The 127,227-nt window shown below is 36.5% G+C and overlaps 4 protein-coding genes across 12 annotated transcripts; 1 reads left to right on the plus strand and 3 right to left on the minus strand.

The window, feature by feature from the left end:
* Positions 1-19,189: 19,189 nt before the first annotated feature.
* On the minus strand, positions 19,190-93,822 carry tbc1d1 (TBC1 (tre-2/USP6, BUB2, cdc16) domain family, member 1). 6 transcript variants are annotated; one of them, XM_051912192.1, is made up of 25 exons: positions 93,694-93,822; positions 92,960-93,248; positions 90,939-91,218; positions 90,216-90,458; positions 71,356-71,652; positions 70,744-70,938; positions 64,054-64,143; positions 63,216-63,320; positions 62,213-62,345; positions 61,092-61,183; positions 60,406-60,516; positions 60,141-60,251; positions 59,049-59,135; positions 57,498-57,778; positions 55,645-55,743; positions 54,184-54,303; positions 53,567-53,703; positions 39,548-39,736; positions 33,667-33,828; positions 32,315-32,476; positions 29,175-29,419; positions 26,296-26,455; positions 22,658-22,827; positions 21,059-21,235; positions 19,190-20,746 (listed from the first exon to the last, which is right to left on the minus strand). In XM_051912192.1, the coding sequence occupies exons 3-25, from the start codon at positions 91,212-91,214 to the stop codon at positions 20,534-20,536; spliced, it is 3,855 nt and encodes a 1,284-aa protein (XP_051768152.1). In that variant the 5' UTR covers positions 91,215-91,218; positions 92,960-93,248; positions 93,694-93,822; the 3' UTR covers positions 19,190-20,533. The 6 variants fall into 6 exon arrangements, with proteins under 6 accessions (XP_051768152.1, XP_051768236.1, XP_051768330.1 ...); XM_051912276.1 differs by lacking the exon at positions 92,960-93,248 and having other exon boundaries at positions 93,694-93,711; XM_051912370.1 differs by lacking the exons at positions 54,184-54,303; positions 55,645-55,743 and having other exon boundaries at positions 93,694-93,819.
* Positions 93,823-94,365: 543 nt separating this feature from the next.
* Positions 94,366-107,842, minus strand: pgm2 (phosphoglucomutase 2). Its single transcript, XM_051912742.1, has 13 exons — positions 107,580-107,842; positions 105,364-105,531; positions 103,462-103,653; positions 101,182-101,265; positions 100,879-101,072; positions 99,011-99,200; positions 98,813-98,910; positions 98,553-98,736; positions 97,766-97,859; positions 97,127-97,256; positions 96,836-97,025; positions 96,607-96,740; positions 94,366-95,546 (listed from the first exon to the last, which is right to left on the minus strand). The coding sequence occupies exons 1-13, from the start codon at positions 107,652-107,654 to the stop codon at positions 95,444-95,446; spliced, it is 1,836 nt and encodes a 611-aa protein (XP_051768702.1). The 5' UTR covers positions 107,655-107,842; the 3' UTR covers positions 94,366-95,443.
* A 4,014-nt stretch (positions 107,843-111,856) lies between these two features.
* Positions 111,857-112,761, minus strand: LOC127521339 (thymosin beta-b). Of its 2 annotated transcripts, none has more exons than XM_051910551.1 (3): positions 112,611-112,761; positions 112,378-112,495; positions 111,857-112,224 (listed from the first exon to the last, which is right to left on the minus strand). In XM_051910551.1, exons 2-3 carry the CDS (start codon positions 112,475-112,477, stop codon positions 112,193-112,195), a joined length of 132 nt encoding a protein of 43 aa, XP_051766511.1. In that variant the 5' UTR covers positions 112,478-112,495; positions 112,611-112,761; the 3' UTR covers positions 111,857-112,192. The 2 variants fall into 2 exon arrangements, with proteins under 2 accessions (XP_051766511.1, XP_051766521.1); XM_051910561.1 differs by having other exon boundaries at positions 112,618-112,753.
* A 432-nt stretch (positions 112,762-113,193) lies between these two features.
* slc25a51a (solute carrier family 25 member 51a) lies at positions 113,194-125,084 on the plus strand. Of its 3 annotated transcripts, none has more exons than XM_051908809.1 (3): positions 113,198-113,341; positions 113,562-113,645; positions 116,110-125,084. In XM_051908809.1, exon 3 carries the CDS (start codon positions 116,190-116,192, stop codon positions 117,036-117,038), a length of 849 nt encoding a protein of 282 aa, XP_051764769.1. In that variant the 5' UTR covers positions 113,198-113,341; positions 113,562-113,645; positions 116,110-116,189; the 3' UTR covers positions 117,039-125,084. The 3 variants fall into 3 exon arrangements, with proteins under 3 accessions (XP_051764760.1, XP_051764769.1, XP_051764777.1); XM_051908817.1 differs by lacking the exon at positions 113,562-113,645 and adding an exon at positions 114,974-115,192 and having other exon boundaries at positions 113,203-113,341; XM_051908800.1 differs by lacking the exon at positions 113,562-113,645 and having other exon boundaries at positions 113,194-113,341; positions 116,110-125,083.
* The last annotated feature ends 2,143 nt before the right edge of the window (positions 125,085-127,227 follow it).

A 127,227-nucleotide genomic window follows, 5' to 3' on the forward strand; every position in this document is an offset into this window, starting at 1 on the left:
TTTAAGATTAAGTATATTAAAAATATATATAACTATTTATATTTTAAAATATTATTTCATGTAATGATGACATATATTAAATAATATAAACTAAATTATAAAACTTATTTTTCTCTATGATAGAATTTATATTGTTTATTTTAATTGCATTTAAATAAAAACATTCATTTTAATTATAAGAGAATGATTTATCTCTCTATGACTTCTTTTTCACCTCAAAATAATAGTGAACTGTCACTTTAAATATTATGATCAATAAGAAGTGACATCATTCAAAACTGATCAGTTCTACATCCATTTATCACTTTTTGTGTTTATTTAATTTTGTTTATTATTTTTCCTCTGTACGGAGCCCCTAAAGGGACATGGTGAAGAAAAGTTGAGATGAGAGGAAAAATTATTTGGCAATGCTTTTGCGTTCTCTCGCAAATATTTTGCGTTCCCCAGAGAAACACAATAAAATTCATTAGCATGCACCTAAAGACATTCTTTAATTTAAAATCCCTTCAGCATTCGAAAATATATGTGTTTCATAGAATGACTCTCAGTAACAGGAGACAGATTGCACAGCTACTGAGGATGCATTTTTTTTTTTCTTTTTTTTTGGGGATTTGTATTTTAAATATTATTTATATAGGGTGTGTCTCACTTTCAAAGAAGATGATAAAGTAAATTCCAAACCTGGGTTCAGCATAACATTTAAGGTATGGCATTGTTGTGTATTTACATAATGGCATGCATACACACACACATACACATATTTTATGGACACTATCTATTCTATCTTCTAACCATAAACCTACCCATCAAAGAAAACTTTCACTTAGTATAATTTATAAGCTGTTTTCCTCATGGTGACCTAAAAATGCCTCCACAAGGTCAAGGATTTCGGATATTGCCATCTTTGTGAGAACATTTTGTCCCCCTAACGTATAGGGTTTACCAGGACCACACACACACTTACATATGGTTTACAGGGACTCTCCGTATAGGCATGTTTTTTTTATATTGAGCTAATCAAATTTTCTCCTAACCTAAACATAAACTCACAGAAATCTTTTGCCATTTTGAATTTGAAAAAAAAAAAAAAAAAAAAGATTTAGTAGATTTTTAAGCCATTTATTTAAAAGAACATGAGAAGTTACATAACCAGCTGTGTGTTAACTTGATATCCTGAAGGACCAGTCATAACATGTCATTCATGTGTCATTATCATAAGTGTACAATACATAGCTAATGCAATATTTGACTTCATCTTCTCCAAAACATTTTCCCAAGAAACTCTTTTGGAGTAAACTTACCGTTTTATATTTACAATATCTAGTCTTTACTTAAAATACTTTGTTTATATCTATAGAGACATTCCAAATAATAATAACAATTAGACCTGTAAAGAAGAAAGTTTTGACAAGAGAATTTCATGACAGTAATGAGTAATAATCACCATGGTGAATGATGTGATATAAACAGACACTAAAAAGAGGTGTGACTTCCACTGAAAGTATCAATAGGTTCTGTGTTTGTGTGTGTATGGACTTAAAAATTTGCCTTTGCCCATTACTTCAACTCACATGTAGTTCAACTCTCCAATATTTCATCCATTTTTAATATGTTTTAGAGACATTATCAAAGATTTTTGGCCGTATGGTTAAAACATTGTCTTTATTAGTATGTCATTATAGTTGCACTAATTTTTACCTCATCAAGCACATTATCAGCTATACTTAGCCTACTATTTTGAATGTAACAGGGCTAAAAAGTTGTTGCATAAAACATGTTTTGAAAGAGATATGGATTATTGATATTTTATCCATTCTATGATTTAAATCAAGGCATATTGAAACGGCATGATGGTGAAATAGTCGGCTACCTCAAGGAATTTCTTTAAAGCTATACTATGGAACTCAAAATTTAAATTAATATTATAGGGTCACAATAGCAAATTGCAATAAGGCAAGAAAGACGAATGTAAAGACTGGTTTTTTTAATGTTCTCACTCAATCATTGAATTTCACTAACTTTTAACCAGAAAATCTTCTGTAGTGCAGATTTAAATATATGAATTTTGGTTCTAAGTGTCTTTAATACTAAGATTTAAATTAATAATTTGATACAACGCACTTATTGTGTACATAAATGTTTTTACATTTACAATACCTGCATGTAATTACATATGTTATTAAGGCGAGACACTACAGGTGAATAGGGATTTTTTTTAAATTAGAAGATATCACTGTGAAACTTCTCCAGTTTATTACTGGCATAAACGTAAGAAAAAAATGTATTACAAGTTTTGAATAAATGTATGTTTTAATATGCAAATGAGGCCTTATATACTTAAATATATGCTAATTTGCATACATTTCCAAAAACAAAATCTGGAAATTGGAAAGGTCCAGGTTTAAAATTCTTGGTTCTATTTGTTGACATATTAGATGAAAGGGCTTTTACAGAGGGGATTCTGGATATCTTATTTTGTGCTTTAGTAAATTAGAGAATACTGACAATAGCCTTAAAAAAATCTATTTTCGCCATGTTTTTTTGAGTAAAAGGACCTATAACTCAGGATAGGAATGATATATCAACAAATCCCTCTGTAAAAGCCTTCAGAATATAGATAGGAATAAAACTGTAAAGTTTGGTGTATATAAGTTCTGCTGAAGTGGAGATTTCGGACTCAGAGCATGAGAAAAAACTCATTTTGAGAAAACGGCCTTTAAAGATATTTACTGTAATTGAAATCTATAGACGCAAATAGATAAAGTGCTATAAGATATACACTTAAAAATGTATTTTGGATGTTTTCTTTCCACCAGTCTGAAAAAACACTTTATGAAAAGCCAAAAAGTGCAAAATCTCAAAATTGACAGGTGCCTGAAAAAACAGTGTTTTTGCCTGTAGTGTCTCCCCTTAATTTCTTTAATTACATTACACTGTTGACCCTCCCCCCTTACACCTTAACCCAACTATAGAGCTCCGGAGGTTGACGTCACGCAATCTAAACTCCGCCATTTTGGCAGGCCATCAGGGGAGCGCCAGAGCGGCTGTAGCATTGGTATCGATAGCGGTCGGACAATAATTTAAAACCAGACATGTTTAGACCTTACAAACTTTACTATTTCAACATGGTGGACAGCTGCTGTGCGCCAGGATGCCAGAACAGAAGGGGGAAAGCAAAGGGGAAATAATTTTATCGTATTCGTAAGGATTCCGATAGACAACTGAAATGGTTCACTGCAATAAAACGTGTTAACCAACACAACAAAACAACAGATGGTTGTATTTGTATTTTTTATTTTTTTGTCTTTTATCTCAGTATTCCTATAAGTGTTGTATAAGGGTTTTTATGTTTAACCATAAAATTATATGAAAGAGTTTAAAATGTGTTAAATAACTGGGCTGATAGGTTATATAAGAATTTTCAGTATAACGTAACATTACACATTATTCCACCGGTCACAACTGTGGTCGAACATAAAACATTTTTCACACACATTTCCATAAAAATTTCAAAAGATAATTATTGATTATTTCAAGGGACAACTAATGACACCTCATTGTCATGTCTGGGATAAATTTGGGATTAAACTGGTTAAGATTTCATGTGTACTGTACTCACGGTGATATAGCTATGCTGGCTACCTACAAACAAGGACAGCTAGGGCCGATATGTTACCTAACAACACAGCTGACTTAACGTAACCCTTCCAATGACGACGAAGCAGGTTTTAGCTGGCAGCCTCCGAAGTTGAATATTCATCACAAGATTAGATTGTGTCCATTTGTATCCCTCCAGGTTTTTGTAGGCTTTTAGAGAGTCTCCGGAGTAGGACGAGGGGAAGTTGATGAGGTAGTTGTACATATCAGGATACTGCAGGTCAGAAAAGCTATCCGTTCCTTTATCGATACACGTTAAAAGCACCCCGGGGGCATTATAGGGATCTGTTATGTTTAATCTATTATGTTTTGATATGTACAGGTCAATGTTTTTTAATTAAAGTGCACAGTGAACTCTGTTGCCTTGAAACTGATGCTGGCGCCATTCATTTCATATTCGCTCCCGGCTGTCCCTGGCTGCCAGCATGGTGGTGTAAACAGAGTGGGTCACGTGATTACCGGAGCTCTATACTACTAAACCTGTCCCTAACCTACCTGTATCCCACATCAATAGCAGCAAAGTGTTTTGCATGAACACAATAACATTGTTCCTATCAATTGATGTAAGTAGGCCTAAAGACACCTAATATAAAGTGTGACCTAAATTTCAAATTTACAGTGACAGGGTTGAAATAATGTGCTGTTTTAGAGTTTGTGGTTTTGAGGGGTAATACTTTAGGATCAACCACTGAAAAACCCATATTGTAATCAAATTAAATGCTAAAAAATACTGCTTCTGATTGCATTTAGAGGAAAGAACTAACCATAACTGTTCGTCTGTGATAAATTTTCTCCGTAATCATAACACATTGGCGAAACAGATTTGGTGTTTACGCTCTTTAGAGCATCAAATGTTTCTAATTATAATGTGTTTAGCGTTGAGCTATGTAGCCAATCACAAACATATCAGTTGATCTCTTGAACGCAATGGCCAATCAGAATCCACTCACTGCTTAAAACACCAGAGTTTTTGTCCAGTGCTGAGTTCTTTACGTGCAAATCGACTCGTTAAAAGTGCTTTTCTGTTCAAATTATAGTGGTTTGTGAACGTAGCCGCTTTAATAACAAATAATTTATCGGGAGCATTTATGCTGGGATGTGTAGGTTGTTGATAGACGACACGTAACTTGAAACTATTTCATGACATTTTATTTAAATACATTGTTTAAATACACGTTTTTACGGAGGAAGCGCATCTAACCATACCCTGGAGTTGGTTCACCCTCCATGCCTATGGATAACACCATTCCTGTGACACACTTTCTTTACCTTCATGCTCATTGATTTAAAACCCTTTGTTTGAACATGCTTCAGTCCCGGAAAGGCAAAGTATCTTGTGGAAAGCAATCATTCCTGAGGTGTGATTGGAAACCAATCTCTAAGTAGATATTGCACAAACAGGCTCATTAACATTGTGAACTGTGTCTTCATTGTAAGAACTGTACACATTCCATTAAAATGAACTCATCACAGTCCGCAGGCTATAGCACAAACATTTAATGAAGCTATACATACTGTATACACTCAGCAAGAAAGAAGAGTAAGACTCTTGTATCATCTGGTTGCCATGGCCAATCACAAAAACAAAGCAAAAACAATAGGAACGGGAAACAGACAGAAATGGTGACTTGGTAGATAAAGATCTAGGCTGTTACCCAAAGATTCAAAACGTTCCTGTGGTAAAAATGTGGTCACTTTGGATTAGTCAGAATCTGATAATTAAGCTACAGATTCCAATTATGTTCCATGTATACATGCATGCTGATTTCCAAAAGCAGATTATGCCAGTTTTACTAAAAATATGGGCATATGCCTGGATTCATGAGAATTTTGAGTCATGTAAGCACCTTGTTGGAATATCCACTACTGATGGTTCTATTATTCAACTCATTTCTGGTTGAGTGAATCCTTCATTTCAATCAAGGCATGAAGGTTACTAAGGGCACAAGTGTCTAAACATGGTGAATCTGTTGATTCAGGGAGGCATTACATTGATTGTTAGTGAAAAAAAGTGATCTTTCACTTCAACAATCTTAAAGGGTTAGTTCACACAAAAATTAAATTTCTGCCATTAATTACTCACCCTCATGTCATTCCAAACCCGTAAGACCTTCGTTCATCTTCGGAACACAAATTAAGATATGTTTGATAAAATCTGAGGTTATCTGAACCATAGGCAGCAACGTCATTGCACCTTTTGAGGTCCAGAAAGGTATTAAAGGGTTAGTTCATCTAAAAATAAAAAAATTACGTCATTAATTACTCACCCTCATGTCATTCCACACCCGTTAGACCTTTGTTCATCAACACAAATTATGATATTTTTGATAAAATCCGATGGCTCAGTGAAGCCTGCAAGACACTTAACACTTTCAATGTCCAGAAAGCTGCTAAAGACATATTTAAAACAGTTCATGTGACTACAGTGGTTCAACCTTAATGTTATAAAGAGATGAGAATTGACTTTATTCAACAATATCTAGTAATGGGCAATTTCAAAACACTGCTTCATGAAGCTTTGAAGCTTTACGAATCTTTTGTTGCGAATCAGTGGTTCAGAGTGTGTATCAAACTGCCAAAGTCACGCCCCCAGTGGTGAACCATTGAAGTTTCGAAACACTTATGACGTAACGAAGCCTCGTTTACTGAAATCATGTGACTTTGGCACTCCGAACCACTGATTCGGAACAAAAGATTCGTAAAGCTTCATGAAGCAGTGTTTTGAAATCACCCATCATTAGATATTGTTGAATAAAGTCAGCAATGAGGAAAAAAAACAAAATAATATGCACTGCATAGAGTATGTTTTCTAAATGTTTGTGTGTGTGTGTGTACTTCTACTTAAAGTTACAATTGTGGCTCATCCAAAATTAAATAAAATACAATTAATTCAATTCAAATGTATTTGTATAGCGTTTTTTATAATGTACATGTATATACATAAACATTAAAGCAATTATTACAAGTTGTGATCGTATAGAAAAACTGTGTATGTTAATTCAGAGTTGGCATCATCTGAAGTCCTCACATGAGTTGGCGTCATCTCTTCACAGGTCTTGGGTCATATATGAAATCTTCGTAAGAGGTTGGATCCAAACTGGAGCTGGCATCTTGGATGCGCATCCCAAAGGTAAGAGAAAGCAAATAGAAAATAATTAGCATAGCTGCTGTTCATTCAAGCAATATGCACATTTGATCTGATGTAACTGGATGCATTATGTGAATGCTTGGCTACAGAGATGTGTCTTTAATCTAGATTTAAACTGGGAGACTGTGTCTGAGCCCCGAACATTATAAGGAAGTCTATTCCAGAGTTTAGGAGCCAAATGCAAAAATGCTCTTCCTCCTTTAGTGGACTTAGATATCCTAGGTTCTACCAGAAGCCCAGAGTTTTGTGACCTTAAAGAGTGTGATAGAAGATCAGTCAAATACACAGAAGCTAAACCATTTAGGGCTTTATAGCCATACATTAGGCAGCACAACTGCTTTCGAACTTTAGAAATGTTTCTTGAGTACCAAATCAGCATATTAGAATGATTTCTTAAGGATCATGTGGCACTGAAAATCCAGCTTTGTCATCACAGGAATAAATTACATTTGAAAATATATTAAAGCAGAAAACAGTTGTTTTAAATATATGACAGTATCATAACATGGTTTGTTTTACATGTTTTAGTAAGTGTTTGAAGGAAGAACATGCCTCAGGTCTTCACAGGTCCTATACTTTCAAGCAGCAACTACACCCATGTGCCTAATTTGCATATTACAGAAAAAATGCATGGTGTCATCCAGAAACCTCAAAAATAGCAGTTATATAAAAACATGGCATCTGTCCAAGACAGGTTAATTTGTTCCGTTTGCATTTGCCTGTCATTTATCTTATCTGTGTTATGTGCTTAAAGGCTTATTCGGTACTCAGAGGTGCCTAATATGACTGATATAAAGTCTTATCAAAAAACAATGTAAGGGTTTATTTTTTTTATAACAAACCAGATAAAAATATAAATCACAGCCAGTAATGATCTGTTCTAGTTCCAGGTTTTTCATGGTTGTGACAAGAAATTCTACATTCCAGTAACACAAAGACTTGCCCATTTCCTTCGAAAGCTGCAGAATTATCCACACTTAGGCCTAATTTCAGTTTGACTTCTATAGAGTTCTTCTCAGAGACGGTTTCAGATTCTGTTTGGATGTGAGTCACATCATAGTCACTCAGTTTAGCTGGCTCAACCGAAACAGCAACAAGGCTGTAAATGTGTTGATTGTAATTTAGGGATTTATTAGTTCTCTGTTAACCAAATCATCACACATAAAATCATAAATCACAAATGACACAAAGCACAAAGCACTCAATAAAACTAACATAATGAAATGTATTGAACAAAGACTTCTTCAAAACATTTTGTTATCGAAGGTGTCAATCTGTAATTGTTGCAAATGATGTTTGAAAGCACACACTGTCTAAAGGCTAATTTGTCACAATGGAACCTGCCATTTTATTTACTTGAAATGCAAAAACATTTATTAATGAAACAGCAAAAATATAAAATTATATATATATATATATACACACACACACACATAAATATTGTATACACACACATACATACATACATACACATAGACACGTGTCAACATTTTTTTTTTTTATGGTAGATAATATAATAATTATTCTATCAAAATAATTATTCTAATTTATCCAGATAGCGCAAACAGGCATTTGCTAAATTTAACCTTTGTCTTTGAAATGTATTTTTACTGAGATCTTTCCCTCAGAACTGCTTTTGTGAGATGAGGTTTAGAAATATTTTCTTGATCAAAACCAAAATGCAAACCAATTTTCTTTTGAATAGAAAGGAATCAAATAAAACTTGATTTACAGTCTTTGCTGTGAAACCACACCCTGAGCTTTTTGCATAAACTAGGTGTGGTGATTGATAACATCAGGAATATTACGACTCATTTAGGCCAACAAACTGAAGTGATGTATAGTTCTGAATACATTCCATACCACTCCCACAAACAAAAAAAGACATTTGCCTGTGCTCGTTTTACATCGTTTACTTGCACGTTCAGTTATTTTGATAATATAAGCTCTGTAAAAAAGATGACTTAATGAAGCTTTTAAGAATGAACAACCTATATATTGAGGGGAAAGATTTATGAGGCGTTTCGAGCAGTATGTATAGTAGTGGTGAAATATTTGCATTTGTATGACTTTCATCCATCTTTTGCCAGGAATCTTTCGTGTCAGTGTTGCAGTAGAAACAACAGATGAACATGAACATTTGGGGTTGGAACCAATGAACTTTGCATTGCATCAGACACAGGAGAATAGAGAAAAGAAGGAAAGGGAGAAAGAAAAGGGAGGGATGGGTCACCAAATGGGTCATCTGCCACATTTTCGGATGTGACCTCAATGTCCTGAACCACCATATAGCGTTTTTGACTACAGGGCCTTCTCTGGATAGGCTGAAATAAGACCAGGGAGGTTTGGGTGTGTCTCTAAGAGCAAAGCTTTGTGTGTGTGTGTGTGTGTGTGTGTGTGTTTTCAGATACTGTCCTGGGCTACATTTCCTCTGTGCACATGAACCTTTTAGGCAGGGCAGATTGTTTCCTGACCATCCCATATGAGTGTACGTGTTTCTCTGCCCTCTGTGGTCCTAAAATAAACTTGTCTAGTAGTTTTTAGACTTTTAATGCATTTATTTTAAGCAGAAAACAAATAAAATATAAATACGTTTGATAAATAGTTAGTGGTGCTTGCTAAGGCATGTTTTTCTATTACTATCTTTTTTAAACAAGCCTTTACATCCTTTTTTAAACAAACCCCAAATTGTAAAGATTAAATGTTGCTGTATAACACATCATTAAACCTGTACAACGCCTGTATATACTCCAAATCAACCCCAAGTATGATAAAATATTTAATATATAACAGTAATATATTATGTATAAAACCATTTATACTGTGTGTGAAAAATGTAATGTGTGATATTGATTTTGACATAGGGTGAGACCGGGGTGTGTTTTAAAGGAACACTCCACTTTTTTTGAAAATAGACTCATTTTCCAACTCCCCTAGAGTTAGACAGTTGAGTTTTACCGTTTTCGAATCCATTCAGCCGATCTCCGGGTCTGGTGGTACCACTTTTAGCATAGCTTAGCATAGTTCATTGAATCTGATGAGACCAATAGCATCTCACTCAAAAAAATGACCAAAGAGTTTCGATATTTTTCCTATTTAAAACTTGATTCTTCTGTAGTTACTGTAGTTACCCAGGATTTCGTTTACCAAGGGTTTAGAACAAAGACTATAGAATAACACAAGACGTATCACTCTTATTGTTTTGAATGGGAGAAAGTGTAACGCGCAATATGGCGGAATAAGTCCCGCCTTCGAAATAAGAGCCAATCGCCGACTGGTAAAGTCATCGCGTCACTGCAGCAGCCGTTAGAAGCACCGGTTTCTACAGAAACAGTCAGACGCGCGCCTCCGAAACGAGGCAGAAGAGACGCGCATTTAGGTCTGCGCATGCGCATTAGCTTGATCCAGCCTAAAAAATACAGTTTTTTTGTCATGATTCGAGCGATTGGAAAAAAAAATTATGAGACCGTTGTTGTCAGATTTCATTGGTGATTTCAAATATGAAATTTAATCGAAAGCTTGGCAAACAGCTTTGGAGAATTTGATGTTTCCCCATTCAAAGAGATAGGAGCTGCACTTGGATGCCCGAGAGGCGTTTCAAAGATGGCCGCCGAGTGAAATGACTTGTCTTAAAGGGACTTTGGTTTAGAATGACCCAGGGTTAATGAAGTGTGAAAAGCCCTAATGTGTATTAAGACTATTTTTGGCCTAGCAATCATTGTATTGTAGATAGTTATTTGACATAGCCTACATAATCTAAAGTAACTGTTTCTCTAGTTTAATTTCATGCTTTACATTCATGCTAACTTCAAACCCACATGCTATAACAGTTAATTACTGTAAGTCATAGCTGTTTGGGGTGGGGATAGTAGTAACAGTTCATTAAAAATGTTACATCCAACCAATGATGATTCCAGTAAATCCAGCTATCAATAACATCTGCTGTTAAGGCAAAGTCACATGAGGTTTTTGTTGCGCATCAAGGGATTTTTATGGGATAAATGTGTTTCCTTCATAGTTTATGTTCATGTCTTCTTATTGAATAAAAACATTACCCGCCTCAATTGAGCACATATGTCTTTTTGTGCACATTTTTAGAATTTATGCTCATCTTGACATTTCTATCCAGCGTTTTTTTATGTGATATCCCAAAATTCACATAAAAATAGGTGGATGGCAACATAGTTAGTGACTGAACCCATATGTGACTGGAATACAGTACACTCACACAAACCCACACGGCAAATGTTTTGTGCTAAATTTAAAGTAATGAAAGTAATATGATACAATACGATACAGCCAGAACTGCAGTGGGCGTATGTGAAGCAAGCTCAGCTGCAGAGCTGGTGATGCTGAGCTCATTAAACCTAGCATCTGAAACTCTCTGAGCGGCAGAGAAGTTCTGCTCTGGCGAGAAGGTCCAGCACTATCTTGGGCCAGGGTCCCTGTCGCTACGGAGTGGGGTGGCACTTAGCAGAGTGCGAGCGCTGCCGGTGCTCAGGCCGTGGCGTGGGCTGAGTGGCTGACGGCGTAGCTTTGGGTGGCTGCTGAGCTGACGCAGGCTTGGGGTAGCTCGAAGCAGAGGAGCTGGAGCGCTTTGGCAGAAAGCGTCGCATGGCCTGGGACAACTTTTGGAATACCGGCATTGAGTGCAGGGCAGACACTGCCTGGCCGGCCGAGGAGTACGCCTGTCCAGTGAGGGCCGACTTCGTACGGCAGGGCTTGGATGGGTGGGCAACTTTCGTCTTCCATCCAATGGCGGCGGGCGGGCACAGGTGTGCAGCCACGGCCTCATCCAAAGGAGGCAGCTTCTCACACCCCTTCAGCTCGGTGCCATCAACAGAGGTGAGAGCGTGAGAGGCAGAAGAATACAGGCGGGCAAGAGTATGGGGCACACCACGATTTCGAGAGCTCATCGTGGACCTCCAGGAAGAAGGGCACTGCCTGCTGAGGAGGGACCTGACGGCGTCCGGGCAGGAACCACTCGTCTAAGCGGCTACGTGTGGGTTCCTCAGGCACAGACCAGTCTAAGCCGAGCTGTTCGACGGCCTTTGAGAGCACATGGATGAGCTCCGAGTCAATGGACGCCCTGGCATTGATAGGTTCGAGAGACGGCAAGGGGGCGGGGTCGTGAAGTGAGCCCGACCACTTCTCGGCATCCGAGGCCGCTAAGGACATGCTGTCATCCAGCGGCTCTTCATCAGATCCCCCGAACAAGACCAGGTTACTCGCAATGGCAGAGGGGCGCTGGTCCAGGCGGGAGAAACAGATGTGGGAAACCTCTCTTTGTGGAGAGAGTGAGGCACACGGGACCTGAACCGGTGTGAATTTGCTCTCATCCGGGACCTGAGCCGGCGTGAGCTCGCCCTCATCCGAGCACTGAGATTCTCTGCCCCGCTGTTTTTTCCTCACAGAATCCTGGGAGGAAACAAACGGGAGGGCGCGAGGGGTGGAGTCGCTCTCTGAAAAGAAAGCTATCCGCGAGCGCAAACAGGCCAGACTCATGCTCTCGCAGTGAGAGCAGGCCATTTCAGTGAACGCAGGTTCTGCGTGGGATTTCCCCAGACATCGCACGCACTCACTGTGCCCGTCATCAGCGTGCAGAGGGGCTCTGCACATGCCACAGCCGTGGCGCGACATTGGCAACAACATTGCAGAAATTTGCTCTTAGAAAACTAGCTCTTTAGATTCCAACTGCGGCCACAGAAGGAAATATCGGGATGCACGCGCTCGGCGTTGCAGGCGGCTCGTGAGCGAAGCGCTGACCAGGCTGCTTGAGAGCGGCGTGGAGAACAGAGCTGCTTGAGAGCGGTGAACTGATCTGGCTGCTGAAGAAGTAGCGGGCTGATCAGAGCTGCACAAGAGCGGCGGACTGAGCAGCAAGCTGGCAGAGCGGTGAGCTTATCAGAGCTGTAGGCTGCTCGTGGGCGGCGGCTGCTAGAGAGCGACGAGAAGAATAGAGAGCGGCGAGCAGAGGAGAGGCGAGCTGATCAAACTGCTGCAGAGCGGCGAGTTGAACAGCGGCGAATTCCAGCTGTTTGCAGTTGAAGGCGGCTTCAAGTCTCGTTGAATCAAGCGAAGAGATGAGATCTGCGTCGCAGAAGGAGAATGAATCAGTTTGCCATGGTGAGACGGCCGCTTATATAGCCCGATACCCCGCCCCTTTTGGCGGGCTCGAGCGGGCTCGCTCACCATTGGCTCACTGGTTCGTTTACTTACAATTCCACAAACCAATGGCCGTGCAGTTTCACTGCGTGATTGAAAAAGGCTTCAGAAATCTGAGAAAAAGGAGTTTTCCCCATATACGTCTTGTCTTATGAATAATAAGACGAACGACGCAGTACGAGTGTAGTATCGAAAGGGAACTAATTATTCTTTGTTCTTCAATAACATTCTTGCATAAATTTAGATTGCGTGGATCTTATTTCAGCAAATTAGCTCTCATTGTTACATCTATCCCCAGCTAGTGTTACAACTCACCCCAGTATGGGGTAGGTTGTAACAAAGGAACTCTTTGTGTTTGACATTAACTCACATAATCTGTGATTGTGTTGTACATGTCCAAGTAAGTTATATTTGTAGTAGACAAATGTGGCTACCACGTATCAAATGTCGAGAGATCTAGCACAAACAACCACTGAGTTACCGATGCTCAAGTAAAAGGTGTTACTTTCATCCCCGGTCTCACCCTAATTATTAAAAAATAAAATCCTAAAACAATAAAATAAAATAAAATATTAAAAAAATTAAATAATTGATAACACTTTACAGTAATGTATCTTTAGTTCATGTTAGTTAATGCAATGAGCAATTCATTTGTTACATTATTTATTCATTTATAAAATACAACTGTAGTTTATGTCAGCTCAGGTTCATTAAATAAATGTTAACAGATAACTTTTTAAGCATATAACTAATTTTAGTAATTATTTAGTAACTAAGATTAATAAATGCTTTAGAATTATTGGTAACACTTTATTTTAAGGTGAGGTAGTTACATGTTACTACATGTACTTACTACAGTAATTATGTGTAATTACAAGTAACTAACCCTAAACCAAACCCTTATCCTAACTGTAACTCTATAGTAAGTATATGTAGGTAATTAATATTACTCAGTACTTACCTGAGTAAGTACAATGTAACTACATCACCTAAAATAAAGTGTAACTGAGTTATTTTTCATTGTTAGTTCATGTTAATAATGTAGTTAAACAATGTTAACAAATGGAAGCTTATTGAACCTCAATGTAAAGCATTGGGAAACAATGTCTTAGAAAGCTGAATGAAAATAAAATTTGGTAAATATTTAAAAAATCATTACACTGAACATATTTTATTATTTGTAAAAGTGTAAATGCCTTTCATTAAGGTAAAAGTGTAGGATTGTTTTTTTTGTTTTGTTTTGGGGTTTTTTTGGCTCCCTGAACCCAAGCCATATCTTGAGACCAGAATATCATAAAGATTTAAGGTAGAGCTCTTTTCACCCCTGGCAAACATTCACAACACCCTAGCAACCACTCAGACCACCTTATTACCTGCATAGCAACACCCTAGCAACCATCCATCGCTGCAATATAATGCTGACTTTTTCACAAGCAAACCCCTCACATTTTCTTCAGTAAAAAAAGAAATCTTATGCACACAGAGTAACTGTTGATATACTGTGCTGGTGTGGCAGGAGTACAACGGGTGTGGCAAAACCACAAGTTGGCAAAAACTACAAATTGAGCGGAAGAATAGATGTGAAAATTATTAGTGAAGGAAAGGTGATGAGGAAACAGTACAACACAACGATGGCTTTGCCAACAACTAGTCTGGCGCCTCTTTTGTGAAAAGATGTGTAGATAAAAAAAGAACATTTCAGCTATTACACAAAACAACAGTGATTTAAGTGAAATTAAAGATGGGTGAGAAAGTGAGTGGGAAGGTGTGTGTGTGTGTGTGTGTGTGTGTGTGTGTGTGTGTGTGTGTGTGTGTTAGCACACTATGTTCTGTAGATAGTTAAACGGAGCTTAACTGGCACTTACTGTACCTGGAATATTTGGCCACTTGGCAAGCAAACTCACTAACAGTTCCTGGCAGTTTGTGAAACATGACAGCCGAGGAACAGGCCTTACAGCAGTTAATCAGAGAAAGTCTTTGTTCTTAGTTAATATGATTGTGAAAAATAAAACTATATTGCTACACTCAGTATTACACACAATAGGGCCGCTTCATAATAAGTCAACTTATAAAACTGTCCAAATAAGTCACTTCCCCGCTTTGGGCAGATGTATCGAAACACCCAGCTGTTATTAAGTAATATGTATGTCTTTTGACTTTGATTATAGATAGGATTTGAATGTTGTGGGCTATTACACATCACACAAATTCCACTGATTCCAGGGCTTAAATTGAAACACACTGTATTTGCTCGTGGTTTAAGAAATGTTTGATGAGCACTGATGAATGTTGTGCAGCAGTTAGGCAATCAATAAGACCTGCACATGACCACATCATTCAAATCCAAAACAAACACATGATGAAAGCACTTTCTTCAATAGGTGTTAAGTTATTAATAGCCTATAACAGGATTCTAAAACTTCTTTTGACTCAGGACTCAAATAAGAGCCAATCGCCACCTTGGAATTATAAGGTTCTATCTGCATTCAGAGCAGTTTTCATATATTTAGCTTCAAGGTTTTTGCATTCCCCATAGCAAAAATGATATGGGGAACAAGTCTCTTTCATACATGAAAATGACAGAGACCCTAAATGTATTCTAAATGTACAATATCAAAAATCCTCCAAATTTGTAAATGGGGATTTTTGGAACAGGTCAAATGCAGATAGAAACTTTGAATTCTAGAAAATCACTTTCTGCTTGGAATTATAAGGTTCTATCTGGTAAAACATTAATACATTAATTGAAGCAAATATTTTGCAAGAAACACAAATAGTTTACTTATTTTGTTTTAAAACAAAATTAGTGTTGTAATAATGTGTCAACATGTATGAGAAAGTTAATTTTAATGCTTTCTATGACATTTATTTAATATTTTTTGACGAATAATTATTTTCTTGTTTAAGTTAAGCATAAAAGGCAGTGCTAAATATTTTGTCCAGTGCAAATGCTAAAGGGTTAGTTCACCCAAAAATGAAAATTATGTCATTTATTACTCACCCTCATGTCGTTCCACACCTGTAAGACTTTCATTCATCTTCGGAAAACAAATTAAGATATTTTTGATAAAATCCGATGGCTCAGTGAGGCCTGCATCGCCAGCAAGAACACTCCCTTTTTCAATGCCCAGAAAGGTACTAAAGGCATATTTAAAACAGTTCATGTGACTACAGTGGTTCAACCTTAATATTATAAAGCGACGAAAATACTTTTTGTGTGCCAAAAATAACCAAATAGCGTTTTTATTCAACAATATCTAATGATGGGCAATTTCAAAACACTGCTTCATGAAGCTTTGAAGCTTTACGAATCTTTTGTTTCTAATCAGTGGTTCAGAGCGCCAAAATCACATGATTTCAGTACGTCATGGCTTCATTATGTCATAAGTGTTTTGAAATTTCAATAGTTCACGTGGGTTTGGCTTTTTTATACGCAATCCGAACCACTGATTTGAAATAAAAGATTTGTAAAGCTTATTGTGAAATAGCAAACCATTTAAAATCAGCATATATATATATATATATATATATATATACACTGCTCAGCGTAAATGAGTACACCCCCTTTGAAAAGTAACATTTTAAACAATATCTCAATGAACACAAAAACAATTTCCAAAATGTTGACAAGACTTAAGTTTTATATAACATCTGTTTAACTTATAACATGAAAGTAAGGTTAATAATATAACTTAGATTACACATTTTTCAGTTTTACTCAAATTAGGGTGATGCAAAAATGAGTACACCATGAGTATGACAACAAAAACTACTACATCTAGTAGTTTGTATGGCCTCCATGATTTTTAATGATAGCACCAAGTCTTCTAGGCGTGGAATGAACAAGTTGGCGACATTTTGCACCCCCTTTTCAAAGGGGGTGTACTCATTTACGCTGAGCACTGTATTGGGACACCCCTCCAAATAATTGAATTCAGGTGTTCCAATCACTTCCATGGCCACAGGTGTATAAAATCAAGCACCTAGGCATGCAGACTGCTTCTACAAACATTTGTGAAAGAATGGGTCGCTCTCAGGAGCTCAGTGAATTCAAGCGTGGTACCGTGATAGGTTGCCACCTGTGCAATAAGACCATTCGTGAAATTTCCTCAATACTAAATATTCCACGGTCAACTGTTAGTGGTATCATAACAAAGTGGAAGCAATTAGGAACAACAGCAACTCAGCCACAAACTGGTAGGCCATGGTAGGCCAGCTGCTCAGCTGATGGTTTCCATGGCTGAGCAGCTGCATCCAAGCCTTACATCACCAAGTGCAATGCAAAGCATCAGATGCAGTGGTGTAAAGCATGCCGCCACTGGACTCTAGAGCAGTGGAGATGTGTTCTCTGGAGTGACGAATCACACTTCTCTGTCTGGCAATCCGATGGATGAGTCTGGGTTTGGCGGTTGCCAGGAGAAAGGCACTTTCCTGACTGCATTGTGCCAAGTGTAAAGTTTGGTGGAGGGGGTATTATGGTGTGGGGTTGTTTTTCAGGGGTTGGGCTTGGCTCCTTAGTTCCAGTGAAAGGAACACTTAATGCTTCAGCATACCAAGACATTTTGGACAATTTCATGCTCCCAATTTGTGGGAACAGTTTGGGGATGGCCCCTTCTTGTTCCAACATGACTGCACACCCGTGCACAAAGCAAAGTCCATAAAGTCATGGATGAGCGAGTTTGGTGTGGAGGAACTTAACTGGCCTGCACAGAGTCCTGACCTCAACCCGATAGAACACTTTTGGGATGAATTAGAGCGGAGACTGCGAGCCAGGCCTTCTCGCCAACATCACTGCCTGACCTCACAAATGCGCTTCTAGAAGTATTCCCATAAACACACTCCTAAACCTTGTGGAAAGCCTTTCCAGAAGAGTTGAGGCTGTTATAGCTGCAAAGGGTGGGCCAACTCCATATTATACCCTACAGATTAAGAATGGGATGTCATTGAAGTTCATGTGCACGTAAAGGCAGGCGTCCCAAAACTTTTAGCAATATAGTGTGTGTATAAATATATATCTATCAAGTCAAATTTTGTGCAGAATCTTTTATTCCTTATAATAATAATTCTTCCAATAAACGCTGCCTGTAAGTGCTTAGCTTCTGTCACCTCTCTACTGCAATCTTGGCCCCTTCCTCGCTTGAAAAAGCTTCCAGATCACTGATAGTCTTTGGTTTCCATGTTACCACTTTCTTTAAAATTCCACCAAATATTTTCAATGAGATTTTAATCTGAAGACTGTACAGGTCACTCAAGAACATTCACGACTGATCCCTGAACCACGCTTAAGTAGATCTGGATGTGTTCTTTGAAATGGCTGTCCTGCAGGAAAGTCCACTGATCATCAAGCTTCAGTCTCTGCACCAAAGGCATTACCATCTTTGCCAAAAAGGCTTGATACTTCATGACATCCTTCATACAGTCAAGGTTTCCACCTCCTGCAACAGCAAAGCACCCCCATAACAAGACTGGATCACCTCCATGTTTGACCATGGAGATCTTCTGCTCATAAGCTTTGCCTTTTTAGCACCAGACGTACCATTGATCCATGGGTCCAAAAAGTTCCAGTTTGGTCACAACACTCCAAAAAAAAAAACATTCTTCTAGAACTCCACAGGTCTATCCAAATGAATTTAAGCATATTCAAGTCGGCCTTTTATGTTCTTCTTGGTCAAGAGTGGTATTCGGCAAGATACCCCAACATGAAGACCATGCTTGTCTAGTGTTCTTCTTATACTCTTCATTGAAATGTTTTTTCCTCCTTTCATCAGGTCATCTTGCAAGTCTTTGCTAGTGAAGTCTTTATTAAATTGAGGGTTTTTCTCAGGTGCTCTGATCAAACTTTTTATTCCCCTTAATGATATTGTGCTTTTTCTTCTATATATAATATATATTCTATAATGGCTATATATAATATATATTATATTAGATATTTTAAATGGCTTTTTACAAACAAACACAAACTCACCGCTTTTAGTGTAAACTTTACTTGTTCACTTTAACAAGCAGAAGTATTTCATTTATGTAAAAGCTTCTACAAATTATGTTCTGAAGAAATTTATCTTAGTATTCACTTTAGATCATAGAAACCAGGTGCAATGTTGTGTAATGAAATGATTCAGCAGAACAACTCATTTAACCATACAATTAGTATTACATGGAATTGGTCTTTGGAGCGAAACAAACAAACGCACACACACAAACAGAAACCAACACTGTATATCAAACAATTTAAAATGTATTTTAATGCATATAATAAGAATAATACTCTCAATAAAAACCAATAAAAATAAAGCACTTCATCAAGAACGATGTTTTAACAGTGTCTGTCCCTGTCTTTCCAACACTGAGAAACACAAATGGAATTCTCCAGAAAAGTACAAGAGGTCAAAGGGTAAGGGCATGTTGTCACGCAAATGAAGCAAGATGATCTGTTTCTTTTCCTCATTCACTCACAACCCTTTTTCCAATGTATTTCCACCTGCCAAAATATTTCACGCTCAAATACAGAGGTGACATCTTGTTTAAAACAGACATTTGCGTACAGTGTGCTCAGACAAACACACTAACACACATAAAAGCACCTGACGGTTTGTTGCAGAGAAGGATTAAAAAAAAGGTCTTTGGTTTCGGGTACCACATTAACAGCAGTGCAGCCAAGTAGCTAAAAACGCCATCGCTGGAAACCTCAAAATCCAAATTATCCAAAACGCACATACAAATTGATGGATACTGAGCTTACACGTGAAGTTTTGCATTTGTGTGTAATAATGAAAGGGACCGTATGTAGCTTGAATGGTTTTAATGCTATTTGGGGAAATGTGTCAATCAGCAGCATTCTGTCTGAGTCTCAGAAGAAAAACAAAAACAAAACAATTTCTCTGTTTATGGAAGTGCACTCAGATATGAAGCTCCTCTTTGGTTTCTGTTAGAACAGAAGATTGTGCAGGTTTACAGTGTACTGGAGGGTTGTCTTTTTTTTTGTTTATATTGCACTGGAATACAATGGTTGATTGCCACATACATACATGCTCACACACAAACATTCACACAAAATAAGAAGAGGGTGCAAACATTACACTGCACAGCAAAAGTGCATTTATCCGTAGCCTTTCAATGGGCTGTTCAGTGCTTGCCGGGGAACTGTCAATCTAATGTCTGAATGCCAATCAAATCTACCTTAGAGACGTTTGTTGGGGTCATTGTCATTTTAAAAACACTGAAACAACAACAGGGAGTGTCTATTAAAAAACAGTGACCCTTCTCGGTCCATAAAGTAAAAGCCAGTCATGATAGCTGTAAGAACCAGAAAGGGAGGAATCTCAGCTATTCTTTTGAGCTGTTTAATGTTTTGATCTTTTAGGTTGTTTGATCAGTTCTGGTGAGAAAGACCAAGATCATATCTCCAAGATCTTCTCAGGTAAAGGAACTTCAGTGCTCTGAAAAAACCCTACCCTGTCCTAGGATTATGACAGAGGTGATATTTACAGGAGGAGCTTGACAGCAGAATTGGTCATGACAGTTGAGTGTTTATAAAGACTAGACTCCGTATCCTCACTGGCACAGTTATTGGTTGTTGCTTGTGTTGGTGAGGTTGTCCTGGTCAGTGGAGGGGCTGTTTATACCAAGACTCCTGAGGAGATCTCTGAGTTTGGATACAGTCTGCTGCAGTTCGGTCTGTTCCTGCTGGAGAGTCTTTACCTCCGACTGTAGCTCAGACTCTCGATTCACCAGGCCGTCCACACGAGTCTCCAGAAATCTGATCTTAGCGTGGGCAACCTGATGGAGGAAGATAACGACCTGTTAAGTCGATTGGAATGTAAAAAATAAATAAAGTATAAAATATTCAGGAAGAATTTTTCACACTACATCTAATGCTGAATTTAAACAGCTGAAACAAAACTACACACAAAAAGCACACAAAACAAAACAACCCAAAGAAAATATTTTGAACGCTGAGTTTATAAAGATGCACTATTTCACTTTGAAATCTTGATTATGCTAATTCTGAAAATTCGGATAATGTGCGAGTCTTTAATCTATGTAAATGCAAATATATAAAGAAATTCTGCTTGTGTTAACATGAGCTACCTGTAGCTCCTCTAGGAGGTCTAAGTTTTGCTGTCGGAGGCTTCCATTGGTCTTCTCCAACTGGGCCACTCGCTGTGATTGGCTGAGAGTGGAGGGACCATCCAAGAGCTCGTCCTGAAGAACATGATATTCCACCTCATAGGCCTGCAACTGCTTACTGATATCCATCTCAGACACCTACACAGAGACATGTACAAATATACAAGATGTATATCAAAGATGGGCAAGTCAAAGCATGTTTCTTTGTGTGTGTGTGTGTGTGTGTGTGTGTGTGTGTGTGTGTGTATACAAACGTCAGTTATATGATGAGGGGGGTCAAAAAAAAAAAAAAAAAAAAAAACTTCATCCAACATCCAAAAATAACAAAATCAAAACATATAGTGTGAGAGCTCTTCGCAACCGCCATTTTAGAGTCTCATACATTTCTAAAAAGTGTAGGGTGCTCATACACACTTCCTTGACATCAAACAGAGATATCTTCAATGAAATTGCTATCTCAGTGATCCTATAATGGAGTCATTTATATGGCAGTGGAACTAGGCCAAAATGGAAAAGCCATGGTTGACAAACTAAGACAAACCCTTATTGCTTCCTTAGGAATTAAGAGGGTAAGTAACGGTTAGGCGCTGCTAATCAAATGCCTTTGATTAATCGATCATCAGCAAGTGTGATCACCTCTATAAAAGCAGTAGTTTTGGCAGTTTACTGGCCTGGAGCCTTCAGGTGCGTGTTAACACAATGCCCAGGAGGAAAGACATCAGCAATGATCTTAGAGAAGCAATTGTTGCTGCCATCAATAAAATTTAAATTCATCATCAAAATCATCATTATCCTCTACGTCACAGGGAAAGATATTCATTGGATAAAGGTGTAAATTTCAGTCTGTTCCTCACACAGCAATCATATGGCTTTGGAAGACGTAATATAGCGCACAGGCCACATTAACCACTTTTACAGGTTGTTTGATTTATGTGTGTCTACTCTAAAATGTATTTACCAACCCCTATAATAAAAAAACATAAAAATGTATAAACCTGCTTGCTTATTGACTCTCCTTGCTAGAATAAGAGTGAATAACATATTGCACAATGCTTTTCGCATTTGTTCATATTGTTACACTTGTTTTATTTAATTAATTTTCTTGCTGCTAAATCTAGTCATTGTACGTGGTTGGGCATCATTTAAAATATTCAAGAGACAGAACAGCACTCCTGATAATTGTTTTGCATGAAACGCCTTTTCATGTAAGAATAATTTCAGACATAAACACACATACACACACACGCACAGACACACACTGAGCAACACCCATACTTTACTAACTCCATCTATTATTTGTGCCGAGTTCATGATGAAACTAGTACTTATGCAAAACCACATATGAAGATGAACACGGGACACACCCAAGCACGAGTATGTGTTGATTGTGTAGGGAAAGACACGTATATTGGTGTCACCACAAAAAGAATCCACACCCAAATGTGCCACTGCCTTGACACTTAGCGAAAGTAAGCGCATGTATTTATGTGAGTCCTACGTCTATTTGGAATGCAGGTATGGTGGTGGAGGCATGCAAGTTAACTCTGACACAGATATTACCTGATTGATTGTTTTTTCCATTTGCACAAGGCCCAGATTGGGTAAAGTTGTTTTGATGAACTCGACAATTGACTCTAAATTGTCATGCTGGAGAATCAGAGGCTTGTGGCTGCCAAGAAGACTCAAGGCAACCTTGAAGATGACCTCTGATCCCTGAAGGAACAGCATGTCTGGAAAATATAAAATCAATAAATACTGTTCAGTTCAAGGAATCCATTTTAAGGCATCTATGTTTGACTGCAATATGCAAATATTGCACAGCAACATAGCAACATAGCAACATAACATAACATAACATAACATAACATAACAAACATCACTAAAGTTCAATCGTCTATAAGCAGCGTGCCTATTAACAAATATATTAGGAATGCACCAATTCTTCACCATTTTGTCAAAATGAAACAATAAAATAAAATAAAACTATCATTTAAAAAAATTGAAAATTGCTAAACAGTTTCATTAAATTATTTGTGTTTATAAATTAACTTAAAATTAAAAGGAAAAAGTAAAATAAAATATGGAAAATAAGCATAAACAATTAATAATATCCAATATGCAGAGGGCAATTTTTGCCTCAACGTCATTTATTAAAATCGTTTAATGCACACCTAGACGTGGATTAGCCAGGTAGCCAGTGAAATGGGTGGGGAAAAAAAGGTCAAAAACACAAATTTTTGCTTATTTAGCTACTTGTTTACATTACCATAGTTTTAACCTTGTAATAATTAGTATTTTTCTGTTGTGTAAAATAGCTTATTAAGAAAAAAACATCATGCAGTTTTTTGAACCCTCATATTTTGCTAAATTATTAATGTGTGTAAAATTAAATATATGTAAACTTATGACCATAACAGTTGACATATATTCTATTATTTTTATATTGCTTTATTCTTTATTGCATCTACTTTAATACAGTTTTTGCCTAAGAGTAGAAGAAATCTGCAACTGAAATCTCCAGTAGATTTGTTGAGAGCTGTGTTTGCACTGTATGTGTGTGTGAAAACAAAACATTGTAAACAGAAATGTGTAGGTTAGCGTGTGTAAAATGAGATGAGAGGTTCAAGATGGTACACGATGGTTCAACTGATCACCCTTGGAAAGAGCTATGTGAGTTTGTGTGCCACAAGGTCAGTGACATTCAGCTTTATAATCACACCACACACACTGTCACGGAACTGTGGCAAAGCAAAACAAAGTTAGCGCCAGTCGCTAAGCACCAGCGATTGTGATTATCATGCATAATTAACTTCAGCTTTCCCATAGAAGATAAAGAGAGATTGCAAAGAAGGATAAAGAGGCACAGGATTTTCAGCTCTTTGAAATGATAAATGGAGAAGGGCAGATAGTCAAATGAAACCTCAGAATAATTTTATATTATATATATATATATATATATATATATATATATATATATATATATATATATATATATATATAAATAATGTATCAGGGGTTCTCAACTCTGGCCCTTGATATCCACTTTCCTGCAGAGTTTTGCCCCAATCCTAATCAAACACACCGTAACAAGTTAATCAAGGTCTTCAAGATTACTATAAAGTTATAGGCAGATGAATTTGATCAAGGTTGAATATAAACTCTGCAGGAAAGTGTCCCTCAAGAGCCAGAGTTGAGAAATCCTGAAGCAGACAGTAATTTTACTATAGCAGAACAGTGTTTCACTGTTCTAAAACTGTAAATTTCAGATTTTTTTCTGAACTTTCTGATTTCTTACAAAAACGAGAGCCCCATTGCAAAACACTTCATCAACACTGTAAACATAGCTAGCAGGCTAGCAGAGCCATTACATGTTGTGATCCATAAACAACTGATTGTCCCAACAAAGTGGGTACTGCTGCGTTTGTGAGTAGTCGGCATTGTACTCTCTTAGGTTCTGGAAGCTGTTCTCCGTAAAATGTGCAGCACACAGATAAACGTTGGGGTTATAAAGTTCAGGAACAGTGCTAAAAATAATTTCTAACAACTTTTTTTTAAGTTCGTTCACACTAGGCCGAAAGAAAGGGGTTTTGGAACCAGGATGGAAAAAACAGCATCTTTTCAACATGGCAGAAACATGCTACTAAAGCAGCTCTTCTTCTTCGTCTTCTCTAGCACAGCTCAACCAGGCCTCGTCACCTTTTTTCTGTATTTCGTGGGTGGGGATTATTTAAATGAGTGATATTGTGACTTCATAAAATCCGGAAGAAGCGTGTTGTAGACTCAATGAGCCGTTTGTTGTAGTTCTTAAAAAGCGTTTTCTGTAAATATCTCCCTTTGTAATGGACTTTAGGCTTTGTAACCTTGCAGATCTTTTTTATGCTCAAACAGTAACATTACACACTAACTAAAGTTGAAAAAGGGAAAAAGTAAAATAGTTGTTTTTGACCTTTTTTCCCCACCCATTTCACTAGCTACCTGGCAGTGTTATTTTAGTATTATTTATGCACTATTACATTATCTATTAATATTTTGAATTAGCTTTTATTTTTATATTTTCAGTTTTCATTTTAAATTTAGTTTAAGTTCTAGTAAATCATGTTATATGCTTTTGTCACTGTTTTTATAATATTTATGTTCAGCTTTAATTTATTTTTAATGCATTTTCAGTTTTAAACATTTTTGTACTTCAACTTAAAACATTTTATTACAGTCAGTTGCAAAGGCAACATTTTAAATTTTGTTACATTTTTAAAGTACAAGTTCATAAAGTACATTAGTCATTACTTTAATTTTTATAATCTAAAATTTTATAATCTAAAATAATTTTTTTAATCAAATATTTTATGTAAGCTTTATTTAAATTAATGAAAATCATTTATAATAGTTTTAGTTATGAAAATATAATCATTACTGTGATTCCTTACAAAAAGAACAGCACAATAAGCCACATGACTTAAGATATCATCCATGTCCGTAGCTCAAACAGGGCGCATTATGCACAAAAGATTAATACTTCGGTTAATTGGTTTTGTGAAAGTATGAGCAATAGCAGGAACCACTTAAAAGAGACAAGTAACAAAGAAAGTGAAAAACAGATGCTAAAATTCTTCCCCAACCGGTAAAACCACCCTTTAAGATGAAAACTGATGCCAGCTAGCCACATTTCGTTAATATCTCTCTGTAGACAGGCTGTGTTTGTGTACGTGCAGATATATGTGTGCACCTAACTGTATACGGTAACGACAAAAAGAGAGAGAATGCGCTGTTGTGTATGTGTTCCACAGTATCCTTCGAGACAACAAAAGAATGCCAAACATGTAGACCATCTTCATAAACACTTCTATGGAAATTGAAAGAATGGCAATGCGTCACTATCTACCACAGTGACATCTGATCTGCCTGCTGCTATCTCCTAACGTGCTTTCGTTTTAACTTTTTACTTCAATAAAAGATTCTTTTTATCTGTGGCTGGTGTGGCTTGGCGGTTAAACATCTGAGCTGGTAACAAAACCCAAAGATTGTAGGTTGTACGCAATTCATGAACTATAACCACTGTTCCCTTGAGCAAGGAACTTGTCCAAAGGGACTGTCCCAGTTGTAAATAATTCTGCTTAATGTATAATTATAAAAAGCATTGTGGTAATGGGTAATCTCAGGAACTTTTTTACATTGGAAAAGTGTGTATTGTGTGTATTCACCGAACACTCGAGCCACGAATCCAAGTGGGAAATGTGAGGCAAAGGCAGTGAGGAACCAAGGAGCGGCGTACAGACTGGGCCCGATCTCGTACTGTTCCAGATGAGTGTGCAGATCTCTGTGATAGTCATGCAACAGACGAGACAGCTGATACATCTGAATCTAAGAAAGAGAGAATTCACAAGACAGAAGTCAGTAGAATATACTGTGTGTATATATATTAAACTATATTTACACACAAAAACAATCTCTCTTCATCAAACAAACATTAAGAACAATGATGGATACCATGGTAGTGTTATTATTGAGAATTTCCTACAGTTACCTGATCAAATTCTTGTTTTTTGTTTTTGTTTTTTTGGCTTGACTTGTATCTGGGCTGTCAAATTTTATATACCACATGCAGGACTTGACATTAACACCTGCGAACCCACTGAATGCGGGTGAATTTCAGCAGTGGCGTGTAACGCCATCATCACTCATTTCTCCGTCAGCGAGTTGGCACACAAACCCGCCTCCTCTCACTCACTCGTTTCTTATGCCCTGGATGAATATTGTTGGTTTTACAAGGCTTGAATTTTGGCGTGGGATTGCGCATAATTTTACTCATTCCCACAGATTTTGTGCTCACACCTAAAGTGTGCGCACATAAAGCCGCCTCTCAGTACTATATTGAGTGCTTTTTCTTTGCTTATTGCACTTAAAACAGTCAAATACACACAAAATCATGTCAAAATGCCGGTCTTGGCAAGTATTCACATAAACACAGTCAGTTATGTTTTAAGTGAACGTAAACAGCTGAGAAAGAAAATGCATGTGGAACAGTATAATGGATCTATGTGTCAGCTCTTAAAGTGACAGCAGCCTGATATACCTGCTGCCAAATTATGAGATAATATTAAAAATATCTATATGGCAGTTTTTCCCCATGGTATCAATGTCAGAATTGTGGCCAGTAAAAATGCTAAGTGAATATAGTTAATAGGGGTATAACGGTACACGTCTTTTGGTTCGGTACACGTGTACCGACGAATACAGAGTTGTATAGCCCATTAACCACTTTTAACCACCACTAACCACCAATAATCGTAATAAGCTCTGTGTTTTGTTACTTTAGATAAGAAACAAAGTCTCATCCCTACAATTCTGTCAATTGTATCACCAAATTCAAACAATATGCCTTTTTGTCGCTCTTTGACGTGGCGTGACAGATCACTGTACAGGCACCTCATTTCAAACGGCAGCGCGGAGTGCGAGTGAACGCGATCATCTCTTCCTCTTTAATATTAGTTACAGAATAAACATAAATGAACATCTGAAGGTATGTTGAAATATACAGTACAACTTACTGAAACGTATCTTGTGTGATCACTCAGTGTTTCAATCGTGGAAAGACATCAATGAAACAGCTTGTAAGTTCGCTAGAGAAATGAACTCTTTCGCTACATACATGCACTATATTAGCCTATATATTCATTATATTTTACTTAACCTGTCTTGATTATTTAATGTATATGTTTAATGTATGTTTAAATAAATCTGTCATGAAAACGAGTTATGACGGCCACTGTGTAAATTAATATATTTTAGCATTGAATTGGAGTGGAAACAGATTTTGAAGTTAATGCAATGCATATATGCAATCTATATGTTTACATAACATTTTTTATGAGTTGATTATTATATCTAAAAAAAAAATAAAAAATAGCAACTTAATTTAAGAATTTGGACTCTGTTGTTAATTGTAACCTTGTAACTGTAATATTATAGTAATGTGCAAGAAAGTGCTCCCTATATATTGTTTACAGCATTAGATAATTTTAATTATAATTGTTTTTAATTAAAGACAGAGACACTATTTCTTCAGTAAACCACTGTTTAAAAAAAAGAAAAGAAAAAAAAAGCAATTTTGTGTTTAGTTTTCTCCCTCCTGCTGTACTGAATCCGAACCAAACCGTGACTTCAATACTGAGGTACGTACCGAACCGTCATTTTTGTGTAATGTTACACCCCTAATAGTTAATAAACCACTAGCCACAGTGGCTGGTGAGCAAAAAAGTTAATGTCAAGCTCTGATTACATGATTAATTATTTTTTAAATTTATTTTATTTATATGATTTTTAAATGCAGTAAAAATAAACGCAACTCATTACTGAAAAGGGAGTGAACAACTATTTAAATTGTTTAAAATAAAATAAAATTTTATTGTAATAAAAAAAACAATAATGAGATCACGCTAAAGTTAAGATTTCATTAAAAAATCTATCCCATAAACTCTTCAACAAGAGGAGTACAAAGCTAAACGCAATAACTACTAAAAACTGAGTTTTGACTGAAATCTGGTCTATAGGAAAATGACATATGGGTTTGTCTCAACTATGTTCATATATGAAAACACATTTGGCTGGACAATCAATATAAATGTCTTTACTGTCATGTTTGACCAATTTAATACATCATTGCTGAATAACTTGAACAGCAGTTTACATAAACCTGAGGAACACATATCTACTTGGCTAAAGAATTCACCTTTTATCCAATCAAAGATCCAATCATTTAAAATACCTACAAGAAAATTAGATTTAAAAGGGCTTTATCCTGTCATCATTTATTCAACATGTCGTTCCACATTGCCTGACACTGTCTTCCAAGGAAAACAGAAAGAGACTGAACAATGTATTAATAGCTTGCTGCTATTTTCCTGGTTATGTGATTAAACATTGCAGCCACCATGAAGGAAATGTAGAATAAAGGCCACTGATATGACAGCAGTCTTCAGCTCATATGAGTGTACGTCCTTAAACATTTGGCAAAAGCACTATTTAGGTGTAAAAAAAATCATGTGATGTCATATATGTGACCATGTGAATGTTACTGTACCTGTAGTATGATCATATCAGGTCTGTACTGTTTCCGCAGCCCCATGTCATACATGAGGAATTTGAGCATGTGGAATGCGTCTTCCTCACACATATGGAGCAGCAACACGCCGGCCACAAAACTCAAGCCCTGGCAGTAACCCACCTCTGGGTCCAGTAGAGAATATGCCTTCAGTAGATTATAGAGGGACAGCTGGCCAGCCCCCAGCTGAGCGCTGAAATATGGATGAGTGGGAAATGTACGTCCTGGGAAAGGAAGAGAAATAATCATTCAAGTATTTTTTTTTTTTCTCAAAGCAGTTTGAGTAAAACAATGCTGCTGTTGTTGTTGATGTTGGCAGAGGCATCATATAACCCCCCCTTCATTCAGCTCAATCTCCTCCCCTTCCTTTCTGGTCTTACAGTTTTCAGACCGATTCAGAAGTTACTCTCATGAGTGTACGGCACTTTAGCACGCTTAAAAAGAAATAACTGACAGAAGGACAGACCTGGGGCCTGATGTATAAACGTTGCGTACACACAAAAAAGGCATTGAAATGTGCGTACTCAATTTTCCACATACATATCAAAATTTATATATAAAAAAAAAAAACTTTATAAGACCCAAATAACCTAAAATCCCAATAGAAATGCATAATGTTATTGTTACTATTTGAGGGAATTTTATTTTAATGACTGCAAACAGCCAAGGTGTGATCATTTTTGTCCAGCCTGGGAGGTTGAAGCAGTTAATTTCCCATCCAGTCATCACATTGCCTGATGTGATATAGGATCATGCGAGCACAACGGAGAATTCAAATGAACTCACTGAGCAAACATGAGGGCTGTTTTTGCACAAAATACCATCAGAATCGCTACTAAAGCGTAAAGGCCCATTCACACGGATAAGTTTTTACTTTTAAAAAGTGAGATGCAGAGAGAATGAAAAAATGCAAGGTCTCAAGACAAGTTGTTTGAAAACTTGACATGCCATTTTAAAACCACCAAATGAAATATCAGTATGCAAACAATGGGTCTGACATGATGCAATCACTGACATGGTTAAATTTATATATATATATATATATATATATATATTAAAAAAAAGAGGTGACGAAAATGGAAAATACGACAAGAATGCACAAAAAGTAGACTATGATTGCATCTGAAGTGGCATAAGATGAAATAAAAATTGCCATGGCAAATGGTGTCATTCACTTTAATAAAACAATAATCTAACTAAACCTTTGAACCTTCAACCTTTTTGGTTGGAAATGTTTAGAACATAAATATATACATGAAGTGTGCATGCATCTTGCAATATAAGAATCTGCAGTATTGTATAGAATAAGAGCTTTCATGTTTCTCGTCTGAGAGGGCGTCATCCTAAACAATATACATTCCTATAAGATTAGGTGTCTTCCTGTGTTGTAAAGATATCTCTCTCTCTTTTCCCCCCGCTGTCACTGTGCTGAGAGCCAGTAACACCTCCCTTTCTTTGTCTGAGCCTCCCCATTAATCTCTCCATCTTCACATCTGTCCATCTCTGCTAGTGTCCCAACCATTCATTCAGCCTGAGGTTCTGCAGAAGTTGTTCTCTATAATAACTGAGGTAATGATCATTTTGCAAAGAATGGAGACTTTTATGTATACTCAAATGACAATATTTGAAAACATTCCAGGGCAAGCATGAACATGAACAAGTTAGTGTGTTTTTAAGGCATAGAATGGCAGAATAGTTGTTTTTCGGCATGCTAGAACATAACATTAAACAAGACCAACAATTTACTGTTTAGTTGAGTTATTCTAATCAAATTGACAAGTTTCGATATTGCTCAAAACATTTCTGAGAGGCATCTTAAGCAACAGCGAGACACATCCAGTAGACTAGAATAAGTCTATTAGACATGCAACAATGACCTGGATAACTGACAACCTTCAAAGGCAACAAATACCTACAGACTATACAAAAGGTTAACAGTAACTCTCTGTTCCAAAACCTAGTGAGCTGCCTACCAAGAAAGCATTTTAAGTGCATTTGACATGATTGAAAACGAGGATATCAAACATTTTGAATAATAAGGGGATATCAAGTGGTCAATGTGATTCAATCATTGCAAAAGTTTGGGATCAAAACTTTTGATGTTTTTGAAAAGATTCTCTTATGTTCACCATGGTTGCATTTATTTGATCAAAAATACAGTAAAACAGGTTTAGTGTGAAATATTAATATATTTAAAATGCAATTTATTCTTGTGATGGTAAAGCTGAATTTTCAGCAGCCATTACTCCACTGATAGATTTTTTTCAGGATTCTTTGATGAACAGAAAGCATTTATTTGAATTTAATTTTTTTAACATTATAAATGTCTTCACTGTCAATTTGATCAATTTAATGCATCCTTGATGAATAAAAGTGATAATTTCTTTAAAAAAACAAAAAAACAATAAAAGTACTGACCCAAACATTTTTAAACACAGTAGTGTATATTAATGTAATAAAAAATATACTTCTATTTCATTTAATACCAAAGAGTAAATTTAAATATTTTAAATAACATTTATAAATAACTACATTTTGTTTATTTTATTTAAAATTTAACCCAACATTTGAGAATTCAATGTATTTTTTAGAGCATTCAACCTTCTTGACTTCTCAAGGCCCCACTTTGTCCAAGACAATTTTTGAAGGCCCTTCTATTTAAGCTGATATGTACCTCTGCTCCTTCTGTTGTAATACAAATAAATAAACAAACAAAAAACCCTAAATACCAGTTTAATGATGTACATCTTTTTTTTAAACATCCAAATAAATAAACATGTTAATATAACTAAATAAATAATTTAAATAAGTCTTATTGTGGCCCCACTGGAAGTTTGTAGTGGACACCTGCCCCCTGGTTAAGAACTACTGTTTAAAAAATATTGAATTGTTAGCACAGCAACATGCTAATGTCTAATTCTCTTGGAATCAGTTGTGGGCCAAGTCTCCTGTGTGCTTCATGAGAGGAGCGATATCAAGCACAGTTGTTGCCTATCAAGAATGTCCCAAATTGGTCACTTATGAGGTTCCATTTTAGTTAGATGGTGCCTATGTAAGCTCTAGGCAGCAAAACATTTCACTAAGCTTTGGCACAGTCCCATTGTGTCTGTAATACTAACCCAAGTCTATGAGGATGGCATGCTGTTGAGATGTGAGCTGCTTCAGAAGTTCTTTGTAAGGAGCATCATTGTTAGGAGGTTTGGCGCTGGGCACCTCCTGCCTCAGCAAATACTGCTCTGAAAGAAACTTCCAGATCTCTCCTCGATGCTGACGAGGAACGCCTGATAGAGAAAAAAAAAACAGAGAGAAGAGGAGAAAGAGAGCTTTACGTGCCTTAAGCAGAACACCACAGTTTGTGTTTTTTCAGTAGTGTGTGATCTCATCTGACATGTAGATGGATGTCCGTACAATCACTTCAAGAGGACAATGTCAACATTAGCAATGATTGACGTAAAACAGCAACAAGCATCCCCATTCACACGCATCCGAAAATGACATTCACAAACATCACAAATCCAAAAAGCAACTACAGGCTTAAAACATGGTTTCTTGTGTAATATCTGAGCCACTAGCGTGACTCAACAGAATTGCACACACTCAGCATATTGTCTCCACCGCAGCATATCATACATAAATCAGAACGATCATCAGTGTGAAGAATTACACCAGAATTACTGCGATAACATGGTAAACTATGTGTAACATCTTTGTATGTGTAGGAGTACGTGAACGTTTTATGTAAATGCCACAGTTCCACTGAACTTGAACAGTGTGTGTGCGCGTTAGTGCATGCATGCAATCTCATCATTCACAATAATGTTCTGCAGAACTAAAACTATAAAAAACTGACTATCAAAGAGACAGCTTCTCTATCAATGAATATCAAGCACTCACGCACATATCTGGCATATACCATAAAATATGAAAAACATTAATAAACATTCTTTTTTTAAGGAAATGTAAAGGCTTTAAAATAACAAATGCACACAGTTAACAATATTTATACTCCTCTAAACTAAAAACTGATACATAAACTGTCTAAAACAACATATTACATACACTTCACTCAATGTTCAGTTTTAGTACAGTTAATCCAGCTGTCAAAACATTCATTGAATAGGCTGATGGCAAACTTCACTGTCACATCAACTTCAACATTCTTATGTTGTGTGTGTGTGTGTGTGTGTGTGTGTGTTTTTGTGATTTATGAGGACACAAATTTGTATAATGTTATGGGTATTATGATGTAAACATGAAATATGAGGACATGAATGAGTCCTCATATTTAAAATAGCTTTAAAAACATACTAAACAATGTTTTATTAAAAATGTAAAAATGCAGAATGTTTTCTGTGATGGGTAGGTTTAGGGGTAGGGGTAGTGTAGGGGGATAGTACAAAAAACATTACGCCTATGGAATGTCCTCACTTTTATAGCAAAACAAACCTGCGCGTGTGTGCATTTTAGTTACCTTGTCCCACAGCTGTGTGGATCTCTTCTGTGTCAAATCTGACCTTTGACCTCCCAGTGGCAGTGAGCATTCTCTCCCAGACCAGAGTGACATCTTTTAGACATGGAGTGATCTCTTCATAGTCCAGCTTCTGTCGTCTGCACTGCAGATCACTCTCTGATGCTGTACACACATTGAATGAAAGGTTAAGAAACTGAAAATATGCAGAATAAAGATGGTGGAGCTAAAGAATAGCACATTAACAACGGCATTACACCACTGAGCATTTAATTTAATTACTTACTGGTTGCATGAATTACTTTTTCAGTAACATTTATGGGTTCTGATGTGATCAACTCTTAGCATTTAGGCTTTAAGGGTTAGTTCACCCAAAAATGTTATTTCTGTCATCAAGTACTAACCCTCATGTCTTCCCAAAACCGTAAGACCTTCGTTCATCTTCGGAACACAAATTAAGATATTTTTGATGAAATCCGAGGGTTTTTACACACAGACAGACAGCAATGTCATTGCACCTTTTGAGGTCCAGAAAAGTATTAAAGTCATTTTTAAAATAGTCCATGTGACTACAGTGGTTTAACCTTAATGTTATGAAGTGACGAGAATACTTTTTGTACTTAAAAAAAAACAAAAAAAAACAACAACTTTATTTTTTCTCCCTGTCAGTCTCCTACGCAGTTTGCAGAACAGATATAAATCAAAGACTACGCTGTATATGTGAGCACAACGCATGTGTGTGATGCTGACGCAGGAGCCGGCCAATAATGAGCCGGCGTTCTGGCATAGAACGCGGAAGTGCTGCACTGCGTTCACTGCGTCAACTGCATAGGAGACTGACAGGGGAGAGAAGAAATAAAGTTGAATAAAGTCGTTATTTTTGTTTTGTTTTTGCCCACAAAAAGTATTCTCGTCACTTCATTAAGGTTGAACCACTGTAGTCACATGGACTATTTTAACAATGTCTTTAACGATGTGCGGTTCAGAAACCCTCGGATTTAATCAAAAATAACTTAATTTGTGTTCTGAAGATGAACGAAGGTCTTATGGGGTTTGGAACGACGTGAGGGTGAGTAATTAATGACAGAATTTTCATTTTTGGGTGAACTAACCCTTTAATTCACATAGCCCAAAACCAACATGAAAATATTTTATATCTAAAAACAATAGTATGTAACAATAGCTGTTTTTGTTGCTATTATTAAATTATTATTTATAATATACATTACTTTTTTAATTGACATAATCAAGGTGTTAATTTCTCTATCAAAAATTACCATAATTAAAAATTGGTTTTACATATTGGTTATCGTACACAAACATACAGGTGCTGGTCATATAATTAGAATATCATCAAAAAGTTCATTTTTTTATTATAAATTATTTTTAAAAATGAAACTTTCATATATTCTAGATTCCCTACATGTAAAGTAAAACATTTCAAAAGTTTTTTTTTTAAATTTTGATGATTAGAGCGTACAGCTCATGAAAGTCCAAAATCCAGTATTTCAAAATATTAGAATATTTCCTAAAATCAATCAAAAAATGGATTTGCAAAACAGAAAAGTTAAAGTTCTTTAAAGTATGTTCTTTTGTGCACTCAATACTTGATCGGCAGGACATATTACAGCAAATGACTTGCTCCTAGCCCAAATTACTGCATCAGTGAAGTGTGGCATGGAAGTGATCAGCCTGTGGCACTGCTGAGGCACTATTGAGCCTTCATATCATCTGTATATTGTTGGATCGACTGTTTCTCATCTTTCTCTTGAAAATATCCCATAGATTCAGGTCAGGCATATTGGCTGGCCAATAAAGCACAGTAATATCATGGTCAGCAAACCACTTGGAAGTGGTTTTTGCACTGTGGGCAGGTGCTAAAGTTCTGCTGGAAAAGGAAATCAGCATCTCCATAAAGCTTGTCAGCAGATGGAAGCATAAAGTGCTTCAAAATCTCCTGGAAGATGGCTGCATTGACTTTGCACTTGATAAAACACAATGGACCAACACCAGCAGACGTCACGCCCCCCCCAAATCATTATTGACTTCAGAAACTTCACACTAGACTTCAAGCAGCTTGGATTCTGTGCCTCTCCAGTCTTCCTTCAGACTCTGGGACCATGATTTCAACATGAAATGCAAAATTTACTTTTATCTGAAAAGAGGACTTTCAACCACTGTTCACTGTCCAGTTCTTTTTCTCCTTAGCCCAGGTAAGATGCTTCTGACGTTGTCTCTGGTTCAGAAGTGGCTTGGTAGTCCTTTTCCTGAAGATGTCTGAGTGTGGTGACTCTTGATGCGCTGACTCCGGCTTCATTCTACTCATTGTGAAGCTCTCCCAAGTGTTTGAATCGGCTTTACTTGACAGTATTCTCAAGCTTGCGGTCATCCCTGTTGCTTGTGCACCTTTGCCTACCCAATTTCTTCCTTCCAGTCAACTTTGCATTTAATATGCTTTGATACATCACTCTGTAAACAGCCACCCCATTCAGTAATGACCTTCTGTGACTTACTCTCTTTGTGGAGGGTGTCAATGATTGTCTCCTGGACCACTGCCAAGTCAGCAGTCTTCCCCATTAGTGTGGTTTCAAAAAACAAAAGATACCCGGATTTTATACTGTAGGGATGGTCATTTAATGAAACTCAAATGTAAATATTCTAATATTTTGAGATACTGGATTTTGGACTTTCATTAGCTGTACGCTCTAATCAACAAATTTACAAAAAAAAACTTTTGAAATGTTTTACTTTACATGTAGGGAATCTAGAATATATGAAAGTTTCATTTTTTAAAATAATTTACAATAAAAAAATGAACTTTTTCACGATATTCTAATTATATGACCAGCACCTGTATATACTACTGTTTAGAAGTTTGGGGTCTGTAAGATTGTTTTAATGTTTTTAATATTTTTGTGGAAAGTGATACTTCAAAAGAGATAGAAATATGCCTATTCAAAACAAAGGCTTAGCTTGATGACGCTAAGTTTGAACGCGGATTCTTGGGAGATGTCGTCTTCACCTCAGTCAGTGGAAAAGAATCGGGATGGGACTCGGGCAGAAATCATGCTCATGGATGAGATTATTAACGTTACTGCAGTATGAAGCAGAGCAGGGCCGAGTGATGCTGGAGCTGAACGAGGCAGCTGGAGCAATTGCTAATGAGAGACAAGCGCGACACCCGCCTCGAGAGCAGCGGAACTTTTATTACGCCACAGTTGCCACTTCCGCTTCTTCCAGTCAAGCGTATGTGGGGTAAAGCAGTGCTGTTTATCATATGATACATTTGAGTGTGTTAAAAATTATGTTGTAACATTATTCTGAGCGTTCGCTCGGCGGCTGCTATGAGACACTTGTTGCACACTGCAGTAAGCTTGATCGATATTAGAATATCATTAATAAATGCTGGATGGCCTGTGTTGATAAATGCATGCAATTAATTTTTAAAAACACTTTATGATGGAGAAAATGCTGTATTACTGTTACTAAAAATAAAGCTGCATCTGATTATGCTATGTTAGCTACTTGACAAAACAGTGTTTTTCTCTGAGGCATGGTGAAAACATGCAGTCGTGGAAAATCAAGAAAACGAGATTCAAACAATAAGACTAAACATGTTGAGCTATATAACAATAATTAGTTTTCTGTCTATAAATATAACCAAACAGTTGTTTCCTTGTCTAATAAAACATGTAATATATTAAAGCGCCTTTGGTGTTTCCATGGTTTCATGGAAATCGAGGGTAATGCAGGTATGACGTCACTCATAGATGACACACGGACACAGTCCGTTTTCTGGTTAAAACTGCTTATTTCTCAGGATTTAAATATTCTTGGAAACATTTAGGATAATGGAAGTACACAAGTCAACAAAATAGGTTCTAGTGGTTTTCGGATATTTTAATCCAAAAATCTTACATATTGTTCCAAAAATCTTACTAACCATACTTTTGAACATTAACGTCCATATAAAAAGTTTGAACTGGTCGTATAACTGTGGGTTATGAAATACTGCTCTTAGTGCTACACCAAATTGGGAAAAAGTATATTGTGTGAAATCGGTATTTGTTATTGTTTACATTTACATTACATTTACTTTTATTCATTTAGCAGACGTTTTTATCCAAAGCGACTTACAAATGAGGAATACAACAAGTGATTCACAATAAAGAGGCAATAAAAGCAAGAAGTGCAGGTAATAAAAAGTTTCAGACATTGTTTAGAATAGTACAAGTTAGAACAGGGAGAGATTAAAGAATAGTGAAAGCACAGGGTAAGAGTGGAGTGGGATGCAATTAAGTGCTGCCGGAAGAGATGGATTTTCAGCTGTTGAATAATGTCAGGGATTCGGCGTTCTGGGTAGCACTGGGAAGATCATTCCTCCAGCAAAGAACAGTAAATGAAAACGTCCTCGAAAGTGATTTTGTGCCTCTCAGTGAAGGTACCACGAGGCGTCGCTCAGGCTTCTGGAGTGGATGTAGAATCATAAGAGCGAGAGGAGGTAGGAGGGTGCATTGAAGACCAGTCAAACTGCTGCATTCTGGATAATTTGTAGAGGTTTGATTGCACATGATGGAAGTCCAGCCAGAAGAGCATTGCAATAGTCCAGCCTAGAAACGACAAGGGCCTGGACAAGAATTTGTGTAGCATGCTCTGTTAGGAAGGGCCTAATCTTCCTGATGTTGTGCAGTGCAAACCTGCATGATCGCACTGTCCTTGCAATGTGGTCTTTGATTTATATTTGTTTTATTGTCATTTGTTATGTCATTTAAAGCTAGCTGTAGTAAGTCTAGCAAGTCCAGTCGCACATTGCACCAGTGTGAATTCTCATCCAGACAAACACACAAACACAGGAAGAGATATAACAGCAAGAAGGGAAATTTCAGGAACAAGAGAATAATACCCTCCCCACCCATCCTTACCCATGGGACAAAAAGAAACCATAAAAAATACAGAAAGAAAGAAACAGAAATAGAAGTCTCAAAAAGTGTCAAACATCAAATGACTTGTGATTGAGAGGAAAAGTGGTAATATAAACACAGGCTAGATGTAGGGCAGACAGTCTTCCCAGTACACTTCTTCTGACCCACTTTTATATGCCCACACCCTTTTCAATAGGTCTGGCTGCTTTCTTTTCAAGCTTCTGTTGTTTCTTTTCAGGTTATGAGAAGCATGACTGAGCATGGCAAGGCAGGACATGACACTGCCAATCATGAGCACGCCCAAATCAGAATCCATCTGTGCCAGCAAAACTCTTCACCTTTCATGATCATCTCATAACCTGCAGCAGGGACTTCCAGGTAAGGCAGCGCATGGGTGCGCCGAGTTGTGCAGAAGTGTGTGTGTGTGTGTGCTACTGTTTATGGGAGGGGCTTTTGTGTTTGCTGGCTGAATGAACACCAGAAAAATCATCTGTCTAGCAGCAGCCTAAAACAGCTCTAAATTCCAAAGGACCGCAGAAGGATTTTTTTTTTTAATGCTGAATACCATTCATTGGTTATATCTTAAGGGCAAGAACAAACTAAGCTTTATTGCCACATAATACCTAGTAATCTAGATGTTGCGAATTCATTAAAAACAAATGTACTATCTTGCACAGGCAGAATAATATTAACATTAACAAAAGTAATAATAATAAACTTAAACAAACTAACGTAATGACAAATATTTCACTGCAGTGGTGAACATAAACTAGAGCTAATTGGGAGAACAAGTGAGCTTATTTTTGTCAAACCTAAAACCAAAATTAGTAACATAATTGATTTCATTTTTGTTCATTGAGTCTGTAAGGGCATCCTACTGGTAGCTGGATTACTTGGCAGATTGTATGCTGAAATCAAAATGATAAGACTGCATGTGTGTTTGTGTTTTGTTTGTGTTTTACCTTGTAGTTTCTGATTCTCCTTCTCCATCCGCAGCAGGAGGATCTGTTGAAGAATGGCTTTCCTCCATAACTCTCTTAGCTCTGCACCACTCTTCTTTCTCCTCTCCTCTGGCACTGCCCCCAGGGTGCTGTCCCCGGCCCCCACTCCACCTCCCAGCGTCATTCTGCTGCCAACCTCTAAGCTGGATTCTGAAAAATAAAGAACAATGTGAGCAGTTTGTCATAAGACAAAAATCAACCTACATGAACTACCAGCGTCAAGATAAATTACTAACAATAGCTACCAACATCATCCAACATCTACATAAACATAGCTACATAACATCTACATAAACTACCAATATCATCATGTCTATGTTTGTCATTATACCATAATTATAGCAATCAATACCTATAACAATTGCATTTAGAGATTCTGTATTATGGTATGCAGTGAGTAAAAGACTATAAAATGCTACAGTAAAAAGTTGAATGATTAACTTTAAGATACCTTAACATATAAATTATATAACTGCAAATGATTTATTAATGCATTATATGTAATTTAACTTTAAAATAATGTAAAACTTACATTTTATCAAAGTAAAAACCATGACTATAATAATTTCCAAATAATTTAAAATAAAAACAATAAAAGGACATTCCTAGAGGTCCCTTCGTGATATATTACATATGGTTATATTACATTTAAATAGTTTAGTCTTTGTTTTGTTATCAGTAATGTACATTATGTGTTCTGTGTTACATTTTGTTATTTAGTTCATATTTATTCAATTACTTTAGTGTCACATGTGTTACACATGTCTTTGCCTGTGTGACCTTGTGCACTGTCTATATATGAGTATAGGCCATTTTTTCTCTGTTTCTCATTTTTTCACAATTGCGAGTTATAAAGACAGAATTCTGAGATATAAACTTGCAATTGTCACAATTTTGACTTTTTCACGCAATTCTGACTTTTTTTCCTCACAATTATAAACTCACAATTGTGTGAAACTTTTTTTCTCACAATTCTGACTTTTTTTCCTCACAATTCTGTGTTTATATCTCACAATTCTGACTTTATATTATGCAATTTTGAGTTTATATCTCAGAATTGTGACTTTATAACTCGAAATTGTGAGAAAAAAAGTCAGAATTGTGAGATAAAAAGTCGCAATTACTGTTTTTATTTTTTTATTTAGTGGCGGAATACAATTGAGTAAACATTGTTGGAAGGTATTAAATAAACCATAATAAAATAAAGACAGAAATTACAAAGACAAATAACATGAGAAAAGATAAAAGGACAAAAGTATTTAAGTAAACGTTCAGAAATTGAAAAAAGAACAACAAAAACAAAGCACAAGGAACAAAAGATCAAATAATACTACTTAAATTTAAATACTTTTAATTTTTACAGCTGTTTACAATCATTTAAGACAAACAAGACTGTGTTTACTTTAATGTCTAGCCAAGAAAAGCAATTTCACCTAGAGCAGCTACCAATCCTAAAAAAATAACCACCAACTCCCTAAATCAACAACACCTATATTAATTACCAACATCACCATCTCTTATCACCTATATAAAATTTTAAATCATAAAAGCATCACATTTTAATAAACGGCAGGTGTATTGATAACTGCACAGGTCCTCCACAAGATTTTGTAGTTTTCCCTCATGTTTGTAAAAATTAACACTTCACAAAGGAGCAAACCACAAAACACACACAAAAAGACAAACATGCATCTCACTCACATACACGTGTCCATGCGTACAGGCAGAGGTGTTAAAAATAAAACGATCACCACCCAAACTATAGGGTGGATCCGAGACCTCAAAATACCCCCCTTTTTTTTTTTTTTTTTTTACAAAGTGAGAAAATGTGCAAAAATAAAATGTTCTGTAATTTATGGCATAAACATACAGTGAGATCACCTGATATAAAGGGTGCATGTTACAGGGAGAAGAAAAATCAAATCAAAGAAATAAAACAACATTCAGCCACACACTGTCCATGTCTTATAGGAAACATAAGAACATAGGAAACCAGATCTTGTCTAAACCGCTATAGTTTAGCCATATTTCCACCCACAGTTTAAAACAAAAATGATCATATATTGACTGGATTTTCAGAAAACACCAGCAATGCAGCTGATTTGCATAAATATAAACGTTGCAGAAATGTCTATCACCAATTCTCACTGAAAATGTCTCTGTTGTCAGCGTGAACAGCTTTTAAGGCTCATAGGGTTACAGGATTTTTAAACTCCTGTGTTCGAGTTTTTCAAAATGCAAGGGAGTTTTTTTCCCCCTCACTTTCTTTATTCCAGTGGTCACAAAACACTTCAGATTCACTGAATTATTATGAAATGAAATATTTGTGGCTGTATATATATTAGTAATAGACAGCAAATGTAACTGTAATTGTCATCATTCATTGCAACACTGGATTCTTTCTTGCTATTTAAAAATAAAAATAGGACAGGAAACCTATATCATAAAGTTAGAAACTAAAAATCTTAACTGTTTGCCAAACAACAACTGAAGAGTTTAGAAAGTGGATCAAAAAAAAGAACAAGTTTTTTTTGTTGTTGTTGTTATTAAAAAGTTTTCATACGTAAAGAAATAAACAGTACAAAGTAAAAATACTTTATACTTTAAAATGTGCTACACTAACTGCGTTTACATGGACTCTAATAATCTGATTGTAATCGGACTAGTAGCACAATCGAAATAAAAAAAGTCACATGTAACCATGTCAGTCGGAATGAATTGGACGGATCTGATTAAAATTTCATTCTGATTGTAAGGGGTGGTTTATTCCTTTTGTATTCCGATCGAGAGGACATGTAAACACTTGATTGGATTGAAAACCGAAACTGGAGAGTACTGCGCAATAGCGTAAATAGAGTAATGACGTATGACGTGTGGAACGAGCTGTTCTTCCCGTTGAATAAAGTGTCATAAATAAGTGTCCTGTCCTTCTGAAATTCTCTTTCCACTCATCAACTGTAAAGTGGAGTAGGACAATGTCCCACCAGTCCTTGTTTAATACTCATCCACAGACTGGTTTTGCGCACAGGAAGGGGCACTTTTACTGTTTGATAAATACAAGCAGCACGACTCAATGGTTCATGTGCTTGTCGTCGCCTAATCAGGACCCAAAATAGAGAAATATTAAGTCTGCTTTTTAAAACAAAGAAAAGGAGGAGGGTTAGTATGCAACAACAGTGGGAAACTCTGCATATTTGTGCTGTGAGCGCATGTCAAAAGATTAAAATCTGATCAGAAGCTTGTGACATATAAAGTGCACATCAACCCGATCACTTTATTTAGTGTTCATGTAAACACTATGTTCGGATTCATCAATCGGAATGAATTCATTCAGATTGAAGCAAAAATTGTCCTACGTAAACATAGCTACTGATATGATATGTAGGCTCCAGTCAAACAGTATCAGTAGAATAAAAGCAGCTTTATTTCACATTGAGCTGGTCGCGTCATGGGGGCTGCCATGTTAAGATCACATGACCATCCAAATACTGCTCAGTCTTTTTTGGATGCTTGGACACTTGTAGAATAAATAACTGTGAATAGAGCATTTCTAAAACTAAATTAATTAAAGGTTAAGTATGTAAGATTATTTTATGTTAAAATACATTCTTTTAAAGGGGTCATGACATGGATTTTTTATTATGGATTTATTATGGATTTTTTGCGAACTCTCCATTACACTGCCTTGTTTACAAAACAATCTGCAGTCAAATTCTCTGAACAAACATAATCCTCTGACATGATCCAGGACGCCATTAAAAATAAACCATCCACTTGTTCCTGATGCTGGTAGTTTCTGAAGTCTGTTCAGAAACACAAACAAGCTATTTTTTAAATAGTTTTATTCACTGACAAATGCCACACTACAATGGATGGTCAAAATGGATGGATTTCTGGATGGTTGGTGAGTGGCCACCATGCTCCAACAAGACTGTGACATCAGAAAGGAGCTGGCGGGTGATGATTTGGGCTGGAATATTGGGAAGTGAGATGGAAGGTCCCTTTAGGGTCCCTGAGGGTGTCAAAATGAATTCTGCAAGATATGTGGAGTTCATAACTGACCATTTTCTGCTATGGTTAAAAAAGAAGGATAGTGCCTTCTGAAATAAAAGGATTTTCTTTCAGGACAACGCACTATCCCATGCCACAAAACACACCACAGCAATAAAACTGTTTGAAAATGTATTTCATTTCTCTTTGTAAGCTTTGATTAGGGGCGGCTGAAATGCAACTTCACTTCCTACATGGAGAGATTCTTAAGACTCCAGAGACACCAGCAGCTTCAAATACCTGTTTGCTGCTTAACAGTGGGGTTTTTTTTTTTATAATAGCTTTTATAGCTTTTTCATAAAATATTAGTTGTTATTAGGGATGCACCGATACCATTTTTTAAGGACCGAGTATGAGTACCGATATTTTTTTTCTAGTACTCGCCGATACTGATGCCTATACATTTATTAATTTCTCTTTTTTTATTTATTTTTTTATTTTTTATTTTGGTGATGTTGCAGTTTTCCAAGGACAACACAGTGAGACTAATGAATGTAGGACAGCTTCTTCATTATTACTCTAATGAAAAAAGTAATAATTTATGTGCTTGTCACAAACTTGAACAAAAATTTCAGTGTCCAATAACCTTCAAAGGGCATAATTACCAATATATATAATTGTTGTTATATAAAAAGAAATGTACAAACAAATTACAAACAATACAACAAAAAATATAGAGATACAAATTAAATACACTTATTTTTCAGATACAGTAGGTTTATTTACCATGTATACATTTATTTAACATCTTTTGTTGTTTATTAACATTAATGACAAATATTTAATTAGGTTACGGTCCCTTTAAGACTGAATCCATGGATACTGACACATATCCTGTTTTCACCCAAATGTTTCCATCCATTTAAGCCATAACCGATTGTATTTACATGAGATACTCCACACGATAGACATTTTGACAACTATGTGTGCATTTGACCATTCAGGCGCAAGGAGAACTGATCGCGCACTCTCTGAGAGAACTCGGATCGCGTGCAAGAAAGAGAGAGAGCGCTTCTGGTCTGTGTCATACAGCACGATTCCGCCTATCCCGCCTTCACTAATCGATAACGAATTGTGATTGAAAGCATGCGGTTCGCAATGTGTGTGTTGTCATCATTAATTTTGAAGTATTTCCACACCCCTGAGGCTGACATTGTTTCCGCTGCTGCCGCCGGTGTCTCTGTGCATGGAAAATTCTGTCAGTTATGTCACGTGAGGTATCGGTCTTTGGTATCGGGGGTATTTTTACGAGTACGAGTACGAGTACGAGTACAAGTACATGAGCTTGGCATTGGGCCCGATACCAATACTGGTATCGGTATCGGTGCATCCCTAGTTGTTATCATGCCTTTTGCAAGACATTGCACATTTCAAGCTTTTCATCTTTAGAAAGATTTTTCTTACTCCCCATGAAATGAAAACTGAGACTTCCTTAATAATGTGGAGCAACCTCTTTCCATTTACCTAAGAGGACCTGGCAAACTACTTAACAAACCTGTCTGAAATTGATACCAGTTATCTAAATATGAGAAATAAAACAAACATTTTGTATATACACTGTGTGTGTGTGCGTGTGTGTGTGTGTGTGCGTGCGTGTGTGTGCGTGCGTGTGTATACATTACAGTATACACATATTAGGGCCGGGAGGCGATTAAAATTTTTAATCTAATTAATTACATGATGTGGCGATTAATTAATCTAATTAATCGCAAATTTATTGTACATCAAATTTGGTTGAGAAATTATCCCCAAAAGATAATTTGAAGTCATTTTTACGTAAAGAATCAAATAGACATTACAAAAAGTAGATTAAGAAATAAATATTCAACAGAATTTATTACACAAACTTTTGGACCATGAGGTTGAATAAATGATGACTGAATTTTAACTTTGGGGTGAACTATATGTTGATTTTTTTTATCAATATTTATCAATATGGAAATATGAAATTGAAAGTAACATATGGTCAACTGATGTTTTATGAATCATTTTCTTAGAGAAGTTAATTTACTAAAGGGTACCAAGAAAGCTAGGTTACTTATTAATTTAATTCACAATATGTGCACATTTATTATTAATGTGGAGGGCGACGTGTCACACAGGTACAATATCACTGTATGACAGATGTATTATTTTTACTTTGTTTTCATTTTTTATTCAAAATATTCACAAACTTGATAACTATAGCCTATCATGAACTATAGGCTATATAGGCGCTCAGCACCCACGGAAAAATATGAGATATTCTCCATTCATTTTAACCCATAAAAAAACGACTGCATCTTTCAGACGCGATGCACTTTTCATTTTTTATAGTTCACTTGAGGCAGTTACTATGGCATTTTTTAACGACGCATGTCGTGTGCACATCAATGTAATGTGCAGAACGAATCTCTCCACAAAACTTGCGCGCTCTCCTTAAGGCTCTACTCTGGCTCAGATATTACGTGCACACGCTCTGTTATGGATGGTTCGGCTGTGGGCACCAACTGACAGAAACACAAGTCGGCGCCTAATATTTGAATGTGATGTGTCGTTTAAATCATAACAGTTGATGGATGCTGCCAATGCAGCATCCATCAACTGAAGCGCGAAAGCATGTTTGAATTTAGCAGTGAACGTTCTGATCTTACCGGTGTCGTCATACACTTCAAAGGGTTCAAATCGATCACCTTTCATATCTTTATGGACATTCTAACTGCATTCTATAGGCTATATCACGCAGTGAGTTGTTGCCCTGCATTATATTCATCATTAGTCAACTGTATGAAATGTCATATGACCTGTGTAGGCCTATACACACACACACACACACACACAAATGGCGGGTGGACAAATTCCCACCCAATCCCTGAAATTCCTGCATACAGAGTAATATACAAGTCAAGTACGCTATGAACAAACTTCACAAGAACACAAGAAAGAACTAAAGTGCCTCCACACACACATACACACACACAAACACATTTGGTCTTGGTCAGTCAATGACTCTGCATCACATAATGCATGGCTTTCAGCAGAAGGGCCATAAAACTTCTGTCAAAACAGCAATTTCTTATGTGAAGAATCATACGCACACACACACACACCTGACCCTGTTCCAGTGGGGTGGAGTAGCATATGTGTTTAAGTGTATGTGTGGAGATTTCTACAGCGGACACTGACGCACTCGGACATTTGGGCGCCGGTCACTCCCTCTGCAAACACATACGCGTGCGCACACACACACACACTGGCCACTCCCTCTGTAAATAAGTGGTGTTTCTGCCCAGGCCAACGCCTTGCAAGTGTGCAAACACACATATGTAAGTAGGTCAATAAGGCCGGTGCTTTCCTGTAGATATCTGTCAACATGACCTCCTGCAAAACACCACACCCAACTCACACACACACATATATTGCCTCATTAACACAAACATTACTTCATTTAGCACAGACACACACTTGTCAAGACACACCCAAAAATACTAGAGAAACACGCACACATACAACAACAGCGCTCTTGGCACGCATTTTACTTTAAGGAAGTACTCGTATTACCGCACTTACATCAACACACACTTTTCTGTAAACGGCAAGAAGTATTTAAAATCCAGCCAGTTCCCCAGAATCAGATACTGACCACCTTTTAATTGAGCACACAAACACAGTCCACATAACTATGGAAGCTGTTTACCGCCAAGTAAAAAAATTAAGTATTTAAGACTTTATCTCACTACTGCAATTTTGTTTCTAGCAATAGCAACTTTATATCTCACAATTTGACTTTATTTCTTATTTTTAACTCTCTCACAATTACCTATTTAAAATTTTTAACATACATACAGTGGTGGTCAGAATTATTGGCACCCTTGGTAAATATGATCAAAGATGACTGTAAAAATAAATCTGCATCGTTTATCCTTTTGATCTTTAATTCATAAAATTAGCACAAATCTAACCTTCAATTGAAGGAAAAGAATTGAAAGTATCAACTATCCTGTAATATAGTTCTGATGTGCAGCAAAAGATTGTTGAGCTTCACAAAATAGAAAGCGGCTATAAGAAAATAGCTAAAGCATTGAAAATCCCCATTTCCACTATCAGGGCAATAATTAAGAAGTTTCAATCAACTAAAGATGTTACAAATCTGCCTGGAAGAGGACGTGTGTCTAAATCGTCCTAATGTGCGGTGATGAGGAGAGTTTGAGTGAACAAAGACTCTCCAAGGATCACAGCTGGAGAATTGCAGAAATTAGTTGAGTCTTGAGTCTCAGAAAGCCTAAAAAAAAAATGATCAAACAGCACCTACATCTCCACAAGTTGTTTGGGAGGGTTTCAAGAAAAATCCTCTGCTCTCATCCAGAAACAATCTCCAGCATATTTCAAAAGGGGCCGGCTTCTATGGTCAGGTGAAACTAAAAAAAGAGCTTTTTGGCAGCAAACCCACCAGATGGGTTTGGTGCACACATGGATAAAAAGTACCCCATGCCCACGGTTAAATATACTGCTTTATCTTTAATGTTGTGGGCCTGTTTTTCTGCTGGAGGTCCTGGACATCTTGTTCAGATACATGCTATCATGGATTCTATCAAATACCAACAGATAAAAAAAATCAAACCCTGACTGCTTCTGCTAGAAATTCAATAATGGGCCGTGGTTGGATCTTCCATCAGGACAATGATCCAAAATAAACATCAAAACCAACACAAAAATGTGTCACTGAGCACAAAATGAAGCTTCTGCCATGGCCATCCCAGTCCCCTGACCTGAACCCTAAAGAAAATGAGTGGAGTGAACTGAAGAGAAGAAGCACCAACATGGAGCTGGGAATCTGCAGGATCTGGAGAGAATCTATATGAAGGAATGGCCTCTGATCTCTTGCCAGGTGTTCTCCAAACTCATCAGGCATTATAGGTGAAGACTCAGGGCTGTTATCTTGGCAAAAGAAGGTTGCAAAAAGTATTGAATAAAAGGATGCCAATAATTGTGGCCAACGTGTTTTGGAGAAAAACATTTATTTCATAATGTGATTTTCCCCCCACTTCAATTCTTTTCCTTCAATTGAAGGTTAGATTTTTGCTAATTTTATGAATTTAAGATCAAAAGGATAAACAATGCAGATTTATTTTTACAGTCATCTTTGATCATATTTACCAAGGGTGCCAATAATTCTGACCACCACTGTATATAATTTTTTAACTTACAGTAAAGGCCATTGTTTTTGACCATAAACCATAAAAGTTTCATAAAAGTAATCTTGTGGTATATTCCATTCTTCAGAAGCCATATAATAGATTAGGAAAATACCAAAATTGTTCTTGCCTGTTGTAACCAGTCATAAATGTGTATATCCTTCTATTCCGAGTAGGCTATACCCCAACATAGCTATTTGATAAATGTCAAATTGATATTAAATACAACCAATAGGTGCAATTAAAATTTTAGCATAATTAAACTTTTTAAAACTAATTAAAAATGTATTTTTTGTTGAATGATCATTATTCAGTGCAATGTTGTTTTTATTTCATTGATCAAATTATAATAATATCTAAATATTTTACATTGAATTATTTTATTCTTGTTATAGACTTGTCTCATCATGTTATGCCGCATCCAGTGTAGACAGAAGTGCTGATTATAATGGATATGGCTTTGTCACACGAGAGGCCTGGACCCCAGATTGGGAACCACTGCCACTGTGGGCCCCCTAATCCTGGTCCCCAATGAATCCATTGTTCCAAGTTTGAATTTGCAGGAGTGCAAATGAGATTTCAGAGTTCTGGCGAAAAGGACTTTTTTGGACCTTGTGAGCATCCACTGCACCCTCACTCACTTTTATTGTATCGAAAAAAAGCAGCTTGAAGTGTCATGAGGATCTTTTTAAAGGGATATTTCATTCAAAAATGAAAATAATATCTTTCATTCATACATACAGTACACCCGATACATAGAGAACATCAAATATGGTAAATGGCAGCTCAAATGTGTTTGCTTCAAAAGCAAGAACCAATTAGGATTTTTACGCGCACCAAGTAGGCTCGGTTGAGCTTCCGTTAACCATATTTAGTGTGAGTTGATCAATGTAAATATGTGAAGAAAAGGCTAAATCTGTTCATCATACACTGAAAACAAAATTGGTGTAGGGTTTACTTTTAAACAATTTTCACTCAGAAATTACTTGTAAATTTCACAAATACTTACAAAGAAATAGCAAGTAATACATTGAACTACACATGAAATCTATCTATAATCTAAATATCTGATTTTGTCTCCTCAGAAGACTTGGATTAAACCGATTGATTCATATGGATTACTTTTACAACTTTTTTTGTAGAGTGGATATAAAAGTCTACACACTTCTGTTAAAACAGCTGCTTTTTGTTATGTAAAAATGAAACTGATAAATCATATCAGAACTTTTGCACCCTTTAATGTAAAAATGACAACCTATGCAATACCCCTGAAAACTAAAGTGACACATTTCAGAGGAAAAAAAAAAAATAAAACCTTAACCTAAAATAACCTAACTGTACAAATGTGCCGGTGTTCACAATTAACTAATCATCAAGGTTATCAAGTAATCATCAAGTACACACCTGTCTTAACCTGAAGTGACACTGATTAACTTTAAATAGCTGTTATAAGCGCTTCAAACTAAAGCATAAGCATTTACTGCATCTTGCCCTCTTGTGCTTTGAGAGATGTATGTGCTGTTTAATGCCTTTGATATGCGTTTTCCTCAGCGCACAACATACATTTTATGGTTATATCCTTATCTGTAAATGTTAGAAAGTCCTGCAAGTATTTCCATTTTGCTTATTCTGACAACAAGCATCTTGTTAAACTTCACAGACTTCAATGAATGAAGGCCGGTAGGTACATGCATGTCAAACAAATGAAGTGCAGTAGAAAAGGAGTACAATAATTCTGACTAAAATACACATTTTGCTAAAATACTTTTTGCTAGAAATTAAATGTAGGTTTAAAAATATACATGTAACACAAGTAATAAAATTTATGAGAGCAGTAAAAGTAAAGGCACTACTGTTGGTATATTTTTAATTAAAAATTATTTTTAATGTATAATAATTTTTAGATTTTTCTATCCGATTAAGCAGAAAAAAAATAACTGACAGCTTAATTGATTATCCAAAAAAATTGCTAGTGGCAGACCTAGTCTGATGAGACCAAGACCAACTTTTTGGCCAAAATTCTGAAAGATATGTTTGCCGCAAAAACAACACAGTGCCTCAGCAAAAGAACACCATAACCATGGTGAAGCATGGTCGTGGCAGCATCATTTTTTGGGGTTGCTCTTCTTCAGCTGGAAATGGGGCTTTAGTGAAGGTAGAGGGAATCACTTTCAGCACGACAATAATCCAAAACACACATCTAAATCAACAAACGTTGTGATATTTATCTTTGTTTCAGTTTTTACGTCACAAAAAACAGTTGTTTTCACAGGGGTATGTAGAATTTTAATATCCACTTTACTTGTTAATTACATATACTTTCAATAGATGGACAAAAATGATGAGAGAATATAAAAAATAGCTTTATTTTTGTTCTCAAGATGAACAAAAGTCTTATGGCTTTAGAACGACATGAAGGTGAGTAAATTATTACAGAATTTTTATTTTTGGATGAAGTATTTCTTTAAGAAATCCCCATTAAAGGGTTAGTTCATCCCAAAATTAAAATTCTGTCATTAATTACTCACCCTCATGTCGTTCCAAACCCGTAAGACTTTCGTTCATCTTCAGAACACAAATTAAGACATTTTTAAAGACAGAATGCTGTCAGGTTTCCTTCCATAGACTGCCTTTGCAACTGAAACTTTGATGCTTCAAAAAGAGATCGTAAAACTAATCCATATGAATTGAGTGGTTTAGTCCAAATTTTCTGAAGAGACTCGATCGCTTTATATGATGAACATATTTAATTTAGGCTTTTACTCGCATATATACATTGATCAGCGAACATAAACAGAAGCTCAACCTAACCTAAATGACGCACAAGAACAAAGCTCAAACGTGACGCGTAACACACAAGAATGAACCTCATTGGTTAAGCAGCACGTTTGAGCTTCCGGAAGCGGTTCTTGTGCGTCATTCAGGTTATGTTGAGCTTCTGCTTATGTTCGCTGATCAATGTTTATATGCGAGTAAAAGCCTAAATTAGATCTGTTCGATCCGAAAATGAACGAAAGTCTTACGGGTTTGGAACGACATGAGAGTGAGTAATTAATGACAGAATTTTCATTTTGGGGTGAACTATCCCTTTAAGTTCTACATCGATGGCCATTCTTAAAAAAAAGTGACATGACATGTAGCCAATATTCACACAGCAGTGAATACTGAACACACACACACACACCGCGAACCCCATTTTTGCTGCGGCACCTCAGTTGTGGGTAATGAGAGTGGAAGAGAACGCTGTTCATTCACTCCCCCCTGCCGGTACTGAGACTCGAACCCATGACCTTCGGGTTACAAGTCTGACTCTCTAGCCAATAATACACTTGGCCTTTTTAACAACAGCACTGTGTTTTAACAACTGTTACAGTTGTACAGCCCACGGGTTTAACAGTTGTAACAACTGTTAAACCCATGCTTTACATCACCATAACTTGCAGGCATTTAAAGTTTTTGGGCCTATGAAGTTAAACAAGTTTTGATAATTAATGATAATTTCTTTAATTCACACTCACACACACCTGAGGGGAGTTATGACATTCGGATCAACATTTACTGTGAGATACTGCCAAATCTAATAAGCTACCAACTTCAAAATAACAGACTTGATTTGTTCTTTTGGCAGTTCAAGAAAAAAAAGACAAAACAGGTCAAGAAAACAAGAAAAGCGAGCACTGGCAGAGTCATGTCTGAGTGCGGGGGAAATTAAGAGAGTTATAATCAATGTAATTACGCTTCTCTGCCAAAAGAAACATCAAGTCCAAGTAGGCTGTCAGCTGTCAAACTCACCCACATGAGTTCCTTTAAAGGATTAGTTCACTTTCAAATAAAAATTTCCTGATAATTTACTCACTCCCGTGTCATCTAAGATCTCCATGTCATTCTTTCTTCAGTTGAAAAGAAATTAAGGTTTTTAATGAAAACATTCCAGGATTATTCTCCTTATAGTGGACTTCAATGGTCTCCAAACGGTTGAAGGTCAAAATTACAGTTTTAGTGCAGCTTCAAAGGACTTTAAACGATACCAGACGAGGAATAAGGGTCTTATCTAACGAAACGATCTGTCATTTTCTAAAAAAAAAATCTAAATGTATATGCTTTATAGGCACAAATGATCGCATCACAAGTGCTTCCACCAGGACTTATGGAACCAGGACTTCCACCAGGACTTATGGAAAAAACAGAACTGGCGCCGCGTTCGTTCCGTAAGTTGAATAAGGAAGGCGTAGGACATTTAGCGTAAGCTTTTTGAAGAATACGGAATCGCGTCCTGGTGGAAGCACTTGTGATGCGATCATTTGTGCCTATAAAGCATATACATTTAGATTTTTTTTTTAGAAAATGACGATCGTTTCGCTAGATAAGACCCTTATTCCTCATCTGGTATCGTTTAAAGCCCTTTGAAGCTGCACTAAAACTGTAATTTTGACAATTCAACCGTTTGGAGACCATTGAAGTCCACTATAAGGAGAATAATCCTGGAATGTTTTCATTAAAAACCTTAATTTCTTTTCAACTGAAGAAAGAAGGACATGGACATCTTAGATGACATGGGGGTGAGTAAATTATCAGGAAATTTTTATTTGAAAGTGGACTAATCCTTTAAGCATCATTAAGAGCAAGAGCACCACCTGGAGGACACCAACAGTAACCGTAGCATGTAGAGGCACTTACTGCACTGTACACTGTTAAGTGTAGTTGATATAGGTGATGTTTGATGTAACCTACATGATGTATTTAAGTAGGGTATTACCTTTGGTGTCTGAGCCTTTCTGTGGTGTGGCGACTCTTAAGAAGATCTGTTGTCTCCAGGAATGTCTACGGCTACGTAATGGACTGTCATCCCCAACGACGCACACTGCACCAGGGCTGGACAGGGCTGCCACATCACTACACACACACAGAAATACATAAGCATAGGCATTCATTCACAAATATAACCAAACACAGACAGACAGAAGTAAAGGGAGTCACAGACTTCTGTAAGAGTAAACGGCATAATTAATTTGATATGAAAGCCTATTCCATAAGACCAAACACAATTTCAAATCTGTTAAAAAGCAATCGTAGACCAACTCATCACTAGCAATAGGCATTTTGAGTAATTTTGTAATTCTTGATTTTTAAAAAAAACAAAAAAAAAACGAAAAGAAACCCACATACATTAACAAAAACTTAGCTGCAGAACAAGTACTCGATTAGTTGACTTCCTGTGCACATCCTGATTTATTACAAGAAAATGTATTCTTTATTCACTCCTATGAGTCTTTATCCACATCTGCCTCTGTGGCAGGTGCAGAAAAAGAACAGAGATGGAAGACAGAAAAATGGAAAGATGGATTGGCAGAATGTGAAGAAGAAACTGAGTACCTCTTCCTCTGAGAGTCACAGGTATCATCACTCTCCACTACAGGGGCCAGAAATTTGAGGAAATTTGGAACAGAGGAGGAGGAGTGTAATCTCGCTCTAAAGCCACTCAGCCCTGATGGACTGAGAGATAGAGCGTGAGAAAGAGAGAGAGAGAGAGAGGCCACAGAGCAAAGGAGTGAGACAGAGAGTCACTGAAACCAGCACAAAAGGGAAATCTATCTTGCTCTTGTTGGAGCAAAATTGAGAACACATTGGGGTGAATTCACATTTGTGCTAAATGTGATGGGCAAAATCCTGTGGTTTATTCATATAATAATTAATTTATTATTAATATAATATAATATACTTCTGTAGTAATGCTAAAAATTGTGTTTGTTAAATGAAATAAAGCTCAAGTAAAATAAAATATTAATATTATAATGAAAAACTTAGAAATTAGAAATTTTGCTATGCCTCACTGAAATAAGTTTAAGGACTAAAATTAAAAAATAAATAGAAAGCTAAATAGAAATATAAAAAAGTAATAAAAATGCACAAAGTTATTAAAACTTACACTAAAGTGAAAAATAAAAATATAAAAAATAAAATCAAAATACAAAATAAATAATAAATACTATAAACGTATATAAATAATACTAAAATAACACTGTAATAATGCTGTTTTCGAATTAAAAATTATATTGCCAGTACTGGGACTTGATTTTATCCACCAGGAATTGACTGGATTGTGGAAAGTGGGTGTTAAACACTATAATAATAATAAATTAATAAATTTTTACTGTTTTATTTTTTTATGTTTAGACAAAATAGTATCAAATTTAATTTTGGCTATTTATTTATCGGCCATAACATGTAAATAATAAATGGTTTATCACTATTTTTATAGAGATTTTTATATTGACGCAATCCTAATCTTTTGCAGAAAGATTATAAAGAAAAACACAAACTGATCAACCATTGAAAGTACACTAAAATAAATAAGGGGCAATTTTGACATTATGTTGACTTTGAGTCATTTAAATTGATGTTATTTTGGGGCAAATCTAGCTCTATGCAAATGAGCCTCATTACAGAATGCATCAGATTCATAAACAACAGCATTTTTTTGCCTGACGCAATTAATGCCTACAGAAAACTGACAGTATTTTATTTGAAAGGGATGTTGTGTATTTTCTATTGATCAGGGCCGCAATACTGATTAAGAGGGGAGGACTAACAGGCCACATCATGGTAGTCTCCTGCGTCCTCAACAACACAGCACTCAGAACCAGCCTGTAAGTGCAGTTCATTTTGAGTGAAATCCCCCATTGTGTTTTCACAAACTTTTACACAGATAGCTCAGAAAATTAAGAGGAAAGAAAAACTGACAATAAATCAGTTTTATGGGGAAAAAAGCACCCTGGCCTGTTTGTGAATGACAGTAAAGCAGAGAGACGACACATAGACACACACACACCTCACCTCCGCTTGAGGGGCCGGGTGAAAAGATCAAGAGTAAAAGTATGAGGCCTCAACGGCCGCTGACACACGGGAGAGGAAGAGGCCGGAGGGGAGGAAGGACTGATGGAAATACAGAAAGGATGGAAAAGATAAAGGAGGGTGCAAAGGGATACAAAAGCAGAGATACACAGAATAAAAAAAAAAAGTGGAACACACAATGAACTGAATTCACATTACAGACTAAGAAATGTGATGATGTAAGAACAGAAAACTTCCACACACCCCACAGTAACTGTATATACATATAAACAGACTTTGCATTTAACAAATGTTGTACATACCTGTACATGTAAAAAATTCAAATATTCACCTTTTAATTCTGTTTGAATGATGTCACAGATTTAATGCACAACTAGAAATTGAATTTGCAATTGGTGATTTTGTCCACATTTTGTTTTCACAGTAGGGCTGCACTATATATAGAAATTATTGAAATATTGCCAATGTACATATCACAACATGCATACTGCAAGGGCTTGTGATAACTCAATGATTTTAATACTTCAAAAAGTTACTTTTATGGTGATGCAGATAGCAGAGAATAAACTTTAATAAACCCCAACTGGGGGTGTGTGTGTGTGTAAAAAAACGAAACTGTGAGAGGGGCGACGAATATGAAATGCTCATGTTCCCACAGCAGTGTCTCAAGGGGTTTGCACATACCACATCTTTAAAATTCGAACACATTGTTTTCTATGAGTACACACACAGGTGCTATGACTCTGGAGGCTGTTATTAATACACATATTGACTTCACCCTAGGTTAGAAGATTTTTCTATAAAATGTTTGTTGTGTGGCTAGAATAAAGTCTAACAAAGTCTATGCTTCATATAGAAAAATATAATATAGATTACACTTTTTGCAATTTTTTTTTGTCAAACACCAATCTTCAAACTTATTTGGCCTGTTTACACCTGGTGACTTCATGCGTTTTTACTGTTCGTTAAAAAAAGCTATGTTTTGTTAAATCTCTTTCATTTACACTTGACCACATAAGTGTGTCTCTGCAAAACAAATATAAATCCAATCTTCAATTCCCGCATTATATGCGAATTTAACAGAGTTTACATCAACGAAAACAACAGATATGAGCTGCAATTTATTTATCATCAGCTAATTTCAAGATCAAAGACCACAGTAGGAGAGAAAGCGGTATCAGCACTGGTAAGATCATTTAGTTTCACTATTTTTAATAAAGATGATTATTTGTTGAGCTCTAGGATGCATCGCTGAACTTTCATTTTCATTTCCGGCAGTTGGCGCGTTGGCTTGCTGAAGAGCTACTCATCTGCAGTGGGTCATATCTGTGAATATGCGTGTTGCAGTAGCGCTGTCGTATTTGACTACCGGGACCCGGTAGCCTATAACATGCACTCACGTTTATTTTAGGAGGAGTAAAATTTACATATGTGGCTTCAAAAACCAGACCCATTTACACTTGTCCAGTTTCATCTGGAATGTGTCTCAAACCACCTCCTTAAGTGGTTTGAGTGATCAGATTTAAATCAGTCTCTAATGCGTTTCAGGGGGCTTTTACGCCTGGCATTTTCACGATCGGATAGCCGTCAGAAAAAAAAGCATGAAGTGACCAGGTATAAACAGGCCCATTGATGCCACTTTATTTATTCCTGAAGGGAACTTTTGCCTGTATAGTGATTTACTGTTTGTGCTGCTGCCTTGAGCAAAAGAGTACAAAATGACGCATCCATTGTGCAACACCAGTGAGTTGTCCCGGTGCTCGGAAGAGAATAAAATAACAATAGCAAGTTAAAAAGCATGGTATACAGATCAGATCTGTAGCTGTTGCTCTCACTTGCTCTGGTGTGGGGAGTCTGTGCTGACGGAGTAGTGTCGGACCAGTTTGGGCTTGGTGGCGGCAGTAGGTTGTAGAGGGGGGAGGCTTGGCTCAGAGGACGACAGCATGGGAGAATGACTAATTGTGCTTGCACGTCTCCTGAAACCCTGAGGCGGGCTCTCAGGATCCTCCTGACCTCTCGCTGAGCCTTCTAGACGCTTTAGATCCCCTGTGGAATTGTGAGAGCGGAGTGGACTGGAGGTTAGGAGAGAGCAGAGGGGCTCCTCCAGTGATGTTTCCTTAAAAAACAAAACAGAAAATGTCAACAACTATGATGGAATAAATCATTCTTGAAACAAAAAAACCTTGTAAAGACAGTAAGTTCATGTGAGTTATTATAACTTTTTATATGAAGACATTTTATATGACAGATAGCTCTAGCTCTAAAATCACTGAAATACAAAGTTGTAAAACAGCATTGTGATTATTAGCACTTATAAATTCAATTATTTATTGAGCACTTAGTCATACTGCTGTTGACACCATTATACTATAAGTATTAAGTTCCTCAAAGATGCTATGGTTAAAGGGATAGTTGACTCAAAAATTAAAATTCTGTCATAATTTACCTGCCCTCATGTCATTCCAAACCTGTATGCAGTTTTTTTGTTCTGCTGCACACAAAAGAAGATATTTTGAAGAATGCGGGTAACCAAATAATGTTGGTTCCCATTTGCTTCCATTGTATTTTTGGCCATACAATGGACATCAATGGGAACTAAAACTGTTTAGTTCCAAACATACTTCAAAATACCTTCTCTTGTATTCCACAGAAGAAAGAAAGTCATACAGGTATGGAACAATATGAGGGTGAGTAAATGACGACAGAATTTTCATTTTTGGGTCAACTATCCCTTTAAATATAGGCTAATAAGGTGCTAACCATAAAATAATCAGAATAATAGACTGGCAGGTCATTTTATCCTACACATTTTGCACTACCATTCACAAGTTTGGGGTCAGATAGTTTTTTTTTTTTTTTTTTTAATTACTAAGAATTAATTTTATTCAGAAAAGATTCATTAAATTGATCAAAAATGAAAGTAAAGCCATTAATAAGGTTACAAAAGTTTTCTACTTCAAATAAACACTCTTCTTTTGAACTTTCTATTCAGCAAAGAATCCTGATAAAAAAAAGTTTACAGTTAGTTTCCACAAAAATATTAAGCGGCACAACTTTTTCCAACACCAATAAAAATAAGAAATGCGGCAAATCAGCATATTAGAATGATATCTGAAGGATCACGGGACACTGAAGAGTGGAGTTATGCTGCTGAAAGATTTTTCATTGAAAGACTAGATTTTTTCATAGATGCAAGCCATGAAACAAGGATTGCAAATTTTATCTGTTTCTGATCATTCGCCAAGCAAATGGCCAAATATTAGTATATATATTTGCTTAATTTTACTTCCTCAACAAAATCACAAATTTATTGTGGATATTCAAAATATTGTCCAGTCCTATATGACATTATGACAGAAAATATATTGATGATGTGAGTGTTGTACCTGATATGTGCTGTTCAGTGTGATGGAGCTGGAGGAGTTGCTCTCTCCTTCACTGTTCTCCCTCTGGGATTTGGACTTGCTGCCGCCCTATTACATGGAGACATACATTTTTCCATAAATTATATTTTTATGGAACTATAAACACTATTATAGTTAAATGGTTAGTTCACCCAAAAATGAAAATTCTGTCATTAATTACTTACCCTCGTGTCATCCCAAACCCGTAAGACCTTCGTTCAACTTCGAAACACAAATTAAGATATTTTTGATTAAATCCGAGACCTCTCTGACTCCTCCATAGACAGCAATTTAACCACCACTTTCAAGGTCCAGAAAGGTACTAAAGACATCATTAAAATAGTCCATGTGACTACAGTGGTTCAGAGAATGTTCATGAGAATACTTTTTGTGCAAAAATTCAAAACAAAAATAACAACTTTATTCAACAATCATGTCATACTTCTATGCTGTTTACATTCAGCGCTTCCAGGTTCTACGTCAGAACGCCGGCTCAGTATTGGCCAACACTGTTCACGTGAGCAGCACAATGCATGTGTGTGATGCTGATGCAGAAGCCGGCCAATAATGAGTCAGTGTTCTGACGTAGAACCTGGAAGCACTGACAGTAAACAGCATAGGAGAATGACACAGAAGAGAATATATTGTTGAATAAAGTCGTTATTTTTGTTTTGTTTTCATAAAATTAAGGTTGAACCACTGGAGTCACGTCAACTTTTTTAACGATGTCTTTAGTACCTTTCTGGACCTTGAAAGTGTTGATTATATTTCTATCTATGGACGAGTCAGAGAGCTCTCGGATTTCATCCAAAATTTCATCTTAATTTGTGTTCCGAAGATGAACAAAGGTCTTACGGGTTTGGAACGACTTGAGGGTGAGTAATTAATGACAGAATTTTCATTTTTGGGTGAACTAACCCTTTAAGTTCTTTTGTTCATTTTGGACCTATACTGAAGCTACAGCACATATCTTGCTACACACTATAAGTCCCATACGAGGACTGCATTCCTTGAATGTTAGATGCACATACTGTAAAAACTGTAACATTCAAAAATTGTAAAATGCTTGCGTACCTTCCAGATCCCTTCCAGTGATTCAGTGAGGGACCTTTTTGCTCTAGTCTTGAACTCTTCCAGACGCACGCGACTGGAACTCACACTGCTATCAGCATTCACAGCAACCTCCTGAGAAGTCAAACACATACATGTATACAGCACTGCATACGGACAGGCATTCACACCAAATACTCCAAGATCCCAGCTGTGATATTCAAGTTTAAAACAGACTAATAAAATGGGAGCGTTCAAATAGATCTTAATTAATTAAATGGAGGTGTACTTTTTTTGTTTGTCCATTGTGTGTGTGTGTCTTTTGTCTGTCCTCATACAGTCGTCTTAGACATGACACAACAAACTCATTCTCTTCCTGATCCGACTTAGGCCTGGCTTTCTGTTCAAAAACACAAACAAAGGTTTTATTTCTCAAAATTCCCACAAGGTGGCATCAGCGATCTTACAAAACACAAACATGCTCAGAGAGAGCTCAAGGAATTTACTCATTTATTACACTATTTACACAAAGACACAAATTTCAGCTAGTCTGAGCATTTTAAGGTGACAAAAAATATTACATATATAAAAATTATGTAAAAACAGAATATTTAAATCAATTATATAATAATCAATATTGTAAAGACAACTGTCTGTTTGTTGCACCCTCAAAGCTGATATTAAATTTAAACCATTATCTAAAAGTAAAGGAGAAAAACAGTTAATGCTCTAAGGATATGGGTCCATTTATCAGGTTGATAAATATTCAGTCATTCAGGTTGACTGTGGTTTCAGGATGCAAGACTAGTGGACTAACTGGTTTAATTTATACTAGTCACACCCTCTGAAAAGAAAAACACACATTCCTCGAATGCCACACTTAAAGGATTTGACACACACTGCTAATCCAAAGAACCGGGGAGCTAAAGCGTATTTGTGTAGTGTTATAGCGGTTTTAAAATTGAAATAACTCACCATGGTGCTCTCAAACACAGCTGCCTGCTCCTGATTATCCAGACATGCCAAATGCTTCTGCAGTTCCAACTTAGCTTTGGATGGATGTAGACCTGCACATAAACACAGTGTCATGCCATGCACAAAGTATGTACTGGTGCAGCCCGCAGAACTCTGAAATGAAATCTGGGAATTGAAAATCTGTTCTAACCTCCTAATTCATGTTCTGAATAAACAATTTTTAAATTCTGCCATCATTATGGTTAAGTTAGGGTGTGTATAATGAATAGTTAGCTTAAAAACTAAAATTCTGTCATAATTAACCCAAATTTGATTCCAAACCGAAACCAGTGTGATTTTCTTTCTTCAATGGAGCACAAAAGGGGATAATGTATTTAAAATCAGACTACTTTTTCCATAAAATGAAAGCATATAGTCACCAAAGACCAAAAAAGGGGAAAAAAAAGCATCATAAGAAGTACTATAAAACAGATTTATATGATTTTTATGACTTTTTTTTAGCTTCCTGAAGCTGAATGACTACATGCTACACTACAGTAGATTTTTATCTTTTAAAGAAATGAATAATCAAAAGTGACAGTAAACTTACACAAAAAAAATATATTACAAATAAATGCTGTTCTTTTGAAATTTTTATTCATCAAAGAATCCTGAAAAAATGTATTACCATTTCCACAAAATATTAAGCAGCACAACTGTTTTAACACTGATAATAAGAAATGATACTTGAGCACCAAATCAATTCATTAGAATGATTTCTGAAGGATCATGTGACTTCAAGGGAAAAATCTTCCAACCCCCAAACCATTGAATGGTAGTCTATATGTTTTTATAGTATGGAAAAAGGAGAGGGAACATTTTTTCAAACTATCTCCTTTTTGTGATCCAAGGAAAAAGGAAGTGATGCTAGAATTTTACTTGTTGAATGAACTATCCCTTTAGTGTACAAGGAACCAATAAATGTGTCCCAAATAAATGTGAGTGTGTGCACTAGAAGTTTTGTTACTTGAGACCTTTGACAGGTGCAAAACATGAAGGGATACAAAAAGAAAGAGCAATGGACTGATACAGAGATAAAACACGATAGACTTGAGTGATATGATGAACAGTAGACGTCTCACCCTCTATTCTGTCACACAGTTTGTGCAGCTGCTGCAGGGGACAGCTGTCACACTGCTGACTCTGGGTCCTACTGTTCTGCTGGAGGGCGGCCACAGAGAACGCCTGCTTTAAAGTCAACATGATCTCATCCACCTGAACATGAAAGAGTGACATTCTGAGCATTTCACTTGACAGTTTGGAAAGAGTTTATAAAACAATAACTGCATTCCGTGGAAGTATTCTGACTATTTATAGCTGTAAATCGCTTGAAGGGATTGAAATAATTCCATGAAATATTTCCAAATATTTGCAACATGTCATATCCATTTGGTTTCCGATGTGAAAGCATTGTTCTCTGTGTTATAACACTTTGTATTTTCATCCTCGCTTGACTGAAAAAGATCATTATCAAAGGATCATCATTTTTCTGTCCTCTCTAAGGGTGTACTCACACTAGGCGCTCTGAACCGTGGCCGAGCGCAGAACAGCTACTACTTCTGTGTGCACTACTATCATCTTTACGACGGCAAACATCTTTATTACTACTCTGATAGTACACTTATCAATTCATGTAATTAATTTGAGTGTATCTGGTTTTATAACGGGTCTGGTTTTCACCTCATTGATGAACAGGAATTGTAGTTTGTGAGTAAAGCTGCAAATTCCTCCATTAACGTCAGCTGCCTTTGTAATAATAATCCTCCAGCACAATCAAGTGAAAATCACTGTGCGGCATAAATGATAAATATATTAGGCAGTGTCTTAGCGAAAGTGCATTTCTTCCTGTTTTCTTCCATTCAAAAAGTTGCATCGTATATGATGTAAGCATGCTCCGGCTTGGAACGTTAAATGCAATGTGAGTGCGGGCCAGCGGGGGAGTGGAGAGGGGGCACATTCGCGTTTGGGCTCGGTTCAAGGCAACCGTGCCTAGTGTGAGTACACCCTACAAGGAACTATTCTGAATATGTTCTTCAGATGGAAACAATGTTTTCACCCCTCCATCTATTCATGCATAGTTCTCACCAGAGCTTCATTAGCACACTGAAAAACATAGCAAACAAACTGGCAGCCTCCACATTCCACAGACTCTCTGCATATGAAGCCAAAGTGGTCCACGTGACGAATACCCTAAATAAAGAAAGAAAGAGAAACTGAAATTCATAAGGGGAAAAAAGAACCAAAGAGCCTCTTGTAATGGGTCAACTAGACAACTACACTACTGTTCTAAAGTTTGGGGTCAGTAGGATTTTTTTAATGTTTTTCAAAGAAGTGTCTTATGCTCACCACAACTGCATTTATTTTGTCGAAAATACAATAAAAGTAATATTGTGAAATATTATTACAATTTAAATTTACTGTTTCCTAATATATTTTACAATGTAATCTATTCCTGTGATAGCAAAGCTGAATTTTCAGCAGCCATTACTCGTCTTCAGTGTCACATGATCCTTTAGAAATCATTCTAATATGCTGATTTGCTGCTCAAGAAACATTGCTTATTTATTATCAATTACTGACCCCAAACTTTTGAATGATAGTGTATAAATACTATAATAGAAGTACAACTTTTTACATTGTGAACCACCCACTAACAGGCTACAATACCTGATTTGGCAAATGTCTAAATACTATGATGCAGCATGTGAATAAGAATATTTAGAAAACAGGTCTGGACAAGCGCAAAGACAAAGGGCTGATTTCTTTTCAGCTACGTTAATTATTCTATGAATTCAGCTAGCTTGAAATCTTGCTCAATCATGCCGGATTGTTGATCAGATTTCTATTTGACAAAGTCATTATGTAGACATAAGATAATTAACTGGCCATAACAACAGCTCAGCGTCAATGTGACGAAACAGACCTGAGAACAGAAGGAAATCTCTCTGAAGCTCTTCTCTATGGCCACTTTCTTAGTGTCGGGACTGACGAGAAAGATCTGAGAGCGCCCAATCTGCAACAGACAGACATACATTAATAAATTAATATGCATGTGTAGATAAAAATGATGTAGAGTGAAATTTAAGCCATTAATTATAGCTCTTCCTGGGATGCTGACCAAATGATGTCAGAGCTGAGGCTGTTTTACAGTCTAAACAACATGTCTGAAATTCAAATCAGTGTGTGTGTGAAAGAGTTTTAGGTTTCACTACATGATCATGCACATATTTGCTCTGCGAGACTACACCTCTGTGCAACCACATATATTAATTTGACCTGCCTCCAGTTTTCCTCTGTAGTACTACAGATGAGATCATAACTTCATAATTTTAGATACACTGAGCATTCTTTCATCCAGGATATTCATCGGGTATTCTTTCTGCGTGCAGCGTGATGAAAGAGACTGGGTTCTATATAATACATTCAATTCAGTCTTCAAACTCATAACTCGCCTAAAATATCATTTATTTTGCAGCACAGCCACTGAATAAAGTACAGGATAGGACCAATGATAGGATCACTGACTGTTCACAACTTTAGAGAACATTAAAAACACAAGCGCACACTGTGACCATTGCTTCCGCTATGGATGGTTACTCAGTTTCTAAAATAAAAAAATGACACAATAGCAAACACATCACCACACATTTGATGTGACTTCCTTATCAAGAAAAGAATGAAAACAAAACTGGAACACTGTGACCACAATGTAATTTCATAACACTGGAGCTGCTTCTGCAGGCAATTCAGTAATTATTTTAAAACTGCTAACTGTGATGCTCCTCGTTGCTATGTAATTTCCTGATAAGGAGCTGACAGCTTCCTGTCAGTCAGAGAAACAGGAAGTGCTGATCAGATCTTGTAGTGTGCATCTTTTAATAATAAATTACACAGCACAATCCACATTTTAACTCTGTGTGCCTTTGGATCAAACTATAACAATATAAAAGTGTGCAACCCCTGTGACTCCCCATATAAATACAAACATGTTCATGTGCACTAATCAAACTACATAAAATAAATCATGAAATAATTAGTCTAACCTAACTAGCTAATTAGAAACATCATGAAGGTACCATACAATTTGATGTAAACTGTGTATTGTTGCTCTGCTCTGCCAGCTAAATATATCTATTTTAGAGGTCTGCTACATGACCTGAGCCCAACGGGTGCCGAAAAACTTGTGGGTTTCAGGTCGGGTTAATGTTTCATAAATAGCTTCAGGGTTAGGGTTGCGTGGCGTCTATTGTGATGCGACCGAACGAGAGCCCATTGCGTAAAAGTTAAATACATACATACATACATATACATACATATACATACATACATATATATATATATATATATATATATACACACACACACACACACATGAATTATAGCCATTCAACATTACAGTGTAATTGAAAGCTATATCATTTCTTACATTTATTAGGCTTCAAAAATACAACAACTTTTAATTTAAGTGAACTTAGAACAATCCTCACATAAACCCATAATAAATGTCACATTTACCTGTGCCTTTCCTACCTGTATAACAGATAGGAAAAATACAGAAATTGAATAAAGTTACCAAACAGTCTGCACTGCATAATTTATAGCCTAAATTAAATATGGATAATCATTATTAAAGTTACAAAAGTTCTTTAGTCAACAGAAGTGATTAATTTTCTCTGTTACCTTTGTTCCTTCATTATCTTCAATGACAGACAGCAATGGTTGCTGTCACTTCAACAACTGCCTCTGCTGCACATGACACAGATTTCACATGCGTCCCACTTTCTCACAGCTAAAGACTTTATTTAACTCATTCAAGGCTGCTCTTATGAGGATACTCAACAAAACGGATATTTTTGGCATTATTGTGCGTGTTATTGTTCAAGCGTGACAGAGAACTCTATTTAGGCGCACAGTGGCGCATCTTTCTGTGCGTCATGTGTGTGACAGGACATTCACAGACAGTGCGTTCTCTTTTTCTCTTTTGGCACGTTTAAATGGTCTAAAAGCAGTTGCATGAATAAGAGCGTGATCATATATTGTAATTCTAGCCAAAGGATGACAGAGAAAAATGGATGCTGCGTTAATATTTTTAATGAGTTAAACTAGAAAAAAAAAATGAATCGCATGCGTTAACGATGACAGCACTAATGTATATATATATATATATAAATTTTTTTAAATACATATTTTAAAAAACATATATTTACAAAAAATTATAAAATGTTTATTTATATATATATATATATATATATATCACAGTTAAACCAAAATTTATTCAGACACCTTGAACATTTAATTGAATAATAAAGTTTATTCAATATAGTTAAAAAAATGGTAATAAAATATATGACAAGAGTTAAAAAAAAAAATGAAAGTGTCAGAAAAAAATTATCTTAATTATGTCAGATAACACTTAAGCAAAACATGGTCAGGTCAAAGTGTCTGAATAATTTTTGGTTCCAAATTTTTATAAATTTTACTGGTAGTCCACTGTATGAAGAATTTTTGGGTATAATATGTCACAGTTTACTTTATTTTGCTATCCTCACTTACATAAATGAACTTTAGTGTCCTGCACCCACTAGTAAAAATATAATCAAAAATGTCTGAATAATTTTTGGTTTGACACATTTATATATATATATATATATATATATATATATATATATATATATATATATATATATATATATATCAAAAAATATATTTTTTTTAACTTTTGATTAAATGTATATATATAAAACTTATACAAAACTGTTTTGCACATGTGCTTTTGCTCACTCTTTAGGTCACAACACAGCAGACGGCAAGCAAAACACAGAATGGAAGATGAAAAGGACACGTTACTGCCAACACTGCGCATACTTTTTTTTGAGTTCCAGAGGAATTTATGTGACTGTTACACCTGTTCACCTAGAAAAGTTTCATAATTGGTAAGTACGTACTTTTTATCTTTTTCTCAGTGTGCTGACTGATGAGGAAGCCACTGCGTCTTGATGAAACTCTGTTTGTTTACATGTATTTGTTTACTCATCGTTGCATGCAACAGCATATTGCAAAAAGGTATTTGCTTTGAGAAATGGACTGGTTCGGGCTTAAAATCTAACTGTACCAGTCGGGTCGGATTAAACGAACTCAGGTACAGGCCGGGTTTGGGTTTCAGTTTAAGTTTGGGGTCAGTATGATTTTTCTTTCTTTTGCATCAAATTGATCAAAAGTGACAGTAAAGACATTTATAATATTACAAAAGATTTCTATTTCACAGGAATACATTATATTGTAAAATATATTCAAATGGTTATTTTAATTTGTAATAATATTTAACAATATTACGGGAGTACAGATTTGTGTGAAACGAAGCAGTAACGATTTTAGCACAGACTTGTTTAATGAGAATGTAAACCTATGCTTCAGGCTACAACACGGAATTCAACAACATGGAATTCAAGTGAGAAACAGAAACAGACAGAGAGAAAAAGAGTGAGAGAAGAAGAAATAGAGAAATTGCCTCATAGTGTGACTCAAAAAATGTCCATAAAAAAGTCACATACAGATACACACCTGCACAAATGTCCATACATGCATATGCATGTGTGCACACAGGGGTAAGGCATGCTGACCCCTCACACACTTACAAGCGTCACAATTACCACAAGACATGTTGATAACACCACAGAACACACACTTTAAAATGTTTAGTTGTATCTCTACAGAGAAAACTATTAAGATCTTTCTTTGAAAGCCTTTAGCAGACGTCCAAACAGGTTTCTGCATGGCTTCAGAGATGTTTGTGAGTTATACATGTTCACTTCAGTGCAATTTTTGGAAGAATCATCATATAATCTTGAGTCGTGAGTTTTTCATGAACAAAGACAGCATTTCAACTAAAATCTGTTTTGTGGATTATGTTAGGAAAGGATTTTAGGATTTTATGTTGAAAAAGGTCAATGTGAAACGGATCTAGATGTGATTCACATAAGAACAAACAAAAGGGCCTGCACTAAACAAAGGCATAAGAGCTGTTGTTCTTTGTGACCCTGTGAATGCTTAGTAACCTCAGTGAAGGACTGTGTATTGCCAACTAACTCATAAGCAACACATCCCAATGCATATGTTGAGACACAACTAAACTTATTCATTAAGTGAATTTGAAAAATATTATATGAAGTCGGTCTAGCAGAAGCTAGATATTTTACTTCGTAACTTGTTAAATATGGATTTTTTTTTTTTTTTACACAAACGCATCGCTTCACTTCAGAAGGCCTTTATTAACCCCCCGGAGCCATGTGGAGTGCACATTTATGATGGATGGATGTGGATGGAGACACTTTCTTCAGCTCATACTCGTGAACCCTGTTCACTGCCATTATAAAGCTTGGATGCATCAGGATATTTATTAATATTTCTCTGATTGTGTTCATCAGAATGAAGAAAGTCATATACACCTAGGATGGCTTGAGGGTAAGTAAATGTTGGGCTAATTTTCATTTGAAAGTGAACTAATCCTTTAACTGTGGCTGTCATGATCTAAATATAGGCCTATGCTACTATGGAAGACCAATGGTCAATTTTAGTCAGAGTATTTAAATATTTAAATTTAAACAGTCAGAATATTTAAATTTTACCATATAAAAATTTGATTGTTACAATTTTTGCAGATGTTAATGTTTTTGTTAAAGAACATAAATTTACATCTGCATCCCAACTCAAGCTACTACTACTGTCAACTCAAGCTACTGTCAAATGTGCATTTTTAAGAGATAAGGCATGTAATATTATTAATACTGTAATAAATAGGGATGTGCAACAGCGATCGAGTACTCGAGCGACGATCGATCATGTAAACGATGATCGAAATGTTTTTATTTATTCTTCTCCTGATTGGTTATAGCAGCACTTTGGGCGGCGCCCTGAGCTCTGGTTGTTTAGCTTGCCACAGCATGCATCAAAAGACGTGACAGAGAACGTCTGGCTTTCACTGTGACAAGATAGATGAAAATACAGTTCAATGCAAGCTGTGCATCGCCAAGCTTTTATCTTGTGCTGAAAATATCCTTTAAATTATATTCAGAATTAATTTAACAATAATCATCAGCATAGGTGCCCAGCCACCGAGCACCCACGGAAAAACACAAGATATTCTCATTTCATTTCAACCAATAAAAATCGATTGAAGTCTTCAGACACTGCTTTCTTTTTGTTTTTAATAGTCCATTTGAGGCAGTTTCTATTTCTTTAATGTCGAGAGCGCATTTGTAACGCACGCGAGAGCGCATCCATGTAATTCACGAGCACGAATCTCTGCTCAGATGTGGATTTCTTTTTGGACGTGCTCAAACTTTGATTTTCATACTGTAAAATAACATTTTGGTTGATCAGAAAGTGCAAATTGAATCCAAAATATTGTTGAAATATTAGAATAAATAAAAAATTACAATAGTGACACTAATGTAGCCTAATAGAATGTGAATTTGTTGTGCTTTCGTTTTGTTGGCTTTCGTTTTAAAGCGCAATATTAGTTACACTTTCGGTCAAGCTCACGTTTGCATTCGCAAACTTTTTGCAGATGAAAGTTGTAAAAATAATAACGTAGATGAAAATGAACCACAAATCTGCCATAAACATAGCATTATAATGAGAACTTTATAGAAATCTATAGTAAATTCTGTCCTTGCCCGTGTTTCAGCGCGCTGCCAAAGCGCATCACGGCGGGAGCTCTCTCTTTCTCTCACTCTCGCTCTAGCGAGTAACTTAGTTTACTGGCATTTGCATCCTTTTATGCAGATACAGGTTGTGATGTCACGTCTATGTTATGTATCTGAGCTTTCTGATTAATATCATAAGATGTGTCATAGAATGGGCTTCAGTTTATTGACATAAAGTCACTCTTCATCTCAGGCAGCTATTCCTTTTAGATGCTTTTTAATAACATTGCTGCATCATAATCATAATCTAAGTGTTCTAATCACGTGTTCATGTTTTCATTGACAGGTTTTCATGTCATATTTTTATTTTTAACATTCATTTTCATAACAGTCTTCAGATATTTTCATTATCTCCATGACGGCCATGCCCCGCCCCCCGCACACGCCCCACCCCCGATTACTCGTTTTTGAAACCTATCGATGATCGAAATGAAAAATTGTCAAAAATGCCCATCCCTAGTAATAATTATTAATATAAAGCCGAAGATACAGTACATGCCATCAAAGTCAGGCAACACAAACCTTGTGACTTGACTTGACTTGACCCTTTAGCCCATGCAGAAACTAAAAAATGAATTTTTCTATTAAGATATTTATTTTGTTAAGAAGAAATACTGTAAAAGTGTAAAGAATTCAAAGACGTGAAGTATTTGTCATGTTCCGACAATAAAGAGTAGTTTAAAACCACAATTAACAGTCTGGTTTCTACAACTTTCACTTAGGAGCAAAAATCCACCTTTAAACTTGAAAAAAAATACATTTTGATAATTATCGATATCGACTGATATGAAAAATTTTATCGTGATAAATTTTTTGGGGCTATATCGCCCAGCCCTATATCGACACAGTCCTACCTCTGGTTCTGGTGTTTATATTGGCATGTGTGAGGGAGTGTGTGTGTCACTCACTGTGAAAAGCATGGTTCTGTTCTCCTGGAGGCTAGTGGGTTGGACCCCGGTGGCCCCATCTGCTGCTCGTCGCTGGAGCTCCGGTGATAGGCCGTTCTCATCCAGTGCCTGCAAAAACGGTAAACTCTGATCTCGTTTGAAAAATAGAGGTCGTTTTCCACCTCCATCTGCTCCCTCATTTGTTCCATTGGCCACCTGGAAGTGAAACACAATTATCTGTTAAGGACAAAACTTACTTAAAAAATATTTAACATTTCAAGATGGTCACAAGAATGGTCACTATGAAAATGGATATAATATACATATAAAAAGTAGACATTTTATGTTATACAACATGATAAATATAAAATAAATATTATATTTGTAATATAATATAATAATGCTTAAACTAGTAAGTCCATAAAGTGTGGGGAGGGATGTTATTTATGTTATTTAATGATTATTTAATTATTGCAGGTTTGATTGAGTTGCATATTTTGATTTTATAAGATTTTAACAGATAAACAGACATCATAAAAGTTACAAACCCCTGGTGCAGAAAGTTTAATTAAGTACTATAATAACAAACTAGTAATAGGTTCTGAACCTAAAAACACAAAATTTGAGTGTAACCTGATTAAGCGAGAATGCCCGCCTGATGCCCGCTGCAAGTGTTCCTGTTACGCTGACACGTCCAAACTTCTCAATACATTCATCTATCAGTGCGGGGGGTGCTTTCTTGTGGGCCACCACCACTCGCCCACAGAACAACACCTCAAACTTCTTAGCAAATGCTGTTGCTGCATCAGCTGTTGTTGCTGTGGAGCAGGAGGCATCTGGCTGACCATTGCTAGGCAGAGATGAGGGAGTGTCTTCTTGTCGGGCAGAACTTTTGCCAGCCTGCCTGAGAGTGCTGATGATCTCTGGAACCTGGAGGACAGACGTGAGAGAGAAAAAGAATGAGGTCAAGTAAACAGTGTAAACTAAAGTCACTCTGACTGATACGCATCACAAAAGTTTTCAGTTAACAATGCAACTGTATTCTCAGTCAGCCATACTCTTAAAAAAAAAAAAGGTTGGCATTGGCATCGATGGTTCTATGAATCATCCATGGAATGTTTTCATTGCACATCATTACAATCGTGGAGGGAATATGATTTCACAAGCTTTCAGAGTTACATTACCATAATAAAATCTGAGTGTAAATGTCACTCCAGCAGCAGAGCGTTCAGAACAATAGTATAAACCTCAATAACTGTGATGATATGACAGACACTTTGGCACACCTTCCCAAAACCACATCTTGCAAAACATTACCAATTTTAGCTATAAAAAATGCTGAGAAACATGACAGATGGACAATAAACTCACACTTCCATTCCTCACAATATTCTCAGTAACTAGGACTACTATAAAGATTATCTCTGTTATGAATATGAGATTATCTAGAGAATAATTAAAATGCTCAATTGAAGCGACAAAGATTACTGTGGTCAAAAAAAAATAATAATGTACAGTAATGAACTAGATTATGATATGGCTTGGGTCCATCAGTGGTTTTTTCTGCTTTATCAGATTGCTTCTGTAAGTAATAGAATGCATCTTCACCCCAAAGAGAAACACAATTTCAAGTATCATTCTTGTCCAGAAGACAAATGGTGGGATAAGTTGTTTAAGTATGCATAACAGTAACAGAGTTACAACTTTAAATTCCTTTGCGGAAAGGCGATTCTTCACAAACAACGCAATACCACTCTATAACTATTTCCCGTGATACTAAAAAGAGTGAAACTACTGGACCATATAACACTAACCCAGATGATTCTCCACAGTAGGCAATTTCAAAAAATGACTGTAGATATTTTCCAAAAATCCTTTTTTAACAAGCCTAAAAAACAGATGTATATATTCAATTGCAAAGTCGGAGCATTCTGTCAGGTGTACTTGTGTGTTAATTTAATAGTGTGTTTACCCTGTTTTTATCCCATCACTTATACTAATCAAGACAAATATTGGTATTAAAAATTCTATTTCAGATCTAGTTCTCTGTCAGACTACAGCAAAATTGGTCACCTCTCTGTAAAGGGCAAACGAGTGTGTCTGCTGCACTAGACAGCTGCAGCATTTAGATGCAGTTGGTTATTTTTCTGCTAATCAAATCTTAATTCACTGGTATGCAGAGCTAAGTCAAGTCTATTTCAGCAACATCCATTGAAAAAACAAAAAGTCAAACAGGCTGGCCCAGGAGAAAACAGCGAACATTGGGAAAATACCTCAGGCTATAGTACAAGCTCAATTTGGAGTTGTTTCATAAGCACTAAATGGTACAAGCATGTGACCAGGAATTCAATGTAGTTCCAACACAATCTACTGATTCTTGTATTTTCATTCAATAACTATGAAAGTATAATATTGCCACCATTTTGTATAGTCTTTCATGGACCATAAACATTATTAAGGGGTCAAAACAGTGTACTATGTAGTAGGCTTCTAGAAGACTGACTGTATGTGCAGTGGCCCCAAAACTTGGACATGTCCCAGATAAAGATGCTGTAACCGATTTTGTTGATTTTTTCACATGCTGTCTTTGTAAAGAGCAAAAAAAAAAAAAAAAAGTCTGGGGAATGGCCTACACTTTTCTTGCACATCAGAAAACAATCAGGGGTGTGTTTCCCAAAAGCATCATTAGCCAAATACGGTCGCAAATTCCATCGCTACCAACATAGTTAGACAAGTCAGTGTTTCCCAAAACTATAGTTCCAACGAACATTCGCAAACAACATTGCAAAGTTGTGTGGTTGAATGACAGCTCTCGACCTGTGGTTAGAAGCATAGCTTCTTGTTTGCATGACACGTGGACTTAATAAATCGTTATATTGAACAAAATAAGCAAGCTGACATTCATTACAATTTATATCTTTCATTTCAAATAGGCCTTTTGAATAATATACAAATTTCTTTTACATCTTTTAGTTTGTCAAGAGATTTAAAGCATAGTTTTTGAAGAGTGTGCATGTGGCTACGCTGTACATGCTCTAGTAGGCCTACGTAAGAAAAAATAAATAAATAAGAAAAAAAAGCAGAATTAGTGCTGTATGTCTGTAATTTTAGCAAAAAATCTGGCATTAATTCGATCTCAAACAGATTCATTAAAAGAAGTTATTACTCCACCACCTGCTTGATCATTAACCAAGGTGGTTGAAAGACAAATTTGTGACAATACAGTTTTGGGATACGGTCGTGACTAACTAGTTGATCTCGTCAACGAAGCATCGTACTATGTTAGCTAAGCAGTGAGTTATGTTGTTGTATGGGAAATGCACCCCAGACAAGCCATTCTCTGCCTGTGGATTATTTTGCATGCTTGGGTTGGCAAGATTCGGGTTCGCAGACGTCACTTACAGTGCCTTTAAAAACACACGAATGAAACAGCATTACAAAAAATATCAAAGCAATATGCATGGGATCAGCAAAATTACATATTTTCAAAACTGACTAGTTGATGGATTGCCTCAACATCTAGTCAACTAATCAAAGCATTAAGAACGCCTGAAGACAACATCTAAAGCTAGTTGCATTTTCAAGCAAAACATGTTACATTTTGAATCATAAAGCAATAGTTATTCTGTTTAAAATGAAAACACAAATTGGATACTTTCTGCTTCTCAAATGGTACAACAAATGACCTTGGGTGAAATTGGTTAAAAGTGAAATTAGTTCTGAGAAAAGCTCTTGCATGGTTTGTTTGCAGATGCAACTTAGTTTGATATTTTAAATGTGGCTTAAATTGTGCAAATATGTTTTGTGGCCACAGTGTGTATATATATATATATATATATATATATATATATATATATATATACACACACACACACAGGCAAAGAAGCAACCTAGTCAATTAGAAAAAAGCGTAGTTAACTAGTGCAGTTAACTAGTACTGTGACATGTGCTGGTTTCAATGTACTAAACTCAGCTCTCTGATGTAGATGTGGAGATGCTGCCCAGTAATACGATCAGCTGAAGAACTCTTCAAAAGGCCACTATGTGGGCAGTCTAGTACAAACCCTTTGGCTAATCAAAGCAATCGCACAGCTGAAATGTTTCTCAATGAGTGCTTTTCATTAGAGCACTGCTCAGAAACCAAACCAGTACATGAGGTACCTTGAGTGTAGATATCAAAGATTTTTTTTCTTTATTCTGTGTCTGGGTCTGATTCAGCATGCACTAATGTGTGAGTCAAAGTGTGTGCATGTTTATTTAAAGACAGTTGGGCCTGATCAGCAGAACTTCAGGATATGAGACCAGGATACTATAGATACTGACTCATCATGATCAAAAAACATTTCTCTTCGTCAGATAAAGTTGTTAAAAGTCTTACTGTGATTCCAAAAGTACAAATCAACCATTGTCTAATGTTATAAGATCCAAAATCCAAGATCTTTTTATAGCATTCACTACCCATTTTACTTTTATAGTCATTATTTTTGTTTTTGCGCACAAAAAGTGTTCTTGTCGCTTCATAATAGGGCTGGGCGATATGGCTGAAAACTGTATCACGATATCAGTGTTTCATATCGGTCGATATCGATAATTATTGATATTTTTTATGACCCATTTAAAATAAGGACCAGGAGAAAAATATATTACATTTAAACATTTTTATTTTAAACTTAACCTTCCTCTGATCATAATCCCCTCAGTTATTAAGACAGAAATGTCAACAACAATGGAAAACTCAAATAATTAAAATGTTGTGCGGTGTTGCAGCTACAGATGTTGTTGGTTGAATACGGCTGTGCTCCAAAGGGTGAGCGCGGTTAAGGTGGTACATCAAGTTCGTGGTATTACCAGTCTTGGCGGGGATGACGGTCTTGCATAATTTGCAGACGACATTTGTCTGACTACGGTCAGACTTATAATATCCAAAAAACTGCCATACTGGCGAGCTGACTTTTCTTCTTTTATTTACAATTTCCTCGCTCGCTGCAGCACTCATTTTCTGCTTATTAGTCGCCGGTTACTGAAGAGGAATGCAGCAGACCAGCACGAGACAACGATATGGCGCAACCAAACTTGATACTGTTACATGATTGGCTGTTAGCGTGTCACTCCCTACGTTGCTAGGTTACCAGAGAGCGAGTGCCTTTGTTAATGCAACCAAACTTGCTTCGCAACCTCTGTTTTCTTCCGACGAAGAATAAAAAATATCGAAAGTTTTATCGGACACATTTTTTATTGATATCAATCACGTGTCTATCGCGATACATATCGTTATCGTTTTATCGCCCAGCCCTACTTCATAACATTAAGGTTGAACCACTGTAGCCATGTTGACTATTTTAACAATATCTTTTCTACTTTTCTGGACCTTGAATGACGGTAATTTACGTTGCTTTTTATGGGGGATAAAAATATCATCAAAAATATCTTAATTTGTGTTCCAAAGATGAACGAAGGTCTTATGGGTTTGGAACGACATGAGGGTGAGTACTTAATGACAGAAATTTCATTTTTGAGTGAACCCTTTAACACTCAGATCTGTCAGTGCCCATTGAGTAAATCAGAACTTGGATTCGTAAGCTTTTACCAACTTTAACCAGTCAAAATAACACAAATAGCCTTTATGTGTATAATTGCGTTTCATAAAGCTGCAGTAATGCCTCATCTAATTTCAAGGTCTGCTTGTACCTTGCTTAAAGGGTTAGTTCAGCCAAAAATGGGTTTAATCTATTTAGTGCACCGTTATAAAGGAATAATTTGATTGGCTACCACAGTGTGAGAGTAATTTCATTGGCCATCTTTTATGAGAAGAGGATGACAAGACAAAAACAACTGAAAGGGAAGAAATTTGACCAACAACCTTTAACTCTCACAGATCAGCCCGGATGTAATGCTAGTGGTGAAAATGACAGAAGTCTAGTTAATGATGTTCTGCAATGGAAAACCACATTGCAGAATATCATTAATGGTCTAATGATATATAATGGACCTTATAAAGGATAAACTTTCAATCTGCGTCAAACAAGATACTTCTTTTCGTTAATAATCTCATAAGTCCAAGGTTGCAAGCATTTGTGCCAAAGATGATGAACTTGTATCTTCAAGTATCAACAAGACTTGTCTTGCATAACAGCCCGTTGCAAACAGGAATATCAGAAAATATTTTAGCTGCTAGCTAAAACGATGCATACGCAGACTCTAATGTCTGTATAAAAGGCCAAAATAAGACATCTAACCAACCACACAACACAGTTCAAATGCTTCGAGGGTCAAAGTTTTGCTCTCAGCCCAATTGTTGAAGAAGACACCAATGGGAACCATGCTGTGACCAACCTCAAATGACCAGCAAATAGCAAAGCTTTAAGGACCCTTAATAACAAATAAAATGATACACATATTTACTTCACATTGGACATGTTGTGATCATAAATGGCAACAATGAACAGAATGGCCTTGACACACTCACATACACACTCACCTGACTCAGCCATCTACGCAGAGAAGGCATGTCCAAACTTGATCGTCTCCTTCCTGTGTTCTCCCTCATCCATCCATCTCAGCTACATTTCTTTTCCTCACTTTCCTGCGTCCTCACCTTTACTTTTCTGTAACTTCAAATGCTAAGTGTAAGTCCCTCAAAGCTTCCTCTGTTCTCTTCTGTCCCTCCCCCTCTCTCTCTCTCTCTCCCTCCCTCTCTTCTGTTCCTCTGTTTTATTAGGACCTGGTGCTGACTCTGGCTCCGCCTCCCATGCTGATTCAGAACAATGTGGTTCAGTCAGAGGCTCAGAGTGCCGCACCATGACATCTTTCTAGGAAGATCACCTTCAGAAATACAGTTACAATCTCTCATACCCTCCTCCCTTCTCTTCTCTCTCTGGGATGGCTTTATCTCTGGTAACAGTGTTTGATTGTGTGGAGGTTTGCTTACAGTTTAAAGATACAAGCCTTCCAAAGACGGGAAATGGCATATGTTCATGGGTGAATCTAACGAAAACATGTCTAGGAAATATAAACAAAATAAAATGAGAAAAAAAAAAAAGATAAAAATTAGTAAATTAAAATTTGACAATTAAGATTTAAACTAAAATTTTAAAAAACTTAAAAGATCAAAAAAACTAAATTTCCCTCAAAATTCTCATTACTGTAATGCATCTGGATACTTTTGAGTTTTTTTGTAATTCCCATTATTCTTCTCACTACTTTAATACAGTATTTTTTACTGTATAACAGTAAAAAGTTAATGTAATATAATATATACAGCATAAAAGTAAGACAAATAATACCATGATTTATTTATTATCATTACAAGTTAAACAATATGCAAGTCATCTTTTTTCATTAGGATAGATAGATAGATAGATAGATAGATAGATAGATAGATAGATCAAAAAGACCATGGACATTTATTAATTAAATTAAGTAAATAAAGTCTTTTGACTTTTATTAATTTAAGCAAAATTTAATTTCTTTAGACATGTTCAGGACCTGAGATGCACCTTTTCAGAGTTAGCCACCTTTCATATGTATTTTCACTGTTTAAAGTGAACTTAAAGGGTTAGTTCACCCAAAAAAAAAAAAAAAAATTCTCACCCTCATGTTCCATACGACCTTCATTCATCTTCGGAATACAAATGAAGATATTTTTGATGAAATCTGAGCGCTTTCTGTCCCTCAATTGGGAGCAATGCAACTACTACTTTCAAGCCCCAGAAAGGTAGTAAAGACATCATTAAAGTAATCAAGGTGACTCCAGTGGTTTAACCTCAATGATATGAAGTGAAGTGAAGTGAGTGCTTTGTTTGCACAAAAACAAAAAAACAAAACAAAAACCCTTCATTTAAAGCTATTAAAGTCTAATGCTATTTTATGTATTCAGACTTATTTACACTGTTAAAGAGTTAGATTCTCATGCTAAACATGGCCAAAGTTTTAAAACACGAGTTGGACATATGACTGAGTATTTCTGTGCCAAATACACTACTTCCGGTTTGGGACATGTTTTGGAGAGTTTTTTGAGTATGGCCCTTATGCAATAAGTGCGGAATTCCTTGTATGGGCACTTCTCCCTGATAAGCATGCGCACACATCACCCAGAGCGAGAGCAAGAGCATGGCCATCAACGCGCTTCGTTCGGGTTAAGGAAGCTGAGAGATTTTTCAACAATGTCACCAAAGGAGTGTGTTTTTGGTTGTAAGGGAAAGATAACATTTTTCAGCTTCCCAAAGAACCCAGCGTTAAGGGAACAGTGAATAAAGTTTGTTTTTCGGGGCAGCAACGGAGTTGTGCATGTATGTTTGTTTGTTCCCGGAATTTCGGTGATGAATGCTTTGTAAACATGTCCCAGTTCGACGCTGGATTTGCAGATCGCGGGCGGTAAGTAAAACTGCATCAAATGTCTGTGTTTTGTTGGCAATCGACGCACAAGTGCATATAATGGAAACAACACACATGTTTTTGTTCCTTTTTTATTTATAAAGATGTCACAGCTTGCAGACGATCTCTATGTAAAAGCTGCGCGCGCTCGTGACTCTTTAGCTGTGCCCACGGCAGGCACGCCTCCAGGAGCTCGGCTTTTTTCGGAAAGACTCGGTACAGCGTATCTATCTTATATAAATATGATAAAACTAAAGACTTTTCGGAGATATGAAGGATGCAATACTACTATATAGGTACTCAAGATTAACATGAGATTGGCAGAAACTGGGTGCGTTACCTACCCTTTAAGAAAATATTAACCTGCAATCCAGTAGGGGGAGCACCACGACGCATGTGTGTTGTGTTGACTCAAGACCGGAAGTTGTTCCGTGAATGTGCTTTAGATAATATTATTTTGTAAATAAAGTGGTAAATTATGTTTTTTGCGCAAACATAGCACTCACTTCGCTTCATAAAACAGGTTAAACCACTGGAGTCACATGGAGTACTTTAATGTAGTCTTTACTACCTTTCTGGACTTTGAATGTTGTAGTTTCATTGCTCCCAATGGAGGGACAGAAAGCTCTCAGATTTCATTAAAAAGATCTTCATTTGTGTTCCGAAGAGGAATGAAGGTCTTACGGGTGTGGAACGACATGAGGGTGAGTAATTACAGAATTTTCATTTTTGGGTGAACTAACCCTTTACATAAGTTACTGCTTGCGCTATGCATCCCTCTCTGTCGCGAACAACCAGCCATGGTTTTCTGTGCCCAAGAACACTTAAGACAGACAAACACATGGTCTGTTCTTACTTAGTAATACACACACTCACTCACACAGAGGAAGTCAGGAGGGCTGGAACAGTGAGTAATCCAAAAATAAAGAGAAGTCAGTGCCCTTTCAGTTTGGCATGAACACAGAAGAGCAGAAAACCCCTTAACAAACAGCTCCTGTCCCTCACTGGAAGAGTGAAAGTTGCAAGCAGCTTTGATGAAGCTCAGGTCATTATCAGCACAGATAGCACCAAGATCTGGACTCATACAACAACTTAAACCAGTCAAAGTATCTGAGGTTGAACTGCTTCGGCCATTTTTAACTAAATATACCTAGACAGTCAAGTTGATGAACAACTTGGGTGAGTCATAAACAGCTTAAACGTGTTTACTGTTGGAATAATAATTAAAAAAAAAAAATAGCTTGTCTCAGCAACACGAAACCCATTAACATCTAAAAAGTGAGGGGGAGAAAAAGATAGACAGAACACAAGGGAGTCTGGGAAATGCCACACAGTTCTAGCCCGGGGAAAAAACAGCTTTGACTTTATCCAGACACACACACACACACCTATACACACACACAATGCTGGAAAACTTCAGGAAAAGAGGGACAAACAATCTAGACAAATGTCAAAGATAATTTACTTTAACATTCTTTAAAATCACTGTGACATTTTACAAATATTTACATGAATGTATCTGTCATATTTCACTGTGTTATAGACATTTAAAACAACTGTGTGATAACACAAAAAGATTTTCAGCACACATTTCCCATTATTCCACAGCGCACACCCACTCACAAGACCACAATCTCAAAGTTCAGGTTTTTGAGGTCATCAGGTCACAGGAAAATAGAGGAAATACTACATGATGATGTCATTTAATCGCCACAGCCACCACTCAACTAAAACAGCATAATTAGTCATATGATAATGAGATAAAACGCAAGGAGCAGTCTATATCCGGATAGGATATAGGATATAGGATATCCGTACTTATTTTTTACAGGTGTTTTACCTGTATTTTGCGTTGTTGTGTTTTAGGGTTAATGGAAATGTCTGTAAAATTACTGGATAACGTACTGGTAATTTTCTGCCAGTACATTATCCATTTTTTAATAGATTTTTTTTTTTTTTTTTTTTTACAGTGAATTTTTTTATTTTTATGAATCGCTTCATAAATTAATCCAACTTCTGAACTATACTACGATTTATAACTCGGATTCAACCATTAATATTACTGCTTTCTTATATTGCAGCTGCATATAAATGAAAATGACTACATTTGGGCAACAATGGCTATATTTGCTCACATATTGAAATATATGTTGTCACAAAGCTGAAAAATATAATATTTGTTGCTACTGTACATCACCCTGCCGTTTTGCCCATCCACAGCAAGAATGACACACATGCACAACACTATAGGTTGTCAAGTTCAGTGTTAAAAATTAAAAGCTCATAAAGTACGCATACAGACACATTGGTTAAGGAACTCTTTAAAAAAAGGAGAGAGCACCGGTCACATGAGGTGGAACTAAGCATGGGACATGTGACTGTGACACACTCCTTAAAAAGAGGTGGTTCCAAGTAGGCTACTACTGAATAATTAGCGGCAGCACAAAAACACATACAGGAAAACCTAATGAAAATACTGAACTATACTGAACTCGACTTATCTAAAAAGTCATTAAAAAAAAAAAAAAAAAAAGTCAGACAATCAGGTGAACACTACAAAAGTGAACACACAACACATTATGACTAGCTGGGAGAAAAATGACAAATTATATTATATACATTCATGAACAAAAACAGCTTTAAAGTCTATGTAAATGATTGACATTTCTCTTGCACACTTCCCCATTTTGTTCTTGATGTTCCTTCTCAAAACATATCTGACACACCATCAATCTTCCTTCACAATACCTTGAGTGTAATTAGTCTAGAACAGACTGAGGCTTGAATAAGAACACTTAGTGAACTGAACAAACTGCACCACCCTTTTATTCTCAACAGGAACTTTATCTAACTTGGAGTCATTTTTCAGCAAGTTTGATACATTATGTTGAATTTAGTACATTAAAAAGTGCTTTAAACCATTTCAACAAATCCCTTTCTACATAGAGATAAATGACTGTATAACAGCTACTGTTACAGTTGCATGTCCTATCAAATAACCGACATCTTCTGTCTTTATTCACCTAGATTTAGACCAGTAGCCTATTTAGGCCTTTTTAATTGTACAAATACACTTTTTGAATTTAATATTTGAACTATTATTTTATTAACAAACTGGCAGATAGACTGCCTGCCTCAAAACAAAGGGATCAGCCTACCTAGACAACATTGGCGCGTTATGAACATTTGAATCGATGCCCAAAAATGCTGTCTAGATAGGCAGCTCGGTAGGTTTTGAAACACTGCCATCAAGACAACTTTACAAAGAAAAAGTTAATTATCTAGATGTACTATAAAGCATTACATAAACAATTCGTTATTCACTCTTCACAAGAGAGAAAAGTAAATAATTGATTTAAATAACAAGGGGATAAATAATGTTTCAATAGGCTAATGTTCACTAAAAACTCATTAGTGGCTAACCGACTAGCTAACCATGCTAACACAAATACACTTTCCAACAAAACAAATTCCAAACAAAGTTTATAAAGGTACTCACGGTCTCCTGCTCGCTTTTCACATCCCTCCGCAATAAATGTAAGATGTGAAAGCGCGCTTTCATCGCTTCAGCCATCCAGATCTCATGGAGAAAGTGAAACTAATGGGAGTTTGGAGTGTGTGTGACCGTTTGAACGGCGCTTAGTGGGATGTGACGGTAACATTCACATGATGTTGAGAGAAAATTACACTGAAGTAGAAGATCATATCACATCCACGAATATACAAACGGCTTGGCTGTAGACTATCTTGTGTTTAGTGGAAAATGTTAAATTCTAAGCTTAAAAAAATTCGTTTAGATCCTATGGGAAGGGAGATGGAACTACTAGTTGCCATATAAATAAAACCTAATTTAGTTTATTTTAGACTGGATTTAAGATTATTTATAAATAATAATAATAGCTATTAATAGGTGTTGACTGAAATAATTATTTACTCTCCATGCATAAGAGATTTCCCATGTTCAGGATTTGACCACCACCTGGTGGCAGATTTACAGTCACAGAAACGTTTCTATTTAATAAAATAAATTTCATCACAAATTATAACACCGTATAATCTGACAGACTGTAGAAACATATAGCCTTTTTCTCCTATTTAGTAAAATATTTTTCATCACAAATTATATTATAAGCATAACAATTTGAGTGAAAACTTTAATTGAATAGTAAATATTAAATATTTTTTATAATATCTTAGTATTTAATATGTCATTTGCTTTAATGACAGAAGCTGAAAATCATGTTATTCAGCATAATTTGAGTATGGTTCAAAGAGCATCTTGTGCTTCAATGAAAGCAAAATAGTTCACATGCTTATTTTTTGCTTAGTGACCTAGAAATAGTGAACCATTTTAAGTATTTATTCATTTTACATCATAACTTTGGTTTAAATTAAATTATTTATAGGTTTAAATGGGGGAAAAAAATCCCAGATGAGCAATATGTTGTCAGGCTTTTGGACCCCACGAGTTAAACAAATAGTGACCCTCTAAAATTCCACACTAAATTAAATCTATTCAGTGAGACATGTTGTTTTATAACATTCAATATTTTTTTTTTTTTTACAACTGTATGTCATCAGTACATCTTCTTGTTTAATCTAAATCTGATAAAATTGTTTTGTAGCACATTTTATTCTACACTGTGTCCCACACACACACACACACTCACAAATCTCTCTGTCCTACTTAAATTGATCCGGTCCCTTGACACTGTAATGGATAACTGATCTTTTCCATTACTAGAAACAGCAAACACATCTCCCTCAGTATTCATACTTAAAGTATTATAAATACGATACAGGAGCCATATAGGCTGTTCCTAAAGAAAAATTGTTCTTTTATTATCTGGAATAATGTTAAATAATGAAAGGTTAAAATACAGTTTTGAAGCCACAAAACTTAAACATTAAACATGCTGGCATGCGACTAGTTTGTTTTTACAAAGTTATATCCAATTTTACTCCTGTGAAAAAAAGGTAAAAAAAAAAAAAAAAAGGTAATTTTTAATTAAAATGTTATGACCCAAATTTCTGGTAAAACTACAGACTTCAGACTCCAGCTGATAATACCTAGAATATCAAAATCAACTGCAGGTGGTAGATCCTCCTCCTATTTGGCACCTAAACTTTGGAACAATCTTCCTAGCATTGTTCGGGAAGCAGACGCACTCTGTCAGTTTAAATCTAGACTAAAAGCGCATCTCTTTACCCTGGCATACACATAACACATTATCAATTTATAGTTTTTATGGATTAAAGGATTGTTAGGCTGCATAAATTAGGTCCCGGAACCGGGAACACTTCCTATAACACCAGATGTACTCGTTACATCAGAAGAAGAATGGCATCTACGCTAATATTAGTCTCTCTGTTTATCCCGAGGTCTAACGTAGTCAGTTGGATCCGGGCCGTATCCAGATCAGATGAAGGACCTACACCTAGACACAACAACAACGCAGCCCTGAAGTGTCAGCTGAGATTGTGTCAACCAGACAATCCCCTGTAAAGGCCTCATCGGCATGACAGCCAGTGGCACAGGTCTGACTTATGACCTATAACGCTGCCTGAATTATAATCATGCACTGTTCGTTGTTGGCCAGAGGAGAACTGGCCCCCCGACTGAGCCTGGTTTCTCCCAAGGTTTTTTTTTCTCCATTTTGTCACCTGTTTGGGTTCCTTGCTGCTGTCGTCTTTTAGCTTGCTTAGTTGGGGACACTTGATATTCAACAATGTTTTTGATCTGCCTGCATTGACACCATTGTGTGCAAACTGAACTGAGCTGGACGATGACATCACTGTTTTCTCCAGAGCCGATATATAGATGAATTAACTAAATTAATAACTATTGATTTTTACAAAGGAATGAATCAATACTGAATTTAGTTAAGCTGGATAATGACACCATTTTCTTCTAGAATTATTTGCCAGTTATCACTGTAAAGCTGCTTTGACACAATCTGCATTGTAAAAAGTGCTATATAAATAAAGATGACTTGACTTGACTTCTCTCTGGTGACGTATGCCAGCAGACTTCTCCAATTATTTAAACTGCTTAAACCCTCCACAATCAACTGCAAGCTCCAACCCAATCTCATGGAAAAATGTAACTTTTTAACGAGGTGGCGATTACGTATAAATTCGTATGATGTGAATCATATGGAAATGTATGGCTGCATCGAAATAACATACTCTCTTCAGTAGGTACTTATTTTGAATAAGTAGTAATGATCATGACTGCTAAAAAAGTATGTTCTACAGTATGTAGTATAAATGTAATCCGGACGTACTACATTCGCCATGTTGTCATTATCATGTGACCTACGAGCGTCAGTTACGTCGCTTCACTGCCATTCATAAATCCTCTCCCGTGGCCTCATGGGATAGTAAAGTGTCCATCGTATGCACGTATGAATACTGTGAATTCGGACATACTTCTTTTGTCTCCTACTGTTTTTTTGCATACTATATAGTAGGGAAGTATGCGATTTCAAATGCAGCCTGTGAGTTTTAGAAAAAAGCATGAAGGTCTTCCCACAACCCCACCCCTGAAACTAACCGTGGGCTGGGGCATCAGCAGATCGTATGAAAACATACCAATGAGATCATACAAATTGATACAAATTAAGGGCTGTTTATACAACACCGTTTTCAACTAAAAGCTACCATTTTTAGTTCGGTAGTTTCGCTGTTCATTTACACGACAACAGCGTTTTGGAGGCCTTAAAATTTTGAAAACAAGATTCAAAGTGCAAGTTTTTGAAAACGACACTGTTATCGTTTCCATGTAAACTATTTGACATCATGCGCATGCGTATTATGTGTTCAGTCTATAGGCGCATAGTTTTTCTTTATAAAGTGACATTGCCAACTACTGGCCTGGCATACGTAATAGAGCTTAGTCATTGTCACAGATTCGTGTGAATGGGGATCATTTTGACAACGCCGTCTGTACACGAAAAACTCAAAGGAAAAACTTTTCCGTTCTTAGTACATGGTTGTCATGTAAATATGCCCTTAGCCACCAATTCGCCAAAACATTAAATAGTTACAAATTGCCATGAGATTGTGTTGGCAAACTAGCATTCTTATTAACGCAACACCCACATGTCAAAATCCAATCAACTAACGATGGATGGAACCAAGTCACCATCCTGTAATCCATCACACTTTGGATGTATTTGTTTGAACCGCAAGAGGCCTCTACTCTCACCTAAGCTTACGCTACTCCTACATCCTATGTCATACAGCAGAATTCAACTCTCTTGTGAACTTGCGGACGGATGTTACCGGAAGCTAGTGAGCTAGCTAGTCTATAAAGTTATAAATATGGATATTTTTCTTACAAAAACGCATCACCTTGCTTCAAAAGGCCTTTATTAAACCCCTGGATCCATATGGACTACTTTTATGATGGATGGATGTGCTTTTTTGGGCTTCAAAATATTGGTTACTATTCACTCCCATTATTATATTATGGGATCATTTTTATTTTTGGGTGAACTAACCCTTTAAGTTACTCATAACTACAATGTGACTTTCACAGACTTTCACAGATTAAATGTGACTTTTCACAGCTGTCACCATAATATTAGAGACATAATGAACAACAAGAAAAGATACAAAGGTATTTGCTATATGCTAAGCTGTTGAGCTGAAGCACAGCTGTAGGGTCTCACATGAAAGACAGAGTAAATGGAATTATGTCAGCTTAAATTGGCTGGTGAAAAGCTAACATGAAAGCTGAAAGAAAACATGTCTTCATAATTTATGGTTGATGAGGTCATTCAGTTGTTGTTTTTCAGTTTAAAAAAAGAACATGGAGCGTGTGAAGTTGACGGAACACCACTATGATCTGAATCCCAGTCATTCAGACATGCACGCACACACTGATTTTGGAAAGTGGAAGCACATGAGTGACAGGTGGTCAGTGACATGAACACCGGTCTATCTCTCTTTCTATCTCTCTGTCTGTTTATCGCATCAATAAACAGTCACAGTCAGGGAGTCCATAGCCACATTGCGGTTGGCTCACTGACACAGGAAATGGTTACTATGACAACTTCTACATCTACATCCTGCCTAAATGCAGGTTGATGAAGGAAACTTCATAATCTATATCTCAGACACTCCATCACTATGAGTCAATATTCAAAAACAATCAATCCATTGTAATAAACCACCATGGTTTACCAATACAATAAAGACACCTTTTGTACTCTTTTTTTCACAAAACTGTTTTGATTTGTACTGTGTTTTAGCTTTATTACAGACAGCTGAATAAATCTGTGCTACTGGCCATGACACCAAATGATAACATCATTTGGAACAAGTTGTGTGAATCTGCCATTGGTGTGATGTCAAAAGATGGGGGGGGGGGGGGGGGGGGGGGGTGCAATGCTATTTCATGCATTCTGACTTATTTACACTGTTGAACAGTTGGATTCTCATGCTAAACATGGCCAAAGTTTCAAAACACGAGTTGGACGTATGGAGTATTTCTGTGCCAAATACACTACTTCCGGTTTCGGTACGGGATTCAGAGAGTTTTTTCCGAGTATGGCCCTTTATCACGTAACAAAGGGGCGGAATTCTTGTATAGGCACTGCTCCCTGGTAAGCGTGCACACACATCACCCAGAGCAAGAGCACACCCATCAACGCGTTTCGTTCGGGATACGGAAGCCGAGAGATTTTTCAACAATGGCTGTGTCCCAATTCAGGAGCTGCATCCTTTGAAGGCTGCATACATCATCGAGGCAGTCTCATTTAAGAAAAATAACCGTTAGATTGCAACGTAAAAAAGAAATTACAGTATTTCACACCTCACAATGAATGTCAGTCAATTTTATTACGGCTACTTTTCTTAAATATGATATCCTTGATGAAGTATTCAGCCTTCAAATGCGATCTCCGGAGGACACAGCCTCTGAATGAGACGCAGCTCCTGTCACCAAAGGAGTGTGTTTTTGGTTGTGAGGGAAAGATTACCTTTTTCAGCTTCCCAAAGAACCCAGCGTTAAGGGAACAGTGGATGAAGTTTGTTTTTTCGGAGTTGCACACATATGTTTGTTCCCTGGATTTCAGTGATGAATGCTTTGTAAACAAGTTCCAGTTTGGCGCTGAATTTGCAGATTGCGGGTGGTAAAGCTGCATCAAATGTCTGTGTTTTGTTGGCTATCGGCGTGCAAGTGCATAAAATGTAAACAACACGAACGTTTTGTTCCCTTTTTATTTATAATGATGTCGCAGCTAGCAGACGATCTCTACGCAGAAGCTGCGAGCACTGTGACTCTTTAGCTCCGCCCACGGCACTGACGGCAGACACGCCCCCAGGATCTCAGCTTTTTCCGGAAAGACTCGGTTTAGCATATTTATCTTTTATAAATATGACAAAACTAAAGACTTTTCGGAGATATGAAGGATGCATTGTTACTCTATATGTACTCAAGATTAACATGAGATTGGCAGATACAGTAGTTCACCCAAAAATGAAAATGATGTCAATATCTAATCATCCTCATGTCTTTCCAACCCTATATGCAGGGCTTGACATTAACATTTTTTGCTCACCAGCCACTGTGGCTAATGGTTTTCCAAAGTTACTAGCCACTCAGCAATTTCACTGGCCACAATTTTGACATCGATACCATGGGAAAAATCTGCCATATAGATATTTTTAATATTATCTCATAATTTGGCAGCAGGTATATTAGGCTGCTGTCACTTTAAGACCTGACGCACAGATCCATTATACTGTTACAGTATAATGGATTCTTTCTCAGCTGTTTACGTTCACTTAACATAACTGACTGTTTATGTGAATACTCGCCAAGACTGTCATTTTGACATTATTTTGTGTGTATTTGACTGTTTAAGCGCTATAAGCAGAGAAAAAGAACTCAATTTAGTACTGAGAGGCGGCTTTATGTGCGCACACTTTGGGTGTGAGCTCAAAATCTGCGGGAATGAGCCACATGCAATACACGCCATATGACGCCGAAATTCAAGCCCTGTAACACCAACAATATTCATCCTGAGCAAATGATTTAGTAAGTAAGTGGAGGCAGGTTTGTGTCTCAACTCGCTGTCAGAGAGATGAGAAAGTGCAGCTGGTATTATGTATCTATTCTGCAGAAAATGAGTATTGTAAGAGTTTCAGATATTTTAGTATCGATATGTATCAAAGAATCAATATTTTTGACAACACTACATTGCACTTATTTTATTTCAGATGCGTTTTTAAAAGACTACAATTGAAAAATGTATTTATTATATATAAAATTCAACCCGCCAAAGTGGTTAGTAGGAGTGACTGCGTTACACATCACTGCTGAAATCCACCCGCATTTGGCAGGTTGACGAGTGTTAATGTCAAGCCCTGAACAAGTCTGTTGAAAGAAAAATTCTGTTTGTCCATACAATGGAATTCAGTAGACCAAAATGTTATTTAATTTACAATGTTCTTCAAGATATCTTCTTTTGTGCACAGAAAGAAAGTCATACAGGTTTAAAACCACATGAGGCTGAATAAATGGCAGATTTTTCATTTTTGGGTGGACTGTCCCTTTAAGATTGAGGTGGGCCAATAAGGAACCACCGATAGCAACCTCTAAAACACCTTACCAACCGCATAGCAACAGCATGGCATTGACCTGCAATACTCTAGCATTGTGGTGGAATGTTATGCATGGGCACCACTCTTGTAAAATGTAAAAAAAAAAACTGATTGTTCTCGCTGATTGTCATTGTGTGGTTATGGTACTCTATCTTATTTACAAAAAATACTTGCACAAATGCACACACCCATTAGGAGGGAGGGTTGACATTTAAACCTCTAAGCTTTCCCTCATCAAAAGAGATTCACTTCAAAGTCATGTGTGAGAATAACACCTATGTACAAACCCGCTAACATTTCTAACAGCCACAAACACAACAATCTCAAAACCAACACTAATTCACTGTCATAATTCACACAGAATTGTGTGACACTGCTTGGAGTCCATTCCATTTCATTTTAGCTTGCACAAGTTCTTCAACTGAATTTGAAGTTCATATTAATCAGTCCATATTAATGAATCAATCCAGAGTTCAAATGCATCTAATCCAAAAATGTCCCCTTACCTTCAGCTGGTCCTGGCAGCGGAATACATAGCAGGCTGCTTTCTTCTCCTCTCTGAGCAGACAGCCAAAATAGCTGGGCTCCTGGCTGTTGTGAATGAGTTTGGTGATTCGATGTGGCCTGTGATCAAACAGAACCATATGTTGCAATGGGTCCCATGGCTTCCCCGGTCCTGCCGTGTCCAGAATGCAGCACACTGAATTGGCTGAAATCTGCAGTACCACAGGCTGATCTCGAACCTTGGACTATCAAAGAGAACAAAACATAGTGCTATGGTGCTACCATGGTATTCTTGTATGTATGCACATTATTCTCGTACTTCTTGTCTTCCTATCTATTGGTTAGCCATGAATGTCTTATGTGATGCCTGAAGCTCAATCCGATTAATTTATGGGTCATGATTTCATTGTGATTGGTTGATCAGGGACCAGTCAGTGACCAGACAGTACTCATTTTATTAAAACATCAAATCTTATTGGTCTAAACTGAAAAACATTTGATGTCCATTCCAATGGTTACAGGGTCTGAAGAGGTTAGACTGAAATAATATAACTGTTTTACTGTATTTTTATGGTGAGCATAAGAGACTACCAACCCCAACTTTTGAACACTAGTGTATGTCTATTTTCAATACATATACAATTGGGCTTCACGTTGCTTTGTTTTTCTGTAACGTGTATTTTTTCCAACATGTTTTACATCCAATTACTATCAAATAAACTGACCTCTGGAGAGTGAGGGCCATTGAATTCATGGTTTCTGTTGTTCTCTCCCGATCGGGACCTCCGAATCTCAGCCACCACCCAGGGGAGCATGGCCATGGTGGTCTGTGGATGGATGGCCAAAGATCCAACCAGAGTTAGCCTGTACTGAATCTCCTCTCCTCCTTCCTCTTTCTTCCTCTTATCCTCTGATCCAGGAAGTGTTTGTGTATGGGCACAGAGAGGATGATCTTGGATTGAGTCATCTCTGGGTTTGACCTCGAAACAAATGCCCTCCATGCTCCTAATCAAAAAATAAGGAACTAGGTGTAAACTCATCAAAAACATAAAAAACACCAACATAAATGAAGCAGGGGGTTCTGTGAAAAGATACTTTGAAGGTGTTTGATACATTGACATACAGTGTCACAGTAAAGAAGGTCGAAATGTGCTTCATTGCCTATTTCAAACCCTTTGAGTGGCAATTTCATCAACTCTGCCAACTCAGAATAAAACAGCTTACTCTGAAAGCCCTAGCAAATGTTACATAGGTTTGCCAGGTTTCACAACAAAACCCGCCCAATTGTTACTCAAAACTAGCCCAATCGAGTTTCAGGGGGGTCCCCCGGTAAAAAAAAAAAAAAAAAATGCATTCTGGGGGGTAAAATCTGTGTTTTTGACAGGGTTCCCCCTGGTAAAATTCGTATTCCAGGGGTTAAATATCATGTTATTTGGGGTCGCTTCAACCCAAGGGAACAGTGTTAAAGTAGCCCTATTCTATGGGAAAACCACTGACTTGGCAACACTGCAGAGGAGGCAAAGAATACTTTTTTCTTATGATTCTCTTTATCAATTACAAGCTTTAGACAAAGTTGTCTAAAAAAATTATAAAATATAAAAAAAATATTAAAAAAATGTATTTTTTTTATTTTTTGCTTTTTGCATTAGAAAATGAACATAATCAAACATTTTTTAAAAATAAACAAAGAAAAAAAGAATGCCAGGAAGGCTAAAAACTGTTATTTTAGTATTTTTATATACTATTATTTATTATAATTTTGATTAGGTCTTTTTATACTTTCAGGTTTCATATTAATTTTAGTTTAAGTTTAAGTATTTTTTTTATGTTCTTTTGTCATTTTTATTTGTTTTTATATGATTTTTGATTATTTTAAAATTTTAACTTGTTTATTTCTATTAGTTGCCGAAGCAACATTTCTAACTTTCATTTCATTTTTTTAAGTTTAAGTTTTTCATCTAATATTTATATTTCAGCTTTATTTCAATTTTTTTTTCAGTGTTTATACAACAACACTGGCTAAAACCTAAAAGATGTGCTTTAATTATATTAACTGGTTTAATTAATTCTAGAATATTATTTAATATAACCTAGAATCATCTGACTGCATTATGTTACACTAACAAAAGTAATTTTGCATTATGTTTTACACAAACAAAAGTCACTGCAAATTTTTTAGTGTGTCAAGGGATGCACCATTCAGAACAGAGTTTGTAGTGATAATAATAACTACAAAAAGGAACCCCATCCTCTACATACAGAAGCTTTATAAGATAATATTCTTATAAATTTTATAAGATCATGTAAAGGTCACATTGTAGAACAAAGGTGTTTGAGGCATTGGAATAGACTGTCCTCCTAGATTCTGAGATGGGTTTCTCATGTGGTAGCCTACATGCACACTGAAGCCAACAGTGACTATAAATAGCTAAGCATGTCTAGTAATGATACACAACTATTTACAGAGAGATCAACAGAAAGTTTCTCTGATGACAACAAGAGATGGCAAAATGTCACAACAAAAAATAAAAGATAGGTCATTGACTCAAGTAACGTTAGATTACAATTATTAGGAGAGAGGCAACACAAGTCACCTCAAAAAGAAAAAGAAAAAAAGATTTTGAGGACATTTGGCAAGGTCATGGGTTTGTCGCAGAGCCATATTTTGCTATAAATTACTTTTAAGTGTTATTCACTCATTTATATACAAACAATGATCTTTACAAAAGTTGTAACTTTCACTTACCTTTAGGCACGATGCACCGCCTATTTGAAGAAGTTCTTAAATAACGGTCCCGTTAGTTTTTGACAAAACAGACTATAATGTCCCATCGGCAACTGATTTACAGGCTGAACTTTCTTCAAAGTAGTCGATTAATTACTGTATCAGTCTCTCGCCATTGCAATAACGCGAAAGTACACGGAGTAGTGTGAGTAGCGCGAGCTGCGCTTGTGATTGAGGAAGTCTTCTTGTCTGACGTTTGAATGAACTTCTGACGGTGTGCAGATCACGGGGAGAGAAGGTCTTGCCAGCACTAAAATAAAAAAAATAAAAAAATAAAAAAAATATTTTCAGTCCGGTTGTGCTTTGAAATCCGCGCTGGTTTTAATAAAGCTGCGGAATTTGTGTTTATAGTTTTTTTTTTTTTAAAAAAAGCTTTTCCGGGTAAAAATGTCATTATTACTCATCCTCGTGCTGTTTCCCGTATGTCTTTTCTTTTTTTACTTCTGAGGAACTCAAAAGGAGACGTTAGATTTTGTGACATTTTTTCCCTCATACCACAATAAAAGTGAATGTTGACCTTTTGATGTCCAAAGAAGAAAGTCAGTGTCCACGTTCTGTTTACTGTCAATTACTACTCAACAACTTAAAATTTAGGCCTAATTGTACTGTAGTCGTTTCTTGATTATTATTATTGTACGTAATAGTATCAACATGCAACATGTGTAATATATTTTGGCTGTAAAGCAAAGTGTTACCCAAAATGTGCCTTTATCCAGAGCCGCACCTGCCGCCTCCACTGTCCAGATTGATTTATCCCGGTGCGCGCGCTCTGTGTTTGTGCGCGTGCCCACAGACAGCTCTTGCTCTTAATTTAAGACACAACTGCTCTCTTCAGGTTTGTGTTACACAAACCGAAAGTAAAGACCACTGTGAGCTATACACACACACACACACACACTACTGTCAACTGTGCAAGACCATAAATAAAGAGGTGTAGAGTGACCAAGATTGCCTATGACTGCAAAATAAAACAAATTACACAATTACAAACTAATATAGACTTAGAACAAATACAGACTTCCTATGAACAAAAAAAAGTAATCGGTCTAAATGAGTAGTTCTATATTTATATATCTTATAAAGGAAGTATTATATTATATATTTGAGACAAACAATACCCTCTGCTGGCCTTAAACAGATAATACATGCAATTTTCCCCTTTTTATAGTCCAGTTTATTTCACATACCTCTACAGAAAAGTAAATTTGAATGTAGAGCCCATGAGAACTGTGACTGACTTTCAGATAAGAACAATGAATGTAGGATTAACATGTTCAATCACACTCACAGCATAAAATGTATTTATTTGCCTCATTTGATATATTAAATCCATTTTATTTATTCCTCACGCACAGATAAAAGACTACTTTGTGATTACCACTTGCTGTTTATTGATTTAAAATAGGAGGACAAAACAGCATTTTAAATTTAAAAGTATCAAACTATTAAGCACCTGAAACGTATGAAATCACTTTACATGAAAAATAAATCAACAGGTATTTTTATGTGGTGGTCTGACTAGTCTGATGACATTAGATGACATAGATGCCTAGTCAACACTGATGTTGGTAGTAAGGCATTTTCTGTTAAATCTCAGCATCATAACCATTGCCAAAATGACATCTGAGTTGCTTTAACACTTAACAAACACTTATCTGCTTAAGGAAAACTTTTCTCTTCTGTTCAAATGTAAAACTTTCCCAACAAGTTCCCAGTCTCAACCTCACAGTTAACAGTTCTGAATGTATTATCAAACTGACATTTAAAATGGTAATAAACATTTACAAACAAATTGCATTTAATAAATCAAACAATTACAGGTCACTTAACGTAGATGATGGAATGAGAATGTAATGAAATCATGTAAACGTGGCAAACTCAGTTTCTTCCACAGTAAGGTTGTTAGGTCCCTCTAATTCCTTTTAAATAGTTTTTGGTAAAACTATTCTAGTATTAATTGCTAGTATTAAATGACATCAGCTGGCATTTTGAGTTCTGAGGTTATTTGGTTGGCTGAATTTAACAGCAACTAGATATTGTCATCTGCTCCAGCAATATGGAATCATTTCTGTCAATCAACTCTGCTGAGATAAATAATCTTTATATTAATTCAAACACACTTTATTTGCATTAGTACATTCATAGATCACTACTGTAAGTAAAAAAAAATAAAAAAAAATAAAAAATAAAAAAAAAAGGCGAATGAATTATTTTATCCGATAACATTGTAGATTAGAAAACTGAGAAGTGGAAAAATGTAAATGAAAAAGGCAATTGTTATGTTCATGTGGCACCAGTTTTTGATCTACATAAGGAGAAAACCTCCTTAGATTAAGACTCAGAATATGTAAGCTTTAATAAGAGTGGTTATGTGTGGTAGGTTAAGACTAATAGCAGAATTAGATAAGATAAGAATATCTTTGTAATCCTGTGTGACTGTGTCTCTCACTCTGGTCGAGGAGTCAGGTTGTTTTTCTCAGGTTGGTAGAAGTGTTCCACGATGGCATCAACCAAGTTATCCAATTCAGCTTTCAACTGGTTAAGATCACTAGAGAAAAGAAATACAGAAAATCTTTTCATACATGATCATGAGCTATTCATGTGGCACGTGCCACTAGTAAATTATTTAGCAAGTGCCAAGACTATGATTATGACTACCATACTGAGCTTACTCTTCTTGCAGAGTACAGTGCGTATAATGTAAAAATATGCCAAATTTTCTCTATGCATAGAATATAATAATGATCAACTACTACTTTATACCTACCTTAAAATATGCTGTATGTGACAACAACATAGAAAACTACTGTTGGAAATGTTTATCACATCATAATGCCATCATAATGTTAAAAAATATTAGTATACTCTAATACATAATTACATGTAGTAATAATAATAATAATTATTATTATTATTATTATTATTATGCAGTAATACTGAATAGTATTATTATTATTATTAATAATAATAATAATAATAATATGCTGTATAAATTAATAATACTTCTAACAATATTTTATATAATACATAGTACTACTATTCTATTACTAAAGTAATATATAAATATATGTAATATATTATTAAAAATGTTTTTATTTTATTTATTTATAAAAATTAAACAAAATAATGAAAAATATTGCTACTGCAAATAATACTAATGTATTGTAACATTAAAACCGTATTTAATAATAGTAATAATAAACTATATAATAATAATAATTATAATATTAATAATTATAATATAATTATAACTGAATCAATATATAATTATATGTAATATATTATTGTTATAATTATTATTATTGTATAAACCTATTGAATTATTATATACTGTACAGAATAATAATTATTCTTATATATAATACATATTAATAATAATAATTCTATTATAACTTAATATATGTCATATATTGTTATTATTAATAGACATATTTATTTAGTATTATTTATAATTTTATAAAAAATTAAAGAAATATATTACTATTGCAAAATTGATATTGTACTGTAACATAAAAAACAGTATTTAATTAATAATGATAATAATAATAATAATAATAATAATTAAAAAAATTAGGCCTATATAGTGTGAAATGATGACTCTGTAAAACCTGTTTCCTGGTGCAGCACAGAGCTCAGTGTAATATTTGATTTTAGGTTCCGTGCCGCTGGTCCTCATTGTAGCCACACCCCCGTTAGCAAAGGTAAAGGTAATCATCTGACTGCTTTTACTGGTGGGCAGAACCTGTGAGTAATAGTAAGAGACACACAGATATAAGATAAGAAACATTTAAATAAGATCAACTGTCACAAGAATTCTGGTCATTATGGGCTACGCACAGCCTTGTTGTCGGGCTGGTTGCTGTCATAGCCGGTCGTAAGGTCTCTCACTGCTGTGATGGCAAAGCCCCCGCACTCTTTAGGGTACGAGTTCTCCCCGTCATAGTTCCGAAGATGCTCAAACAACTGCTTTATGGTGTCTTGGTTGTGACAGATAAAGTAGGAATTCTTGGAAATGTGGTAACCATACCTGAAATCAGCGAGAGACAATGTGACAGTAATGATTAACAAGAAGACAATTTATCCGAGATGTCAATGCTAAAGTTTTTTTGTTTTTTTTTTGTGACATACTCCTCATAAATGGATCTGAGTTGATGGGACAGAGTTATATTTTTAGAAGCCAGGTAAGAGACGAACTCGCCAGCAATGGCAGCCGCACTCACACCATCTTTGTCCAAAACTGCAGGAGAACACATGTAACCTACAACAACAATGCACCCAAAGAAAAATGTTAATGTTTTTGAGGTTTTGCACCACTGTGTATTTTAAAATATTCCAACTAAGCGTGATAGAGAACCATCTCATGTAGAGGATAGTTAGTTTTATTTTTGTTTAAAACATAAAAAGGTCCTTATACTATCTCTGGTTTGGCGTAGTTTGAATTGCAATGATATTATGATATTGTGATGCATAAAAATTATTTTAATTATAATGATACATACTGCAATATGTATCATATGATGATACATAGCCCTAGCTAGGACAGGGTCAAACTGATCAAGATTTAGGTTATGTGTTATATATCAGAAAATTTTCCATCCAAAACCACTTAACAGTACACATAGAAAAGGAACAAAAGATCAGTCTGAGATTAAGTTTCTTACTCAAGGGCCTCCATGATTTCTGTTATAATTAAGACACAGCTTTAGTGTCTTGAAAATACAGTCATTGGCTTACTAATATAAATAAGGTGTGTGGATATAAGTGTACCAATAGCTTCTTCAAAGGCAAACAGAACGGTTTTTCCCTGGTCCATGAGCTCTCTGGCTCTGTTTCCCATCCATTTAAAGCCTGTTAGAGTCTCCTGCATAAGAGACATGCAGAGAGTCAGCAAACAAACACAAAAAGTAAAAGATCAAGAGTGAATGATGAATCTGATGAATCAAACATGATATTGTACAAAGCAGAACTTTCTGACCAAAGAATTCCCATGATTTTATCCAGGCCTTTCCAATCATTTCTGATGACTGTATAAGGATTTTTAAAAACCATTTTATGTGAGATCACACTCACAAAGAAGAGCCAAACAAATACTTTAGAAGTGAGCATTCCAAAAATATATTTCTAAGATTCCTTTTCATGACTTTTCCAGACCTGAAAATTACACTTTTAAATTTCCCTGATATTTAGGTTTCTAGGGCTGTGGGAACTCACATTCTTATTGACCCATTTGCAAGTAAATTCAGTTTATAATTTAGCTACATAGTTGATAGTCATATAAAATAAAGTTTACACTAAAATTATCCCAGTATTTAACCAGTTATAATATTTGCTGATGTCAGAAAATGACATTTTCCATGGGTTAGAGCAGTGGTTCTCAACCAAACTTCCAGGGGGGCCTGGAAGTTTGGTTGAAAAACATTAAACTGATACCATATGTTTGTTTTGCTTTGAAAATTGTCTTCGAGTTAAAAGGTTGAGAACCACTGTGGTAAAGGGGCCACAAAACTGAGGAATCACTCATATTACACATTATAGGCATAAAAAGCAGAGGTACCTCAAAGTGGAAGCCCTCTTTCACTGCGATGGCACGGAGGATTTTTGAAGAGACCGTGCTGGATAGCATGTAGACATCCTTAATGGAGGCTTTTCCCTCTACTTTCTGCTGCTTCCAGCATTGGAACATCCACCAGCCGAGCAAAGCACCCAACTCATTGCCAGAGAATACCCTCCACTGCCCACTACAGAAAGAATTATTGCTGTTCATGAAATGACACACTGAATGAAAATCAATGCAAAATGCCAAATAACACTGACCTCTTCTGTTTCTCTGCAATAGCTAGTCGGTCAGCATCAGGGTCATTTGCCAGAATAACAGTTGCTCCCTCTTTATCTGCAAGCGCGAAGGACAGCGTCTACATTCACAAACACATACAGATTACTGTCCATCTGGCATTGCATGTTAAGAACAAAAAAAGTCACTTTTCCAAATGGGTGTGTGCGTGTGTATTTTACCAGGACTCCCTCTCCCTCCTCAGGGTTGGGGTATTTGACAGTGGGGAACTCCGGGTCAGGATCTTTCTGCTCTTCCACAGCATATGGAGGATGAAGGTCAAATGCCTTAAAAGCAGCCTGGACAAAAATATGGCCCACTCCATGAACTGATGTATGGACAATCTTCACCTTTGTATTCTTATTCAGCTCCCTGTGAGAACAGAAGATGTGTAAAAACCAGACTGATTAATTATTAGGGCTGGGTACTGGAACTCATGAAACTCTGGAGGGCGCAGGTCTCATTTGCAAGAAATCACATCATTACCACATGCCACAAGCTGATTGGCATCTGCTGATCCTGCACCCAATGAGATTGCTTGCTCAACATTTAAATAGTCTGTTTTTTATTGTTTGCGGTATGCTAGTGTGCTATCAGAGCTCCTCTGAAACCCTCCACCTCCCCCAGCTCCACCTGTCTAGATCTGCTAAGGGATTTATGCAGCAGCAGCAGGATATCTTACATGCTCGCAGCAGCATGTCTATGTATCTATTAGCAGTAGTAAGTCCATACTTGCTCTGCAGCAGCAGCTATAATCAACAGCAGCATCAGTGTAGCAGATCTAGTCCGCCAAGACCAAATACATTAAAGGGTTAGTTCACCCAAAAATGAAAATTCTGTCATACCCTCATGTCGTTCCATACCCGTAAGACCTTCGTTTATCTACGAAACACAAATTAAGATATTTTTCATAAAATCCGATGCCTCAGTGAGGCCTCTATTGTCTTCAAGATAATTAACACTTTCAATGCCCAGAAAGCTACTAAAGACATATTTAAAACAGTTTATGTGACTACAGTGGTTCAACCTTAATGTTATGAAGCGACGAGAATACTTTTTGTGCGCCAAAAAAACAAAATAATGACTTTATTCAACAATATCTAGAGATGGCCGATTTCAAAACACTGCTTCATGAAGCTTCGTAGCTTTACGAATCTTTTGTTTCTAATCAGTGGTTCGGAGCGCGTATCAAACTGCCAAAGTCACGCCCCCAAGTGGTGAACCATTGAAATTTCAAAACACTTATGACATAACAAAGCCTCGTTTATTGAAATCATGTGACTTTGGCGCTCCGAACCACTGATTCGAAACAAAAGATTCGTAAAGCTTCGAATCTTCATGAAGCAGTGTTTTGAAATCGCCCATCTCTAAATATTGTTGAATAAAGTCGTTATATGTTTTTTTGGTGCACAAAAAGTATTCTTGTCGCTTCATAACATTAAGGTTGAACCACTGTAGTCACATGAACTGTTTTAAATATGTCTTTAGTAGCTTTCTGGGCAATGAAAGTGTTAATTGTCTTGCTGGCAATGCAGGCCTCACTGAGCCATCAGATTTCATCAAAAATATCTTAATTTGTGTTCTGAAGACAAACGTAGGTCTTACAGGTGTGGAACAACATGAGGGTGAGTAATTAATGACAGAATTTTCATTTTTGGGTGAACTAACCCTTTAACACTGCCATATTCAATAACATGCTAAAACTATTCCGAGAGTTATCATGACTGATATTTGATCTTTGCACACTTTTATTTTTAAGAGAAAAACTATAAAAATATATAAAATATAAAAGTATTTTTTATTATATAAATTTATAAAATAAATAATAAAAAAAATATATATAGTTGATTATTAAAAATAAAATGCATGTTTAATGGCATAATTTCATAAACATAAATACAGTTAACTTCACACATTCATTGAGAAAAGCGAAGATTAAAGTATTAATCTTGGAATTTTTGAAAATTAATATCAGATGTTTCAAATGAAATTGAATAAATCAACTTTTTGACCCAGTCCTAGTTCTGCAGACATGTCTTTTTGAGTGTACCTGTGAAAGCAGTGCTGCTGTATGGTTTGGCAGTATTCTCTGTGTATGTCCTGGTATGGGTCATTGAGTAGGGAACTCTGAAGAGCTCCATCTGTGTCCCATGATTCAGGCCACGGCTCAAGGTTCTGTTCTATAGCTGTTGCTATGCCCTTATCATGGGGAGGAATGATCTGAGCTCCATTTGCCCAGTACACCTTAAACACACACACACATTGAAAAAACCTAGAAGTCTAAACAAACATGCTCAAAAAACGTGCTTCTTCCAAATCAAACATCTTATTTAGCCTGAGGGATGGATGATACCTTGTATCCATTATCTTGTTTGGGATTATGGGAGGCTGTTACCATGATACCAGCACACAATCCTAGATGCGACACAGTAAAAGGCTAAAAGAAGGAAAGGGAAGAGGTGTGTTAATTTTAAGTTTACACTACCATTTAAAAGATTTATTAATGTATTTGAAAGAAGTCTCTTATGCTCACCAAGCCTGCATTTATTTGGTCAAAAATACAGTAAAATGAGTAATGTTGTGAAATATTATTACAATTTAAAATTGTTGTTTTTTAATTTTAACATATTTTAAAATGTAATTTATTTCTGTGATGGCAAAACTGAGTTTTCAGCTGTCATTATTACTCCAGTGTTCAGTGTCACATGATCCTTCAGAAATCATTCTAATATGCTGATTTGGTGCTCAATAAAGATTTCTTCTTATTATCAAAGTTAAAAACAGTTATGTTGCTTGATTAAAGCAATAAGCCCGAAGAAGATGTGGTTTACAGAGATTTTAGAACAGCTAAGGGGCTTAATTTCTTATTTCTAATTTCTAGAGTAACACAACAATGTATCATGTAACTTTTAAAAGTAACACTACCTTGAAAAATAGTTACCTAAAATTGTACATTGTACAAAAAAAAAAAAAAAAACACACTCTGAGCATGCAAGGCTCACGTGATCATGGTGTGGCAGACCTCTGACTGTATGAAAATTTGTACCCAGACTTAGATTCTCCCGTGGCCAACAAAAGATGAAGAATATGGCAAATTACAGTGGATGGCATAACTTTTTCCCTCTTAAGTTATAAGAAATATGACGTATTTGATTTTTTTAAAGCAATGTTTTTTGGACTATTACTCCATTTTACATAACAGGGACCAAAATGTTTTTGGGCTAGAGGACACCGAGTGAGAGAAAGCTGTTTGAGGGCTCAAAGTGAAAGGTTGAGCGAGTGATAAGAGAATGAGCGAGAGTGTGTCCATGTACTCGTAGGAACAAAAAAAGTTGATGATTGAACCCTTCATGAACCCTTCCAGTCTCTTGTGCAACAATCTCACAATGTTTTCACGTGCAATTGTGTGTATCTGTCTTCTTTCTCATGAGTTTGGTTTTTGATTTGTAATTAATTATTTGTAGCTGGAAGTAGCAAAAAGATATCTGAACACTACAACTGACAACACTTCTAAATAACGAAAAAAAATTGGACAATGTTACTACTTCATATTTTTGAATATGTTCCATAGACGCATCTTGAGGTACCATTCAAATTAGTATGGTAATCATTCAGTAGCATGGCATATGTACCACGGTGATACCATTACTGTACCATGGCACCAGCTAGAAAAGGAAAGTAGTAGATTCATGTTTTATATACAATTTTAATATTTTTGCCTTTTTTACTGTGGTAAATGGTACTGGAACATGTCACAGTCAATATGCTAATATGCTGATTTGGTGCTCAAGAAACATTTCTTCTTATTACCAATGTTAAAAATTGTTGTGCTGCTTGATTAAAGCAATAAACCCAAGAAGCTAAGGTTTACAGTGATTTCAGAACAGCTAAGGGACATTGTTCAGTCTCAGAAAAAAAAAGAAAAAAAAAATGTATCTTTAAGGGTACAACAGCTTGTCACTGGGGCAGTACCCTTAAAAGGACAACTTTATACCTTATCAACAGCTAAAAGTTTCATAGCAGTACCTTAAGGTACCTTAAAGGGATAGTTCACCCAAAAATGAAAATTCTGTCATCATTTACTCACCCTCAAGTTGTTCCAAACCTGTATGAATTTCTTTGTTCTGTTGAACACAAAGAAAGATATTTTGAAGAATGTGGGAAACTGAACAGTTTTGGGGCACCATTGACTTCAATAGTATTTTTTTTCCTACTATGGAAGTCAATGGTGCCCCAAAGCGGCCTGGTTACAAACATTCTTCAAAATATCTTCCTTTGTGTTCAGCAGAACAAAGAAATTCATACAGGTTTGGAACAACTTGAGGGTGAGTAAATGATGACAGAATTTTCATTTTAGGGTGAACTATCCCTTTAATATTGCTACTCTAAAGGTACTAATATGCACCTTTTAGGAGTAAAAAAGGTACAAAGATGTACTTTTAAGGGTACTACAGTGACAAGTCGTTGTACCCCTAAAGATACAATTTTTAAACATTTTTCTGAGAGTGTTGGGCACAATGCAGAGCACTGCATTAATCAGAGGTATTAATTACTTTGAAAGTGAGTGGGTGCTATGGCTCTAATGTGTCATGCTCTACCACAGTGCCAGTAAATGTAGCAGGTTCATACGTACCACGTATGGAGTGGGTGTGATGTCACTGAAGAGGTAGACTGGGACCCCTCGGCTGATAAAGACGGAAGCAGCAAGGCAGGCGAATCTTTTACTGCTGCCACCACTAGGGGGGTGAGCGCGAGCATCGAATCCAATCACCACACCCCTCTGCTTCAGATCTGTAAAACACTGCTCCAGGTACGCACAAAAACCCTACCAGAAGCAAAAGAGAGAAATTAATATCAATGATGTCCATTACCATCTGCTCTGCAGAACATTTGCCAATGTTCTGAAAGTGTTTGCATTTATGTAAAAATCAGAAAAACTTAATAAATTGTACAAGTGCTGTGTTCCCATGATCAAAATGAAAGTTTAAGACCTGTTCACACCAAGACGAGCCACCGATGCAAAAATTAGGTGCAATAAACATTTTATTTGCACGAACGAACATTCGTATGCCAACAATGCGACAGATTTTTTTTTATGGAAAGCCAGAAGAGGTCCTCTAATCTCTTTTCCATCATACTGCAAAGCTAGCTTTGCAGTATGATGGAAAACTAGCTAACCAATGAAATTGACGCTTCTGGGTCACATTCCCCAGAGCCAATAGATTACACTACGACTGCACTCACAAACAGACTATATTGCTAAGCGACAAGAATAGCAAAGTGAATACAAAATTCTGAATTCATTTCTTCTCCATTACAAATGAATCTCAGAAACTAAAAGATGTGCACAGCTGCCCTTGTGTACTGCTGTATTTTTTTTCCTTTAGTGCCACCTACTGTCAAAGAATGAATTTGCATTTTCATTCAGCATGTCTTCCATTTTTTCGCATTGGTCATGTTAACCGTTGTTCGGCAAATTTTCATGGGCGAAATTCAGACATTTCAATAGAAACTCACGTGATCAGGAATTTCGCACTTTTTTTACACAGATTATGCAACAGGTTAAATTTGGCCAACGGAAAGCTGCTTGGTATGAAAGTGACTTTAGTGTCAGACGTGCTTCATACATCGATTCGCTACACTATTGACAATAAACAATGGACCTTTTTTGCCACAAAATTTCACACTTTAAAATCGCAATAAAACTGAAGTAATGACAGATATTTTCTTCCATATTGCGACATACAATCGAGTGTTACGGATTATTGAGAAAAACAAATGTAGGGCAGGGACTTGGTTATATGCATCAGCTGTTGATTGGATCTTGAGATATAGCTGTTGCTCTCAAAAGTGGAGGCAGATACAGAAGTGGAGGCAGAAGAAGTTCACCCAAAAAATAAAAATTGTGTCATCATTTACTCACACCCTCAAGTTGTTCCAAACCTGTATAAATTTCTTTGTTCTGCTGCACACAAAGGAAGAATGTTTGTAACCAAGCAGATCTCGCCCCCCATTGACTACCATAGTAGGAAAAAAAAAATACTATTGTAGTTAATTGGGGGCGGGATCTGCTTGGTTACAAACATTCTTCCAAATATCTTCCTTTGTGTACAGCAGAACAAAAAAATTTATAGAGGTTTGGAACAACTTGAGGGTGAGTAAATGATGACAGAATTTTCATTTTTGGGTGAACTATCCCTTTAAGTGGAGTAAATGATTAGAGAAGCCCTGCATAGTACATCACCAGAAAGAAGTCTGTTTTTTTACTTGTTCACAATGTATGCCAACTTTAAGGAGGGTACGTAGTTCCCCAGGACTGACTTTTCTATTTTAACAAACTACTTATCAGTGCCGTCTTTGACGGTCTTGGTATTATATTGCTAAATACAACCTAGACACACCCTCCAGCCTGTAGCTTCTGTGTAAAGCAATTTCCTGATCTGATGTCATAGCTCAGGATTTCCTGTAGTTTTAATGATTCAGAGTGACAAATAAGTGGGAAGATGATATGGGAAGATTGGATACAGTACATCACCTGAGTGGTCTGTATGATGGTGAGATCATTCATGCAGGACACTCCAGGTCCCATGGCAGCTCTCAGTCCAGCTGTGCCAAACTCCATACGGGCCCTGAAACACCTCTGCAGCTCTGACAAGGCTTTATCTTTAACCATAGACCGCACAGCAGCAGCCGTCTTTGGATTCTGTTAACACACATAAAAATATATATTATAAATAACTTTTTAAAAATCCTTTCAAATAATGTGCACTCATGAAATCATTCTCAATAAAACCAAGAATGCGTATTAAGAAAGTAAATAAGGTCAGTTTTATGTTGACTTAGCTTCATATTTTCTAGAAGCATAAAAAAAAAAGAGAAGAGGGGAAAGAAAGGAGTTTCTATGTTTCTAGGTACTTTGTCCTGATGATTTTGATTAGTGTTGATTTCGTGTGTGTGTGTGTGTGTGTGTCTACATGTCTCCTGTCCACCATGTGAGGGACAATATGCTTTCATGCTCCTGATAAGTGAGACCATGTGAGGATGCAAAGCGAAGGGCCGTGATCCAATCCTGACTGCAAAGACACTTATGATGACCTCTCTGAGCAGCACACATTTTGGTGACTACACAGCCAAAATACATAAATTAATCATATAGTGATACCTGTAACAGAATTCAATCAGCTTTGTTACATTCTGCACTGAAAAAGAGGTTGAAATCTGAATATCCAATTTTACCTAATCAACGACCATAAACTTTGGTGTAAAACCATTAACTACGTTTCATGTGACCCAGTTAAGCACACGACTCCAATTACTGTAATGACATTAAACTGCATTTATGGAACTGTCCATTGACAATGAGTTACATTCTATTTAATATCAGGACAAATGAAAAGTATTTCCCTCACAATGAACACATTAACAATATGATGTGTGCACTTGTTTTCAAATGAGTTAAACATACAGAATATTAGTGTATTAGAGAATACTCTGACCTTTTCATTGTAACCGAACAATCTAGAAAAAAGTTTGAGCCTGTTTGTCTGTTTCTTTGTTTTCGAAGCATAGTGCTCATTCGCTTTCAGTTCAGGCAGGTCATGTGTTTTTTGTACCAACTGAATCAGACACATTTGCCCAACAATCTGTGAACTGCTCAGATTTGCCAAGATACCAAGGTTTGCTATCAAAAGACAGTGATTTCGATATAAAAAGAAAAACTCAAACTTTAAAATCTATACCACCATTCAAAGGTTTGGGGTCAGTAAGCTTTTTTTTTTTTTTTTTGCTTTTTTCTTTGAAAGATATAATACTTTTATTCAGCAAGGATGCATTAAATTGATCAAAAGTGACAGTAAAGACATTTATAATGTTACAAAAGATTTCTATCTGGTCTTTTGTACTTTCTATTCATCAAAAAATTTATTACAGTTTTCACAAAAATATTAAGCAGCACTACTGTTTTCAGCATTGATAATAATAAGGAATATTTCTTGAGCACCAAATCAGCATATTAGAATAATTTCTGAAGGATCATGTGACACTGAAGACTGGAGTAATGAAGCTGAAAATTCAGCTTTGCCATCACAGGAATAAATGACATTTTAAAATATATTCAAAATATATAGTGATTTTTTTTATCAAATTCAGGCTTGGTGAACATAAGAGAATTCTTTCAAAACTAGTAAAAATCTTACCCACCTTTTGAACAGTCTTGTACTGTATATTAATTTTATAGTTGTTTAGCTCTATACTCTCATTTGTCTTTGTTTTAATTTCTCCAAAGGAATTTTAGGAAAAACCTCCTGGACAAAAAATGATCCTGATCAACCTCTGAGCATTTATTAATTATATTATATTATATTATATTATAATATTAAAGTATTTTTAATAGAATCCGTATTAATGTCATATCAATAAACTTCGTATTAATGTCATATCAATAAACTGACCGAATCACAATTAGAAACTAGTTAGTAAGAGAAAGAGCACGTCCTGTAAAGCATACTGTAAAAGCATGTTTACAACTACTCTGAAAAGTGGCACTTAGTAATAGTTAGAGGATAACTGCCTTAGTGGATCATCACATCAAGCAATGTCAGGATGTTCCTCTTCACGGTTTCATAACTGAGCTGTTAGGTAATGAGCCACTCAAAAGAAATTTGGCAACATGCTACTAAACTTCAGTTTCAGCACTAAAGATGTCAAATCTCATATATATAAAGCTACATAGCAGCATGTGTTTGGTCGTACCTTGTCATACAGTAACCACTGCGTAACAGCTTGGTCCAGACGACTATCTCCTGTGCTTTCCAGGCCGTTCTCCATGTTGATCTTCTTCGGGACTTAACAATAATTCAAACAAATAAGAGATTCAACTTCTGCTCTATTACACGAACATATGAATGCTGACGGTCGCTCTGAATGAATATAACGATAGCGTGACCAGTGACTGTTGCTGTTGGACTATAAATGATGTTGTATATCCGTATTGCTGTGTGAATGAAACGAAGTGGGCGGGGTCTTATCAAGGGGGCGGGACGCGTGATTCGCTCATGCCATTGCGCAGCAGCTGATTGGTGGAACACTCATGGTTATCAACCTGCCCCTCAAGTTTCAGGAAAAAGCTTCAGTTCTTTGACCTGATCAATTTAACTTTTGTTCCTTAAATTTAATTTAGCATCTAGTGTTGTTACTAATAATACATGCATTGAAAGTGAATGTAAAAGCTAGTTCGTGTTATTATACACAGTACTTTCACGAGGAACCTAAGCTGTACCTGTAGATATTATTTCATACAGCAGAGGGCACCAAACTACTGCTATGTGTGCTCAAATGTGTGGAACATCATTAAACTGATGTGCTGCAATAAATAAAGCTAAACGTATCTGTATAAAATTAGTATTTGTAAGAGACTTGAATAGAATTTCAGATTACAGACTTTGAATATCTGTGGTAGATTACAGACTCTACTATGACTGAACTACGAAGTATCAAGATCATAACAGAAGTTATTGTTTAAAGACGTTTTATCTCTTACTATGAATTTGCCCTGTTGAGTTGCCAACTTCACAAACAAGTTTGTGTGTCTGTAGTACGTGTGTGTGTGTATGTATATATATATATATATATATAAACAGATTGAGGTCAACATTGGATGATAATATTTGCATTCTTTCCATTGATTGTTAGGTCATGCACTGGCATATAAAAAGTGCTCTAAGTTCATGTCAAGTTCATCTTAGCAAGGAATGTTTGTTCATCAGAAGGCTCAGTTTTGCTATTTAGTTGCTCTAGTTGCTTTTTAATGGGATGCCATTTCATATCAGATACAGCACAGGAACCAGAGAATGGAAAGGATGGAAAGTGGCTTCATAAACATACAAACAATGATTTAATGAAAATGTAATAATGCAGAAAGTGCCATTTTATGTTATGTGACCTTTTTCTAAATGTCTATTTGTGAAAGGCCTTATGGTTCTTTTGTTCAGGGGAAATATTTGTTAAATATTTGCCATTAGTTTTTCAAATGCATTTTAGGGTTGTAATGTTTTTGCTCTGCTCCATTGCTGTCACCCACACAAAAGCTGTGAATGTCTGTCACACCTCTGTTGGCCTGCCCTGTAGTGAAATCAGCCTTTATGTAACCAGCTACTGCAGGCCAGGCACTGTACTGGTGTGTCAGCACCACTTACAGTAGTGGTAAACTCAGCAAATACGAAACATACTCTCACTTTCAACTGCTTTTTTGAACATGTCTGGGGACCACACGTTTTTTGGCACTGCAAGGACGATCAGCTGTCCTTCCTGTCCCAGCTGTCCATATCTGCAGTCCTCGTGCCTCCCTGTAGCAGGTCTATGGCATGTTCACGCAGGTGGACCTTGGGCATCTTTTTCCTAGTGTTTTACAGAGTCAGTGGAAATATCTCTTTAGTGCCTTAACTTTTTGTAACTGTGACCTTAATTGTCTACTGCCTGTAAACTGTAAACTGTCACTCTTTCGCTGGAATTCGCTTGTGTAAGGCCGCTATGAAGCCAGTTATTATAGTTTATAAAGTTATGGATATTTTTCTTACAAAAACCCATTGCTTTGCTTCAGAAGGCATTTATTATCCCACTGGATTACATTTATGATGGACGGATGCGCTTTTTTGGACTTCAAAAACCCAGGCACCATTCAATCCCATTACAAAGCTTTGAAGAGCCAGGATATTTTTTAACATAACTCCAATTGTGTTCGGCTGAAAGATGTTATGTGGAGGGCGAAAAACCTTTTAATGTTGTAATAATATGATGAAGTGGGTGGCCAAAGTCACAGTGATGGTGGTCGGATTGAAAGGAATAAGCTATGACCCTATAGGACTGCAGGATGGTGGGTGTTGATCTGTCCTACGCCCTGGTTTCCCCTCAGGTATTATGAGTTCTGTACTTCTGAAGCTTGAACCACTGTGGTGCATGTACCAGCCTTATCCTGGGGATGGTGCTTTGCTACTTATTTCCCTTGCTTGTCAGCTGGACGAGAGGCATCCATGTCTGGTATTTTCTTTACTGTATCTTCCTCATGATAATGACAGTGTCTGCCATTTTGCTGGTGTCAAACTTGACTTTGCAGATATACAGTTAATTGTGTGGTGTCTACAAAACAGGATCTGTTTAAAATTAAAGAGCAAGACCGAGTGCTGAGGACTCTTAAAGAGAACAACTGCAAGAATGCCAAGACGTACAACACATGCCTAGCTAACTGATGCACATCTCAAGTTGCTGAATGATTCTGACAGGGAGTGGAGGACAAGTGCATTGTCATCACCTCAGCTGAAACTCAATGCTCAAGAGATGCCATTACCTCTCAGAAGAACTTTTTTTGGAATGGTATAAGTGGGTCAGGAATGCAAGGAAAGAGATCAAAAAGCATCTTTACGTTGGAAAGGGCAGTTCACACAGAACATGTTCTTGAATTTAAAAACATGAGATGCAGCATTAAGGAAAGGGATGCAGTCTTGTGATGCATTTTGAAATTAGAAGTTCTTTAAAGTTCACATAGCACTCATAAGCTGAAAAGCAACTAGATAGGGAACAAAGAATATGTTCTGTGAGAACAGCTGTTGTACTGGCTCCCGACCACTGCCAGATTATTATTCCCTACAGTGGTGCCCTACACGAAAAATCTTCTTTCGCTGTGCGCTATGCAGGCTGCATATTCGCATTGAAGGTGTTAATTTAAGATTAGGGGGCAGTTCACAGAGAACGCGAGACGCTGCACAATAGTATTCGATTGCAGAAGCGCCACGCTGCTGGAACTTGACAATGAGTCCGAAATTGCATACACTCTGAGTAGGTATTTCTTTTGACTATAAGGACTTAACTTGTGACGATTAAAAAAATGTGTTTTATACAGTATGAATGTGTGCAGTATAAATCCAGATTTAATACATTTTTCTTCATGTCATCACTGAACAAATCCTCTCCCGTGGCCTTATGGGATAAATTGTCCTTTGGATACACGCTTCAGAATCTCGCCAGAAACAGTAGGCCATCCGGGGTGCTTTTTGCCAACAGTTTCATGATTGTGATTCAGACGTACTACACAGCATGGGTGTGTGCATATTCTGATACAGCCACTGCATCTGGGTTAGTTCACCCAAAAATGAAAATTCTGTCATCAGTTACTCACCCTCATGTCGCTCCACACCCATAAGACCTTTGTTCATCTTTGGAACACAAATTAAGATATTTTTGATAAAATCCATGAGGTACATGACTCCTCCATAGACACCAATTTAACCACCACCACTTTCAAGGTCCAGAAAGGTATTAAAGACGTGTGCAAAAACAAAAAAACGACTTTATTCAACAATATCTTCGCTTCTGTGTCACTCATGCTGTTTATGTTCAGCGCTTCCAGGTTCTATGTTGGATGTAAACAACGTAGCAGAATGAAACAGAAGAGAAAATATTGTTGAATGAAGTAGGTTTTTTTTGCGCACAAAAAGTATTCTCATTGCTTCATAAAATGAAGGCTGAACCACTGCGGTCACATTGACTTTAACAATGTCTTTAGTACCTTTCTGAACCTTGAAAGTGGTGGTTAAATTGCAGTCTATGGATGAAACATCTCAGATTTCATCAAAAAAAAAAAAAAAAAAAAAATTGTGTTCCAAAGATGAACGAAGGTCTTAACGATGTTGAACGACATGAGGGTGAGTAATTAATGACAGAATTTTCATTTTTGGGTGAACTAACCCTTTAATGCTATACAATAGCCAAAGACGTCTGTGTTTATACAGAAACAAAAAGCAGGACAATGGATTTAAAAAAAAAAAAAAAAAAAAAAAAATATATATTCACATGCTATACTTGGCCTACCAAAAAGCTCGCTCAAAAAGATGCAAACAATGAGTTAACGCTCTTGCAAAGCTACAGCAGGCCTATGAGATCAAAGACCCAACAGCCCAGGATTGAATTAGTTTCCAAGCCAGATTAAACTACATTAACCCAGAGTTAAAAATGACTAGGTTAAAACAAGACACCAGTTCATTTGAAAGGTTTATTTCACCAAAGTTCAAAATGAGGGCAGATAAAACTAATTCTCTTCCAGATGGATTTACATAGAACTTTGAGAATTAGGCATCCTCATTGCAAAGATGACTGCCTCTTCACAAACACATGATCATACTGTAGAAATGATCATGAAAAGCCAGTCATCCTTCAGAATGGTCTACTACAGAAGTTAAAACTGAATATCCCACTTCAGCCTACGGCTGTAGTGACTGGTGGTTGGGAGACGCCATCTTCTGCCTGAAGTGAAGTGACTTGCCATCTCACAGTCCTCTACATCTTGCCCTTGGTGATGATCTGAAGTAGATAACTTATGCCTCACATTGTTTCTCCTGTTCAATTGCTGCAGGAGGGAAAAACAATAACCCATTGAAGAAAAAAAAAAAAAAAGCAGGTTTGAAACCAAAAGAAACATTTTTTTTAGAGATTAGCAAAGAATGTTGCTAACGGGAACAAAATTAACAGAAGGTATCTGCTCTTTAAATCTCAAACTTACTCTCTTTGGTGGGAAGTGTGTTCTTCTCTTGCGTCTCAGTCTTCTTTAGCTTGGTCTTGTCAAACTGAGAGATCTCACTGATATCTGGTTTGTCAGCCATTGTTTTACTTCAGTTTTTCTAAGGGGAAATAAATGAGATGATCTACAAATAAAAGTATAAACTAAAGCATATCACCCCATAACAAATAAGTGCACTTAAACGAGACAACATGTAACAAAATAAAATCTCAAACCTCTCACTTTTACTGCAGAAGAACAACAAACAAAATGTAGGAGATACCAATTAGAGTTTCTGAGTTAACACTTATATTGGATTTAAACAATACAATCTGACCGCTAAATAACTGAGGTTAAATTTAATTAACATTGCAGGTGCAACTTGTTGACAATTTTGCTCCTTTATTGTCATTGGTTAATTGATCAATTGATTGACAAGTTTTGTCTCTGTCAGTAGGCTACATTCCTCAAAAAACACGGATGAAAATAAATGTCCTGATACAAATATCTTGAACTTGTATATTATAATAATTGTATTTTTCTTTTTGTTAGACATGAAAAAAAGAAAAACAAAATAACCTTTTTACATTTTATTTATTAATCTATGATGACACCATATCAAGTACAATGATCTTTATTGTTCTGCTGTATGTCAGTTAACATGCGATCTTGAAATAAAGTTCTTAAAAGGAAAAAGATCAAAGAACACATCAAATCTCAGATAAGGCATCGATGGCATTGTCAGGCACAGCAGATCTCAGATCAGCACATAAAGTGATGGCATGTATCAAGCCAATCAGAGCGCGAGATGCGCGCGAGCGTGTTGTGGTACATGTGGGCGACGGAAGCGCGTGTGTTTGCACGAATGACATGAGGCGAGATTTCTATATTTATAAAATAGACACTTAGTCATCAGATTGTCACGGGATATTTTATCATCTCTTCACCCAGAGGTCATTCATAGCGGGTAAAACAATAATAATATGATCAGTTGCTGCCTATTTGAACGTGATGTGGTGTTTTTGGATGATGTAGCTCTTATTGTTGTCAACGATTGAAGATGCTTCATTATCTTTATTGACCGAAATAATCTTCCGACTGTATGAAATGGTCTTATATCTGTTCTGCATCGCTGAGATGAACGGGCGCGGCTAATTTGATGTCTTTCTTTGTCATAAACATTACAGGTCACGCCTTTACATGAATTTCCATGACAACCATAATTTATGGCATCCATAGTTTCTCAACAAAACTACAGCTACAGCGACTTGGTATATTATTCACTGCTGCATCAAAAGAAAAATAATAAACCAAAATGGCAGAAATATTATGAAAGCTGTTTGAATGAAACTCCATATTCATTTATTGTGATTTTACAGTAACAACAATAAGTGTACTAAGGTGTTGTGATAAAGGTCACCATAATAACTTTTGATCTGTACACTTATGAAAATGTCTACTGGTTTCCACTTCTCTCTAGCGATGTGGAAATAAATGTTATACTGGATTTGCTGTATTTAATTTTAGACTATAACTATTTTAGATTAGGAGTGAATGACCTGGATGAAAAAATCCTTATATTAAAATCAACTAGGGGTATCTGATGTCGGTATTAAAGGATTAGCTCACCCAAAAATAAAATTTCTGTCATTAAGTAGCTACTCATCCTCATGTCGTCCATAACCTGTAAGACCTTTGTTTGTCTTCAGAACACAAATTAAGATATTTTTGATGATATCCGAGGGTATCTGATCCACAAATACGCAGCAATGACATTGCACCTTTTGAGGTCCAGAAAGGTATTAAAGACATCGCTAAAATAGTCAACGTGACTGCAGTGGTTCAACCTTAATGTTATGAAGTAGGGCTGCACGATTAATCGGACTATTAGAAAAAAAACCATTGAAACCACGCTTAAACGATTTGGCTTAGTGCGATTATGAAATCGCAAAGCTGCGATTATTTTTTTTTTTGCGCAGCTTGTCAATGAACTATGGCTCCAAATGCTAATCCATCTGAAAGCACCACGAGTTTGAACCGCTTATAATGTGCATTTGAAAAAGCAACACGCGTCAAACATCTTTCCAGACATAAGAAAACATCTTGTCCAACAAAATACAACATTTAATAACATGTTTTACTCCAAACTCACTTCATAACAACAGTTGAGCGTCCTTCTGTGAGATGATGTGGCTTCTTACACAGAATAAGGCATTCGTGTGTTTATTAATCATGTTTAATCAATCAAAACGTTTCAGTCTTCTGTTTATTCAGCTACAGCGATATTATGGGATTTCCTGGAATGACGCTTGTTCTACTTCGGCAGCAGGGCATATTTGCAGTTTCTGCACGAGAGCGCCCTCAGGCTTTCAGATGGAGAAGCCTTTACTACTGATCACAGAGCTGTACAGCTCTGACAAGCTGCGCATAAAATAATCGCAGCCTTTGCCAAATCGCGTGCGATAAAATTGCGATAAATCATGCAGCCCTATTATGAAGCGACGAGAATACTTTTTGTGCGCAAAAACAAAACAAAAATAATGACTTTAGTCAACAAATTCGTCTGTCTCGTCATACTGCTATGCTGTTTTCATTGCAGAGCTTCCAAGTTTACGTCCAAACACAGGCTCAGTATTGGCCGGCTCCTGTGTCAGCATCACATCATTTTATCGATGTCTTTAATACCTTTCTGGACCTCAAAAGGTGAAATGACATTGCTGCCTATGTGTGGATCAGATACCCTTGGATTTCATCAAAAATATCTTAATTTGTGTTCCAAAGGCAATCGAAGGGCTTACGGGTTTGGGATGACATGAGGGTGAGTACTTAATGACAGAAATTTTTGGGTGAACTAACCCTTTAATTCAACATACTAGTCCTGTGGTTGTCAACTAGAGCAAGCTTCCAAAGGGGCTGCATTTTTTTTTTTTTTATCCCCATGAGCCAAATAAATTAAGTGTACATAAGGCTGTTTAAAGTTATTTTTATTTTATTTTTGTATGTTTATTTATTCTATTATTTATTGTTTGAAGTATGTTTATTTATATTTTAAATCCACTTTGACAGTATCAGAAAAATACACGACTGTTCAAAATTTTGGGTTCGATGCAATTTTTTTTTTTAAATGTTTTTGAAAGAAGTCTTCTCACAAGGCTACATTTATTTGATCAAAAGTACAATAAAACAGTAATATTGTGAAATAGATTTTTTTTTTTTTGTGTTGACGTGTCACTTTTGATTAATTGAATGCATTGCAGAATAAAAGTATTAATTTCTTTTTTTAAACAAACAAACTTTTAAACAGTAGTGTATATCAGATATAACATAATTTATATTTATTTATTTAGTTAGTTAGTTAATTAGTTAGTTATTGTAAAAATAAAAATCTGTGACCTGAAGCGAAAAGGTCTATGCAGGATAAAAAGCAAAAGGGCAGAGGTGGTCAAATTATGAAAAATAATCCTCAGCTTATAAGGCATATGGATCTGATTTTGTTTTTCTTGTTATGTATGCATAGTCAGCTTATGTCATTTTATATGCTTACAATGCAGACAAGCACACAATTTGGTAATAAAACTCAATGGCTTGAATTACCCAATTTTATAAAATATTTTTATATGCATTTTATATTTTTTTATATGCATTATTGTATTGAAATTCATAGCTTATGCAGTGTAATACTTCTATGTAGAAAAATATTTGTTTTAAATACCAATTGTTTCTTTTTTTCATCAGAAGCACATTATAGTTTATGCACCAGATGATGTCATATCTGATCCTTATTTTCAACCTTTGATTGGGTATCAACAAAGACCATGGCCTCCGCTGACCAAGACCAGGACCCACTGCAGAATCAGAACCACTACTTGTGTGGTTCTGTAGCAGCGTTTGCCAACATCGCCATCACGTTTCCCATACACAAGGTGCTGTTCCGCCAGCAGTTGTTCGGAGTGCCAGCATGGGAAGCTGTGCGGCAGCTCCAGAGGGACGGTTTGCGCACACTGTACCGAGGCATTCTCCCGCCGTTACTCCAGAAAAGCAGCACTATTGCAATTATGTTTGGACTCTATGAGGACTTCTCCAGGTTGCTGAGGTTACACGCTCCTCAAGCGCCCATCCTGTTAACGGACAGTATTGCAGCAGTCTTAACGGGAACCGCTGAAGCAGTCTTGACGCCGTTCGAGAGGGTCCAAACTTTACTGCAGGATCCACGTCATCATGGAAACTTTCAGAACACTGCACATATTTTTCGTGTTTTGCTTCAGCAACATGGCATCCGAGAACTTTACCGTGGCCTTGTCCCGATCCTACTCAGAAATGGCCCTAGCAATGCTTTTTTCTTCGGTTTGCGTGGACCAATTAAGGAGCTGCTCCCTGAGGCCGAGTCAAAGGCAGGGCATTTGGTTAATGACTTTGTATGTGGGGGGATTCTGGGAGCGGCTCTCGGTGTGCTGTTTTACCCTCTGAATGTAGTGAAGTCTCACGCACAAGTACAGATTGGAGGGGAGTTCCAGTCCTGCAGGGTGATACTGGCGACCGTTTTGAGAGAGAGGGATGGGAAGGTGAGCCGTCTTTTCCGAGGTGTGCATTTGAACTTCCAGAGATCTGTTTTCTCATGGGGAATCATAAATGCTGCATATGAACTATTACTGAAAATGCTCTGATTGAGATAAGAAAGAACAAAGGGGGAATTAAAGTCAGAGAAAGGAGTGAAAATTAGTCTTCCTTACTCAATTTCTGCTGCTAAATACATATTGTGCAATAGACAATTTGTTAAAGTATGCTATATTAAAATTTCACCCTAGAAATGAAAATTCTGTTTTCATTTATTTATCCTCATGTCATTCCATATGACTTTGAACCTAAGGCTTACTGAAAGGGAAATGTTTAATTTGATCATTTTTAGAAAAACATGTTTTCTTAAATTTGTGATACTGTTCAAAAGTTGAGGTTGGTAAGATTTTTTTAATGTTTATAGAAAAATAAGTCTCTTATGTTCACCAAGGCTGCATTTATTTGACCAAAAATGCAGTAAAAACAGTAATATTGTGAAATATTACAATTTGAAATGTTTTCTTTTTTTTAATACATTTTAAAATGTAATTTATTAACCTGAACTTTCAGCAGCCATTACTCCTTTAGTCTTTAGTGTCATATGATCATTCAAAAATTATTCTAATATGCTGATTTGGTGCTCAAGAAATATTTCTTATTATTATCAATGTTCAAAACAGTAGTGCCGTTTAAAAGAACAGAATTTATTTGAAGTAGAAATCTTTTGTAACAATATACATGTATTTACTGTCCATTTCGATAAATTTAATGCATCCTTGCTAAATAAAAGTATTAATTTTGTTTAAAAAAATCTTACTGACCCAAAACTTTTAAACGGTACTGTATGTAAATTTAAAAGACCTTAATTAAATGGAACCTATTATGCCCCTTTTCACAAGATGTAATATAAGTCTCTGGTGTCCCCAGAATGTGTCTGTGAAGTTTCAGCTCAAAATACCCCACAGATCATTTACTATAGCTTATCAAATTTGCCCCTATTTGAATGTGAGCAAAAACACACCGTTTTTGTGTGTATCCCTTTAAATGCAAATGAGCTGCTGCTCCTGGCCTGCTTTCCAGAAGAGGGCGGAGCTTTAACAGCTCGCGCTTCGGTTGCTCAACAACAACAAAGCTGGAGAATCTCACGTAGCCAAAATGACGATTGTCAGTAATGGTGTTCAGCCTTACATTGTTCAAACCAGAGTTGGACACTGATGGAGAGACTCAGGAAGAAGTTACAACTTTTAGAATGCAACTGGACGTCTCTGAATGGTGAGTGGATAAATTTATGTAGTTTCTGCGGAGTTGATTCTGTTCATCAACTAGCATGTGCTGTTATGTTAATCTTTTGTGCAAATTGGCACTCGTTTGTGAAGCAGTCCAGCGTAAAATGACGCCATGGCAACAACAACTCTTCCTCTTCTCTAAAGCAGCCTAACATGTCCTCACCCCCTTTGTTGCGTGTTCCCGGGGGCAGGGTTTATGTAAATTTTGGAGTTTGTGATGTCACCAACCCAGGTAGAAGCTCACAGTCTTTAAAAAACGATTTCTGTAAAAGAAAATAGCTCCCTTTGCATTAAACTTTAGCGTCATAACTCAAACAGCAACATTACACACTAACTAAAGTTAAAAAAGTGAAATCATAATCAAGGACTTGATTATTTCTTATCAGGCAGCAGTACCCATAAAAAGTTTTCTTAGCCAATGGAATGGTTTTATTGAGGAAAGAGAAATCACCTCAGAAGGATCTTGCATGACACCGAAAATGATTCATGAATGAAGCATACTGATTTTGTGAACTGAATCAGCTGATTCATTGACAGACTTGAAAGAACAATTCATTTATGAATCAAACATTGTTTCATGAGTGCTCATAAAAGGGTGGATATTCAGTGAATAATGACTTAAATTCATTTGGCTGCAGAAGACTTCTATGATACTTTTATATTGATAAACAGTTTTGTTTTCATTTTGGAGCATGACAGCCCCAGTCTTAATTCACTTTCATTATATTGAAAAGAGTGGGTAGAATTCATCTTTTGTGTTACATAAAAGAATTGATTTTTAACTTAACTATCCATTTAATTCAGCATCTGACTAGATGAAACATATGCCTCATCCAGTTTTATGAAATGAATAATGTTCGGATTGGATCACACATGAGAAGAAGCGAGTGTTGAGAGAGACATTGTTGACCTCAACTCACTCAGGGACTCTATATTCCCAGCTTTTTTTCTTTTTTTCTCTAAACTGACTGTACTGTGGTCTCTCAACCACAAAGTATTCAAATCACTAAGTATGTCATTACTAGGGTGGGAATGATCAGGAGCACAGTTTACTGTTTTTTTTTTTTTTTTGCTGCCAGCTTTATATATAGTTTTGCTGAGTTAGCTTTGGTGCCGCCAAATGCTGTAGACTCCAGTCACCATAATATGACGACTTTGGTTTCAGTCCAAGCATTGATTAATCATCTGGAAACCAATAAACACCAGAGTCAGTCTGGTGTTTGTGGTCGCTGTAGCTTTCATGTGGTAACAGAACCATCCCATCTGAGCCAGAATTCTTCATGCTTTTGTGCCCATTGAAGATATAACAGGTTATTTCAATGGCATAAGCAATGATTTGGCCATGTTTGGTTTGTGTTTCTCATGCACTAAAAGCTTCTTTGAGTGACTCCCAAATATATTTGGATTTTAAGGTGAGACCACAGACCTCAGTTGAAAATGGCAAAGTGCCAAGGTGCACATTAGATGATATCGGTTGTCTCTGTAAATGTAATTTGGTGCAGTTTTGTGGAATTAAGATTCGCCTTTAAGTTTTCACATACTATGTTGTCAATCTGACACCAGTTCTGATGTAAACAGCAGTGTAAATGGATTAGATTTGTAAAGGGGCAGTTAAAGTAGATTTTGTGCTCTATTCACTTCCATTTACACTACTGTTCAAAATTTGGGGTCGTTTTTTAATTTTTTAAAAATATTTTTGAAAGAAATCTCATATTCTCACCAAGGCTGCATTTATTTGATCATAAATACAATAAAAACAGTACTAAAATACTGTTTTAATATACTTTAAAATTTGTAATTTATTCCTGTGATGACAAAGCTGAATTTTCAGCAGCCATTACTCCAGTTTTCAGTGTCACACAATCCTTCAGAAATCATTGTAATATGCTGATTTGGTGCTCAGGTAACATTTCTCATCATCAATGTTGAAAACAGTTCATACTATTCAACTGCACTTATAATAGTTCAAACTGCATACTATTAAATACATATGAAATGCAAACTCCTGCAGTCACTATTGACTGTAGCTTTCAGCTAGGATATGTCGTCATCAGGTGGCATCCAACATTCTTCTGTTGTTTGACCCTAAACCACAACGTCCTCCAGTTGGCGGGTCGGCATTGATGGCCAGTCACGGCCCATCTTCTCCTGGCTTCCAGCTCAACTCCTCCCGCCTATTCCAAAGCCAACAAGAGGCTCTTTCTGCTGCCTCCCCCAACCTATGTGTAGCTGTCTTTATCTCCCTTTCTGCTATTCCCAAAGCTTTGTGCAGGGAAACCCCTGCAACCAACCTCAATTGGAAACAGGCCTTCCACCCTTTGTCCCTGCATTGTTGTACATGGTCCTGGTATTTGGTTGCTTTCCTCTCTGAGGCCTCCTCGCATCCATCTTCCCATAGGACTGCCAGCTCAGTCATGATGATCCTTCTTCCCTGCTCAGACCAGATAGCCACATCTGGCCTTAGGGATGTGTAGACAACCTGGGGAAAACATAGTTTCCTTCCCAGGTCCACCCTCATCTCCCATGATTGTGCTTCCTGTAGGAGGCTCTTCTTGGCCTTTTTGGAGGAGTGTGGCTTCTCTCCCTCACTGATGAACTTTTTCTATCTCTCCTGCTCCAAGATGTCAGACAGTGCTTGGAGGATATTATCCTGACTCTGTATCTTCCAAGTGCAGTTTTACATCCTGCCAGTATGTGCACCAATGTTCCTTTCCCTCCACATAACTTACGCAACTGCGTCCTCCCTCATTCCCCACCTGTACAAGTTTGCTGGTGATGGAAGAGTGTCATACACTGATCAGAGCAGGAAAGAAATGCGAAAGGGCTCCAGTCTCCAAAGTTCAGGCCACATGATCTTCCGCTTTGGCAAGTACCACTTTGTCGAGGCTTAATGTACTCCCAGTTCCAAGGCCCTAGCCCAGGGGTAGGCAACTTCGGTCCTAGAGACCCGCTGTCCTGCAGAGTTTAGCTCCAGCCTTAATCAAACACACCTGATCAAGCTAATCAAGCTCTTTAGGATTACTAAGGCTATAGACAGGTGAGGGGTTTTTTTTTCAGGGTTGGAGCTAAACTCTGCAGGACAGTGGCTCTCTAGGACCGAACTTGCCTACCCCTGCCCTAGCCCTTCGCTCTTCCTCCTCCAGGTGTCAAACTTGGCCTGGATAATTTCTCTCCTCTGCATTAGGTCAGCCTTCCCCCATTGCTGGAAATGGGTAGTTCTGAGTCCTTGTCTCCCCATGCACTGACTCCCAATCATGTCATTCAACTTCAGCTTTCTCTCTGCCTGTGCCACTGCTGCATCAGCTGCCCACTTGTGTCCTGCTCTTGTGGTGACATCTGCACCTCTGATCTTCTCATCGCCTGAATCTCTGTACATCATCACAGCCCTGCACTTCGCCACTTTGAACTCAACCACTGACGATAGGGGTAGCTGTAACTGTCCAGATCTGATGTATAGCCCTACTGATGTGAAACTTGGTGGAATTCCAAGCCACCTGTGAAGGTGTTTATTCACTCGCCTCTTAAGTCCTTCCACTAATGTCATGGGCACGTAGCCACATAAGTCTTGGTAGCAGACCATGCTGAAAGAGTGAGGCCTTGAACTTGACTTGTAAACCTGAACACTTCTTTTTCAACAATTCTTTTGCCTGTCTCTCTGTCCTGGACACACTGCTTCTGTCATTAAGAGTGGTATCATACCACTTGCCTAGACATTTTACTGGGTCTTCCCCTGGAAGTCCATGCTGATTATATCAGAGATGGCAGAGAGAATTATTCATTCCAGTGTCTGTTTCGCTTTAAAACACAAACTCTCTGTCATATTGTGTCATTGTATGTGAAGAGCACGAGCCCTCCCGCATCGCGCTGTTCCTGTCTAAACGGAACATCGAAACATCCCACCACTGTATGGCCAGATAATATGAAAACTATGTTTCTCGGCTGGATAAAGCAAACCAGCTTCTTGCTATGAAAGTTTTGATGGATGAGGATTGCAATCAGAGTAAAGACGATTGGGGTGACGTACAGAAGCACGCGTGAGTCCGTTATATTGATGCGCAAACAAATCATGTATGAGCGCTCTCGACGCACTGATCACACATTGTATTTATGCACAGACACATTTCAGTACATTCACGTTGTTTTCACACACATTCAGGATAATGTTTGGATTTGTCCTGTGTATGTTGCTGTAAGGGATGGAACCGTTCGGTTCTCCACCCACGGTTCGGCACGCGCTTGCACTGCGGTTCATCTCAAATCTGACGACGCATCTATAATATGGTTTGTTGAAAACAACCTGCAAAACAGACAGACGGATTCGGCTAATGTATGTTTCAGTCGATGGATGTGCATTCTGGTTTCCCAACACATTACAACTGCGATGATCAAAAGAACATGGACAAAACAGTCACTCTAAACAAATGTTCAATGACGTGCCGAATGCTCTATGCCCTAGTCATTTACGCCGTCATCACCTGGGTGTTGATAGTGCACGAGCGCAGGTGAGACCTGAACATCTCACGTTGCTATCTTTGTTTAACCTAAACTCATTTAAACCATGACAATTTAAACATTCATCAGAACTCGTGCGCTCTGTGAGGATATTTGTGTGTGCGCTCATCCGAAGCGCGTATATGGAGAGCCGCGTCACAGCGCGCAAATACTCTTGCGCAAATTCTCTTTCAAGTCTTGCACCTAAACGGACAAAATCACACAAAAATTATGTCAACATGCCCATCTTAACGAGTATCCTAACAAACATAGTAGGTTATGTCTTAAGAGAAAAACGAGACAGACAACGCATGTGAATCAGTATCAGTGTACTGGATCTTTGAATTATGTCTTAAAGGGACAGCAGTCTAATATTCCTGCTTTCTGTGTTTAATGTTAATCAAAAGACAAAAGACGAAGAAATCACTCTTGACCGAATAGCTTTTGTAACTTAATGTTTCATCTTTATTTAGGCTAATTATTCAAAGAAGTTTATATGCAGTTATTTTATATTTGATTACTTTGTTCAATTTCTGTACCTGAAAACTATTGTTAGATAATTGAAAAACCTGTAAAGCATTGTTGATTTTTTTTATTTTATTTTTTTTTTATGGGTGCTTTGGTGTACATAAATGTATGAATTATATTAAATCATATCATTTGGTTATTTGGTGTACTTTTTTGGAAAGACATCTAAATTTACCTTGACAAAAGCTGAAAAATACAGTTTTGTGAGAATCACACTTCAATCTGTTGGTTTACTTTGTTGGATATAGGCAATGATGGCAAAATGGACGTGTTAAACAAGATAAATGGTGTATGCTTAATTTCACGATAAGTGTACGATTAATCGTGATTAAGGGTGCGCGATTAATGGCGATTAAAAAACATACTTGTTTTTCACCATGTAGGTAGCCATGCTTCTGGCCAAGATAGAGAAAAAACTTTACTTCAACGCTCAAAAGAGAAATGGTTCGAAACTGGCTAATCTCAGAGGAGTCCGCTTCCTTTGGTATGAAGCAGCCCTCCCCTCTTTTCCAGGACAATGGGATGACGCCTTTTGCTCATATCCTACGCAATAGTTTCCATAACCGGTGGAGTAACATCGGACATCTCTTGTATACTTTATAAGGTATACCATTTGGTCCTAGAGCAGATGCTGATCAGCTTTATGTTCATTTTCTCCGTTTACTCTCCATTTTGGTTCACTGGTGTCAAACTCTTCCTCAGGAGTTTTAGTTCTGTTGACCCAAAAGTGTCACTATGACTCTCTTTAAGGAATCCTCCTCAACCTCCCGGATCTTGCTTCTTCCAACAAATTTTGGTGAATCTATATGGGTCCTTCATAAACTGAGCTCGCTTGGCCTCCTCCTCCTTTATCAATCTCTGAAACTTTTCTAGGTTACTCAGGATAATATATTTATGAAAACCATAATATGTTTTTTCAGGATTTATTGATAAATAGAAAGTTCAAAAGAACAACATTCATTTGATATAGAAGTCTTTTGTAACGTTATAAACATTTTATTGTAATTTTTGATCAAATTAATGCATTGTTGCTAAATATAAGTATTCATTTATGTCAAAAAAAAGAGAGAAAAAAACCTTACTGACCCCAAACATTTGAACAGTATGCAAATGTGGGAGAATGAATACACAAGCTTTCCTGCATACTATGAAGTTGAACTCTGACCTGCACATTCATATAGTGAAAAGTCATTTGACCTACGGAGGATCAAAATATCAGTTTAATCTCACAAACTAGACATCAACATGATGTGATTCATATGTCATTCAGAATTAAAAAATTTAAAAAACACTTGAGCACATACTTAGACTATTAAACTTCAATTAAGAAGATATAACTGATATAAAAAGAAAAAAAATAGAATAAAAAAGTATTTAATCTTGAACTTGGCAACATTTAAGCTCAAAACACACTTTAAAACAACTGCATGTGAACTGAGAGATGAAATCTTTATAAACATTAATATTTACCTCTTTTATATCACTTAGAAGATTACAGTGAACATTATTGCAACTATCCCTTTAAATCAAGTTCATATTCATGTTCTAAGTAGATCAAATGTTGTTCATGTGTCAGACTGTTTACAATTGTTGATAACATTATTTTACTCATGTTTACAATTAAACATGTTTTATGCTTTTCCCCATGTATCTCCTGACCTCAGTTTGTTCATGCCTGATAGTGTCATCTTAAGCTATTCTAAATAAATGTAACTCTGTTTACTGCAAATATTTGTGTGTGTGTTTGTGATGTTAAGTGTTTTACAACTTTGTATTGGTTTTTGTGTTTTTTAAGTAAAAACTTTGTAACTTTTAAAAACATTGTAAAATGTAATTAAAACAACTTACTGAATGAAATGTGAAGGCCTACTTATTCTGATCATCATATTCTGTAATTAAGATGTGTTACATTTTAAATAATGTCACCCTTGTTTATTGATATGCTCAAAGAAAGACGTGAAGTATATAATGCCTTTCCATCACATAAAAGGACATCCATTTTTGCATGTTACATTATTTCTTCAGTATTGACATTAAATAAGTACAGCAAGTAAACACAGTCTTATTAGTTTACAGACCATTCTTTTTATTTTTTCTCTAGTCGGAACTATGTGTACCAGGCTACCAGCCATTTACAGCATTTCACTTCGTTCATCTTCGTTATATTAGTTGACTCTTCTCTGGGCTCTCCTTTGCAGTGTGCTGAAATAACCCTTGTTTTGAAGGAGAGTGCACAAACAACAGTCTCCAACAGGGGGCGACGATAGCATGTTTGAAACGGTCTGAAACGGCTCCAACACCCACGATGAGCTGGAAGGTAAGTTATTTTTTCAAAGAAGAAAAGTGTGTCATTTTTAAGATCTTAGCTTAATATGCAGCCACATCTAGGCCTATAAGTAAGTCATTTGTATGTTGAATTGCCTAAAAACTATAAACACTGTGTGTTCTTTTTGTGGTGCAATAAAACATTGCTTGTTTCATTGGGAACCAAAGGTGCGTTCATGTCATGTCGTAATTATGAGATTTCAACTTGTAAACCCGTTCATCTTCTCCTAGAGCTCATAATTACAACATGTAGCCTAAGCTGTGAATTTTCTGAGAGCTCCTTAGTGTACCGATGTACCAACTAGCTGCTGTAGATTAATTTAGGCGTTGATAGTGAGTGAATCCAAACTGCGTTTTTGCACTCTTGGGCACTTCGGAAAGGGGACGCCATTTGTAGGAAAGTGAACAACTGAATCGCGAAGGGCCCTTCCACAAATCTGTTAGTGAAGGGAACATGCCATGGTCACAGGTCACTTGAAGGAAGTAATTTAATCGTTTATGGTCATGTGGCCCAGGGTGACTAGTCCTCATGATTCAATTTAAATCTAGATATGGCGGGAGAGCTGGCGTTAACGTATAAACACAACAATTCAAGTTGTTTTGTTGTGATATGTTACACACATTTTCGTCATGCATTTCATAATAAGTTAAAAAAAAAAGTTTCATAGTACTTTGTCATCAGAATCGAAAAGCTCCCTGATATTCCCAGCAGCATAAAAAATGTCACAGACTTCCTTTAATATCACATTGCCCATTGTTATGTGACCATCCTCACACATAGACCTGCACTCCCCTTTATCACAGTACCTACATATCAATGAGTTTTTCATATCAAACAAAAACATCCACATGTTCACATTGCAGGGTTGAAAATACCCACACGCCTTTGTGTTTGATGATCTCACAATACATTGTTTGAAGTGCACAGTTCTCTCATGCAGTGTGGTCTGCAGAGCTGCTGTCTCTGTAAAGATGAATGGACTGCTTCATCACTCTTTGATAGCATTAGCTATTAGCCCAGGCTTTGATTAGTACAATGACATTAGCCTCCTACATCCACATTGTCACCGATATGAGTGGGTGAATGTGAAACCTCCACCACAGAAGCACAAACCGAGTCTCATGAAGTGCTTCAGGGTGCTTATTAACACATTTTTGAATGCAAGACAATAAAAGTTGGTTAAGACAGTAATTAAGCACAATGCTGTTGCTATTAATAGCCAACGAGAACAATGAAGAATAGTGTTCACAATGAGGAATAAAATGAATAAAAAATGTTCAATTTATGCATATTATAAATGCATATGCATTGCTCTGCCCCCACTCCCACAATGCAAATGGTATATATGAGTCACTATACAATTTAGGGTATATTTCATGTCCATTGATGATAATTATATATATTTTTCTAACTATTTTCTTAAGTAAAATGTTTATTTTATCTGTTAAGAGAAAGTATATTATAATCTCACAAATATTTTGTGTACCATAAGTTTCAGTTTGCTTGAAATTGCCTTGATGTCTCTTAAAATTACAGTTTTTGCAGTGTCCCAATTGAGTGGGTCTTCAAAATGACTTTTTCTTTTGGGTAACACAAAATATGATATTTTGAAGAATGTTGATAACACAACAGTTTAGGTTCCCAATCCCATTGACTTCCATTGTATTT

Source organism: Ctenopharyngodon idella, chromosome 1, assembly GCF_019924925.1.
Source record: "Ctenopharyngodon idella isolate HZGC_01 chromosome 1, HZGC01, whole genome shotgun sequence".
Lineage (NCBI taxonomy): Eukaryota > Metazoa > Chordata > Actinopteri > Cypriniformes > Xenocyprididae > Ctenopharyngodon > Ctenopharyngodon idella.

Excerpts from the sequence above, each read along its gene's own strand:
- tbc1d1 (XM_051912192.1), bottom strand. The coding sequence starts at position 91,214 with ATGGAGGGCATTTGTTTCGAGGTCAAACCCAGAGATGACTCAATCCAA. Across the intron at positions 62,346-63,215 it reads AGTGTGCTAATGAAGCTCTG|GTGGATGAGATCATGTTGAC; the intron begins GTGAGAACTATG and ends TTTCATGTTCAG. Across the intron at positions 33,829-39,547 it reads GGAGAATCAGAAACTACAAG|CATCAGAGAGTGATCTGCAG; the intron begins GTAAAACACAAA and ends ATGTGTGTACAG.
- pgm2 (XM_051912742.1), bottom strand. The coding sequence starts at position 107,654 with ATGGAGAACGGCCTGGAAAGCACAGGAGATAGTCGTCTGGACCAAGCT. Across the intron at positions 97,860-98,552 it reads AAGAGGGCTTCCACTTTGAG|GAGACTCTAACAGGCTTTAA; the intron begins GTACCTCTGCTT and ends TCTCTTATGCAG. Across the intron at positions 95,547-96,606 it reads TGTGCTGCACCAGGAAACAG|TGATCTTAACCAGTTGAAAG; the intron begins GTTTTACAGAGT and ends TCTTTTCTCTAG.
- LOC127521339 (XM_051910551.1), bottom strand. The coding sequence starts at position 112,477 with ATGGCTGACAAACCAGATATCAGTGAGATCTCTCAGTTTGACAAGACC. Across the intron at positions 112,225-112,377 it reads CACACTTCCCACCAAAGAGA|CAATTGAACAGGAGAAACAA; the intron begins GTAAGTTTGAGA and ends TCCCTCCTGCAG.
- slc25a51a (XM_051908800.1), top strand. The coding sequence starts at position 116,190 with ATGGCCTCCGCTGACCAAGACCAGGACCCACTGCAGAATCAGAACCAC.